Source organism: Vombatus ursinus, unplaced genomic scaffold, assembly GCF_900497805.2.
Source record: "Vombatus ursinus unplaced genomic scaffold, bare-nosed wombat genome assembly UNPS02014798.1, whole genome shotgun sequence".
Classification (NCBI taxonomy): domain Eukaryota; kingdom Metazoa; phylum Chordata; class Mammalia; order Diprotodontia; family Vombatidae; genus Vombatus; species Vombatus ursinus.
Genome location: NW_020954576.1, coordinates 81,965,094 through 82,109,272, shown reverse-complemented (window position 1 = coordinate 82,109,272; position 144,179 = coordinate 81,965,094). Strand labels below are relative to the sequence as shown.

Genomic DNA, 144,179 nt, shown 5'->3' with positions numbered 1-144,179 from the left:
GTAAGCATAGCCTTCTGGCAATTTGTATTGGCATTGTCCCGTGCCAGCCTCTGTATAAGGAGGCCGGCGGCTTCTCCCCTGCCCACAGATCTCTCAACAGCCGCCTGTAGGCGGGCCACAAAATCCGGGAAGGGTTCATCAGGACCTTGTTTAATCTGGGTCATGGAGGGCCTTTGTTTCCCCTGATGCCTGAATCCTTCTAAAAGCCCATTGGGCACATTGAGAGACAGCTGCATATACTGTACTTACTGCCTCTTTTAACTCCTTAAATTTCTTCCATTCTAGAGGGGCCCAGGTCCTCCCTCCGTCGGATTCAAACACCGGGCAGGCATCTAGCCATGCCTTGGCGTCCATGTCTCCATCTGCCACTGCCTTCTGGAGCATTTGTCCTAGCCTGGTTGGGGTGTCCCCCATGGCCGCATAAGAGGGAGCCGGAGGAGTGGACGGAATGTTCTCCTCTAAGGGGAAGTCTGGGGAAGGGGGCCACCCCTCTGCGTGATAGGCGGAGCTTTCCTTGCTACGCTCTTCCTTTCTTTTCCCTTGCTTATTCTCCCATTTCCTGTTTCCGGTGTCCTCTGCCTCACTCCCTGATTCTTCCTCACCACTGATTTCCGCTTCTTTCACTATTTTATATACTTCTTTCCCTAGCACCTCCCAATCTGGGACCTTAACAAACGTCTGTCCCATCTTCCTTCCCTCACCCTGTAGGCTATGGGGTCTCGTCTCTCTTCCCGCGACCAGACTGGCTGATCAGCGGGGCCCCTGGCTTATTTCCTCGTGCCCCACGTTGGGCGCCACTTGTGCCGGTTGTGCCGTGAACTCTCCTTCTAACAGGAGCAGGCTGCCAGGGTCATACTCACCAGTCCTCGGAGCCCACCCGGATAAACACAGAGACGAGCCAATCAGGAGGTGCAAGCACTCGAACTTTATTCAGAGACCATCACAGCAAGGCCGAGCAGGAAAGCAAGAGCAGGAGCAAGAGAGTGAGCTCCGACCCCTACCGCCCCTTATATACCTTCCTAGCCCCTCCTCCTCAGCCCGCCTACTAGTGATTGGTTGTAGGATCAGATACCGAAGGGAGAGGACGTGACAAAGGAAGCTAGGCCCGGATACCGGAAGGAGACATCTGGGGTTAGAGCTGCACCTAGGGAGAGGACTAGACAAAGGGAGCTCGTTCTCTGCCGTCCTACTCCCACGTGGCACAGCCCCCTGCCTCAGGGGCACATGTTCCGGCTACTTCCTTGTATCCTGTTCCTACCCCAGTTCACCACAACTCCACATGGCACAGCCCCCTGCCTCGGGAGTGTGAGCTTCGGTTACTTCCCCGTATCCAGTTCCTATCCCAGTTCCACAACTCCACATGGCACAGCCCCCTGTCTCGGGAGCACAAGCTCCGGTTACTTCTTAATATCTTGTCCCTGCCCCATCTTGCCACAACCCCCACGTGGCACGTAGCCAACATCAGACAATCCCTCACAGATGGTATTATCATTTTTATCATATTGGCAAGATTCAGTCATCAGCATAAATATTATTCCAGCTGTTCAAGATGTTCTTTACTTCTTTAAGGAACACTTTGTAATTGAATCTGTACAAGTTGTTTGTGTGTATCTATGGATCAGTCTCCCAAAACATACATTGAAGAGGCCAAGAACTATTAACTGCATAATCATTTATGGCACATTGTGCTACCACTGTGGAAGAATAGGAGCAAGAGAGGAGGAAATTTAAGGAAGGGGCAGCTAGGTGGCGCAGTAGATAGAGCACTGGCCCTGGATTCAGGAGGACCCGAGTTCAAATGCGGCCTCAGACACATAACACTTAATAGCTGTGTGACCCTGGGTACATCACTTAACCCCATTGCCTAACCCCCCCCAAAAAAAAACAGAGAGAGAGCTTTAAGGAAGAGGAAAGTTATGCTTTTCCTATTAGCTTAAAGTTGGTGGGCATTATGGAGCTTTGTTGCTTCTTTTGATTGCCCTTTGAAGGTGACTCAGACCTAGCTAAGCCTCCAGAATTGGGAAGGGATATTATCCCCATCCTTGAGATGCTTCTCTGCCATGGGGTGAGGATAGGTGGGAGAGAGGGGAGATTGGGGATTAGGAACTTTTAGATTAGCAGTATCTGAGCATGTTCAAAAGCAAAGGAAAAGACTATAGTTAGAGAGAAATTAAAAATATTAATGAAGGAATGAGGTTCTAGCACAGAGGTGGGGTTTTTTTTTTAGGCAGTTGGGGTTAAGTGACTTGCCCAGGGTCACACAGCTAATAAGTGTCAAGTGTTTGGTCTGAAGCTGGATTTGAACTCAGGTTCATCCTAACTCCAGGGCCGGTGTTCTATCCACTGCACCACCTAGCTGCCCCCACAGAGGTTTTTAATCTGGGGTCTGTGAACTTGTTTTTTAAAAATATTTTTAGAATTGTATTTCAATATAATTGGTTTCTTTTATAATTCAACATATTTTATTATATCCTTTTAAAAGCATTCTCCTGAGAAGGGAACCATGAATTTTACCAGACTGCCAAAGGAGTTCATAAAAGGTTAAGAATTTCTGATCTAGATGTTGTAGGAAGGGATGAAAGCATAGTATGTGTATAATGCCTAACTTCAGAGAATGATGGATCCTCTAACTCAGAGGTTGGGAACCTGTAGCCTCGAGGCCATATGTGGCCCTCTGGGTCCCTCCTGCAGCTCCTTCCAGGCTCTTAAACCATGGATTTGGAAGTGACTCTGGACAAATCATGTAACCTTAGTCTCAGTTTCCTCATCTGTAAAATGAGGATAATAATAGCACCTATCTCACAAGGGATGATGTGGGGATCAAATGAAATAATATATGTAAAGCACTTTATAAACATTAAAGCCTTATAAACATAAAATGCTTAAATTTAAATCCACATCAATTTGAATTGATGCTCATGAGCCTTTGTTCCCTTTGAATATCTTTTCCACAACCAACCAACAGTTACTCAGAATCACATGATATCACATTGTAGTAGCAAAAAAGGGAGAATTTATTTAAGATAGAAATGTGGGATAAAATTAGGAAACTATGTTAACCACAAATACTCCCAACCCCCACAGTACAAAGCAAACCACATCCTCACACATTTGCCAGGGACACTGGCCTTGGCAGGACCTGCATGGTAGGGGGCGTCAGCCCTAGAACCAGGGAACATTGTAGAAAGCCTTGCTGTCTCCCTTCAGTAAAACAGCCAAGTAAATAGGATGTCAGAGCCAACCAAGGATACCTTCCCTATCACTCTCTTTTCAGTTCAAGCAGTCCTCCTTGCTGCAGCAATACCCAGGGGCTCTCTCCAGTGGCTCCTGAACTATCTGAGCACAGAAAGGGCAGTCTCACAAGGTTTGTTTGTCATTGTCCAAGGGGAGGAGAAAAGCCTCATTGTCTGCAAATTGGCAAAATGAGCCACTTGAAGTGGCCCTTTACTTCCCCCTGATTCCTCTTTTCTTTTTTTGGGAGATGGGGGGAGGCAGTGGGGTTAAGTGACTTGCCCAGGGTCACACAGTTATAAGTGTCTGAGGCCACATTTGAACTCAGGTCCTCCTGACTTCAGAGTTGGTCCTCTATCCACTGTGCCACCTAGCTGCTCCACCCTTTTTTCTCTAGTGAGACTATTTCAAACTTCTTCTCACTTGACATCTTCCAATGTATCCTCCATGTATTCTCTAAGTTGCCAAAGCTTGCCAGTTCTTCCTTCAAACATCTCTCATTTCCACCTTCACATCTGAGGACCTCATTTCATACTTTATTGAAAAAATAAGAGACTGTTTTATTATAAGTCTTCTCTTTTCCCCCTCTTTACATCTACCTTATCCAGCAGTCTTTTCTCCACTTGAGTCTCTGAAGAAGAGGTGGCCCTTCTCCACAAAGCCCACCACTCTACACATACCTGTGATTCCATCTCCAGCTTCTGTTGTTTCGTCGTTTTCAGTTGTATCTGACTCTCCATGACCCCATTTGGGGTTTTCTGGCCAGAGATGCTGGAGTGGTTTGCCATTTCCTTCTCCAGCTCATTTTACAGCTGAGGAAACTGAAGCAAACAGGACTTGCCCAGGGTCACCTAGCTAGTAAGTATCCGAAGCCAGATTTGAACTCATGAAGATGGGTCTTCTTGACTCTAGGTCTGGCGCTGTATTCACTGTGCCACCTAGCTGCTCCATCTCCAGCAGAGAGTCATGAAATAGCTACAGTCATTCCCTTTCTTATTCCAGTAATCTCTGGATTGCTAAAACTGATGGGGTTTTTTTTTACTCAATCCTAATCCTTTTTTATTTATCTACTGTATTTGACGCTGTTGACCGTACCCTTACTCCGAGACACTCTTTCTTCTCTAGGTTTTCACGATACTCCTCTCTTCTGGGTCACCTCCTACCTGTCTGACCATTTGTTCTCAGTCTCCTTTGCTGGCTCATCATTTCTATTATGCTCCCTAACTGTATGTGATCCCCAAGGTTCTGTCCTGGGCCCCTGTATGTGATCCCCAAGGTTCTGTCCTGGGCCCCTTTCTCTTCTCCCTCAATACTCTCAGTAACCTCCTCAGCTCCCATGAGTTTAGCTATGATCTCTAGGCACATACTCTCATATTTACATGTCGTGCTCTGATCTCTCCCCTGAGTTTCAGTCCTGTATTTACCTATTGGATATTTCAAACCAAATGTCCCAGAAGCAGACCTTAAATTCAAAATGTCCAAAAGTAAACTTGTTATTGTTTTTCCTAAACCCCTCTCTCCTTCCAACTTTCCTGTGCAACTCCGCCTCACTTAACTCCAATTCACATACAAGTCAAGACATCATCCTGTGATGTCATCGGTCCTCTTCAAAAATGAAGGACAAACAAACAACAACAATCATTTCTTTCAAAGGCACCACCATCCTTCCAGTGTCTCAGGTTTGTAATCTCAGAATTAAACTTTACACTCTGCTTTGCCCCATATATCTGATCATGTGCTGAATCTTGCCAATTCTTCCTTCAAACAACTCTCATACTAATATGGAAATAGGTTTGACATGATTGTACATGTATAACCTATATCAGATTGCTTACTGTCTCAGGGAGGAATGAGGAGAAGGAGGAAAAAATAGAATTTGGAGCTCAAAACTTGAGAAAAAAACCAAATGTTAAAAATTGGTTTTACATGTAATTGGAGAAAAAAATTATTTAAAAAAAAACCCTTGTATATGACCCTTATCTTTACTCACACAGCCCCACCTTAGTCTAGGCCATCATCACCTCTCACCTAAATTATTGCAGCAGCTTCCTAATTGATTTCCCTGTCTTAAGTCTCTCAATAGTTCAGTCCTTTCTATAGACTTCACCAAAGTAAGTTTCCTTAAGTACAGGTCTGACTATTTGACTTCCCTTCTCAGCCAACTCTCACAGTTTCCTCTTGCCTCTAAAATAAAATATAATTCCTATGTTTATCTTTTAAAGCTCTGTACAACATGGCCCCAATTTACCTTACCAATCTCATCACCCATTATTCTCTTTCCCACATTCTTGGATCCATCCAAATTAGCTTTGTTTCTATTCCTAATTCCTGACACTCCATTTCCTTACCTCCACAACTTTGCACTGGCCATTCCCCATTCTTGGATTGCACTCCTTCCTTGCCTCCACCTCAAAGACTGTCTCTCTCTTCCTTTAAGATGCAACTCAGATACCATCTGCTGCATAAAGCCTTTCCTGATTCCCCTCTTCCCAACAACTAATATCCTCTGTTCCATAGTACCTTTTATTTAACTACTGTATGTATTAGCTTTATATTTTTGTTGTATACATTTTAAGATGTACCTGTTGTCTCCCCATTGAAACAAGCTCATTGTGAATGGAATTTATTTCATTTTTTATACTTGTATCCCCAGTGCCTAGCACAATGTCTGGCACAAAGTTGGCACCTAATGAATAGTTATTCTTATTGTTGTACAAAGACAGTAAGTGAAACCATAGGTACCATGGTTATGACTCAACTTTATTGGGTGGAAATTAAAAGACATAAAACTTTCAGGGACAAACCAAATCTGCTAATCTTATACCAGGGACTACAGACTATGTTGTAACTTCTTTTGTTAGCAGATTTTAAAAAGAAAATATGAAGGAGAGGCAGAAATACAGAGAGATTATCACTTACCATCTCCATGTCCCTTTAAATCTGCATGGCAACTAATTTGTGAAATTACACAGAGAAAGAGAAGCTAAGCCACTGCTGTTCCCTTCAAGTCAATAACACTTAACCTCTTACCTTGACCTAGTTCTCACACGGTGTTCTCAAGATTTTGTTTTTTGTGACAGACTTATCCAAATGTTTGCCTGAGTCATTGTAAATCAATAAAAATAACAATTCTCAAAATGAATGTCCACAGTTTGACAGAGTATGCCCTCTTTTCACCTGTGCATTAAGTATCTCTAAATGACTCATTCTATCTAGATCCAGTACCCTGCACTCAACATGCTGCCTGCCTTAAAAGCCTGTATGCCCAACCACTCCACAATCAATTTACTTCCTCAGAAAGAATCAATTAAAAGGCCATTTGTTTCATTAACTTGTGCTTTCATCTCTGTCATTCTCTCTAGATTCACTTGATATGCTAGATTTGCAGTAGTTTCCAAAATGGACTCTATGTCTACAACAATCTGTCAGAAAACCTGCTTGGGACAAAAATAAGCTTACAAAAGGTACACAACATGGTGGGGATAAGGCTCCAAGAGTTCTGAGCTATTATCACCCTCTGATCAGGGGCTCCTGAAGAATGCCAAATCAGATGAAGTTAAGATGTCATAATGGAGTCCACAACCAAAAGAAATGCCTTGCTATTGGCCATCTCTGTGTTCCTTCAACGGATGGACATGTCAGGATAAAGCAAGGGTTCTTAGCCTGGAGTCTGTGAACTTGTGTTGTTTTTTTTAAAGAATTAGGACTATCTCAATGTAAATCATTTCCTTTGTTGTCATACTGTATTTTATTTCGTTTTTGAGATAGAATCTCCCTAAGTTTAGCATCCACTATGGGCTTGATCCCAGCACTGATCAGCTGAAAGCTTTAACTAGATCTCTTTTTTTTCAACCTGCATCAGTTCTCTTCTCCTTAGGCAGCTGGTGGCCTGCTACAGTGAGATCATCGTAATGATGCCAAACTTAGTACAAACACCTGATTAACTCAGAAATCCCAACCCAACAGTCTCCCTAGCAGCAGGCACTGTAACCAGGTGTGCACCAACATGACTGACCAATCTGTTTCATTTTATGCATTTATAGGGGCATCTGGAGGTACTGCATTTTGACCATGTTGGTTATATGTGTCCACATGAGTTGAGATGTGGCTTGTAGGGAGCTAAGAATCAATATCTCAATACCCTAACCCCACCCTTCTCCAAGGAAGAATTATTCCTTCTAGGAGGGGAAGCAGGAGGTTGGGGCCAGGGGTTGGCCACTCTATTCACATTAGAGAGAGGAGGTAGTGGGATAGAATTATATCTGTCTGACTCCTTAAATCTTGTTAGTCTAGGGGAAATATTTTTTAAATTCAAGCTATGCTCCTGATTACTATCCCTTAACAGGAAAAGAGTACCCCAAGCTATATATTCAAGACTTGACTCTCATCCCAACAGATGCCAGTTCCAAAATGAACACGTATAGCAAGTAACAAATAAATCAATTTATCCAAACAGATAGCATGCAGTCATCAAGAAAGTAATACATAAAGAATATATACCAGGCAAGATACAAAGTAAATAAGGTGTCTCTTTAGCAGTGAAATAGCTCAACTCAATCAAGACAGAGATTCTGATCTTACTGAAAGGGAAATTTCCAAAGTCTCTAGTGTAAACTGGGAATAGGGACATGATTAAAGCTTCTGGCTCCTCTACAAGACTCTCACAGTCTTTTTCTCCCTTCAAAGACCTGCAGAAAGTTTGGGACCAGGTGTCTTCTCTCTCAAAACTGGAAACCAGAAGACCAGGATCTTTCTTTTTTCAAACTTTCACCAGCATAGTCCTTCACACAGATACGGAGCATTGAGCAATGGAGCTGTACCAATCAGGAGAGTCTTATGCAAATGTCTTTGACCCAATGGCTACACATTTAAAAGATATTATTCTGAAAAGAGGAGTTAGAAGACTTCAACAGACTGTGAAACAGGGCCAAAATGTAACAAATTGTTATAGGCAACAGGGCCAAGGTTGTACAGTGGGCATGTTTTCATAACAACAGCCTGATTCCATGTTTTCATCCTACATTCCTCATTGGTGTAGTCAGGAGGACCTGAATTCTCAGTCGGTCACTTACTAGCTGTGTGAGCTGGTCGCTTTCCTCAGTTTCTTCAACTATAAAATGGGATAGTAATAGCACCTGATTCACAGGGTGGTTGTGAGAATCAAATGAGGTAATGTTTGTAAAGTGCTTAGCACAATATCTGGCATACAGTAGGTGCTTAATAAAACCTTTATTCCCCCTTGTTCCCTTCAATGCAACTTCAGAGAAGCAGTCAGTGTTGTAAAAACTATTAAGTCCCTAGTATGTATAAACAGTCTAGTGAACTTAGAAATTTTTCAGTGAAGCTGAAACTCTCCTCATATTTCTCAACAAATTCCTAAAGCTACTAGCATGCTTTTTTTAAAAAGTATGTTAAAAATAGGGCTGTGTATGTTACAGGTCGTACATGGAAAAACTTCCAGTTGTCCATGGGCTCTCTATCCCTTTCCACCTCTATCTTAGAGTTGTTTTTGTATATGCCAACACATAGATACACAAACATATTCACACACACACACACACTCCCTCCTTCCCTCTCCCTATTACGATTCTCCAGTGAACTTTTCAGGAATGACTTAATAGTGAATAGCAAAGTAGAGATCAGCTTAGTCTCACAGAATCTCAGTTAGAAGGGACCAAAGGGGCCATCTAGTCCAGCCCATCTCTTCTTACTCCAAGGGGTCCCAGTGTCTGCTGGGAATCTTTAATCCCTATTAGAATGTAATTTCTTTGAAGGCAAGGACGGTTTCACTTCTGTATTTGTATGCCCAGTACCTGGCATGCAGGAAGCACTTGTTAAATACTGTTTTATTCATGCATGAGGGCTACATAAGGTGGAGTAAGATGGTGTTAGCAGCGCATCATAATCCCAATGCCTAGCACAGCATCTGTTATAATAAGTACTTAATAAATGTTTATTGAAGTAAATTAAATGGAATCCCCTGGATTTCAGAACAGAAAGGAGGGCCTCTACTTTCTCCAGTAAACTTCAAGCAATTTTATACAATCAATTCATAGGTCATCTAGGTCTAATTTTAAAATCAGCAAAAGGTAAAATTATTCTATAAAGTGAGAAAAATGTGACAATAATAAGACATCATGGTTTAATATATCCTGATTGCTCTTTTACCTCTGACTTTGTTGTGTGCCCTAAGCCAGTACTTCTGTCTGTGTCTGTGAAACAGCGAATCCTCACCTTCTTCAGAAGGTTACTGAGTTTATGAAGTACTTTGCAAATTCAGAGTTAAGGGCAATTCTTATATTCAAAATGATCCTTTCCACAACAATGGCTATGTGTAGGGTTATTCTTTTGGGGCAGTGAAATGGAAAAGCAAATTCAGTAAAGGAAACCATAGAAAGAATTTTTCCACTGGTTAGAAAAAAACACAAACTCTAGCTCATTCATCTGCAAACATTATAATATGGCAACTAGGACCAGTTGGATGTAATAATGGGTCAGTATTTAGAAGGGGGCAGGCAGGTGAAGGGCAGGGTGCAGGGAGGTAAAAAGATGGCAGAATGCTTGCTGTAAATTAGAATTACAAGACCCACACCTGTGTAGTTAATTTCTGTGGAGTTAAAGGCCATCTTGTGGCCAGTAAAGATACAGACCACTGCTCCTGTGAATGAGGTTGGATGGACCAGACGATCATAAATTTAGAGCTGGAAGGAAACTTAAAGACTATCCAGCCAAGCCACCTTATTTTACAGCTGAGAAAACTGAGGCACAGAAAGATTACGTGACTTACCTATGGTTGCATTGTTATTAAGTGTTTAGGACAGTATTCAAACTCAGGTCTTCATAACCAATCCCAGCACTCTATCCACTGTCCCCTAGCCTACTTTAATGGCACCAAAAAGAAGCAAATAAAGAAAGCCCTAAATAGGATTTAATTTTACCACACTCTGGACCCACTTTGTTCCTGAATCATAATAAAATAAAACAAAACCCACCTTATTAATAGACTTGTTTTCCCCTACAACATCTCTAATTTAACATGTCTCAATCTGAGGCAATTTTTTTCCCTTTAAAACTACTCTTCTTTCTGATTTCACTATTTCTGTCAGTGTTACTTCCATTTGCCAAGTCTCTCCTGTTTAAAAACTGGGTATTATTTTGGGTAGCTACATGGTGCAGGACAGAGCGCCATTCAAATCTGGCCTCAGACACTTACTAGTAGTGTGACCCTGGGCAAGTCACGGAATGCTGTTTGCCTCAGTTTCCTCATCTGTAAAATGAACTGAAGAAGGAAATGGAAAACCACTCTAGTATATTTGCCATGAAAACCCCAAATGGGGTCAACAAAGAGTCAGAAACAACTGAACAACAAATTATTTTTTACTTTCTTCTCCCTAAACTCATATCCAACCAATTACCAAGTGTCAATTTTATTGTTAACAATATCTCACCTATCTGTCCTCTCTATTACCATCATCCTGCTATCACCCCAGTAGAGGCCCTTGTTACTACCCACCTGAGCTATTGCAATAGAAAGAATGAATGAAAGCTTTGGAGTCAGAGAATTCAGATTTAAAGCCTACCTCTGCCCTGCCACTTTTCCCTGTGTGGCTTTGGGCAAGTCACTTTCCCTCTCTGGGTCCTAAGATGACCACAAAAGGCCCCTCCAGACCAAATCTATAATCTGATGGTCTATGATCCTTCTTCCAGATCTTCTTGCCTCCATCTTCTCAGTACCCCAACACATCCTTCTCACCGCTACCAGATTTACTTTCCTTCTGTATGTAAATCACTCTATTTTCTGCCCCAAACTACTCAACAACCCTCCATTGTCTATCAAATAAAATTCAAATATCTTAGCATATTCTTTAAGATTCCTCACTATCCAGCACCACATTAACTCTCCAACCTTATCTCATTCTACTCCTCTCAACCTACTCTATAATGTAGCCAAACGGACCTGTTCTCTGACTGCACCACTGTCCCCTCCACACAAGTTATCCATTTTCCTATCAATGTGCTTTTTCTTTTTTGTTTGAATTCAATTTTACTTTATTTTCATTTTTGAATTCTTTCTCCCTCCTTCCCCTCCCCCAACCCTTGCTTGACAAAGTAACTAAAACAAAATGCATTATAAATATGTATAATCATGCAAATCAAAATTCCCATATTAGCTATGTTAAAAAAAGAAAGGAAAGAACTTTTAATAATAATTATTAATCATGCAAAACAAAATCCTGCATTAGCCATGTCAAAAAAAAAGAGAAAGGAAAGACCTTTTAATAATACTAATAATTTATTAATCATGTAAAACAAATTCCCACATTAGCCATGTCAAAAAGAAAGAGAGAAAAAGAAAGAGCAAGGAAATTATGCATCAATCTCTACTCTTGAGTCAATAATCTATCTATCAGGAGGTAGATAGCATGTTTTGCATCCCATCAGTTTCCAATTCTTTGCTATTGCTATTTGCTATGTATTTTTTTTGCACACATGGGTCCTCTTCCTCTTTCACTCATCCCTTTGGGGGTATTGACCTAGCAGTGGGATTGCTGGGTCAAAGGGTAAAAACAATTTAATAGCTTTTTGGACATAGTTTCAAATTGCTTTCTAGTATGGCTAGACAAGTGCACAGTTCCACCAACAGTGAAATAATAAGGTCTTTTTTTCCATGCCCTTCTAGCATTTGTCATTTTCCATTCTTGTCATTTTAGCCAATCTGATAGGTATGAGGTGATACCTCATATCAGCATGTTTTTCCCACACTATTCTCTAGGCCTAGAATACTTTGTCACCTCCTTTTATTCATTGAATTCCTACCCTAAAGCCCAACTCAAAAGCCAACTTCTCCAATGAACCTTTCTTAATTACCCTAGTCAGCCATGACCTTAGCACAATCCTTGGCATGAGGTATGTCTTAAGGAGATGGGAGATTTGAGTTCCAATAATAGAGTAGTCTAATTAACCAGTATATGAAGACAAATAGTATGAAATGTATGGGAAACCAGCTGGGAGGTAGGTACTTTATTATTATTATTATCCCCATTTTACATATGAAGAAATTGAGGCAAACAGGTTAAGTGACTTGCCCAGGGTCTCACAGCTAATAAATGTCTGAGGCCAGATTTGAACTCAAATCTTCCTGATTCCAAGCCTGGCACTTGATCCACTATGCCACCTAGATACTTCGTATGCCAAAAAGTCAGTTCACTGAGTCTAAGGTTATGAACCATTTAGTGATTTTTCTCACATAATTCCAAATTGTTTTCCAGGATAACTATATAAATTCACAGTCCCACCACCAGTGTGCCTGTCTTCCCACAGCCCCTCCAACATTGACTCTCCATTTTTTTCATCATCTTTACTAATTTGATAGGTGTGAGGTGAAACCTCAGAGTTTTAATTTTACATTTCTCTTATTAGTGAGCTTGCCTAGATTTTACCTAAGCAATTGAAAAGGTCTCTCGTGTTATTTTTGTGGAAAAGATGGACAGAAGTGAGAAACAATAGTTATGTGGCTTCAAAACTGGTTGAATGGCTATATCCAAAGCATAGTCATCAAGGGTTTAAGGGCAACTTAGAAGGAGGTCTTTAATGGAATTCATCAGGAATTTGTTCAGGGCCCTGTGAAATTTAACATTTTCATCAGTGATCTGGATGAAGACATACTGATATGCTTATCAAATTTGCAGATGACATAAAACTATTAAGACGAGCCACCACAGGGAATGACAGAATGAAGAATAAAAAAAAAAATCTGGACAGAATAGATTGCTGGGCTGAATCTAATAAGATACAGTTTAATAGGGGTGAATAAGGTAAAATTCAATAGACATAAAGTAGACTGGACAATTCCAGGTAAGTGTAAGTTCATTTGTAAAGTTTTATGGAGGACGGTGGAAGAGTATGAGCAGTATCACCTCATAAAACAAAATGTAGCAGTACCAGAGAAAATGAGCTTAAAGAAAACTTGGGAAGAGATCCAACTAAGCAAAGTCATCCAAAGGGCATTTAAAAATAAAACTGGAAGGAGAACAATAAACAGCAAAAATGGAAAAGTTCTGGTTGATTTCTGTCATCTTTTTCTCCTTCAATGACAGTGTTACTCATATTTAGATGCTAACAGTACCCCAAGGTGCTGTATGAGGAAGTAGAAATAACTCTAAAAAAACAAAGATGGGGAAAAGCATCTGGGAGCAACACAATTTTGAAGAAGTTAAGATCAGTTCTCAAGGTATTGAGAACCCATATTCCTAATTTCCAAACCCCACAAAAATTTTTATAATTATTATCTACTTATACATCATGGGCATCCTTGCCGAAGGTACAAAGAGGGAACGGATAGGTTTTCACAAATAATCTCTACAGCAGGTTACAACCATCACACAATTGACCGAAAGTTACAGGGAACTCAAGATACTACTGTGCCATTTGCTTGTTGCATATAAAAAAAGGCATTTGATTCTATAGGTCAAAATTCTCTCCTCCAACAAAGTGTCTCCTATGCATATTTTCAAAATTATAAAGAATACTTTGACAGATAGGATAAAGGTAATTTGCTACAATGGCCCTCTAACTGTTGTTATCAAGTGAGTCGTAAAAACAGGGAGAGATAAGCTCATCAAACAGGCTTGCCTCATTATGGAGGACACCAAGTGAAGTGTTCAAAGGTAAGAGGGATTCCCTGGAAATGGTCGCATCCTCCATGTATTCCTGTTTATAGATGGCATTGTGCTTAATGCAGCAAACCTCAGAACTACAGAACCTAAATGAGATCCACAATCACTTGAAAGAGTTTAGCCTTACAAAACTGTGAATACCATTTAACCCAGCAATACCACTACTAGGTTTGTATTCCAAAGAGATCAAAGGAAAAGAACCTATATATGCAAAGATATTTATAGCAGCCCTTTTTGTGGTGGCAAAAAATTGGAAATCTAGGGGATGCCCATCAATTGGGAAATGGCTGAACAAGCTGTGGTATATGATTGTGACAGAATATTGTGCTATGAGAAATGACGAGTAGGATGGTTCCAGAAAAACCTAGGAAGGAAGTCTTATATGAACTGATACAAAGTGAAGTGAGCAGAACCAAGAGAACATTATACACAATGACAACAATATTGCGACAACAATCAATTGTGAATGTCTTAGCTGTTCTGATTAATACCATGATTCAAGACAATTCTGAAGGACTCATGATGAAAAATGCTATCCATCTCCAGAGAGAACTGATGGAGTCTGAGTACGAATTGAGGTACAATTTTTTACCTTATTTTTATTCCCTTCTTTTGCAACATGGTTAATATGGAAACATGTTTTGCATAATTTCACATGTATAATTGACATCATATTGCATATAGGTAATGCGACGAATAGAGTGATAGACTTGGAGTCGGAAAAACCCGACTTCAAATCTGGCCTCAGACACTTATTACTGTGTGACCCAGGGCAAGTCACTTACCTATTCTGTGCCTCAGTTTTTTCATCTGCATAATGGGGATAATAATAGCACCTATATCACAGGGTTGTTGTGAATTAAAAAAAAAAAAGTAATAAAGGTATAAAAGAACTGCAGTGGTTCCCGTAAGGCTCAAATGAGATAATATTTACAAAATGCTTAGAAAACTTTGAAGTGCTATGTAAATGCTAGCTATTATTACTTTTATTATTATCATTATTAACATGGACAATGATGGGAAGGAAAATGGGCTGGATTGCCTTTGGGATATTGTGCAGCACTCATTAGTACTCCAAATTCTCCCTGAAACAAAAGGCCCTTTTAAACAACAATATTCTTCCAGTGATGCTAGATGCCTGAGTCATGGAATATCATAGTCTCCAAAGAATTAAAATTGTGGGTCGCCCAAAGGGCATGTATAGGACATGAGTAGGCTGTAACATATTATCAACCAAGAATTATGCAAGAGAAGTGACCTAAAGGATGTCATCAGAGTACTGTATGTCTTGAAAAGAAAATGGGTTGGTCATGTGTTAAGAACAAGGGATAATTGATGGGTAGCTGTGTCCTCCACAGGTAACCACAGAATATCAAGGAGAAAAGCCCCCAGCACACTAATTAGAGTATGCTGTGGAGGCTTTAAGGGAGGATGAAGGCGAGAGGTGCCCTGGATGACAGGTTGTGCATGGGTGTGACCTGTAGCCATGAAGACAGCAGCCACATCAATTGGGTCATAGATCAGTTGAAATAGTAAAAATAAACGTAAAGTTTTATCCTTAGCTTAAAAAAAAAAAGTCAACTGCACATGTACAAGATGTGGGAGGTTTGAGTGGGCAACAGTTGGTCTGGAAAAGAGGTGAGACTTTTAAAGGACTGTGTGCTTAATACAAAGTCAACAGTCACCATGATATGAAAGCCAAAAAATCTGTGATTTTAGCTGCATTAGAGGAATAGTATCCAGGACTAGAAAGGCAACAGTCTAGATATGATCTTCCCTGACCAGATCATATCTGGAGCTCAGCTCTGAGACTTACATTTTATAAACAAAACAAAACAAAATATTGATAAGGTAGAAAGTGTCCAGAGAATGGTAGCCAAGATAGCAAAGGGCAGCATGGCACACAGACCTGTGTTTAAATCATGGGTCTGATATTTACTATCTATGTGACCTTAGTTGAGTAAACAACCTCTTTAGGGTTCAGTTTTCTCATCTGTAAGATAAACGGCCAGACTAGATGACTTCTAAGGTTCCTTTCAATTCCAAACCTGTGTTCCTATAGGGGTTAATGGCCTTTGGATTATGCTACAATATAATCAGTAGAAGCAGTATTCAGCTTGGCAAAGTAAAGAATTGGAGAGTGAGTAGGGTGTGGTATGATGGCCATGTTAAAGTATTTGAAAGGCTGTCATATGGAAGAGGGATTAGACTTGTTCTTCTTGGTCCTTAAGGGCAGATTTAAGAGGGTAGACATTACAGAGGCAAAATAAGGTTTAATAGAAAGAAACTTTTCCTAGCAATTAAAACTTTTCAGAAGTTCAGTTGCCTCAAGATGTAGTAGACTCCCACTAAATGGAAGTCTTCAAGCAAAGGCTGGATGATTGCTTGTTGGGTGTGTTATAGAAGGTATTCTTGTTCAGGTATAGGTCAGACTTGGTGATCTTTGAGAACTCCTTCCAACTCTGAGATTCTGAAAAGGAAGGAAAGAAACAAGCATTTGTTAAGTACCTACTATGTGCCAGACACTATGTTAAGTGCTTTATAAATATTATCCTATTTAATCCTTACAACGTTACAACATGATGTATTTGCATTATGTATTTGTATCCCCAGTGCTTAGCACAATGCCTGGCACATAATTGGCACTTAATAATGTTTATTGACTGACTGACTGTTAGTGAACAAGTCACCTCTCTCCCTCAGACCTAAATACAGCCCAAAGTCATGGCTGGTACTAACTTATGTCCTTTGAAGATGCTGTCAGTTCTGACTATATGGCCAATGATAAAAGGCTCCTCCAAATATGGTAGGCCAATGCATATGCTAGTCCTCCAGTTTCCCAGAATCTGTTTCACAGCATCTTCCATGAGTATGATGACATGTTAAGGCATGTGGGAATGTGCAAGACCTCCATTACACAAGGAAGAGCTGAACCAATGAAGAAACCTCCTAATTGTGGTTGGGTGAAGTAACTATAGTGTAAGGGGCACGTCTGAATAGCTAGTAATCCTGAACTATGTTTTTCAGCGGCTGCCATTAGTGGATTCTTTTGGCATAGTTTCAGTGCCTATATGTTACAGGACTGGTCAACTTGTGATTGAATGGTGGTATAGGCTGGTGCAAACTTGTGTGATAAGATACAAGTATGGGAAGCTCCAAGGTAAGACAGAGAGTAGGAAGAAGAATGCAGAAATGGGAAGAAAGAAACATAACTGCTATTGTGCAGAAAGAAGCCCTGGGAGATGAATGCTATCCTTTTGGGGTACAATAGTTATTAATATTATTCCATTCCTGCCAATGATGGCCTTGAGGGCTGGTGAGGCAGAATGATGGCAAACCAGCGAGGCTTCTCTTGATCCTGTTGATATTAGAACTGACCACTTGATGCAGCCATGCAGCCCTTAAGAGCTTACTTTTCATGTGGGCTATTGTTGTTGTTTGTCCTTTATACTCAAAGAGGACCGATGACATCACAATGTTGGGGTCAAGGTCCTGTGTATTCGACTGTGGCTGATCAGTCCAGTACAAGCTCGGAAGGCTCTATCTTCATGTGGGACATTATGACAGAAGGACTGTAGGAGAGCTCACTTATCTAGTGGCAAGAGACAACGCCGGCCAAGGAATCACCATGTAGGACCTTGCTAATCATATGTTCAAAGTCTGACCTCATCTCCCCTACCTGAGAGATTGAGGGTAGCTGTAGTTTAGCTATTTGACTTAGAGACCCAGACTCAGAGAACAAGTCTGAGGGCTAGGAGTCAGAGGCACGGGAGAAAGTTGTTTGGGGCAATGAAATTAGATTTGTTTATTTCATTCCATTTGCCATTTGATGCTTTATATCACAATGCTTTCTACACTAAGTAAATTGTTCCTGTCAGAATATGAATCATGTGATAAATTGTGACAGGATCAAACAGGGAAGATTCAGTGGGTATGGGGGCCAGAGCATTATTGTGAGTAATATTGAACTTCAAACAAACAGTAATAGTTTGGAACCTGTTTAATAGCAAAAATGCCAATACTTCCTAAACTAATTTATAGATTTAGTAAAATACAATGAAATAAAATAGAATACTCTTCTATATAATCACATATTCACAACAAAATTCATATATGAAAGTAGACAAATAGTAATATAAAATAACTGTAAAAAAGAAAACAAGTGAAGGGAGATGAGTGCTACCAGATTTCAAAAAATACAATGAAGAAGTAATTTTTTAAAAAAACCACAACTGTCTGTTACTGGGATGAAAAAGAAATAACTCAATGGAACAGAACAGAAAACCCAGAAATTGTTAAAGGGGACCTTGGTGATCATCTTTTCCCTCTCTTTCACTTACCCTCAATCTCACCCTGTCTATTGGCTAATTCTCTATTGCCTACAAATATTGTCCATGTCGCTCCAATCCTCAAAAAACCCTCAGTCCATCCATCTGGCCCCACTAGCTATCCTCCCATATCTTTCCTTCCTTCTGTAACTAAACTTGAGAAGATCATTTCATCTGTGATAGGTGCTTCTACTTCCTTTCCTCTCATTCTCTTCTTAACGCTCTATAGTCTGGCTTCTGACCTCATCCTTCAACTCCTCTCTCCATTTAATCATGCAACAGTAAGATCAGATTTTACAAAATAATATTTACTTCAAGAGCACAGCAAGAACAAGCATATAAACATCCCCCTCCAGCATCTGAGGACATAATCCTCCATACACCCCGTCGGTCTCTGGAGAGGGGAAGAGGATTAGGTTCATAGTTTCAGTTCCTATATGGCACAGTCCCACCCAGTTCCAAGTCCAAAGTCCACCCTGGGCCTATGTTCTGATACTCTGGCTTCTCAGGGCATCCCTGCTGGGTTGGCAGCAACATCTGGCCTAAAATGCTAGCTCCAAGGTTACCATGGCTCACACGCCCAGATCTTGGATGCCACTGCCTGTGTCTAGAACCAAAAAGGACAAACAAAATAGATAAAAAAAATCCCAAGCCCATCTTGTGGGGCCACAGAATTTAAAGGGAGAGCACGGTGTCCATGCTGTAGGTGAACAACAGACCTTCACATCATGTGTGCTGCTATCAAGAGGGACCAGGACTGATCCAATCCTGTAATTTTAAAGATACAGTTATCCCTTCCATATCACAACTTTCCCCATCGTGGTTTTGATATATTATGGGTTGGCATAAGAAATTAAATGGGAATTTTGGGGGAATTTTGTGGAAGCTGCAGACGACATGCGAAGGCCAGCAGATGATACAGAAAAAGTTTAGAAACTCAGAAATGTATAAAAGATATGTATAGTACTGTATAATGTCAATATATTTTATCTCTTAATACCATAAATATACACAGTTTCTTTTTTAAAGTTAAAATAAGTAAAAAGTTAAAGTTTGCCAAAAGAACACAAAAGCCAGAAGTCAATATACAAAAGCTGGAAAATGTCTTTTGTAATAAATGCAGTATGTTCAATATTATTCTCCTCAAATTTGTTTCATTTTTAAAAATTTCTTTTTCATGCGGTATTTTTACTTAATATTGCTGAACATACAGCCTGTGACCAAATACTTTACCCAAATTTTACAATAAGGTACTGTAAACACTCCATGAAAGAAAAAGAAAAAAATCAGACTTCTTCTCTGGTACAAAGGGAAGGCCAAAAAATTTTACACAGATTTTCTAGATCAAGCTGGGGCACCGTGCTCCTAACTCCGACAATGTAGAAGGGATAACTAAATAACTTACAACAGCTATGTAACCAATGGAAAGCAGTTGTATCCATCCACATAGTAGAAGAACACAGAATGTCCTCTACTAGAAGTAGATCTCTCCCATCTCCCACTATGAGTGCCTCCATCTTAGGTGATCTGGGAATGCACAAAGCCCTATGGCGTTTCAAATACTACTGACAAGTGGCTCAGCAATGATATCTGCCAATCCGTTTAGTACCCAAGAATACAGTTCATCTGGGTCAGGGGGTTTGAATTCATCAAGGGCCTCTCTTACTATTTCTTTTCTCATCTTAGGCATCAACTCCATTAGCCATTTTTGTTGTCATTTCTTTTGCACATTCACGTTGGCAGAGAAAACTAGCAGAATTTTAAAAAATAAGGGTCACACAAAAGCAAGCCTATACCTGCCTCTGGTACTGTGTAACAAGTATAAGGTATTCTCTTTAGATACTATTTTTCCCATGAAGCTCCAGGCCCAAACCTGGGCCAGATGACAGATCAGCTAAGATTTCAAATTCCTGTGAGCCTTAGTGTAAGGGACTTTGGACTGTCATGATGGAGAAGAGACAAGGCAGACGTAGCAGCTGGGCCATGAAGGTCCCAAGTTATGAGGTCTACCAGTATTGGAACCAATGATACTGCTCAGATTTCTGGCTGATACATAAGAAGAATGTGAGCCAACAGATCAAACTGCCAGGGTCAGCCTGTGCTTTATGGAGGCTGAGTAGAAATGCATCTGGGGGTAAGGAAACAACTGAGAGATGTGAACTGTGGGTGGCTGAGAGCATGTAAGAGCAGAGAATTGTCTAGGTCCTGACTTTTGAGGTATGCAGCTGGGTCCTACGTGGGAATGCCCTAGGCTGCAGAGACTTTGCACTGTTCCTAGGTAGGAACCTAGAAGAAGGAAGCTTCCTGCCAAGATTATGCTAAGGAAAAGCGGAACAGAAGGGTCCTTATTTCAGAAATGGGTGCTAAGAATTGTTACATTGTTTACATTTCCATTTCTGTTCCAATTAAATGCTTTTATAGATTTTATGCTCATTTTCCTGGGTGTTTGTTAGCGGGGTAATAACCAAATATGTGCCCAAGTTGACTTTAAAAATCCTTAGTCCCTATTTTGTGGGGAAATAGCCAAGACAAGTAATTTACCAGACAAATCCTCCCTCAAATACAAACCATATCTGAGAAGCTATGTTGATTGGGCACATAGGTGGCATAGAAATGAACTAAACATACCTTCTTACCCCTACAGGTAATTTCTGTCTCTCTCACAAGACAGAGTCCTCCATGTTCAACATTATCATCATCAAATGGCATTTATCAAATATGTAATTGACTGGATATTATGCAATGTTGTAAAGCATTATCTTAACTGAACAGCAGATTTCATTACTATAATTATCAGTCATTTTATTAAATAATTTTCATTTGCTGATACTTTACAAGATACATCACTCACCATATAAAAGATGAAAAATCATTATCAATCTGATGCTTTTATTATGTTTGTTATGGTAGTGGGGGCTTTGGAATGTTGCTAATGGTCATGAAGGTGAATGAAGTAGGCAATATGGCGTGTTGAGATCTTGATCAGACATTAAAGATGCCATTGCCAGTCATCTTGACTTTTGCCTTGCATTGGAACTTCAGTGACTCTGGAAGAGAGAGTGAGACTGAGAACTTTGTGCAATTTTGTCTCACTTAAATCAAATTCACTCAATAGTCAAGACATCACCCTGTGATGTCACTGGTCCTCTTTGAAAACTAAGGATGCACAACAACAACATTGGCTGTTGTAGTCATTGTGCTTACCTATCTTACTTCATGTTACTCCCTTTAATATATTCCATGTTCCAGCCAAATTGTATCTCCCACAGAATGTAAACTCCTTGGGGGCAGGGACTCTTTCATATTTTTCTTTGTATCTATTATACGACAGGCACACAATGCCTGTCATGTAATAGGTCCTTAATGGATATGTTCATTTAATGATTGCCATATGCATTTGCACAAGTTGCCCCCTGTGCTAGGAATTCTCTCCTGGCTAATCATGATCTTTTGGAATCCTTTCACTTTAAGACTCAGTTCAGGGTCCACTTCTACCAGGAAACCTTTCCTGATCCTTCCAGTTATTAGTATCCTCATTCCCCAATATGCTTAGACTTTTTTTCTAATTTCTCCTTTACCCACTCCATTTTTAACACTGTATTATACTTTTACATATTCTTCTTGTATCCCCTTGTATTGTATCCTTGTATTGCCCCTTGAAGGCAAGGACTGTTTTTTTTTTAAATTTATATTTCCTTGGGAGTAGGAACGATATTGTATTTGTCTTTGTGTCCCCAGCACCTAGCACAGTGCTGATATTTGTAAAGCACTTAGCACAGTACCTGGTACATAGCAGATGCTTAATAAATGCTTATTCCCCTCTTTTCCCTTCATAATGGATGCCTGTTTATCGATTGTAGGATTGGGTCTTTTTCCAAAGCTTGCTGCAGTTTAGTTTTTCCCTACCTATTGGTTCCTTTCCTGCTTAGCACAAACACCCTGTATCTCCCTTATCTTTAAAAACCTTTGTTTTATCTTGTCATCCCCATTCTCTCTTCAAAGTTACCAGGGACTTTTCTCCAGATTACCCAGGTCCTAATAGGTCAAAGAACAAATTATAGAAACAATAGAAAATTTCATCAAAGAAAATGACAGTAATGATACTATATATTAAAACTGATGGGATTCAGCAAAAGCAGTTCTTAGGGGGAAATTAATATTTCTAAATGCTTTCATCAACAATAGAGAAAGAATAAATTGGTGAATTGAACATGCAACTAAGAAAAAAACTTGAATAACAAATTTAAAAACTCCAACTAAGCAACAAAGTAGAAACCTGAAAATGAAAAAATAGATTAATGGAACTGAAAGCAAAAAAATTATAAATAAAACTAGGAACTAGGGCTTTTTTTTAAAGCTAATAAACTAGATAAAGAATTGCCAAGTCTGATTTTTCTAAAAGAGAGAGAAGATAAACAAATTATATCAATATATAAAAAAGAATTCACAATTGAAAAGTAAATAAAGAAAATTAGCAGAAATAATCTTGCCTAATATGCTAACAAGACTGATAGCTTAGACAAAATGGATATTTAAGGGGCAGCTAGGTGGCATAGTGGATAGAGTTCCAGCCTTGGAATCAGGAGAACCTGAGTTCAAATCTGGCCTGACACATGACATTTACTAGCTGTGTGACCCTGGGCAAGTCACTTGACCCCGATTGCCTCAACAAAAAAAGAAAAAAAAATACATGGTGTTTCAAAATGGATATTTACAAATATATAAAATATGCCCTCCCCCCCAAAAATAGTCCCTTTTCTTAAGGAACTCACAGTCTAATGGGGGAGAATTTAAAGCTTTTCAGCACCTGGCTCTTTTCCTACTTTTTCAATTGTCTTACCCCTTATCCCTTCCATGTTATGATCTAATTATATACTGCACCAGGGCAGCTAGGTGGCATCAGGCCTGGGGATCAGGAAGACCTATGTTCCAACACTTACTAACTGTGTGACCCTGGGTAAGTCACTTAACCTCTGGGGATAGTAACAGTACCTATCTCCCAGGATTGTTGTGAGGATCCAATGAGAAAGCAATGTTAAAGTGCTCAGCACAGTGCCTGGCACATAGTAAGCTTTATGTAAATGTTAGCTATTATTATATACTGTCCTGTTTACATTTCTGCACACAGTACTGCAACTTCTGACTCAGTGTCTTAATTTCCTTATCTGTAAAATGAAGATAAAAATAGCTCTACCTCGCAGTGTTATTGTAAAGATCAAATAAGTTACCATATGTGAAGTGGATTGTAAACTTAAAGCACTACATAAATGTTAGTTGTCATCTGTTTACTACTTGTGTGACCTTGGGCAAGTCATCTAACTTCTCTAGGTCTCAGTTTCCTCATCTGTAAAATGAGGGAACTGGGCCAGATGGCCTCTAAGGTTCCTTCTCACTCAAAATCTATGATCCTATGTGGTTAGACATAGGGGAAGAATTCAGAAGGGAAAGGACAGAAACCATGATCCAAAAGTATTAATTGAGGGCTCAAGGCATTGTCCCAGGCTATGAACCCAGAGAAAAAAGTTGAGCCTTTAATCCTGTTATTTGGTGAAATATGATAGGTGGGTCTTTGAACAATGTGCAGAGAGACTGTGAAGTGTTATTATCACTATCATGAACAATAATCATCATCATTTCATGAACTATGGTGATGTACTATGCAAACTACAGAATTAGACACAAAGAAGAGGGGGAGCTTGCTGTATGCACCTCTTTTTTGAGTCTGCTAATGCTCAGAGAACAAATCAGGACTGAGCAAAGCAACAGCACCTTCACTCAAGGTTTGAAAAAATAATGTGAGGCAATTGCTGTTATAGTTTCTGCAGAAATCAAGCACAAAAGGCAATGACTCATCTTTTGTGCAGAGAAAATTGTTGAAGCCTAAACAATAGAGAAGCCAGAGAAATCTCAAAATGTCATCTTCCTGATGTGATATTTAAGGGAAGTAGAAGGTAAAAGAATGAAAAAGTGCTTATAAATGTTTAACCTAATCAAACCATATACCTGTTGCAAAACTAGCTGCAGTCTAACCAGAAAGCTATTATTGAAGCTTAGTTGTTCTCAAGGACAGCTTTCTTCTACTTCGTTTTTTCTCTCCCCCATGCCAACCTTATTTTTTTTCTTTTGGGTGAAGCAATTGGGATTAAGTGACTTGCCCAGGGTCACACAGCTAGCAAGTGTTAAGTATGTGAGGCCAGATTTGAACTCAGGTCCTCTTAACTCCAAGGTCGGAGCTTTATTCACTGCACCACCTAGCTGCCCCTCAACCTTATTTTTTAAAAACAAGAATTACTAACCTTACAAGTAAGGCCGACGAAAACAAGCAATTTTGTTCTAAGTGATGCATTATGTCAAACCAGGACAGGAAAGTCACAGCTAATGTTTTTTAAAAGTATGTGTAGATGGAAAGATAGACAGACAGACAGGCAGATAGATATTTGTATATTTTTAATATTTTCATTGGTAGTGAGAACACCCATTAGGAAATTCCCTTAACCAATGAAGATTGCCCCTTCTTTGCAACTCATGGTCTTAGTTTCCTAGGGCACTAAGGTTTAGTGACTTGCCCACAGTCACATGATCAATATACATCAGAGACTTGAAACCAAATCCTCCTGATTACAAAGCCAGTTTTCTATATTGCCTCTTTGCTGCCAAGTGTTTATCTCAGAATTGAACTATAGTGAATAGAAGAATGTAACCTGTACTCACTGAGGACAGCACAATCATCCACCTCTCTCACTGAACAGTTTTCCTTCTGTCTGCAAATATATGTCTGTCCCCAAGGAGGTCATTGATAAGAAAAAAAAAAAAAGAATGGTCTGATATACACTAAAATATTTATAGCAGTATTTTTTCTAGTAGCAAAGATCTGGAAATACATTAGATGCCCATCAATTAGAGAATGGCTAAGCCAGGGGTGGGGTAATCGGCAAATGATGGTATATAAGAAACAACAAATAAGATGAATAGAGAGAAGCATAGAAATACGCATATGAACTGATGAAAAGTGAAGTAAGCAGAGCAAAGAAAACAACATATACAGATGACAACAACAGAAATGGAAAGAGCAACTACTCCAAACTGCCAAAAATCACTGTCACAAAATTACAAAGAACAAGTGTGGTCCCAAAGAAGGTATATGACATGATACTCCTTTGCCTTGCTTTGCAGGTCCACAGGCATAGAGAATTGCATATATCATCAGATTTTTTAAAATGTACTGATAGTTTTCACCAAATTTTTGCTTAATTTTCTCCTTTTCTTTTTTCTTCTAAAAATTACTTGTTACATGGAATGTCTCTGTGGGAGAGGGAAAGGATACAGGGGAAAATTAAGACAATGTTAAAACAAAAGATATAAAAAATTTTTTAAAGAATATGTCTTAATGAATGTTCATGAAAAGTACATGAAAAGATATATTATATATAATGTTATATATTTATTATATGTATTTACATAATATAAACACACATATATATATGTGTGTGTACATACATATATATATGTGTGTGTACATACATATACATATATATATAAAAATATCTTTTTTTTAAAGCTAGTTGATGTTAGGAACTGGGGTGCTACTCACTGGCACTTCGGGTGTGTGTGGGGAGTATAGCCAGTGTGAGATCAACCTGATGGCATTAGAGAACGAATACCCACCAACCCCTCAGGATACTGCTAAAACTGAGGGGAAGATTCTGAGAGAGAGAGCCAGAGCACACTTACTGCATATGGGAGAGCAAATGGTGGCACAGAAGATTATGACAGGTGATAGGACTGGGATTGAAGCTGGATTGAAGCCAATAGTTATTGGTGGCTAAATGGTACAGTGGATAGAGTGCCAGGCCTGGAGTCAGGAAGACCCAAATTCAAATCTGACCTCAGACGCTTACTAGCCGTGTGACTCTGGGCAAGTCTCTTAACCCTTTTTGCCTCAGTTCCTCATCTTAAAATGAACTGGAGAAGGAAATAGCAAACGACTCCAGTATCTTTGCCAAGAAAACCCCAAAATGGGGTCATGAAGAATCAGATATAACTGAAATGACTAAGCAATAACAACAAACGTGCCAGGCACTTGGCTAAACACTAAGGATAGTTAGCTAGCTAGCTGCATGGATGGATGGATGGATGGACAATTAAATGAATGAATGAAAGCAAAAATAGTCCCTACCATGTAAAAACTCATAAAAAGCATCAAAGAAAATGGGGGAGGTATCAACTTATAAATAATTAGGTACATATTAGATATATACAGACTTGATGGAAGGTAATCTCAAAGAGGAAGGCACTAGTAGCTAGGGATTGGGAAAGGTCACCCCACGAAGGTTATGTGAGCTGAGTCTCGAATGAAGCAGGGGAAACTAAGAGGTGGAGATAAGGGGCAAAGTATTCCAGGCCCAGGGAGCAGTGAGTACAAAAGCACAGTCTGGAGTTGAAGCATCATGTGCAAGAAGCAGCACCTAAGAGGTGAAACTGGATTGTAAAGTACCTGCAGGAGTAAAGCGTAAGGATACTGAAAACATAAGGAAAGAGCCGAGTTCTAGAAGGCTTCAAATAGCAAACAGGGGACTTTACATTTGATCCTTGAAGCAACAGAGAGCAAGTGGAGTTTATTGAGCAGCAGACGGATATTGTAGAAAAATCATTTTGGCAAGAGTCCAGGCTAGAGGTACTGAGGACCTGAACTAGGGTGGTGGTTGTGTGAGTGCGAAGAAGGTCATGTAACAAGAGGCATTGCAAAAGTAGAAATGAAAACATTTGGTAACAGATTGTACATGTGGAGTAAGGGCAAATGTGGTGTTGAGGATGGCACTGAGGTTTTGGTCATGGGTGACTGAGAAAATAATGGTGCCCTAAATAGTATTAAGGAAATTTGGGGAAAGGGAGAGTTTGGGGAGTAAAGATAATGATTTTTGTTTTGGATATGTTGAGTTTGAGATGTTTATAGAACATCCAGTAACATGTTTATTATTTAGACATCAAGATATCTAAAAAGCAGGGCAGCTAGGTGGCACAGTGGATAAAAGCTCTGGCCTTGGAGTCAGGAGGACCTGAGTTCAAATCCAGACTCAGACACTTGACACTTACTAGCTGTGTGACTGTGAGCAAGTCACTTAACCCTGATTACCTCCCCCCCCCCCAAAAAAAAGATATCTAAAAAGCGATTGGTGGTATACAACTGGAGGAAAGGAGAGAGAATACAGCTGGATTGTATAGATCTGGGAATCATCTGTATAGAGATGATATTGAACCTATGAGAACTGATGAGATTACCAAGTGATATAGTATAGAAGGGAAGAGAGTGCAAGGACAGATCTTTGGGGGGATACTCATAGTTGGTGGATGTGACTTGAAAATCCAGCAAAGCAGTCTTGAGGAGCGGTCAGACAGTGAAGAGAAAAACCACTAGAGAACAGATTCACAAGAATCTAGAAAGATGCAATATCCAGGAGGAGGGAGAGTAGGTGTCAAAGCCTCAAGTGTCAAAGGCTATAGAAGGGTCAAAATACAGCAGGACTGAGAAAAGACCATTAGATTTAGCAATAGAAGTCATTGGTAAAGCTTAGTGAATCAGAGGGCCACAGGGCAGAGAGAAAGAATGAATTAATTAAAATCTTGTTTGATTCCATTTTGAACGAGTGACCAAAGGTTGTTATGAAATAATTTCCTCTGGCAGTGATTCTCACATGTTTTAGTTTCAGAATTACACTTTTAAAAATTATTGAGAACTCCCCTAAAGAGCCTTTGTTTATGAAAGTCCTATCTGTTGATATTCACCATATTAGAAATGAAAACATTTTAGTATTTTTTAAAAATAGTTCTAACCTCTCTTGAAAAGGTCTTGGGAACCCCCAGAGGTCCCCAGGCCACATTTGAGGACTTCTATGTGATGGACACCTTTAAGGATATGAAGGTACCTGAAACTTAGGACTTTAGGTGGAAAAGGGAATAAACTACATAGCCTCTGAAAACTACCTAGCCCTTCTGTACCTATGTTTTCTTGATTCTATTTTTTTCTCCAGAGTTTCTATAATAATCAGGAAGGATACTAGGAGGAAATAGTGATATTCAAGTTTTGCCAAAACTCTCATTTGCCAAGATCAAGAGGAAAAATTATACTTTCTAAAAATAAGATGAGCCTAAAGAGAGAAAATGAAAAGGTTCATAAAGAAGAAGGTTCATACTCCTTTATTCAATCTCCTTTCATCACCGTCTGATTTACTCTAATAATAATCTGGCTGTTGATGGGATGACTCAGGGAATTGGTCATGGGTTATAGAGCATTTTGCCTCTTGGCCACTAATCCTGTCTATGAAGAAATAGGTATTAAGTCACTGGAAAGACAGTACTCAATGAATCATATCCTCTTCCTTCCACTCCTGCTCTCTCCAAATGGTCGATAATCTTCGGCTCTCACCTCTACAGGAAAAGCAAGGAGAAAAAAATACTGGGTATATTAGAGGCATTGAGGATTTTTTTCTGATGTTCAGACAAGTTGTTTCATTTTTTTCTGCTTGTTTCTGAACTTATAAAATAGGTGTAATTATTTTTGACCTTGACCTATATCCCAAAAAGATTGAAAGTGCAAACTAAAAAAAGAATTCTACATGTGAAAATGAATTAGGGGATATTTCAGCAAGAACAATGTATAACTTAATAGAATAGATGTAAAGTATTAGATTATAATACCCAGGGCATCCCTCACATATGCGTCCTCTGGAGACTACCTGAAGTTCAAGGTACATTGTGACTTAGCATCCCCATAAACCCATAGCTTATGAGCCCCTACTGATGTGTTTCTTTTTACCAACTAACTAAAGAACTTGCTGGTTCAAAGCAAAAGACATTTAATTAAACAGCATAGCAAAAGAAGTGACAAAAAAGATTCCTATGCTCATAGAGGTACACTTACCTAAAGGTTACTACTGTGCCACCAGTAGAAGATACATAGAGAGAATGCATATTCTAGAAATCATGCATGGAAGGGGAATAGGGAACACACACAGCTAGGAAACACAGCCAACACAAGACATGCTCATGATCACAGAACTTGAGAGTTAAAAGGGACCTCATTGTTCATCTAGACCAACCCATACACCAAAAGATTACACCCCATAACATACCTGAAAAGTGGTCATCCAGTCTCTCCTTGAAAATCTCCAAGAAGGGGTGACTTGCTACCTCTCAAGGCAACCCATTCCACTTTTAGAGAACATTATTAGGAAATTTTTCCTAAAATCAAGCCTAAATTGGACTCTTTACAATTTCCATCCTTTTTCTCCTGATTCTGTCTTTTGGGGAAAAACAAGTCCAATCCCTCTTCTACATGACAGCTCTTAAAATACTTGAAGAGAGCTAGCCTATCTCTCATAAATCTTCTTTTTCCAGATTAAACATGCCCAGTTTCCTAAACCAATCCTCATATGTCATGAACCAGTTGTCCTTTGGACACTGCCCTATGACAGTTTAAGAACCATGGCACCCAGAACTGAACTCAGTAATCCAGATGAGGTCTGACATGAACAAAATATGCAGGAATATCATCTCTTTATTCCTGGAAGCTCTGCCCCCCTACCCCTATGCAGCTCAAGACCACATTAGCCTTTTAGTTGCTATATCACACTGCTGACATATGATAAGTTTTTAGTCCACTAAAACCCCAGAACTTTTCCAGAACTGCTGGCTATTCAAGCCTCCCATATCTTTTACTTGTGAATTTGATTTTTTGTTCCTAAGTAAAAGAATTTATATTTATCCTTATTGGATTTGACCAAAAGCTCTAGTCTGTTTTCTTTTATTTGTTCTCTTTTTTCATTATTTTTAAAATAATCTTGGCTGTCAACTTTTTCATATTGTTTGCTATTTTTTAATCTAATTCCATGAAGTAGTCTATTGATATTTGGGGGAGGTATTTTATTAAATCTGTAAGTTAAATTGAAAAATATTGACATTTTTTATTATTGTAGCGGGGTCCCAGACTGCTATCCCAGATATGTACCTTTATCCATTGAATCTACCCTTCCCCCAGTCACAATTTATCATATGGCTTCATCTTGTGTCAAAACAAAAGCAATTTATTTAAAATAGAATGCACTGTGATAGAGAAATGCAACTGTGTGACCCTGGATGAGTCATTTAAACTTTGTCTGCATCGGTTGCCTCAACTGTAAAATGAGGGTATTAGCACTTCCTATCTCCCAGGGTTATTGTGAGGATCAAATGAGATAATATTTGTAAAGTACTTACCACAGTGCCTGGCACATAGTAGATGCTCTATAAATGCGCATTGTCTCCTCCTCTCTTTGTTGTTTACCTACCTAAATCCCTAAGTGCGGCCCACTTAACCCTCATTTGGACTGCCTTAAGCCTTAACCTTCTTCCTATTATCAAGTATGTAACCTGGAGGACTCTCCTGGAGCCTGGTCTGGCTCCACCTGGGGCTCCCTGTTCCCCACAACCAGGACAGCACAGATAAGAAAAACTTTAGATCAAAGAAATCACAAAGAGAAGTTCATCCTTTTTTATGTGGGCCAGCATCAAAACCTTTAACACTCATCAAAAGCATATGTCCCTGTCTATTTCAAATGTTAGACCTAAATCTATGGAAAAATAGCCTCCCAATGTTAATGAGAAACTGTTACCAAAATCAGAGAGGCAAATCAGTTGATCTGTCAGGGAAGAAGGCAGTAACTGCTGCCTTCCTAACAAGGCTACCAGTTTTCTCCCTGCTTCAGGGCTGCCTATAGTCAGAAGATAAAAGTAGATACAGAACATCTGGGCTGGTATTTGTTTTTACCATAGTTGCCATGATGAAAGTAATGCTGGTGGAGTGTGAGCTCTGGTAGGTCTTGACAGACCACAAAAGCTTCAAGCACAAGCCCAGTGACAAACAATTGCAAATCAGACATGATGAAGAGTATAGAACCTGATGCTTAACAAGCCTGGTGTAGTCAGAAAAATGTTGCATTTGCAGTCAGGAAGACATAAGTTCAAATCACCTCTCTCTTACTTACTCTTCCTACCTAGGAAATTTAGCCTCACTGGGGCTCTGTTTCTTTATCTGAAAAAAGAGATAGTTGGACCCAGTGACTTCTGGGATTCATAGGTTCATAGACCAGAACTGGAAGAGACCTGAGTGGTCATCAAGTACAGTGTGACCCCATTTTGCAGATGAGAAAACCAAAACCTAAAGAGGGTAGGTGACTTGTCCAAGTCACCCTACTGGTAAGTGCCTAAGGTGAAATTTGAATTCAAACCCTCCTGACTTCAAGTCCAGTGCCCTTCCAATTCTAAATCTATTTATCCCAAGATTTCAAAAGAACCAATTTCAGGAGGTCAAAGTCAAGTCAGCATTAGACAAGGTCTTGTTTAGGCTTCAGGGAACATTAAAAATAATTCCCAGCTTTCTTGGAGAATACATAAAATAAGAGCAGAAGATGAGCAATTGATAGATATTAGAAGGATTAAAAAATTTTGTAACTAAGCCTGGAACAAAAGCTCACCCTGGGGGGCAGCTAGGTGGCACAGTGGATAGAGCACCAGCCCTGGATTCAGGAGGACCTGAGTTCAAATCCAGCTTCAGACACATAACACTTAACTAGCTGTGTGACCCTGGGCAAGTCACTTAACTCCACTGCCTAACCAAAAAAGAAAAAAAAGTTCATCCTGACTTAGATCATTAGTGTAGGTGTGTTTTCTTAAATGTCCAGAATGGTGGTGCTCCTTGTGAACTCACTGAGCTAAGAATAAAAAGTGGTCCATCATAGTGTGGTAGTTAAAAAGAAGAAATTATCTTCTGCAAGATCTTTCAGTTTTGCCTTAAATCTTTTCTCCTCCTCAGACATTCTGATGACTAGAGCCAAGGAGTGATAGAAGTAGTCTGGTATGCTGAAATAAACATTGAGAAAGCCTTTCTGTGTCATAGCAATGGCATTCAAAGAATGGGTCCTGAAACAAATATTTTGCAGGCAAGAATAAGTATGATGGGCTATGTAAGTGCCTACAGGCGTTTGGACTATTTTTTTCTTCTGTAGCTACAGAGATGAAGGTGATATCTCCAGGCATACCATTACACTATGAGAATGTCAGTTTTTATGACAAAACCCATTTATTGCCAGAGTTTAAAGTTTAGTCTTAAAACAACCCATGAATGGTTGGAAGCTTGACAAGCAACTGAGATTATATAATACTAAGAACAAATGACTATTTCACAAGGTTGGGTGGGGGTTTTTTTTAGTTCTTTTTTTTCCTAGATCATTAACTTGTATTAATCCTCAACAAAATTATATTTTTGTAAAAATATACTTGGGCCTTATGTGATCCCTTTCACTTGAAATTTATGTCTACTTCCATTCATCCTCAGCACAATTTTGGGAGGTAATTAAGTGAGAAGGATTCTTGGCCTCTTTTTATAGAATAGAAAACTAAAGCTCAGAATCATGAACCAAATTTCCAAAGGTCACTATTTGGGGGAATAGTTGGCAAAGTCCAGCAATGTCAGCAACTCTCACTTATGATCTCAGAGACTAGAAATGGAAGAGCAAATAAAAGTGCCTGAAATATTAACATTCCCAAGATTACTTCAGATCCTTTTGCACCTTTCAACATCAATACTGGACATTATCTTCTATGTTCAAAGATAAAGTTGCTGGTATTATTTCTAACTATATACGAGTCACTGAAAATACAATGAGTGATAATAATTCACATTTATATAACACTTTACAGTTTACAAAGCACTTTCCTAACAATTCTCTATTATTATTATTATTGCTATTTTACATTTTATAGATGAGGAAACTGAGATTCAGAAATTAAACAATTTCCTCAAGGCAAATCACACAGCTAGTAAATGGCAGAGTATTGTTCCTGGGATGACTTTTGGGAACCAGACTGGTAAGCAATGGTACGATCGAAATTAAGAGTAATTTTCTGACCATAACTTAAATCTAGGCACTGGGCTAGTGTTAGAATGATAAAAGTGAAACAATCCCAGCTCTCAAGGTGTTCACTTTAAATTTTTATTTTTATTCTAAACTTCCTAAACACATAATGGGCAATTCTATATACGCAGTAGAACAGAAAAAGAGGATTGTACATGAAACTGCAGGTCTTTATTATGTACAGATTGCTTTTCTTTTTAATTATATGTTATAGTGACTACCCTGCCCCCAACTGCCTGAAGATCAGGTATGTTACATTTCACCCCTCTCCCAGGGTTCTCTGGTACCAGTAAGGATGTTTGGGGGAGAGTGTCTGGTTTCTGTCATTGGTTCAATCCCTCACTGATTGAGTAACCTCAGTTTTAGGATTGCCCTCTACCTTAGTTCCATTTAACCACTTAATGGTCAGATTAGCTTTTACAAAGGAACACTTACTTTAAAGGTATAGCAAGAAAAAATATACAAAGGGGGGTGGTGGCACATAGTCCTCCCATGTATCACCTCAGCCTCTGGAGAGAGGAGGGGGATCAGGTCCATGGCTTAACGCAGTCTCACAGAGTATGGTCCTACAAAGCTTCAAGCCCAAACTCTCCTTGGGCTTGAGTCCTGGAACCATGGCTTCTCAGGACTTCGCTACTGGGCTAGCAACAACATCTGGACTGGAACTCTGGTGCCAAGGTCAACACAATGCAAGCTCCTAGGTCCAGGGACTCCAGTACCTTTGCCTTGAATTCAAAAGGACAAATAAAACAGAACAAAATTCAAGCTTATTCCTCAGCAGAACCTTCATCCCCTTAGATGTTGCCAGAAAGACTGTCCCTGACCGTAGTGTTTTTTTAAAATTTTTTAATTTTTTAAAAAAAATTTATTTTCTTTTTGCTTGGCAATCGGGGTTAAATGACTTGCCCAGGGTCACACAGCTAGTAAATGTCATGTATTGTGTGTTTGAGACCACATTTGAACTCAGGTCTTCCTGATTCCAAGGCTGCCCCCTGTCCAGTAGTGTTAAAGATGGAAATCTGTTCCAACTATGCAGTTACTGGGAAAAGGCTACATGCACCCACATGGTAGAGGAGTGCCAGCTCACTTCTCCCTGAAGCTGGCACCTGCCATCTCCCACATGGGTGCTTCCATTTTAGGTAATTTGGGTAAGCTCAGCAAATACAGCCCAAATACACTCTGAGGATTCTTATCCCAACTCTTCATGCTCACAGGATTGAGTCCCTCAGCAAAGCTGTATCTCTCCCTTCAGGGATGGGCATAAATGTAGCCTTGAAGGGTTGGGGTGATTCTTCTCTAATGCTCTCAATTCCTGTGTGTTTCCCCAGTGTTAAGTCCCTAGTGATTAATGTCCCAGTTTCACTTAACAAATTAAAATCAATTAGCTTTTACAAAGAAACATTGATTGTAAAGATATAGCAAGAACAGAAATTATAAAACATTTCCCTCCCAATACCTGGGGACAATTCTTCTTGCTAAGACCTCAAACCCTGGGAAGAGAGACCTCAAATTTAATGTAGTTTTTAAAAAGCATTTGCGCCAAAGGCCTCATGATGGAAAATACTATCCACATCCAAAGAAAGATCTATGGAGTTTGAATGCAGATCGAAGCATACTATTTGCTATTTTTTTTCTTCTTGTTGAGTTTTGTTTCTTCTTTCTGGTGGTTCCTCCTATTGGTTCTAATTCTTACTTACAACCTCACTAATGTGAAAATATGTTTAGCAGGAATGTATATGTATAGCCTATATCAGATTGTGTGCCGTCTTGGGGAGAGAGGGGAACAAAAATTTTAAACTCAAAAGCATATGGAAGTGATTGTTGATAAATCAAAATAAATTAATAAAATAAAAATAAATAAAAAGCATTTGCCCCTATCGAGTTCACTTTTAAATGTGTCATAGTCAACAAATTAATCTCTGTCACTCCTTCTTGTCTGTCTTCGATATATGTGAAGTCAAACAGGTTGCTCAACATTTCTTTCCCTGTGACTGGCTGCAAAATCTTTCATGAGCTCAGGCTCCCAGACTTCTTGGAGATCATCATTCCAACCCCTTCAAATCTCACAATGTAGCTGTCTCCAATAATCTACCTCAATAAAGGAAGAATACATACGACAGAGACAGAAACAGCAGCACAGCCACGTGTTCATAAGTCACATAGTAGCAGCCGTAGTGGAGAGATAAAGGCATAAGACTTTTACAAGGCCTTAGAGCAGGTCCTTGCCTCATCACTTGAACAGAGCTAATGCTGTTTTGAACGCATTCCAGTTCCAGCTTAGTGGTCAACCATCAGCCTATCTCTTCCCCTGGAACCAGTTATAGAAATAGGTAAAATTCCAAATTGGAGAGCAAGGCCCTTCCATCATACTTCATCATGCATTTCTGGAAGGAGGATCACCAGCTGGCAGCAGGCTGAGCATGCTGAGCACTGGAGATGGAGCTTCATTACCAGACCCCTATTACATATATAATTCAATCTATAGCTTTCAAAGCTGTCCTACTTGAGTGTGATTCTTTGTTCTCTTCTGTACACACAAAAAACATGCTCCACTTACTTTATTTTTGCTATCCTGTCCCAATGTCCCCTGTTCTTTTTGTTTCTTTGTTTGTTTCTATCTCATCTCTTCCTCCAATCACTCATCATTGGGAGAAAGAAAAAAACAAATATACATAGTCAAGCAAATCAAATTCCTAAATTGGCCATGCTGAAAAAAATGTAAATTATTATCATGCGCCTTGAGTCCAGCACCTCTTTGTCAAGAGGTGAATGGCATGCTTCCTTAGTCTTCTGGAATTGTATTGATCAGAGTTCTCAAGTTTTTCAAAGTTGTTTTTCATTATAATGTATTAAGTATTCACCTGTCCGCCCATTTCACTGCATCAGTTCATATAAGTCTTCCCAGGTTTCTCTGAAACTATCTCTTTCATCATTTCTTATGGAACAATATGATTCCATTACAGTCATATTACCATGATTTGTTTAGCCATTCTCCAATTGATGGGCAGTGCCTTAGTTTCCAGTTCTTTGCCACCTCACACATATACAAAAGCCACTATATACATTGTACATATGTTCCTTTTCATCTTTCTTTGATCTCCTTGGGATATGTCTAGTAGTGGTACCTGTTGGTCAAAGGGTATATATAGTTTAGTGATTTGGGGAGGCAACAGTTTGAATTGTTTTCCAGAATGGCTGAATCACTTGACAAGGAGCCTCGATTTTAATGAGGGGAAACACACACACATATATAGTTATATAAAACACATACAAGGTAACTTTGGATAGCAAAGCACTCATAGCTGGGAATGGGGTGTAGGAAATCCTTCCAGCTGTAGAAGGTTGCCCTTGAACTGAGTCTTAAAGGAAACAAGGGATTCCAAGAGAGGAGACAAGGAGGAAGGGCTTTTTAGTCATGGGTAACAGCCAGCACAAAAGCATGAGAGAGGAAATGGACTGCCATTTGTGAGGAATAGCAAGAAGGCAATTGTGCCTTGATCACAAAGTACATGAAAGGGAATAAAGTATGAGAAAACTAGAAAGATAGAAAGGAGCCAAGTTGTAAAGAACTTTACATACCAAACAGAAGAGTTTATATTTGATTTTAGATGTAGCAGGGAGCCTCTAGGTTTTATCAATTGGAGTAGGGTAGTAGAGGATAGCTACAATCTTGCAAGATTTTAAAGGTCGGAGTGATGACATCTGGGAGCCTGAGCTCACGGAAGATTTTGTAGCCAGCCACAAGGAAAGAAGAGATGGATGATATGGTCAGAATTGTACTTTAGGAAAATCATTTTGATGGCTATGCAGAGAATGGATTTGAGAAGAGAGATTAGAAGTCAGGAGACCAATTAGAAAGCTATTGAAATGGTTCAGGTGAGAGGTGATGAGGGCCTAAGCTAGTGTGACGGTCATGTGGGTGCAGAGAGAGAACTGATATAAGAGATATTGTTGAGGTAGAATTGACCAGATTTGATAGTGATTAGATATGTGGGGAGAGAGAAGAGTCAATTAAGACACCAGTCATCTACTATGTGCTAAGCCCTGTACCTAATGGTTTCTCTGGCTATCTACAACGAGGATTTGAATCACAAAGAGCTGAAATAAGCCCTTACGTTATAGACTCAAAAAAAAAAAAAAAAAGTAAATCTGACCTTCCCAGGGAAATGGCTACACAGCAACTGAACACCTGAAGACGGCAACAGAGCAACTCTGCAGACGGCAGCAGAGCTCACAACAGAGAGTAGTTCAGTGGAGAGAACAACACAAAAATATCCCCCTTCAGTGGAGAAAGTGTCTTGCATTCTAATGATACGGGCAGCTAAGAAGCACAGTGGATAGAGCACTGGGTTTACTAGTTGGATGACCATGGGCAAGTCACTTAACCTATTTGCCTCAGTTTCCTCATCTGTAAAATGAGCTGGAGAAGGAAATGGCAAACCACTCCAGTATCTTTGCCAAAAAACAACAACAACAACAACAAAAAAAAAAAAAAAACAAATGAGGTCACAGAGAGTTGGACAGGACAGAAACAACTCAACAACAACAAATGATACGGTCCCAAGGCATCAATAGCTCAGAGGCTCTACCTCACCAAGCCGCTCCCTGAGCATTGGTCAGTCCTGGGTTTATGACCAATCTACCTGCCAAGCAAGGCTGCCTTTATTTCCCTTTTGGTGGCTCAGTTCCTCCACCCGGCACAAGATTGCTGCCACTGTTGAAGCATGTGCTTTACCTCTTGGTGGCTAAAAATAAAACTAATGTAATTTCTGGAAAGAAATTTGCCCAGCATATCAGGTAAGAAGGCAAAGTGTAATAGAGAGTGATGTTAATCAACAAAAAGCCCCATCTACGTGTCTTCCTGATTGTAATTAGTCCTTTCTTTAAGTCATTCATTTGGAACAAGACCAAGGGTATAGCACCTAAATGTGGAATTAAAGGACTTGGGCAAATCTTGACTATACTTGTATAATCTTGGGCAAGTCACTTTCCCATTCTGGCCTCAGTTTCTCACTTTTTAAATGAGGGGATTGGGCTAGATCTGTGGTGTTAAATTCAAATAGAAAGGGATCCCTAACACCACATTTTGACTAAGAAAACATTATGTTTCATTGTATTTTTATTTATTTTGTTAAACATTTCTCAATTACATTTTAATCCTATCACCTGGCCTTTCATTGTGGCTACACCCAATGTCCCAATTCTGTTACCCTTAACCTAGCCTAGCCCTCCATTGTCTTACCTCCCTATAGCCCCAGGCCACTTCCCACCCTTAATCCTATCTAGGCTCCATTCTCCCTTGGCCACAGTGGTCCAGGTCCCTGGTGTACTTTTACCCCACAGAACCCCCCCCCCCCTTACTTGGCCACTCCTAGATCCCTCCCATAGTCTTTCTGTATATAAGGTTCATCTTGTCTCCATTAAAGTGCTCAGATTCTTAAAATCTAGCCAATAGCTCACTAATGTCCAGACTCCTTAAGAGTCTGCCCAATATGACAGATGTTCTAATAAACCTTGTTTTTGACTGAAAGAAGGCTTGGGTCTAATTCTTTCAGGCAGGATCCATGTGTTGTGAGTTTGGGGTCCCAGCACCCTTAAACCCCTAAACCTCAACAGGCACATGATAAATGCTTATTGCTTTGGATTGGAAATAAATTGCAGCTACTCTGGTTGCTTCTCAAAGTGCATAAACCTTTCTCTTGACCCACTGCTTAAATATTAGGATATTGGAAAGCATTAGGTTCCAGCCATTTGATCACTCTAGTGTTTTCTCATTTTGAAACAAAATGCTTTTAAGTCTGCTTTCACAATGAAACCTAAATCCTTGAACACTAAATTCAGAAACAAAGCTGGGAAAGCTGTATCATTGATGAAGAATCACTGGCCTATTTGAATGCTAATGACTTGTTAGGATTCCAATGACTTAGTAAATGAAGTCATTATATTATGATGATGGAATGATGGGGATGGGATCTGGGCCCCAGAAAAGAAAAGCCCTGGACTTTCCCACATGGCCAAATCTCTGGTGTTTGCCTGGCTATAATCCCATCAAGTGGCCTTTCATTGTGGCTATACTCAGTCTCCCCTCCATTGTCTTACCTGCCTATGCCCATCCCCCCCCCCCCATTTCCCTTCCCATCCAGATCTCCTTAGGCCCCTCCTCCTGTCACCCCAAACTACTTGGCCACTCCTAGATCCCTTCCACAGGCTTTCTGTATATAAGGTCCATCTTGTCTCCATTAAAATGCTGGGATTCTTATAATCTAGCCACTGGTCAGATACATATAATCTAGCCAATAGCTTACTAATGTTTAGACTCCTTAAGAGTCTGCCCAATATGACGGATGTTTTAATAAACCTTGTCTTTGACTGAAAGAAGGCTTGGGTTGAATTCTTTCGGGCAGGACCCACGTATTGTGATTTTGGGGTCCCAGCACCCCCAAACCTCTAAACCGCATCAGGAAGAAGTATTCAAAATAATTTTTGGAAGCCTAGAGACATGAAACAAAGGGCCTAGTAATTGCTTTGTTCTGGGATTGTTAAATGTTTGGTGTCTGTATTAGGCCAAGTACTTGAATTGTAAGAGTAAGATGAAGCAAAATGAGGGACAGCTAGGTGGCACAATGGATAAAGCACTGGCCCTGAAGTCAGGAAGACCTGAGTTCAAATCCGGCCTCAGACCAAACACCTGACACTTACTAGCTGTGTGACCCTGGGCAAGTCATTTAACCCCAATTGCCTAAAAGTAAAAAAGAAAAAAAAGATGAAGCAAAATGCTAGCCTCCTTTCTTGGAGCACCTAAAACCATATATAGGTATCATCAGTCCCTTTCCAGGGGTGGGGAACCTGTGGCCTCGAGGCCACATGTAACCCTCTAGGTCCTCAAGTGTGGCCCTTTGACTGAGTCCAAACTTCACTTTCAAAGGCCCACACTTGAGGACCTAGAGGGCCACATGTGGCCTTAAGACCCTGGGTTCCCCACACCTGGTTTAAACCATGTCACTATCCTAGTTTTCTAACTGAAGTGTTACAGAAACCATTTTGCTCTTTGATCATTTCAATTGTTTTTAAAATCTTGTTGAGATTCAAAGGTACCTCAAAATGTTGGGGTGCAAGATCGTCTTGAAAGATTTCATACAGGCTGTCTCCAAATCAAGTAAAAGAATTTATTGGGGTAACACAATACAACACAACTCAACACAACACACCAAGCAGGTTCCTTCGTGCCTGAAGGGAAACACAGCTTAAAGGGAGAGTGTGTGGCAGTGGGGGATACCCTTTAAGGGAGACCCTCGCTTAAGGGGGATGCCATCCCATTAAGGAAGATGTCCACTAGCCAGAAGAGGCTAGGGATTCTTATAGAGTAAAATCTACTGGGGGCAGGATGATAAGGTGACCAGGGAGTTTAGGGCATTATCTATTCCACTATTCACCCCAGGGCAGAGGGGTCCAGTGAGTTTCAGTATTTCATTGACCAGCCTAGTTGAATCTCATTGTCTCCTAAAGTGGCTTTAAGTGGTACTTGAGATAATGTGCTTCTCATTGACCATTCCATCGGAATCTCTTCATTGTTGTATAGCATAAACTTTTCAACATAAAGAAGAAAATATACTTTCAAACATAGGAATAAGAACTAGACCTGATATTTCATTGGTATTAGGAAACTCCTACCAGTGCAGGTCAACACCTTCTCTGCAGCTTATAGCCTTAGAGAATTGCCTAGGGCACAGAGGATAAGGGGGGGGGGGAGATAAGTGACTTGTCCAGGGTCATACAGTATATATCAGAGGTTTGCTTGTCTATCTATTCCACCATATTGCTTCTCATCATTTGAGATACATAGGGATTAAAAAGATGACTTTTAATATATTGTATATTTTTACATGAGACTAGTTTATTCAACAAGCATTTATTAAGCAACTACTACATACTGGGTACTTGACACACAAATGTAGCAAGGTACTAGAATTACATTCCTAACCCATATGTGTAAGAGGCTAGGAATCTAGAGTAAAGCTACCCTTCAGGATCCTAGGGGTACCTCAGAGGGACAGTACAATTTTAAAAATAAATTGGCTTAAGCCCACATTCTAGTGTGTTTTTCTCAATATCAACTGTCAATTATCTCTTTTGTGTCATTAATACCATTGATTGCCCTCTACTATCAATTTAACCAATTAACATCAATTTGCTTTTACACAAAGATATTCACTGAAAAGATATATCAAGAACCAAAGTATAAAAAGCTCTCTTACACCCCAAAAAGGTGGGGGCATACTCTCTACCTTCTATCATGCCTATCCCTATATTCTCAATAGTACCTTTTGTGCTAACAAGAAAGTGGATAACCATCGATTGGGGGATGGTTGAACACATTGTGGTACGTTAACATAATGGTATATTATTGTGCCATAACAAAAATGAAGATTTCAGAGAAACATGGGAAAATCTGTATAAACTGATGCAGAGTGAAGCAAGCAAAAACAGTAGAACAATACATACAATGACTATAATATTATAAATGAAAACAAAGAAGGCAGTCAAATGGATTGATGGTTATTACCAGTCTTGGTCCCAGAGGACAGAGGATGAAACATATTTTCTTCCTCTTGGTAGAGAGATGGAAGGCAGTTAACAAGCATTTATTAAGCACTTACCACCGGCCAGGCACTGTGCTAAGTGCTGGAGATACAAAGATAGGCAAAATAGTCTCTCCCTTCAAGGAGTTCACATTTTAATATTCAAGATACATACAGGATAGCTTGGAAATAATCTCATTGGGAAGTCACTATGATGAGGATGGGAGCTAAATCCCAAAAAGGAAAAACTCTGGACTTTTCCATTTGGCCAAATCTCTGGCATTTGCCTGAGGCTATAATCCCATCAACTGGCCTTTCTCTGTGGCTATACCCAATCTCTTAATTCTGTCACCCTTAACCTAGCCTAGCACTCCCCAAGGCCCCCAGCCATTTCCCACACTTAATCCTAGCTAGGCTCCATTGTCCAGGTCCCAGGAGTCCTGTTCACCCCAGTTTACTGGCCACTCCCATTCATATCTTCCTTAGACACCTCCTCCAGTCACCCCACACTACTTGGCCATTCCTAGATCCCTCCCACAGTCTTTCTGTATATGAAGTCCATCTTGTCTCCATTAAGGTGCTCAGATTCCTAAAATCTAGCCGTTGCTCAGATTCTTAGAATCTAGCCAATACCTGTGGACTCTTAGATTCCTCTAGAGGCTGGCAATACAGCGGATCTTTAATAAACCTTGTCTTTGGCTGAAAGAAGGTTTGGGTCAAATTCTTTCAGGCAGACTCATGTGTCATGATCTTGGGATTCCAGCACCCCTAACCTCTAGACCTCATCAACTAGCATTAAAGAGAAGCCAGAAAGGCTCCTTTAAGAAGGTGGGTCTTTGACTATGACTTGAAGGAAGCCAGGTGGTAGAAACTGACAATCATATACCAAAGTTTGGTCCAAAGAAACAAACAGAATCAGTTTCCCCTTTAACCAAAGACTTGCTCAAAAACCAACACAATGGGGTCCCCCCCTTAACCAAAGGTTTGTCCAAAGAACAAACAGAATGGGGTTCCCCCTTACCAAAGGTTTGTTCGAGAACAGGCAGAAGGGGGTTCACCTTACCAAAGGTTTGATCAAAAGAACAAACAGAATCAGGTTGTACGAGTGCTATAATACACTTATTTATTCTCATTAAGTCAGAGAATCATGCATGCATGGGAGGTCAGACTAATTCTGATCTCTCTGAAGGAATCATTTGTAGGAACATTTATACCCTCAAAGCAAAGTCAATAAGTTTCCCCTCCTTCCTGACTCAGGATGCCTAGGTCAGTCAAAATTACAGTTCCCATATATTTAATTATACTATGAGAAAGAAATTTCTTAATGTGATAATTTTGTAAAACAATAAGAGAGATGTCAAAGTGTCAATTGAAATTTTAGTTCCAGGATGTCTGTGTTTCTTCTATCATAAACATAACACAACACAATGTAACACAACAGTGCTCATAAACAAATGTAAAGAAAGAGGCTGCTACCCAAGATAGAGGCTAACAAAGGAGAGTTATAGAACTTAAGACAAGAAAAATGTCTGGTGGGCCAAGTTCTTGGCAGAAGAATGTTCCTAGTCAACAAAGTCCAGTGGGACAGCTTGGGTTCACTCAGAGCAAAGTAAAGCACATCTGTTATGCCAGAGCACACAAAGCATTATGATACGTTAAGCTCAGAGTGGGCCAAAAATGTCTTTCTCCTGATTTGCCAATCCAGGTTTTAGGTCTTTCTCAGGTGAGAGGGGCTTAAGCTGGTTGACAAGACAAATATTGTCTAGAACTCAGAACTGCTAAAACTGCAACTTTTGTTTTGTCAACCATTTCCAAAATAAACATTGGCTTCAATTGTTGAAAGAAAGTGTCTTTTGAAACATTCTGGTGGGGGAAAAATTAAATTCTGATCTCTTTGGGAAACAGAAAGCCCAAATCCTTTTAGCCTAGAACACAAAGACAGAACAGCTGAAGAAATTGAATTGTAGGAAGTTATTCAAATTGTTTGGGTTTTTTGAAGTTATATTACATTGTTTAGAGCAGCATAGACGCTAACTAATGGAAAATATTGCTTTCTGAAGGGCTAAGGATGAGACAGAGCACTCATTCAAGGCAATTTCCACTCCCAATTTTTAACTAACTCAATATTAGATATAAAAATCTGAATTTACTAAATAGAGAAATTAAGTTGTGATTTATTCACCCTACAAAAGTATTCTCCAAGAGACTCCACACAGAGAACTCCACTGGTTCATATAAAGCATGATTCTGTTTACAGAAATTTGATTCACCTGTTGTTATTCAGTTGTTTCAGTCACATCTGATGTGACCCCATTTGGGGTTTTCTTGGCAAAGATACTGGAGTAGTTTGTCATTTCCCTCTCCAGCTCATTTTACAGATGAGGAAACTGAGGCAAATAGGGTGAACAGTGCCTGGCCCAGGGTCACACAGCTAGTAAGTGTCTAAGGCTGTATTTGAACTCATGAAGATGTCTTCCTGATTCCCAGTGCTCTTTCCACTATGCCACTTAGCTGCTCCAATTTACCTACAACTTTTCAAATTTGCACTTACATTCAAAACTGCTCAAAAGAGTCAAACCTCATGAATCCTACTAGAAAAACAAAGTGGATGAAGAATGTACACTGTGCAGATCACAAGCATGCTGGCTGATGGGCAGCACTGAGTCAGTCTATCCACATTTATCTTACAAGATCATAGATTTAGAAGTAAAATGGACCTCAGAGGCCACATAATCCAATCCTCCCATGTTACAGATTAGGAAAATGAGGCAGACTTAGGCTCATAGATCTAGAGTTAGAAAAAACCTCAGAAACTTTTTATAGATGAAGAAACTGAAACTTGGGGAGGCTATGACTTGCCCAAGATCAAGGAGGCAGTAAGTGGCATAAGGTGGAATATGATCCCAGGACTTCTAACTCCAAAAGCAGGGATCTTTCCGCCACACTGCCTCTTAGTGCTTCCCTTGAATGGGTATTGCAGATGAACAATGAGGTGAACCCAGAAGTGACTAATAGGAAGAAAAGAGAGGGCTAGGTTATCTTTGAAAAATGATGTAGTTGGGGGCAGCTAGGTGGCGCAGTGGATAGAGCAGAAGCAGTAGATAGTCAGGAGGACCTGAGTTCAAATCTTGCCTCAGACCAAACACTTGACACTTACTAGCTGTGTGACCCTGGGCAAGTCACTTAACCCCAACTGCCTTAAAAAAAATGATGTAGTACTTTCAATAATCTCAAGTTTTACCCTGACACAAAAGCCATTTTTTAAAAATGCTGATATTCTCCTGATGGAGGGCACAAGAAGATATAGTGAAGAAAGTGCTGAATTTGCAGTCAGGAAGACCAGGATTCAAATCCTTCCTTAGACACTAGCTGTGTGTCCCTGGTAAATGGCTTTAATACTTTGAGCTTCAGTTTCCTTATGTGGAAAAAATGTGGACAATAATATCATCTACCTGACAGGATGCGGTGAGAATCAAAAGGTATGTTTGGATTCTATGTGTAAGACACTATTATAATGGATAGAGAGCTAGCCTGCAAGCCAGAAAGACCTGGGTTCCAGTTCTGCCTCTTGATCATACTATGTGACCAAGGGAAAAGGATTTCACTTCTAAGAGCTCTGAGGCAATTTTCTAAGATTATAAATTACAGAGTAGTTGAAGATCTACATTGGTAAGGTAGTTTCCATGGGGGGGGGGGTGTGGAGGAGAGGGGTCTCCTATGATGATGAAATCACATCTAAGCAAACAAAAAATTCTCCTAATGATGGTAAATAGCTATGAATTATGAAATACCATAATCTCTGAAGAATCAAAATTACAAATAACCTAAAGGGCAATGGAGAAAAGCATAGTGGGGGGTAAATAAACTTTTACCAGAATATTATTAATTAAACACATAAGAACAAATAATCAAGGTAGAAAGCTTACTATGGATTTTTGCAACAGTTCAAGTCTAAGAGAGCCTTGACTATTTGCCCAGTCAATGGAGTTGTTACTGTTTAATCGTTTCAGTTATGTCCCACTATTTGTGACCCCATTTGGGGTTTTCTTAGCAAAAATACTGTAGTGGTTTGCCATTTCCTTCCCTAGCTCACTTTACAGATGAGGAAACTGAGGCAAACAGTGACTTGCTCAGAGGCACATAGCTAATAAGTGTCTGAGGCTAGATTTGCACTCAGGTCTTCCTGAATCCAGGCCCAGTACTCTAGCCACTGCACCACCTTGCTGCCCCCCAGTCAATGGAAAAAGAATACCAAATCTCTGAACCCAATCTTAGTTAAGTCCCTTTACTTCCCAACCTTCCTTCACCTTGCCACCTCAAATTAATTTCTCTGCCCATTTTTTCACTTGCTCTTTTCTCCCATAAGTGTTTCAATGTTCTATTCCTCTTTCATTACTTTTATGGCTTTTTTGCTTACTTCTTTTGTGAGCCTTCAGACACTATGCTTTTCTGATACTATTCCAGGAATCCAAAATGAACACCTTACAAGCAAAAGCTGTATTATACTTTTCCCAGAGGAGAACACGGTTGTGTCTAATTGCATTTTGTTACTGCTTTGCAAACTTTTTTTCATAATAAGATACAAAGAAGCAAAACAGTTGAGAACATTTAGCAAAATAATTAAACCCAATACATACCTGAGGTATCATCATTATTATTTATTGAACATCTGTTGACAAGAAGCGAAGTAGGAATAAAGTTAATTAACAGGAAATTATGCCTGGCCTCAAGGAATTTTAATCTAAAAACCAAGGACTTTGCAATCTACAGCCTGCTGACCTAGAGACTACCACAAAGGGAAATAGAAGACACAATTTTTATACATATGCACAACTTTCATGACAAAAAATTCTCTGTGACACGTAGGCATTTCTTTTGTGATAAATCTAATCAAGTATTGAAATAAGGGCCAAAAGCCTTCAATGGACACATAAACAATATAATGTCTAAGTCTTGCTTAAGGTGCACAGATTCTTTGTCCCTATTCTATTCCAAGTTTAGAAAAAGTGATATATGATGATCATCAGTTTAGTTTCTTCTTCATAGGTAAGGAAGATTTAGCGATTGCCTTTCATTCATTTGCCATGGGGGCAAGGGGTGCAAAACTGTCCTTTCAAAAGTGTGCCCTCCCACCCCCACCTGCCATGGAAACTTTCTTCATTGATACAGATCAGCACCTCTTTTGCAACTTAGCCTTATGTAAGGGGACTGGCATGCAGAGGTATTAGGAAAAGTGACACAAGGCAAGAATCAAGACAATGCTGCTGAAGAACTCAAGTTCCAGTGCCCAGAAGATATCCTGCTATTGACACAATGGCAGAGGTTGGAGTTGTGTAATGGAGTACTACACTGGACCATCACTGGTGACACTCACAGCATCAGGAAGCAGTTGGTATTACCCTGAGTCTACTGCCCTGTAGCTGAAAAGGCTTTTTAAGGTGGCTCTGGATATACGGCATAAGATAAGAGAGCCTGCTAGAGCTGCTAAAGGACAGATTTTACCGGTCCAGGATTCAAATATCACTAAGAAGTGCAAGACTTGCTCTTATGTGAAAAATAAAGTGCTGCCAAATTGTACTTGGAGGATATAAGCACCAGTAAATTTTAGAAACCTGTCTATATCAACTTTCTATCTTTAGCAGGTGATAGTACATATGTACCAGTACATAGTAAAGCTGGGGAAAGCCAGGTGGTAAAGCGGACAGAATACCAGACTGGAATAGGAAGATCTAAGTTCAAATCCAGCCTCAGACACATATTAGCTGTGTGACCCTGGGCCAGTCACGTCACCCTGTTTGCCTCATTTTCCTCATCTATAAAATGAATTGGAGAAGGAAATAGTAAACCACTCCAGTATCTTTGCCAAGAAAACCTCAAATGGGGACAAAAAGAGTAGGACAAGACTGAAACGATTCAACAATAACAACATTAGTACATAGTACGTATCTTTGGTTGCTTATAGAACATACGCCACATTTTGATGGTAACAATTCAGTAAGAGTGCACAGGCATACCCAATTAGGAACCAGAAAACCTTCATGGTTGCTAAAGTATCTTGGAAGAAGGATTTCTCAGTATATGGACTTTCAGGATCCATTTTGACCGTGATTGAGACTTTAAAAACATACCATTCAGAGATATTAGTTTTGACTGGCATTGAGGAGTCTAAAACTACACTTTATCAGCCTGAAGAAGACTCACAGCCTGAGTGTTAGACAATGGACAACGAATGGACACATGACATGCCTTGTACAGTCTTTTTAAAAATTCATTTTAAACAAATACAAAAGGAAAAAAGGAAAAAAAATTCCCATGTACACAGCAGAACATAGAGGATTCAATATAAAACAATAAATTACCATTTCAAATGGTTTACTTTTTTAAAAACCTACATAATAAATATTACACATTGTTTTCAAAGCTACCCAGATTTTCTGTGCTTCCTTCTAAATTTTATTTTATTCTCTGCTGAGCATTATTTTATTTTATTTTATTTTATTCTCCTTCCTTCCCTAAAAGGGAAGGCTTGCCCTAGGGAAGGCTACAATTAAACAAGAATACACACACACACACACACATATACATTTATATCTATTTGCATACATATATACATAAACATGCATATACATATGCATAAAACCATACTATCAATCTTTCTATTTGTTAATTCCTTCTCTGAAGGTGGATAGCATCTTTCTTCATAGGTCCACATCATTCCATGTTTTTCTAAAATCCACCAGCTCATCATTTCTTATGTCACAGTAGGATTCCATCATAATCATATATCAAAATTTATTTAGCCATTCCCCAACTGAACAGCACCTACCATTTTAGCCTGATAGGTGTAAGATGATATCTCAAAGTTGTTTTCATTTGCATTTCTCTATTCAAAAAGGATTTGTAGCATTTTTTCATATGACTGTATATAATTTTCATTTCTTCATCAAAAAACTGCCTGTTCACGTCCTTTGATAAATATCAACTGGGGAATGATTTGTATTCTTACAAATTTGACAAAGTTCTTTATATATTTGAGAAATGAGATCTTTATCTGAGAGATGGTCTATGAAAGTTTTTCCCCAGTTTTCTGCTTTCTTTCTAATCTTGTCTACTACATTGGTTTTATTTGTATAAGAACATTTTAATTTAACATATTCAAAATTATCCATTTTACATAATACTATCTCTTGTTTCTTCATATATTATTCTCCTATCCATGAGTCTGATAGGTAATATGTTTCATGTTCTTCTACTTTCCTGTAATATCTCCCTTTATATATAGGTCGTGTTATCTATTTTACCTTTATCTCGGTGCGGTTTAAAATACTGGTCTATACCCAATTTCTGCTAAACTGCTTCCCAGCTGTCCCAACAATTTTTACCAAATAATGAATTCTTATCCCCAAAACTTAAATTTTTACATTTGTCAAACACAAGGTTACTATAGTCCTTTACTACTGTGTATTATATGTCTACTCAGTTCCACTGATCTACTTTTCTATTTCTTAGCCTGTACCAGATAGTTTTAATATTTACTGCCTTATAGTTTAAGGTCTGGTATTGCTGAATCTCCTTCCTTTACATTTTTTTTCATTAGTATCTTTGAAATTCTTGAACTTTTGTTCTCCCAAATGAATTTTGTTATTACTTTTTCTAACTCAGTGAAATATTTTTAAGTAATTTAATTGAGATGGCATTGAATAAATAGATTAATTAGGTAAAATCGTCATTTTTACTATATTGGCTTTGCCTACCCATGAACAATTAGTATTTCTTCAATTATTTAATCAGACTTTATTTGCATAAAGTAGTTTATAATTATGTTCATGTAGTTCCTGGAGTTTTTTTTTTTTTTTTGGCAGGTATACTCTCAGCTATTTTACACTATTTACAGTTATTTTAAATGGTCATGTCAACTGGACCAGAACCAGTCCCAAACCTATAGGTGACCAAAACCAAAACACAGCAGGCCAGAGACAGTTGTATCAGGACACACACAGAAGTTTAATTAATTTCAGAGTGAGGAAGATGACACCTGCAGGCTGAAGCCACTCCTCCTAAGAAGAAGAGCTTAACATGCTGGACCAAAGGTAGGTCTTACATATGTAAAAACCACAAGTGGGCTGGAGTATGACATAATCATTTTTAGGTCTTGAGTTACTGTTCCCATGGCTGGCATTTCTTGGGACAATACAGGTGTTCGTGGGTCCTGTGGGAATAGTCATGGTCTCAAGTCTTGGGGGTTTTGATTACTCTTGGGTTCAGAACCAGAGCTCTGTGACAGGAACAGGAGTACAGTACAAGGAATAGGGACTGTGATATATTTAATATATTATAATATATTTAATACTCCCCCTGATTTCCCAGAACCATCCATTATATGGGCACATTTTGCTTAAGTCAGGATGTTTTGATTCAAAATGGCGACGAAGATTGTATTCCTTTGGAACAACTATTACTTCTCAGCAAACAAAGCACAATATTTTGTCTCTTGTGTAAGTAAACAAGTTATCTATTTGTCCACTCCAGATTAAACACTCTATGTTCTGCTTGGATCTTCCATTTCTTTTCATCACCCATTTTACAAAGTCACCCCAAAAACTTTAATGTTAGAACCAAAATATCTCCAAGGCAACTGCTCACATACAAAGAAGTACTGAACTGAGTGTGTGACCTTGGAGAAAGTGCCAGACATTCAGGTAATGTGGAGGGCAGCCATGCAGTGAGGGAGGGGAAGAAGCCCTTGCATTGTGGCTGCTCTTTGCATCGCAAGGGTCAGCTGTGTTGGTGCCTGGCTGCATTCACTTTGTCTCTGTTCAACACCAGTAATGACGGAAAACACATCGAAAAGATAAACTCTCACTCCTCTGAGTCTAGAGACAGACTGATGATGGTTGGTTGCCTTGGGTCATGTGACAAACAGGAGCGAGGGCACACTCGCCAAGTTCCATGATGGCCACAGCAGTGACTAGTGGTAGGTGAGTTAAGTGGGGCATGGACAAAGCATTCGTTATAGCTTTACTTTCTTTTACGTCCTCTACATTTTTCGCAGGCAGCCTGAAATCCTTTGGCCCAAGGGCTACATGTGGTGCAGGCCTGTTCTGGACATTGTGCTAAGCACTGAAGATTTTTGTTGTTGTTCACTTGCTTTCGGTCACATCTGACTCTTTGTGACCCCATTTGAGGTTTTCTTGACAAAGACACTGGAGTGGTTTGCCATTTACTTCTCCAGCTCATTTTACTGATGAGGCACTGAGGCAAACAGGGTGAAGTGACTTGCCCAGGGTCACACAGCTAACAAGTGTCTGAGGCCAGATTTAAACTCAGGAAGATGAGTCTTCTGACTCCAGGCCCAGCCCTCTAGTCACTGCACCTCCTAGTTGCCCCAAAGCACTGTGGGTACAAATAGGCACAAAACAAAACAAAAACAGTGTCTGCTCTCAAGGAGCTCAGTCTAATGGGAGGCATGATATGAAAACAATTATGTACAAATAAGGTACAAGATAAATTGCAGGTAATTTCAGAGGGAGAGCACTGAGAAGAAAAGACTAAGAAAGACTTCTTGCAGCATATGGACTTTTAGCTGAGAATTGAACTAAGCCAGGAAAGTTAGGAGACAAAAATGAAGAGGAAGAGAAATCCAGCCATGAGGCATGGCTATTAAAAATTCACATAGTCAGATGATGGAGTGTCTTGTGTAAGGAATAGCAAAGAAGCCAGGTCACTGGATCACAGTGTAAGGTGTAAGAAGATTGCAAAGGTAGAAGAGGCTAGGTTATGAAGCGCTTTAAAGCCAAACAGAGGATTTTAAGATCAATTTGACAGTTGAGTGGAAGATGCGTTGGAATGAGGAGAGACTTGAAGCTGGGAGACCAACCAGCAAGCTATTGTAATAGTTTAGGCATGAAGTGATGAGGGCCTGCACTAGAATGGTTGCAGTATAAGAGGAGAGAAGAGATGTATACAAGAAATGTTACTAACGTCAAAACAACAGGATTTGACAATTGACTGGCTGGGTGAGATGAGACAGTGAGGAATAGAGGAGGATAGCAAGGTTGGGAGCCTGGGCAACTAGGAAGATGCTGGCACCCTTGACAGGAAAAGAAAAGTTGGGAAGTGGGGAGAGAGAGTGAGTGTGTGTGTGTGTGTGTGTGTGTGTGTGCGCGCGCACGCGCACAGTGTGTGCAGGTAATGAGTTCAGCTTTCCACCTGTTGAGTTTAAGACGTCTAGCGGACATTTAGGTCAGGATGTCTAGGCAGCTGAAGATATGTCTGGAAATCTGAGTCATCTGTATAGAGGTAATTGAAACCAGATGACAATACAGTGTTTAACTATGAAAGATATGTCTTGCATGTAATTGAATATGTTCATTGATGAACATGGTAATTATTGCATATTTACATACCTTAGATAATTTGCCTTTTATCCATGAATAATTTTTCTGCTTGCATATTTGATTATATGTACTATTATTTATGCATATCTCGTCATATAAAACTACTCATGTTGTTACATTGCTTTGTTTTACTGATCATATGTATTTGCTTATGGAAATAAATGTACTACTATAACATGTACATGTGAAATGTCCTGCATGTCATTTAGATCTTCAATCACTAGAGCTATCCAGGATTTAGTACTACATACAAATATATCCAAATGTATCCCAAATGATTTGCTAGGGACTAGGGAGAGTTAAAAGAGTTAATATTTAAAAGCCTAAGACCTAACAAAATAAAAAGGAGCTAATAATGAAATAGTAAACTAACTTTACGTGGCCACTTCAGGACATCTTTTTATTAGGGGATTACTTAAGTCTCTGGAGTGAATTAGAGGGTAATATCAAAGGACAAATGATGATTAGCCATGCCCCTAGGTGACCCTTAAGAGATGATCCAATTCAAGAGTCAATCAGTTCTAGTACTTTCAGGCAGAAGCAAATCTTAAGGAACCCATTTCCTGATGAGATGTATGATAGATGTATGGAGCTAGAGGAGGGAAAGCCCCAAGAAGCAAGGAAAGCAGAAACAGAGGTGAGGCAGCCTCCTCAGGAGTGGGTCCGTGGGTCCATGGCTCCGGGAGAAAGGCTGTGTAAACCAAATAGTCAAGAACAGTGTCAGACAGACAACTAACACCACCGACAGCAAAGTGGTCATTCTGATTCTTCTTTCCCTCCTTGGGCTCCCTCATGGGACCCTGAAGCTTTTTCCTCTTGTAGAAGGAGAGTCTATTTGCCTCTGTTTTAAGAATTTACTTTGTCTTTATAAACAGTTATCCACAAACATTTGCTATTCTGAGTATACTTACTGGGAGAAGGCAATGGGTGTGGGGCGAGGTATGAGGGGGATAGCATCCCCAGAGAAGAGAGACACTTTAATCAAGAGGTGTTCTGCCAGAGCATAAGTGGCATATATACTAGGAAATCCATACTTACCACCCCATCTCTCCTAGGATTAAACTCAAGAGAATCACCTGGTTAAGTGACTTGCCCATGGATATACAGCTAGGATGTATCAGCGAGGACTTGAACCAAGGTCTTCCTTACTCTAATGCCAGGCCCTCATCCACAATTCCACACACAGTCTCTCAAACATAACAGGTCACTGAATAACTTTTTGTTTCATGAATGAGTGGCCTTACAGTTTAATGTCCTCCATGCACGGAATGTTCTCCCTGATCTTCTCTGACTCCTGATCTCCCTGGCTTCAAGTCCCAAGTAACACCCTGCCTTCTCCAGGAAGTCTTCCCCAGCCCAGCTTAATTCCAGGCTTACTATTATTTCCTATTTATCCTGTATATAGTTACTTTGTACACATTTGTTTGCAGGTTGTCTTCCTCCATTGAATTGTAAGCTCCTTGAGGGCAGGTGCTGTCTTTTGCTTCTTTTTGTATCCCCAGGGCTTAGCACAGTGCCTGGCACACAGTAGGCGCTTAATAATTGTTCTGAACTGAACTGAAGCTGGAGGCAGAGGATCTAGGTTCAAATCCTGGCTCTGCCCCTTACAGTGCGGGCGAGCTAGGGCAGATGGCTCCTTTTCTCCGGGCGGGTCCTCGCCTGTCAAACGAAGGGAGTGGCTCGGACCTCGAGGGTCCCTTCCATCCCAGAAAGAGTCCCACCCACCCAAAGTAACCTCGCCTTCTGGGGGAACCCCCCTTTCTGGGCTCCTGGCTCTCACTGCAGTGCGCCCCCACCCTCGGAGGAGGCGAAGAGGGAAAAGGTGCAGGAAGTGACGTACAGGAAGTGTCCCTTTTCCCCTTGCAGCAGGGGGAAGGCATCAAGCCCTCCCCCCAAGATGGCGGCGGTGACGGAGGAGTGGATGGCGGAGGAAGGAGGCGGTGGCAGCTGCGGCGGCGGCTCTTCTCTGGCCGCTGGGGCGTCCCAGCGACTGTCGCCGCTGCCCCCGCCGCAGCCGGCGCTGCTGGGACCCCAGTCGCCGGCCTCCCCGGCCCTGGCCTTGGACCAGCTTCCTCACAACAACACGCTGGTGGCGCTGCCCATCGTGGCCATCGAGAACATCCTCAGCTTCATGTCCTACGACGAGATCAGCCAGCTCCGCCTGGTGAGGCTCTCCCCTCCCCCCCTCCGGCCCTCCTCTCTCCCAACCCCCTCCCCCAACGCCGTCCTTGCCTCCGCGGGGCAGGCAGTGGGGGAGGGACGCCAACCCCCCACACACCCCCGGCCCAGCGTCCAACCACCGAGAGCTCGGAGGGAGGGGCGTGTCCGGCTCCCCCTCCACTCTGGGCCCACCCCTACCTGGGGAGGTGGCGAACCCCTCCTGGACAGCCGCGGGGACGTCCCCTGTACCCCCCTCCTCCAGCTCCCAGGAAGGGGAGACCCAGTCGTCTGCACCCCACACTCCTGCAGTCTAGTCCCTACCACGTCAGGGGGTCCAGGCTCTAAGACCAGTGCCCCCATTTTCATCCACCCCCCCTAAGGTTGTTTGTTAAAAAAGAGATACTGTGATTGGCTGGCTTCATCTTGCTAGAATGTGAGGTATTGTTCCCCACCTCAACTCCCCATCCTAGAGTATCACAGTACTCTAGCGAGAGTGGGTTAAAGCACCTCTGTCATTTCCCAAGAACCTTGTGAAAGGGTCAAGACACGACTCTCAGCAGCTTGAGTCTGTTTTCTTACCCCAACACCCAGTGTCCTCTTGACCCATAAAAACATCCCTGGAAAACAGGCTTTGAGACATCTGCTGTCACCCTTGACACTTTCTCCTTGCCCCCAACCAACTTGCCGTTTGTCGATCTTGCTCTCCCTTGCAATATCTTCTAACTAGAGTAATTTACTTCTACCCCTCTGGCTTTGGAATCTTTTATATCCCGTAATTGTGTCTAGCTTCGTCCATGAGTTTCATAAATAGAATCTGTCATTAGAACTTGACTTCACCCAAGGGGCTTGGCTCGAGATTTGACAGTGATTCAGTTCACTCATGTTTTGCTTCTTTTCAGTGATTTTCTCTTTGAATGGAATAAGGAAAAGATTAAAGAAGGTGGGCATTTTGATGTGTGGTTTGAAAAAACCACATATGAGTAGAAGCTAAAACTGCAGTCTGTTTTCAAGAAGACAAAGACATCACACTTGAGTGTGCATAGTGCCTTTTCTTTCGAAGAGATAGAATAGATTAAGTTGTATATTTATTAGAATTTTGTCTTTATGGAAATCATACCAATTTGAGGAAGAAAGCTCATGAAGTCACAGAAAAAATACTAATTTGAAATGATAGCCAGGTTTCTAGTCAGCAAAATTATCAAGCTGTGCCAATCTCTGCATGATACAAAATTCTTCAACATTAGAATAATTTTTAAAGTAGGTTGTCCTTGTATTTCAAGTAAATGTCACTGTAAATTTATAATATTTAAATATTCCTTATTTTCCCCCCAAAATAAGAATTCTTGCCTGAGATCATGTACTTTTGTGATTTCTGAAAATGGGCATAACAGTACTTTTGTTCAGTGGCTTTGGAATTTGTGTTACTGTCAATTTTCAATGTGGGGGGAGGAATTTTTGAAGTTTAGAATGATTTTAAGATAGCTTTTCTCTAGAGGGGAAAACCAGTTTGTTTTGAGGTTAATATTAAAACATCTCATAATCACTGGAAATGAGTAGTCTTATATAAAACCTATAGATTCATACTCTCTTAATTTTTTAATTGGTAAGTTTAGTCTTTATTTCAGGCATTAATATACAGGTCTGCATATAAGGATTCTCCCCTCCCCCATCCCATAAAATTCTGCATCCATTTTCTCTCATCTTTCTGCAAAAGTGTTTTTTCCCTAGATCTTCACAGTGCACATTCTTATTCACATATATAAAATATGACATAATGCTCATGTTGTTTATCTTTTGTGAGGAAGTTGAGGTGAATCATATAAGCCTTTACTCTGAAGCCTCTAATATGGTCCATGATCCCATACCATTTTCAAAGAGGTTTTCTCCTGCCAGTAGATGTCAGCACTGCCTTGATTATTATCTCTTTCTTTTTGTGGAAATCGGCAGGAAAATACACCTAGTTGGTGGTAGGGCTTTATTTGCCTTTGAAGCTAAAGTAACAATTTATACAATAAGCTTAGTTTACAAAAGATAAAAAATTGATTATATATATTAGTACATAAGTTTCCTTGTATTGTAAACTAGGGGTTTTTGAGAAGAATTAAGTCTATTTAAAATATATAATATTTTGCCTGTTTCTGAATACATTCCTTATAATTATTGTTCTGTCGGTTTAACAGTCTTTTATGGGTTATTATGACCTCTTTCTTCTTTTGCCATTTTTTTTAGAAATTTTACTATAGCACCCTAATTAGGTGGTAATCAGATATAGGTCACAGGGGCCACATTCAAATTCTTATTCATGTCTATGTTCTTTAGATGATCTGATAGAAGAAGTTGAAATTGCTAAAATGAGGTTTTTGCATTATTTGTATAATTTAACAAGTTGACAGACTTTTCTTTGTTTCTCCATACCACGGATTATTGAGATTTGACTATTTATGCAATGAATTCCAAAAAATTGTCAAGACTCTTTAGTTATCTTGGGATTTTGTTGTATTTGTGTGCTTGTTCTCCCCTCCTCTAGAACCTTGCTTTAGTAATCATGTTTTTTCACATATGTTCAATCTCTCCCTTTCTGGTTTCTTATCTATTACATGTTTCTGATTCCCTAATCCTAAAAAAGCATTTCCTTAACTCTTCTGACCTATCAAGCTACCATCCCATCTCTTTCCCTTTGAATACCAACCTTCTTGGAAAAAGCTATTTATACTAGATACTTCATTGTTCCTCCACCACCCTCACTCTACTGAAACCATTCTCTCTAATGTCAGCAATGACCTGCGCATTGCCAGATCCAAAAGCATTTTTTCCTTCCCTTTTTATCCCTCATCCCTTTGCACTATTGGCAGATTTTGAGTCTATTGAACAACCATTTCCCCAAATATTTTCTTTTTCCCTTGGATTTTGGGACAGTATGCTCTTCCTGGTTCTTCTACTGTCTCTGTAACCATTCTGTCTCCACTATCTCTTCCCTGCTCCTTTAATCTTGGTATTTCCCAAATTTGTACTCAGTCTTCTTTATTTTCCCCATTCATTCATTGCTTTCCAGGTCTCTCTAGCTTTGACTTTTCATCTAAACTTTGTACATGTCTCAGACTCTATATGAAATCATCGTGTGGATATGCCATTAGTAACTCAAAATCCCCAGTGTCCAAAACTGAACATGTTTCTCCAAAAACTTGTTTTTCTTCTTACTTGACTCTCTGTCAGTGATACCACCATTCACCCAGTTGCATATGTTTGAAACTTTGTTATAACTGTTGATTTTACCCCTTCCCTCAGATGGACCTCCAGTCATTGTCAAGTCCTGTTGATTTTCTCTCTACATCTCTCAAGTCCTTCTCATCTGTATTCCTAGTGCCAATACCCCAGTAGTGGCCCTCATTACCTAACACTTCAACAACAATTGTACACTTCCCATTTCTGCTCTCCCCTCCAACATATCCTGCTGCCAGTTTAATTTTCCTTGTGGACATATCCTAACATATCACTCTCCTCTGCTGAAAACAATCCATAGGCTTCTTGCTACATACTAAATAAATTCCAAACTATTTAAATTGTCATTCAGAGCCTCCCGTAATGCTTTTTGAGCCTTATCTCATACTATTGCAAGTATGCCAAACTGGAGTAGCCGCTGTTTCCCATATATCACTATCCATGCTATTGTTTTGCCCGAAATTCCCTCTCCTGCCTCTTTATTTGAAATTGGAACCTTCCTTTAATTCTCAGTTGAAAAGCTATCTTCTCTCTTTTCTCTCTCCCACATTCCCATCAGTAATAATTCTTCCTTCCTTTGAACCTCAAATAGCACTTGTTTGAACCTCTCTTTTGTTTCTTGCATATATCTTTTTGTAAAGGATGGAGGAACAAGTATTTATTAAACACCTTCTATGTACCAGCCACTGTGCTACCATGTGCATCTACACTGTGCCAGGCACATAGTCTCACTTGAGATAACATTTGTATTACAATTGCTTGTGAATCTTTACTACTCTATGAAGTTATAAATACCACAGAGACTGTTACTACTTTATTTGATCTTTGTACTTTCCCTAGCTCAGTGTTCTGTACATAATAAACACTGAATAACTGTCTGTTGATGTTAAGCCATAATGGATGTTGATTCATTAACTGCACCTAGTCCTTGGAAATCTTGGCTATACAAACATTTTGTTTCTTGTCATATAGATATCCCTTGTTTTAAACATATTCAAAGTGTGCCTCATAGCATTCTTTTGAATAGTGTTTCTCTTCCCCCCACCTTCCTACTCTCAATGCATTTAATGTTATTTGTCTTACAGATTTTTTGGATGACCCATTATCCGTAGGACATGTACTTTGAATTGCTTTTCTAATAGAGCTAATAGATTTTGTGCTGCCCAGTTCTCTTGAGATGGGGGACAGAACAGGGCTATGAGGGCTACATAGAATCTCTTAGTTAAAAGTGACCATAAAATCAATGTAGTCCAACCTGGAACGTAACAGTGGTTGGTCATCCGTTTTTGAAACAATTGACTGAGGCCCATGGCCATAGAAAAGATGAAAACTACTTTGAATCTGTAATCTTGAATCAAATGTACCATGCTTTGACCCATTTAAGAGTATAGCAAATGTGGAAAGTTTATTTCATAGAAATGTCCTATAGAGAATTTCTTCTAGACCTCCATTTTTTAACGTAGTCTTTTTTGTTTTTGTATATGGAGGAACGAGCAGGCATAGCACAAAGCATTGGGAAATATAAAGATAATTTATGTTTGGCTTTGAAAAATGTAGACAGCTTGATACTTCATTCCCTTCTTGTCTTCGACTATTGGTGGCCTAAAATCCAGTTAAGACAATATATGGGAAGAGCAGATTTCAAATTGCTATAGATAATTAAATTCTACAGGTTGTGTGTGTATGGTGTGTGTCTATGTGTGTGTGCATGCGTGCATACATGTGCCTACCATATGAATGTCACTCTATTAGAAATTCACAGATATTTGAGGGTTGACTGTACTTTTCTCTCTCTTTTTTTTTTTTCTTGGCTATGCAGTGGGATTAAGTGATTTGCCCAGGGTCACACAGCTAGTAATTGTTGTGTGTCTGAGGCTAGATTTGAACTCAGATTCTTCTGACTCCAAGGCCAGTGCTCTATCCACTGCACCACCTAGCCGCCTCGGGTTGATTGTACTTTGCTATTATAAAAATTATTTTCTTTGAAGTTGAATAAGTGTAATTAGATCAGTCCCACATTTCAGTTGTGGTCTTTAAGAACTTTAATTCTGCAGTAAAGATTATTCAAGTATATTCATGTAATAGAAGAATTTAAAAATTTTTGAAGTTCAGACTTCTCGCTTCTTACTTGTGAGTTTGGGTCAGTATCTGAACATCTATAGGAAATGGTTTTGACCACATTCAGTGCAGTTCAACAAAAAGTCCATACTTGAAGCCTTTCCAGCTTGGAAAGATTTAACAGTGTTTATGCTCTTTTGAGAATCCAAGGCCACTTGCACTGCACAATAAAGTATCTGGGTAGAACTTTAGGGTCTTATTAATAGCATTATTTGTATGCTAATAATATACATATGCAACAGACATTCTTCATGTTATGCTTATTTACAGTGTTAATGGATAGTGCTTCTACATCTGTTCTTTTTTCGCATGAATTATATATCAAATACAAGCATTCATACCTTTTTTTTGGTATCCTCAGCGATTTGCATGGTGTCTGGCACATAGTAAGTTAGTAAATGCTTGTTGATTTGACTTGTTCAGGCACAGCTAGTGAGTGATAGAATCAGGACTAGAATCCAGGACTCCTACCTCATAATCCCATACTTTTTTTCTAGTATTTTCAGTGCCAGTATCAACAGGACTTAGGTCAAAGAAGTACATACTGCTCTTTTCAGTGATAAAACGATTTTCATTCTAATCTTTGAAAAATGTAAACAAAATACAGTGATCTTGACTAACTAGGTGGGAGTTAGTTGTAAATTTTCCATAGGAGTTACTGTAAATTCTTGAACAGGAGGAGAGAACATAGAAATTTGTTTTTCTACTGTTTAGAAGGGGAGATTAAGGAGAGCGAGAGTGCTATTGTAAACTAGGTATGAGATAATGTCACTACCTGGAATAAATGTAATCAAGAAATGAGATATTATCACTACCTGGACTAAAGTGGTATGATTGTAGACATATTAGAAGCAGCTCTATCTCAAATGCTTCTTGAAAGAATTGGGAAATGGTAGATTGAATGTGGGTAGCAAAGAAGAGAAATTAATTGAAGTTGGCTCCAAAGTGTTAGTCTGGGGTATCTCTACATTTATTTCTTAGGTTACAGAATCCAAATTATAAATTTTTGCTATAAAAATATTCTATTACCTTTAATCTTGATTTATGAAGAAAATTTTTGTTACAATGAAATTTCTTCATTGGTGAATTATTTATTGTTTATAGACATAGAATTTCTCTGCATCTGAGAAAATAGTGCGAGTAATGTATCATAAGTTTATATCCTATTATCCAGTGAAGTGTTCTCAATGCTGAAAGGTTTGAAGCCAGCCTTCCTGTACTCCCTAAAAAACTCGCAAACTGTGGTGTTAAAGCTAGAAAAGGTGTTAGGGATCATCTGGTCCAGCTCGTTGGTTTTACAGAGAAAAAAACAGACTCTCGAGAGGGAAAGTGACCTGCCCAAGCTCACCAATAAAAAGGAAGGCTTATTCAACACTTACTGAAAGTGGAGCTAAAGTACAAACAAGTAGGACCCAGATTCGGACTCATGAGACATTAGAACCAACTTTGTTCAACTCCTTCATTTTACAGAGGAGGAAATAGAGACCTCCAGTTAGTGTCAGAGCAGGTACTGGCATTTCTCCTGACTTCTGTGTCAATACACTTTTAAGCCAGAATGTTGAAAGGGACTTGGCCTCCCACTGTTTGGGTCACAGGCACTTCCAGAGCATCAGACCTTAGTTGTGTTACTTAGAACAAACAACTTCATCTGCAAAATAATGTCAAGGCCTAGATTAGCGAAGTGGCTCACCCCAGATAGTAGAACTGGGATTTATTTATCCTTAGATACTCTGAATTTAAATCCCGCCATTTTCCCCAGTGTCATACTGCCTCACCCATTTATCATCCCATTTCAGGCAAATTCTTTTGGAGAGAAGAGTTATGAATTGAACTGGCTATAAGTTTTTTGTTTTTGATCTTTCCTCCATTGGAATTTAGGAAGTACCTATATTGGCATTACTCCCTTATTTTGCTGAGGTATTTTTCTCCCTCATGTGAGTTTTATATTTTCAACCTGATCCTCCTGCTTAGCTGCCAAGCTCTAAGATTTCTGGGGGAGAAAAATTCAAGGGGGAAAAAAAGCTTTAGGTTGGGGGAAGCCTCTGTGACTTTTCCCTTCTGCGTGAGCTCCTTTCCTACTCCCTCTGCTTCTAGTACCCTCTTCCCAAAACTACTTTGTATTCATTTTGTAGGTAATATGCATACTTATATGTATGCACATTGTTTCTCCCTGTAGTAAGTTGCCTAATAAGTATGTGTTGAATGATCCTACAACTTCTTCCTAACCAAAAGGGATCCATCTCCCTTACTACTATGGGCCAGTTGTGGAAGTGGGAGGTGGGTTTCCTGGTCTGTGTGGCTGCTGGGCTGTGAGAAGGATTTGGAAGGGGCTCCTGAATCAACCAACCATTTTATCATGTGCTTTCTATGTGCCAGGAACTATGCTAAATCCTAAAGATACTAAGACAAAAAAGAAATAGTACCTTTTCTCGAGGAGTTTATATTCTGTTGGGCAAAATAACATATCCTCATATAAATAGTGACAATACATACAAAGTAAATGCATAGTAATTTCATAAGGAGGGCAGCTAGGTGGTTCAGTGGATAGAATGCCAGACCTGGAGTCAGAAAGACTTATCTTCCTGAGTTCAAATTCAGCCCCAAAAACTAGTTGTGAATCCCTGGGCAAGTCACTTAACCTTGTTTGCCTCAGTTTCTTTATCTGTAAAATGAGCTGGAGAAGGAAACGGTGAACCACTCCAATATCTCTGCCAAGAAAATCCCAAATGGGGTCATCAAGAGTCAGATGTGACTGAAATGACTAAACAACAACAACAAATTTCACAGGGAGCGTGGTGCAGTAAGAGCTAGAGAAATCAGTAAAGGTCTCATTAGGAGGTGGCATTTCAGCTGAGTTTTAAATAGACTTTAGATTCTAGGAGGCAGAGGTGAGAAGGGAATACATTGTAAGCATGGAAGACTTCCTGTGTGAAGGTGTAGAGACTGGAAACAGTGTACAGTGTAAAGGAACAGCTTGTTTGTTTTCTATGTTTGGGCCAGCTGGTGGCACAGTGGGTAGAGTGCTAGGACTGGAGTCAAGAAAGCCTGAATTCAAATCCAGCCTCAGGTACTTACTAGCTTTGTGACCCTGGGCAAGTCACTTAACTTCTATTTGCCTCAGTTTCCTCAAATGTAAAATGAAGATAATAATAGCACCTATTTCCCGGGGTGGTTGTGAGGATCAAATGAGATGAAAATTGTAAAGCACTTAGCATAGTGCTTTATAAATGTTTTTTATAAACTGTTGGCCAGTTTGGCTGAATCTTATAGTGCATGAGGGAGAGTAACACATAATAAGTCTGGAAAGGAAGGCTTCAAATATATTGTGAAGGGCTTTAAATGTCAAACAGAGGAGTTTATATTTAATCCAAAAGGCAAGAGGAGCCACTGGAATTTCTTGAGCAGGAAAGTGACATGATCAAACCTATGCTTTAGAAATAACCATCGAAGTGATAATTAAACCAATGGAGCTGATGAAATCACTGAGAGCATAGAGAGGGAAGTGGAGAGATCCCAGGACAGAGACGGGGTGAGACATGGACGATGATCAAGAAACAGAGACTGTAAAGGAATAGTCAGACAGGCATGGAGAGAACGAGAGAGAGTCACAAAAATCCAGGGAGACGAGAGTGTCCAGCATGATGGTCAGTATTGCCAAATGTTGCAGATAGGTTTAGAAGGTCTAGGACTGAGAAAGGCCATTGAATTGGTCATTAGGTGATCACTTGTAATTTTAGAGAGAGTAGTTTCAGTTGAGTGGTAAGGTCAGAAGCCAAATTGCAAGGATTTAAGTAGTCAGTGAGAGGAGAGGAGAGGTAGATAGCTTTTCCTAGTGGTTTGGCTGAGAAAAGAAGTAAAAGTGTAGAACAAAACAATGAGGTGGTTTGTTTTGTTTTTTTAAAGAGGAAGATCTGAATGCGTTTGTAGGCAGGATGGAAGAATCCAGTAGCTAGCAGGAGACTGAAGAAGATTATACAAAAAGAGACTCAAAAGCAATCAAACATAGTAGCAATGTTAGGTAAATCTAAGAATTACAACTACTCTGGTAAGGATTCATGATTTGACAAAAAATGTTGAGAAAACTGGAAAGCAGTCTGACAGAAATTATTTTTAGACTAACATCTGACACATTATGCCATAATAAGCTCCAAATGGATACATAACCTAGATAGAAAAAGTTATATCAAAACAAATTCCAGAAACAAGGAAAGTGATCCCTTTCACTATCATGGATAGAAGAACTCTTGACCAAACAAGGGATGGAAATGATCAGAAGAGATAAAATGGATGATTTTATTCACAAATTTTTGCACAAACACAATGCAGTTAGAAGAGAAACAGTGAACTGGGAAAATTTTCTTGCAGCAAATTTTTCTGACAAAGGTCTGTTGTGGAAAATGGAAGTAGCTTAGCTGTCTCTTATAGGTCTGATATTTAAAATACATAAGGAATTGATAAAATATATAAAAACAAGAGCTATCCCCATTAGATCAGTAGTCAAGAGCTATGAATAGGCAGTTCTAAAGAGAAGAAAAGCAAATTATCAATAATCATTTGAAAAAATTGTTCCACATCACTAATAATAGAAATGCAAATTAAAACGTCTTTGAGGTGGAAACCTCAAACTCATTAGATTGACAAAGATGACAAAAAACAGAAACTGACAATTTTGGGAGAGATTATAGGAAGATAGGCATACTAATACATTGTTAGTGAAGCTGTGAATTGCTCCAACCTTTGAAAGCAAATTGGAACCATACCCAAAAAGTTAGTGAACTATAAATACCTTTTAACCCAGTGATACCACTACTACTAGGTCAGTGCTCCAAAGAGATCAAAGAAAGAGGGAAAGGACTCCACGTTTTTGGTTTTGTTTTGTTTTGATGATGATGATGATGATGATGATGATGATGATGATGATGATGATGATGATAGTAGCTCTTTTTTTTGTGGCAAAAGAAAAAAAAAGACCCTGAAATCTAAGAGGATGTGAGGAATGTCTGAACACATTATGGTATATGAATGTAACAATGTTGTGCTATTAGAAATGATAAAAGGAACAGTTTACTAGAAATATAAGAAGACTTCATCAAGTAGTGAGGGTACAGTGATGAGAAGCAGAATTTATGCAGTGACTACATTGTAATGGAGAACAGCTGTGAAAGACTCAAGACCTGTAATCAATGCAGTCACAAGTCATGGCTGCAGAATACTGATGCTGTGTCATGCTTCCCATGGAGCATCCAAGGACTAAAGGTGCAAACTGTGACTTATATTTTCAGACACAGTCAATGTATGGATTTGGGGTTTGTTTTTTTGTTTTGTTTTGTTTTGTTTTTTTACTATACTTAACTTTCTACCAGGTAGTACTTTGGGGAGAGAGGAGTTAATAGAGAGCAATCGCAGATGGTGATAGTGAGACTAAAAAAGTGTCAGTGAAACATTTTAAAAATATACATACACAGAAGAGTAAAAGGAAGTTGAGAAGGGGACACAATCAGGACAGTGTTGTAGGAGTCAGGAGAATCTAGGAGTTAATTTAATTTATACTTTTAAAAAAACAGGATTTTTTTAAATGTGTATATTAGAGGATCACAATGTTGCATGCAGTCCTCATTTCCTGTTCTTTATGTAAGGAAATGTTCCTATTTGTTGATGTTTGACAAGTCCATAATAACAAAAAGGGAGTGTGGAGGGGGAGGAGGATTGTTTGTTGTTTTTTGTTGTTTTTTTTTTGGTTAGGCAATGGGGTTAAGTGACTTGCCCAGGATCACATAGCTAGTAAGTGTTATGTGTGTCTGAGGCTGGATTTGAACTCAGATCCTCCTGACTCCAAGGCCAGAGCTCTATCCACTATACCACCTGGCTGCCCCTGATTGTTTTATAATAGAAAGAGGGGATGATTCGGGAGGGGACAATCTGCTAGAGAAGACTGGGAGGGGATGGGTTCACGGGCACTGGTAAAGAGATTGACCTTGTTGAGAGGAAAAGCCACCTCTGCATCAGAGATTGAATTAAAAGGGGAAAGGATGGAAGATGTTGTCAAGGAGGTTGAGATGTAGAATGGGGGAAAGACAGGGAATTCTGGGGGAATGACTTCTGTTTTCTCAGTAAAGTATGTGGCTAAGTCCTTTTCCAACACTGGGGGAGGTGGGAAACTTGAGAAGACATTTGAAATTATTTCTTAGAAGAATGCAGTAGCCAGTTAGCAAAAAAGTAAAAGAATTGCCTGGCAGTGAGGATCTAGTTGAGATTGGGAAACATAAATTTATAATGATCCTTGAAATGCCTCCCTCCCTACTCCTAGGCTGGCGGAGTGTTTCCTTAGGACTTCCACAAAGTAATCAAGCTGCTTGATCTCCCTAACTTCTTCCTTAGGCATAGATGTTGACAGAAGTTCTTGAAATTACCTACCCAAATTTACCTGTCCTGGAGCAAGGCCCCAATCTCCTCTTGTTTGATATGTCACTAATGTTCATTATTATAATGTCATTTCATTTCACTTTTTTCCTTCTATCTAATGAGTTTTTTCCCTTAATTTACTCAATTACCCTAAGACTTCTGGCTAGAGGAATTGAGTTTGAATACTAGCTTTGTTACTTACTAGTCTAATTTTCAGCTATAGGCAAATAAGTTAGCCTCTCAGAATTTCAGTTTCCTTAACCACAAAAGGAGGATGATATCCCACAGGATTCTTTTGAGGAAAGAAGTTTACAAATTTTAAATGATTATGTAAATGTGAATTATTGTTTTCCAAGCAAAGGGTGAAACAAAGGACATCTCAGCTAATTTCTAAGTTAAGAAAACTGAATTAACTGGAACATACTGTTCTTCCACGTCTGATGGTTAATTAAGGCTCTGCTGTAACCTGATAGTATGTTAGGACTTGGGGTCAGAAGACCTGAGTTTAAGTCCTTTCTCTGTGACTTTGGGCTTGCCGCTTAATCTCTGAGCGTCAGTTTCCTCATATATAAATTGGCGTTAATGATAATTACACAACTTTCGTCACAGGGTTGTCATGGGGCCCCAAGGGGATGAGAAGAAAAAGCTGTTTAAAGTTCTATGTAAATATATAATTGTGTTACTCAGTAATAATATCCCTAATAATTATAATAATAGTGATTAAGAGAAGTGATAAATAAGATCTTATTTTTAATGTGAAACTGCATTTTAAAATTTTTTATTGATTTTTTTCCTTACATTGTATATATTTCCAAATATATAAAAAAGAGGGGGGAGGAAAGTTCAGCAAAACTAACCAAGACAGTTAATTCCATCATTATATATAATGTTTGACATATAATCTTCACATAGTTTCCCATCTATGCAAAGAGCGGGAGATATATTCTCATATGTCTTTCTTGGAGCTGGGCTTGGTCATTTTAATTTCTGTGTAATTTCTATGCTTATAAGACTTAGAATAGACTCAAATATAAGTTCATAGTATTTAGAGTTGGAAGAGACCAACGCAATGAGAAAAGTACTGAACTTGAAGTTAGGAGACCAGAGTTTGAATCCTGCTGTCCAGGTCCTTGGGCAAAAAATTTTTCCTCAGTTTCTTCATCTCTAAAATAAGAGACTTGGACCACGTGAGCTCTAGGGTCACTTCCAGTTCTAAACCTATGATTTCATGATCTAGTTCAATCCTATTAGAACCTGTGACTAAATTTAGGACTTTTTAATCAAAGCATTTAGCAACCACTTATTTGTATATCACCATATCTCCACATGTATAAAGGAGCTACTCCTCTTTTACAAGGATTTTATCTGTGCCACAAAATTCCATCAAAGACACATTCAGGATATTACAGTAGAAAACTGTAAATTCCCTGAGGGGCAAGGATTGTTTCATTTTTGTCTTTGTATCTCCAATATAGCACGTAGTACTTAATTATTTGGTGAATTGAACTGAGATATAAAGACTGATTTTATCTTAACCTTATTTGCAAACAAACGGAAAGTATATTTGGAGTGTTATGAGGAGAGTATATGGCAGAGGATTTGCTTAATTGGTAAAGAACCAGACTGGGAAGCTAGTGGAAGTGGTAAAGAGGAGACTGGAAAAGTGCGAGAGAACTTTTTGTCCAGTATTGTATCTGAACTAATAACATGTGGTTTTTCTTTATCCCTCCTCCATCTTGTAGGTTTGTAAGCGAATGGACTTAGTCTGCCAGAGAATGTTGAATCAGGGATTTCTGAAAGTGGAAAGATATCACAACCTGTGTCAAAAACAAGTTAAAGCACAACTTCCAAGGTATGTAGAGAGTAGAGCAAAGAATTAATGTTATTTTTTATTTTCTTTTAGCCTTGGCAAAGGTCCATTTGTTTAAGGAGTGGTGTCTAAAGGTTTTCTAACAAAGGCTATATTAGTAATTTTTGCTGTTGTTTGGCCTTCTTTTTCTCTTTTTTCTTAATTAAATTTAATCTTTTTCAATTAACAATTTTTTCTCTTTCCCAAATTAAAAAGAAAAACCCCTTGTAACAAATATGCTTAGTCGAGCAAAAATAATTCCGACATTGGGTATGTCCAAAAAAATATATCTCTGTCTGCACCCTGAATCCATCACCTACTTCTTTCATTAGGTGATGGGAAGAGTGTTTATGGGTCCTGTGGAAATGTGGTTGGTCATTGTGTTGATCAGAGTTTTTATGTGGACTTCTTTTTCAATATATTTTTAACAGTTAATCATGGTCCAACATGATTAAGGAAAAACTTTAATCATTTGACTATATTTTTTCATTTTTCTCCTAACTCAGGATATTTGATCTTTGATCATTAAGGATTTTATTAAGTAGTAAATAGGCAACCAAAAGTTGGTTTGTATATATTTTCCCATATATGTACATTATTTTAGTAGGCTAAATAGGCTAAAAAAACAAACAAACAAACGAAAAACAGACCTCTGTAGTTTTTTGTTTTAAACACCTTATAAATTATCCCACTACAGGTACCTTTTTCCTGTTTAAGAGCTGTGTATCCATTTTTGGACTGTGCTTGTCTTTTGTCTTTTTTTTCTTTATGTTGTCTGTCAGTTAACTGTTAGCAACTCTTCTAGTTAGTTAAGGGAAGAGCAAATGGATTTATTTTTCCACAATTATCAGTGGATTTTAGTCACTTTGATTCGTTATGATGGGTTGTTGTAGCTAATGAGGTAGAAAAACAAAAAAAATAGGTAGGAATATATTGGTTTCCAATAGCCTATATGAATGTTAATAACAACAGCCTGCACTGCTGTATCACCGAATCTTAGAAGAAGAGAGAAGGAACCAGTGAAAAAAATAAGAGAAAACAGCAAGGGGGAGTTTAAATGGAGACCAAAAGAACTGGCAGAAAGAAAATCATACCTTCATCTACTGCAGGAACTTCTATAATTTATTCCCTATTTCAAAGGAAAGGTTCAGGAAACTATAGACAGTGTAGTTCCTCGATGTCCCTTTCTACTACGGCAGTGACTGTTGGTTCTTAAGTCATCAGGAGCTCGGGTCTTACATTTCCCTCATTCATAACTTTTTTCATGAGTTAGAAAAGGTAGCAAGAAAGAGGATGGAATGAAAAGATAACCCTGGGAAGGACAAGAATAAAATTTATTGAGCAATGAATAAATTAAGTAAAAATGCTGGTAACATAAAGAAATTGCAAGATAAAAGGTCAAGGGATAAAATTTCTTCAGTGATGTAGACTGAAACATCAGTAGGAGCGTTGCAAGTAATATGAGTGGAAGAAACAAATCTAATAGTAGGTTTGTTGATATAATAATCCCATCCATGGTACTTAACTTACAGGATTGATACAGATAAAAGGGAGATCTTCTATGGAGAGTATTTCATAAAATTTTAAAGCCCTACACGTAGACGTAAAAAAAAAAATAGACTAAGACTAATTCAATCAAAGGCATGGGAAGAGATTATAAAAGAATGATTATAAAAATAGAAATAAGAATATGAATAGAAACAATGAAAAAGCAGAATAAATGTACTTAAGCAAAAAATCAGTAGAAAATTCAAGTAAAAGAAAAATCCCAGAATGTAACAGATTAAGAGCAATTAATGGATGAACAGTCCAAAATAAGACCTGAAAGACGAAACAAAAAGATCAAACCTGAGATCACTATGAATTCCTTTTTTCAAGAAAAAGAATTAAACATGGTATTAAAAGAACTACCGTATTTCATCGCATAATTGTCACACACTGTTTTTAGGTCCAAAAATTAGTCTATAACCTTTCATCACATAATCGTCGTATGCTATAATTCTGTTTCTCATGTCTCTTAAAAGGTAAACAGAGCAGCAATATATTCACCAGTGGCATATGGCTAGGCATTTATCTCTCAGCTTATTGCCAGCCATGAACCTAGAATTCTCAGTTCATGTGCATTGTTAGTATATTTCCAAAAGCTGACTTGCTGGTTTGTTTAGAGTTTTGCAGACTAATGGTATTGTCACTCAACCCAATGAAGAGTCATAGGCACAAGGGGAACAGGCAGGTGGGCAGGCGAAGCAGCTATGAGTAAGTCACATGATATGGTAAGACTTGCATCTTCCAGATTTTAACACATATTCACAAGTATTCTATGCATCCTAATCTTGCACCGTAGACAATTTAGTAATAAATGATTTTAAAGTAACACTTGCACAATTTTAAAAATGCTTCACATGATGGTCTCTCCCCACTTTTTTTTTTTTGCAAAAAATTGTCATAAAATCTGTAACAATTATGTTGTGACATACGGTAATTGGAGAAAGAGCAAATGAATAGAAAATATGCTACAATTAGAAATAGTTCATAAGACTACAGTGTGAAAAGATCCAAAATACAAATTTCTTGGGAATGTAATTGTTAAATTTTAGAGTTATAAGAACAAAGAAACCTTAAGCATTGAGAAAGACAAAGAAAATTACCTATTAAAACCACCAATTGAAGTGTCATCATAAATAAGTCTAAAAGGCATGATAGTTTTTAAAGTTATTTTTGATGCAAATTTGAGCGTGTCAGTTTGAAGATAAGAGTATAACATTCAAAAACTATCCTCAATAAGTTCAGTAGAAATCCAAATTGAAAAAATACTTTGATATTTAAGCATTTATTAATATTTAGTCCCTAGTACTAAATCAGTTCAGTGATGATATTAAAAATAATAGTATATGTTAATACTGTTATTACCTATAGTTAAAAATCACTAGAGATATATATATATATATATATATATAAGCCTTTGTAAATGAAATAGAAGCAAATTAGTGTCTGTGAATTAACAAAAAATAGAATTAAACACCCTTACTTGTAAATAAAAGCAATTTGTAATTGACAGGCAATAATAATAACTAACATTTATATAACACAGTAACGTTTGCAGAGCACTTTCCATGTTGTCTCATTTGATTCTCACAGTCAAGGAAACTGAGGCATAGAGAAGTTAAGTGACGTGTGCAGAGCTGGAGCTGAGTCTTCTGGGTTCTAAGTCTAGCACTCTTTTCACTGTACCACCTAGCCACTTAGAAACAACAAATAAAGAAGAATAAAATAATAAAAGAAGTATAAAAAGAAAGGTCTTGGTCATCCCCAAAACAAACTTCCTGCCATTAACTAAAAAAGAAGTAAAACATCAAAGAATTATAAAGCAGCCATAGTATTCTAAAAGACAAGAGTTTTGTTAAAGTTAATTAACTTTAATATAAAATAGTTATGATAGAAAAAAATAAGTTAAATTACATTTCCCCTTGACATTGAGGAAAAAATAGGTAAAAAGAAAAAATCAATAAGATAAAATTGATGTTAACGTTTTAGATATTATATTTGAATGACCTGAATTGCCCTTTTTTTTTTTTTTTGAGGCAATTGAGATTAGATGACTTGCCTAGGGTCACACAGCTAGTGAGTGTTATGTGTCTGAGTCCGGATTTGAACTCAGGTCCTCCTAACTCTAGGTGAATTGCCTTTTAAAAGTTGTGTCATAGGGGCAGCTAGGTGGTGCAATGGATAGAGCAACAGCCCTAGAGTCAGGAGGACCTGAGTTTAAATCCAGCCTCGCACACCTGCTAGCTGTGTGACCCTGGGCAAGTCCCTTAACCCTAGTTGCCTCCAAAAAAAAAAGTGCCATAGATTAAAATAAACCCATCAATTTACTACCTACAATAAACACTTTTAACATGAAAATATAGACAAATAGATTTAAATTAAGAGGTTGGTCTAAAGTATACTATGCAACTTCTAGTGAAGGAAGACCTACTACCTCCTGAGATAGCCCATTGCACTTTTGGATAGCTCTGATGGTTAGTAAAGTTGTCCTTTTATCAAACTTTAATATTGTTCTTTGCAGCTTCTACCCTTTACTCCTTTTTCTTCCCAGTTGGAGTCAGTACAGTGAGTCTAATATCTCTTTCACATGATAGTTTTTCATTTACTTGAGGACAACGATCATCTTCCTCATAAATCTACTCTTCTCTGGGATAAACATCTCAATCAGTTCCTTAAACTAATCCTTCTATGGCATGAACCTCAACCCTGCAGTCATCCTGATTGCCTTCCTCTGGACACCACCCAGCTTATCAGTGTTCTTCCTTTGTTGTCAAACTATGACAAATCTAATGAAAAGACTAACAAAGAAATCACCTATCTGAATTCATTAAATAAACTGATAACAGATATATATAGACATAGATATAGATATATGTGTGTGTATGTATATATGTGTGTGTTTGTGCATGTGACTAAAAAGAAAAAAAGGAAAGTAGAAAAAGTGATGATAAAGTTAAGACAGAAATAAAGTAAAAAATTGAAATGATAAATACATTTGAGCTCAATTTTAAAAAAGACTGATAATATTTATAAACCATTAACAAAAGTAATTTTTAAAAGGAGAAAGAAAACATGATCACCAACATTAGAAAAGAAACACAAAAGAGGCTAATATCACCAGGAAATATTAAGTACAGGTATATTCTCTTAAATTTCTTTAGATCTGTGATCTCATTGACTTGTACACAGTTTTCACCAGAATATCAAGACTTACTCATGGCTTCTCATCCTATGTGACTCTTGTCCATGTTTTCTTATAAATCTTCTATAAGAGTTCACAAATATGCTGCCTCTCCTCCTCCTCCTTTTAACATTTCATGAATATAAATGGAGAATTTTACTTATCCATTGGTAACTGCTTATTCTTACTACATGATCAGTCCTCTTCCTTTTTTAGTCATGTGTCTCTGATGACATCTTTTATTTTATATAATTCAACAAGCATTTATTAAGCACCTACAGTGTACAAAACTTTAGGCACTAGAGATAGTGATTAAAAACACAACATTCTCTGCCTTTAAGGAGCCGTGTTCTACCGAGGAGAAACACATGCAAATAAATAAAATGAATACAAAGTAAATTCAAGGAAACAAGGAGGAAAACAAAACAACTGAGCAGGGGGGACGATCAGAATGGCTGAGTCTAGAAAGTGACAGTTGAGCTGAGCCTTAAAGGAAGCTAAGGATTCCAAGACTCAGAAGTGAGAAGGGAGAACATGACATATGCAGGGAAAAAAAACCTCTGCAAAGGCACAGATGTGTGTACAGGGAATAGCAAATAGGCATATTTGACTGAACACAGAATATATGATGGGGAGTAATGTGAAACATGAACCAGATTGTGAAAGGCTCTATGCACCAAACTTGTATTTTATCCTAGAGAGAATAGGGAACCAGTAAAGCTTCTTGATCGGAGTAGGAAGATGGTCAGGCCTTGCTTTAAAAATACCAGCAGCTGTGTGAAGTATAGATTGAGGGTTGGGGGGTAGTTGGAGCCGGGGGCAGGGATACCACTTAAGATGCATATAGTAAAGATGGCCACTGGTTGGTTATGTGAGATTGGAGTTTGGGAGCAAGATAAGAGCTGGATATGTAGATTTGGAAGTCATCACAAAAATGATAAATTAGCTCTTGGTGATAAAATTACGAAGAGAGAATAGTTTATGGAGAAAGAAGAGAACCCTAGGACACATGTGGGATATACTTGCACATAGAGACTGGAACATAGATGATGCTGCAAATGAGGGTACTGATAAAAGAGTGGTCTGACAGGTAGAAGGAAAACCAGGAAGGGAAGAGAAAGGAATAAGCATTTGTATAGTGCTATGTGCTAGGCACTGCATTAAGTACTTTTACAAATATTATCTCATTTGACCTCCACAACAATCCTGTGAGGTAGGTACTATCATTATCCCCATTTTACATTTGAGGAAACTGAGGCAGAGGTTAAGTGACTTAGCCAAGGTCACACAGTAAATGTCTGAGGCTGGATTTGAACTTAGATTTTCCTGACTCTTGAGCCCAGTGCTCTCTCCAGTGTGCCACCTAATTGTCCCAAACATGGAAAAAGGAATTTGCTGTCAAAAATGATGGCTAAGAAAAGTCAGTCCTTATACCTTTAAGCTGCTTCTCCCTTGCAATTCTTTGTTGGTAATGAGTTGCAACTTATTTAGGCCTACCATTGTCCTTTGGGTGATTCTCAACTATAATTTCTCTGAAGTTAGCATTCCATAACTCGAAACCATAATCCTAATAAATTAGACAAATCAAATGGATGATTATTTATAAGACTATTACTTACCAAAACTAACACAAATAGATATTTATAACTTAAGTATTCCAATCTCTGAGGAAGAAATAAGACATTATCAATAAATTTTTCCTTGGCTCTGATCTCATCCATATGGTATTCCCTATGCTAGTATAGACTGCAAACTCTCTTTGCCTTCACATTGTGAGCAATTCTTGTCCATATTTTCCCATTATCTCCAAAAAAGAACCATCCATCAAGTTGAAGTACTTCTAGGCATTAAAATTTCTTGGGTATCAGAATATAAGTAAGTACCTCGGCTATCCATCAGCTATGCCACCATCTTTACCAATCACACATTTTCTTAGTGTTGGCCTTTATGCCACTTTTTGCATCAAAGTGGTTCTTGATACTATGCTGTAGCCCACTTATGTTCTCCATTGCCCTTAGGCTTGTGAGGTCATGCTATTGTGTGATTTACAACAGTAAAGAACCACTGGGAAAATATTGATGTTGTTAAAAGCTGAAAAATGTTTTCTTTACTTTTCTGTTCTTTTATTTGTTTCTGCCTTGCTAAATACTAAAAGTTTTAGTATTTAGGGGTGAGATTTTACCACTTTTCTCTTTATTTGATTATTTTCTTTGGTAGTTTATAATTTTTAAAAAATTGTTTAAATGGGCTTTTGTATCAAAGAGTACCTTGGTGTCATTGAAAGTACTGTAGTTGCCCAAATACAGTCTAGCCTGCTTTTCTCCTGCTCAATTTTTTGGGCCCTGCTCATTGTCAATTTGCTGTACCTGCAAAACATTAATGTACTGATGGATTAACTCTATAGGCTGCAAATCAGCTGCATTGCATAGTCTGGGCAATAGGCATCCCTAATTCACTTTGTTTTTATTTTGAGGATTGTTAGACCTGTCTCTTTTGAGTGGCTATGGATCTCATTGAAGTAGCTCTGTAGTATGCTTAGTGAAATTAGCACAATTTCATGAAATAGGATCAAATAGGAGTGCCTAGAGGAATTTACCATCCATAGAGAAAATGTCTTTTCAGTTTGAGTTCTGCAAAGAACATCCTCATGTTTCCTTGTTTTATACTACTTTGATATGAATAATTATATGGTCATTGAACAAAGTTATTTCTGGAATTGTACCTATCAAGGAGTCTTCAATGATCTTAACATGTCCATGGTAGATGTTTTGTTGGAGAAGACCCTTTAAGGTTGCTTTTTGCTCTGCTGAATAAAGATACTTTAAATGAACAATTAACACTCTCTATACCCTTCAGTCATTGTGCCTTTAAAGTTGTCTTCTCCTGTAGAAAGTCATCTTCAGTGGTGAGACAGTACAATGTAAATGGAAAAAACCCTGGGAACTGGGAAAAAAAACTGGGAACTGATTTCAAGTCCCAGTTCTCTACTTACTACTTGTGTGACCTTGGGTAAGTCACTTAAACTCTGTGAACCTCAGTTTCCTCATCTGTAAAATGAAGGGGTTGACCTACATGAAATCCAAGATCAATTCCAGCTTCAGATCTGTAATATTACTATCCTGTGTCCTGTCTCATATTTTCATTAAGGCTGTCCCTGATATGTGCATAGCTTATTCTCATAAAGATTTTATAGAGAGGAGAAAGTAGGCAATGTGGGTTGGTAGTTGCTGATGTTTTCTTCATCACTTTTTTTGTTCATCATAATGCCATTCATGATTGTTTTCCCATCCATTTGATATCTTCCCCTTTGAGATAGCTTGAAAATCAATCTTTTTGCTATTTTATGAGTTAGTACTGCTAATAATTTTCCATTCTCCTTCATAATGTTCTAAAAATGAACTTTAAACTAGCACTACCCTTGGCTTCAACATTTCTCTTCTTGGCAGGGAACTCAAATATTTCCCTGCCAAAGTTTTCTGTAGAATCTTTGGGCATCTTTGCTGTAGAGATTGCTTTGCATCATTCAAATTTCTATATGAAATGGTGGTAAACAGAGATTTAAACCTTATCCTTGTCTTAATTTTCAGTGTTAGCATCTTAATTAAACATATAATATTAGACTTGTTAAAATTATGTGTAGTGCCTTCTCCTCTTTGATCCTTTCTTCTGGTTTGGTATTGACTTTGACCTTTTCTCTAACTAGTCAATTATCTAACTACATACCAATGATTGACTCAGAAATAAATCCAGTATTACTAACCAGTCATTTCTTATCTGTTGAGATATATAGTTAGTTTCATTTTTTTATGATATTCTTTAATATGTTCCAGCACCTTCCATCTTTCTCTACTGAAGAAGCTATTTATGATATATGGATAGGAAGATTCTGCATAATCTGCAGCTGTTTGGCTCTTTGATTTTTGATCTAACACATTTTTCACTGACCTGTTATATGCCCACCTTTGCATTAACATAAACAAGTGTCAAGATTATCTCTTGCTTTGATTTGTAGAAGTTTTTGAAATTCTTTATAGAATTTCTCTTTTCTCTTCATTAAATGTGAGTGCACAAGCTGCAGTCGTCTTTCATGGTAGTCTTTTTGCTTATGCTCAGCATAAGCACTGCAAATCAGGATACCCATTTGTCCCATAAACTATTTATGTTCCCCTGGGCACGTGATTGTTCTAAGTGATTTATTTGCCTCTTCAAGGAGAGTCTGAGCCATCTTTCCATTTGGATATAACTTCTTTATCTCTTGGTTTCATTTATTGTGAGAGGGGTGATATTAATGTTCTTCAGTTTGTTTAGTAGTCTGTTGTTAATTGTTAGGCAAAGATCTCACATTTAGACTGCCAAGAGGTATGTGTATTCTTATAATTAGTTTACACACTATTCTGCCTTAGCATCTTCTGCCCTCCTATATTGCTGTTCTCCATTCTAAGGACTGAAGGCCATTTATTTCTCTGTTTTTTCTTTCATGGGCTGCCGTGGCCAAAGAATTCAGTACCTAGTGGTTAACATGATAGTTATGAGCCTATATGTTCTTATAGCTAGGCTGGTCTTTAAAAAGTAGGCATGGTCTGTTGCTAGAACTAAAACCAAAGCTTTTGTATATCCTATGAGAGCTTTCACCTTGATGGCATCTTTGTGAAGGTATCAGTGAATTCCCTTGCATACAAAGTACCCAATCCAAAGTACTGGAGGTATCAAACATTTAAAACTAAATAATTCCTTTAATAAGTAGATTATTCATAAACATAGAGAAGTATAGAAGGCTACTACCTAATACCCTTTACAAAGCAAATAAATCCATTGTTTTTTAAACCTGCAAAAACAATTGAAAAAGAAATTTGAGAAAATTTGTCTAGTAAATAAATAGGCACTGCTGCTATTTAAAAAAAAATCAGCTAACAGAATAATATAGTACATAAAAATTTTATGTCATGTCTAAGAGAGATTTGTATGAGGTATGTAAGGCCATTTTAATATCCAAGTCCTTAATTTTACAAATCAGAAAATTGAGGCATAAATCTTTTAAGTGACTTGGTCGAGGCCACACAGGTAGGTAATATGTGGCTGACCTGGGATTCAAACCCCGGTCTTGTGTTTCCAAACCCAGTGCTCCTTCCACTACCATAGGTTCCAACAGTAGGCCATGCCGGCCCCCAGGGGAGCACGGGAACAATGAGGGAAGAGGAAGACAGTAGTAGCTTCAGGTACAATTGGGGGGCGTTGGATAAAAATAAGGGTTAACCTAACCTAACGTCAGGGGGGCACTGGGTAATTTTTTTTCAAAGGGGGTGGTAAGCCAACTAAGTTAGGAAACCTCTGTACCCATGCTACATATTGTTCTATTATATTAAAAAGAAAACTCAGAAAAATATTATGATGTAAAAATAGTCTTTGAAAAAATCAAACATTCATTGATAATTTTAAAAGAATAGAATGACTTTCCTTCACACAATAAAAAGAATCTGCTTGAAACAGACAGCTTGGTGATTGAACTGATTAATTCCCACTAAAATCAAGCATAAAACAAGGGTGTCTTTGTTCAAATAGAAGTTACCATATTGATTTGACATAGTGTTGAAAATGCTAGTGATTATAACTTTAGGAAAAATACGGGTCCCAGATTGTACATTGGCATAATAAATTACTTAGAAAATCTACTGTTTTCAAAAAAGAAAAAGAAAAAAACAAGTTCCTCAGGGTTGTAGCTGTTTGTTTGTTTTGAAGAAACTCAGTTTGCAACCTAGAACGTTAAATATTTGGTAGTTAACTTGACCCTTATAAAGGAAACCATAAAACTTTTTGACCAAAAAAAAGGTCCAAGTAATAGAGAACTTTCATTGTTCATAGTTGAACCAGAAAAATAGAGTAAGAGTGACAATATAGTTCACATTAATAAACAAATTGAATGATACCAATAAAATTATTAGTGGACTTCTTTATAGAATTGTAAAAGTTATAAGTGTTCATAAAAAACCAAGCTGTTAATGGAATATTATTGTGCTTTACAAAATCACAATGACAAGGAATTCAGAGTAACCAAGGAAGATTTGTGTGCATGAGTACAGAGCAGAACCAAGAACACACATACACAGTGACCACCACCATGTAAATGAAAAGATCACTAAAAAGATGTTAAACTCAGAATAACAGAAAAGCCAGTGAAGATTCTAAAGAAAAGGACTTCCTTCCTCATGATAGAGATGTGGGGAACTAGTAGGACAGCATTGTGTATAAACTGACAATACAATTTCTGTATCAAGATATTTTTGCTTAACTTTTTTTTTTTTCCCAAAAAGTTTAGTCTAGAGAAGGGTAAGAAATGACTGATGTAAAGACAAAAAAGGCATCAATAAAATACTTTAAAAAAAAAAAAGAAAGAAAGAAAAGAAAAACCAAGTAGGTAAGAATATAGAGAAGGTAAAAAATAAATAAATAAATAAAGGTGGGCTCATACTTCCAAACCTGAAAAAAAAATTCCAGGACACAATCGTAATCAAAACTTGCTGTTGCTGGGGAGGGAGGGAAATGGCTAATTAGTGGGAAAAGAAATATCCCAGGGGCAGGTAGGTGGCACAGTGGATAGAGCTCCAGCTTTGGAGTCAGGGGGACCTGAGTTCAAATCCAGTCTTAGACACATGACACTTAGAGCTGTGTGACCCTGGGCAAGTCACTTAACCCTGATTGCCTCACCAAAAAAAAAAAAAGAAAAAGAAATATCCCAGAAATAAAATCAAATGGTGAGTGTTTAATAAATCTTTAGAAAATAGAAATCAGGAAAAAAAGGGATAACCTGTTAGTAAATATAGCTGTGGAAAGGGGTTGCGAATGTGGTAGAAGATAAATTTAGATACATTCCTCATCCATCAGACCATCCATTCAGTTCTTGTCATTTTCTCACCCTTAATAAATCTGGATTATGGACTTAAACATAGGAAAGATGGAAGAAAATGGAATGTGTATGGAGATATAAATATATACATACACACACATATATACATATACACATACATATACATACACACATCTATATATACATTTATACATATGCACATATATATGTCTTATAAAGGACAGATTTTTATCTATTAAAGATATAATTTTGTTTAGGACAAGTTAGATGAATTACATAAAAACAGCTTTTTAATAACAGAAAACAATAAAAAGCAGATTCAGAAAAATAATTTGTGGCAAATAAAACACATAAAAGCTTGAGTATCTAATATTTAAAAGGGAACCCATAATAATGAAGAGTACCATTCAGCCCCTAGTAAATAAGTGGTCAAAGTATATGAACAGACAATTTAAAAAGGAAAAAACACAAATTGTAAATAGTGACCTGAAAAAACATTCAAGCTCACTAATAATCAAAAGAACCAGTGTAAAAAAAGTGAGGTACCACTTCTCATCCATTACATTAGCAAAAACCACTAGAAGCAGCAAAACTTAATGCTAGCAAGATGTAGAAAAAAAGAGTACTTTAATGAATATAGCTGGTGAAATATTTTTGGAGAGCAATATGGGGGTACACTACAAGACTTAGAAAATATTGCTTTTACTTATTTGCCAAGTCTTGTTTATTGATTTTATTTCCACAACATCTCATACATCTATCTCATTTTCTTTCCTTAAACAGCCACCACTCTGGTTCAAACCATCATCTCTTGCCTGGACTACTATAACAGGCTTGCTAATTGTGAGGAAATTTTTCTTTACATCGAGCTAGAATTTACCTCTCCAGATTTCCCCAGTTGCTTTTTCTTTCCTTCCTAACCAAGCAGAAAAAGTTCGATCCTTCTTCCACATGACGAATCAAATCAACAAGCATTTATTAAGCTCTTATTATGTGCTAGGCACTGTGCTAAGCAAAAATATAGACTGTCCTTGCCATCAAGGAGCTTACCCTCTTAATGGGGGAAGACAACACATAAAAGGGACTTGATAAGTCAGGACAGGGCTACTCACATGGGAGCATGATGGTGAAATCTGGAGAGTCAGAAGCAGAACCAGGAGAGGAATGAAGGATGGCTGGCCTCAGCCCTTCTCTAAAATGGGGTTCCAAAAAGAACTCACCAGTAGGAGAAGGGGGCTGCAAGGGTAGTGATTTTCCAGGATAAGAAGGCTACAGGGGATAAGGAAACTTCTAAGATGAGAATGCAGCTGGGGCATAGTGATGAAGTCCAGGGAGTCGGAAACAGAGCTTGGAGAGGATAGTGATTCAAGTACTTGAAGACAGCTTTCACCCCTAAAAAAATTGATAAGGATACGAAGGGAGTAACTAATAAGCTGTTGTTGACAGTTGACCTCCCTGCCTCACATCTCTGCCCTCTCCTATCCACCCTTCACATAACTGCTAAAGTGATGTTCCTAAAGTGTAGGCCTAACCATATCACATCTTCCCCTCTCGCCTGTAAATTAATTCCAGTAGTTCTTTGTTACCTTTATCACAAAGCTTCTTAACTTTTTTTGTATGATAGACCTCTTTGGCAATCAGGTGAAGCCTATGGACCCCTTCTCAGAAGAATGTTTTAAAAGCATAAAAGACTAGGATTACAAAGGAAACTAATTATATTGAAATACAGTTAGCAAAATATTCAAAAACTAAGTCCACACAGGCCAAATTAAGAATCCCTGTTCCAGAATCAAATGCAAACTTGTCTTATTGGTACCTAAAATCCTTTATAACCAGGATCCAACTTTCCTTTCTAGCCATAAGATACATTATTTTCTTCCATGAAATCTATAAGATAACAAAATTGACCATGTTATAGTTCCTCATGTACATCATCTCACACAGACTGTGCCCTGTGCTTTTAATGTACTCTGTCCTTACTTCTGCCTCTTAGAATCACTAGTTGCTCTCAAAGCTCAGCTTAAGCACTACCTTCTACATAAGGCTTTTCCTGATTACCCCAGGTGCTAATGCCTTCCCCTACCAAAAGTTAACCTTCTATTTATTTTGCATTTAACTTACATACCCTTATACGTGCACATGTTACTTCTGATAAAATATAAACTCTCTGAAGTCAAGGACCTTTATTTTTATCTTTATATCTATAGGTTCTAACACAGTGCCTAGTGCTTAATAAATGCTGTTGATTGAATAATAAAATTAGCATTATTAAAAAATTAGGCACATGCCTAAAGAGAAGTTTCTAATAATTAGGGAGTATCTTTTAAAAATGGTACATCAATGTAATATAGAGTGTCACAGTGCCATTAAGATAAATAAATATGAGTGAGGATAGAAAACCATATGAAATAATGCAAAGCAAAAAAATTGGAACCAGTAGACTGTAAGACATGTGAACTCCATCTATGTAGAAGGAAAAGCATAAACACACATATAAAGATTAATAGACAGTGACCCAAAGAATCTCCGAATTGAAAAAGGCTTCAGGGGCCATCTAGTTCAACCTATACCTGACTTTGTACAATATCCCCAAAGAATTGGTATATGTTTGGAGACCTCTACTGATTGGTAATCTGTTGCTTTCTTGTACTCCAAAATTTTTCCTTAAGCAGATTCTAGAATCTGCCTCTGCAAATGTTTCCTATTGCTTCTACTTCTTTCCCTAAAGCTAAGGAGAGTAAATATGATTTTTCTTCCACATGATAGTGATTCCACATGAAATATTTGAAGACAGATATCCTGTCACATTCTAAGAACATCGATGAATATACAGAGGGAGTAACTGTTAAGTTGTTAATGGACATTTTATGTGATGAAATCCAATTTAAAGATGTAAATAGGTACAAAGTTTTAAAATAGTGGTTTCATCTATTAATTTCTAGTGATTAAAAATTATCTGTGGTTTCATTGGTGTGGGTTCTCTCTCATACCATTGTAGATCACCACCTGTCCACAAAACTTGCCATAGTCAGAAAATTCAAGACCATCATGGACTCCCTCACCTTACCATAGCCTAAAAATCAGTATGCCCAGTGCTCCCTAGGGACATCCAGGATTCTGTCCAGTGGCCATGATCTTAGAGTCAGCTGCCTTAATTTGTAGATGTCAGCCGCTACTCAGTTTGGGCATTATAGGTGCTGGATTTGGAGTCAGAGGACCTGGGTTCAGATTCTAGTTCTGCCATTTACTACTCTTTGTGACCATACACAAATCACTTAACCTCCCACATGACAAATGAAGGTGTTAGACTAGAGAGACAGTGACATAGTGGATAGAAATCTGGCCTTGAAGCCAGGAAGGCAACTGATATTCCTTTCAACGCCAAACCTATGATCTTGTTATCAATCTAGTGATGCATCTCTCTGAATTTAGAAATATTGGTTCTCGGATGAATGGGTCACATAGCCTGTATGTGTCAGAGACAGGAGGACCTGAGTACAAATCTCTTAATCTCTCAGTGTTTTAGGTAGCTCTCTAAGACTATCTGTTGCCAAGAAAGCACCAGTATGCATTGGTAGGAATTTTCTCACTTGGGAGTTCCTTATACTGGGTAAAATTACCAGTCCAGTCCCTATCTTTATCTCTAGACTAGATGACAACTAAGGTCCCTTCCAACTCCGTATCTCTGATCCCTTGATCACACTTTTGACTGACCTGGAATAAGCTTCTCTGAATTTAGCTAGATTGATGCTGAAATGATAGATATGAAGTCTGTACCAAGGCCATATTCAAAACTAGAGTTAGACTTTGAGAACTCAGGACCACCTCCATTCTAGTATAAGGCATTAAAGTCCACTAAGAGGACTTTAGTGGAATAGAGGCAATACAATTCTTTTTTTAGTTGTGGGTTTTTTTTTTAACCTCTTCCAAACATTCAGTATGCACTTATTAAGTATCTGCTTATGTGCCAGTCTTTTTAGGTGCTGAGGATACAAAGACAAAAGTGAAAATAGTTCCTTCAAGGAATTTTACAATTTAACGAGGGAAACAATATGTACATATATAAGTAAATACAAAAAAGATGCAAGATGATTGGACCTAGGGTTGTGGGGAAGTATTAGCAGCTTCGGGGATGAAGGAAGGGCCTTCTAGAGAAGATAGTGCTTAAACTGAGCCTTGGGGGAAACCAGGGATTTTGAGAGATGGGTGTGAGGTAGGTAAGGGGAATAGCCTTTTCAAAGACATGTAATTGTGACAGACTAGTTTAACTAGACCACAGTGTATGTAGAGAGGAAACAGTATACAATAAGACTGGAAGGTAGGTTGGGCACATGTTGTGAAGAGATTTAAATAACAGAGTTTATATTTGATCTTGAGGTAATAAGGAGTCACTGGAATTTATTAAGTAAGAGAGTAATGGGGTCAGATTATAGGAAAATCAGTTTGGCAGCTGTGGGAAGGATGGTTTGAGGAAACAAGAAACTTGACCCAGAGAGACCAATTGGGAAGCTACTCTAAGAGTCCAGGCCGAAGGTACTAGGGGCCTAAACTGAGCCGGTAGCTATTTGGGTGCAGGGAAGGGAACAGATGCAAGGGATAGAAACAAGATTTGGCAACTGAGTGTATGAGAGTGAGGAGTCAAGGATGATATCAGAGTAATCATTTAGCAATGAATGCTAGCACATATTAGGATATATGGATGTAGTAAAACTTTATTTATTTATTTATTTATTTATTTTAGTGAGGACCTATGATTTGACACGCGTAGGCACTCTGATAAGGAAACCCCCTCTGCTAAAGCAGATCAGCAGTTCTGTAGCTTACAGTCTTAGAAATGCTTGGGCCATTGAGATACATGGTAGTTTGTCCAATGGCACACAGTCCATATATGTCACTCAGGACTTGAATTTAGGTCTTCCTGACTCTGAGGCCATCTCTCTTAACTTCGAGGCCACTGTACCTCTCCACACTAACCATTTGTTTACAGTAACACATTAACCATTACCTAATAATAATTTAAACCATTATTCTTTAAATAACATGGCATGTAGTAGTAAGGTTGTTTCATTAAAGCACTTAGGCTGCTTGAAATTTTAGTCTGTAGTGCTATTGATGGTTGCCTTTTCTGTTATAGGAGAGAGTCAGAAAGGAGAAATCATTCATTAGCTCGTCATGCGGACATCCTTGCTGCTGTAGAAACAAGGCTCTCACTGTTGAATATGACTTTCATGAAGTATGTGGATTCCAATCTCTGTTGCTTCATTCCAGGAAAGGTAAAATAATGGCTTACCCTAGAACTGGGAGACTTAAGTCCTGCCAAATGGTGGATCCTGTTTTTGTAAAACTGTTTTGACAAAATGCAGGATTTTACCATTTTCATCAGAAATTTCCTTTGTCACTCAACGAGTTTCTGTTAATTGGTTTGTGTGTACACACACACACACACACACACATATCACTATCCAAATATATAATCTTTCAACTAACAAAACGTTTAATGATGTCCCTAAATTTATCAATGTTCCTATCAATAGAACTTGTGTTATGTTTTTCATATTGTAGTAGAAGGAAAAGTGTTTCAGAAAGACACACTATAGAGTTCCAAACCTGGAGTTGTGGAGGGAAAAATGCTTTATTGAGACACTTTCAAAACTAAGTCCAGCTAATATTTAACATAGAAATAGGCATACCATGTCCCTTTCATTAATATATTTTTAAAACGTCCCAGGAGTCAAAGTATCTTATGTATGCCTCAATTGTCCCACTTAGATCAAATAAGATAATATTTATAAACCACTTAGCATAGTGCTTCACACGTAGTAGAAGTATATAGATGTTAGCTGTTATTATTATTATTATTATTATTATCATCATTATTACTTTGTGACTTTAAGTCTACATGATCTAAAGTCAGGTAGACTTTAGAGAAAAGGAGAGGTTGTGAAGTTGAAGTTTATTTTGCCACTTATTGTAATTTTTGCAAAAAGCTTTAATAAGGAAAAAGGTTAAAACTAGTAGTTGATGAGGTTTAGGGATTATATATATGTAAATTGTCTCTGCTACCGTTTTTCTCTTATGACCCATGGATAAGTGACAATACAACTTGTTAAATTCCACTCAGACATTTACTTTCTGCATGACCCTGTGTGATTTGCCCAAAATCACACAGATGGTAAGTGTGAGGCAGCTACTTGAACCAGGACCTTTGATTTCAAATCCAGTGTTCGTACAATTTTATTATGGTGTTCAGCAGTAAAACCTATGGCCTCAGGTGCTTATATACAAATGCACAAAATATACATAACAAAGTTAACTCTAGTGACTTAAGTAAATTTGACCTTACGCATATCCATTAAAATTGGTGGAATATGGGGGCAGCTAAGTGGCCCAGTGGATAGAGCTCCAGCTTCCAAGTTAGGATTACCTAAGTTCATATCTGGCCTCAGACACTTGACACTTACTAGCTGTGTGACCCTGAGCAAGTCACTTAACCCTGATTGCCTCACCAAAAAAACAAAAAACAAAAAAATTGGTGTATGGGTTTGGATGGTAGGTGGGATGATGACTGGAATACAGCTTTAGCAGGCTATATCTTATTCAAAAGAAATAGAATAAATAAAATAGAATGGATGGGAGGGACCAAAAAGCATTGTATGGTAAAAAGATATATATATATATTTAAATGAGAAAACCTGGAGTGGGGTAGAAATGGGAAGGAGAAGCATGGTGACACACCTTTTGGTGAGCATTAATAGAGAAAGGAGAAAAAAAACACCAGGAAAAATGTGTGATTGAAGCAACAACCAAATCAGGGCGAGAAAACCGAAGAGATAAGGTCAGCTGGATAATAGACATCCACTGTCTGAAAATTAAAGAATCAGATTCATTTTTTAAAAGACCCAAGAAAAATAATTAGGAAGATATCAGTACAACCAAATGCATTTTTGTGAGGCAACATTGAAAAAATGATAAAAATGGAAAATGCCTAAAAGACGTTGAAACTTTATGGAAGGCAGCAAAGAGCAGAATAATTGTGAAAAAGAAAACTGAAGATAATGCAAGTATATTGGAAGAATGACCTCATTTCACTGTAGTACAAAAAAAATTTAGAAAAAATACATAAAGTCACAGATCAAATTTCAGTACATCAGTACATCCTTAACACAACAAAAAAGAAAATAAATCTGGCCATTGTATCTCAAGAAATTTTCAAGTAACATTTATTTCAAGCAATACATTTATTCCTTAAATAAATATATTTCAAGGAATTATTCAAGAAAACCTTCCAGAACTACCAAGAACATATGATACTCCAAAAAGAAAGAATTCACAGAAGTCTTCCAAGGAGAAATTTAAAATTGAACTCACCCAGACATGTCATTGTCAAATGTCCCATAGATAGTGTTAATTCAGCATGCCTAAAACTGAACTAATCATCTGTCCCCACCCTCACCCCATACCCTGACTTCCCTATTACTGTCTAGGGCACCACCACCGTTCTCCAGTCAACCAGGCTTACATTTGAAGTGTCATCCGCAAGTCCTTACTCTCTCTCATCATTTATATCCAAACTGTTGCCAAGTCATGTTCATTCTGCTTTCAAAGCCTCTCTTGTATATGTCACTGCCTTTGTTTGGCTCTCGAAGTCCTCATAACCTTGCCCCTTCCTACCTTTCCAGGTTCCTTACACTGTTTCCCACCGTGCACTTTACAGTCCTGTGATATGGGCCTACTTGCTGTTCCTTCCGTAAAACACTGTATCTCATAACTCTGGATTTTCACAGGCTCCCCATGCCTAGAATGTCTCCCTCCTTATCTTCACCTCCTAGCTTTCCTGGGTTCCTTCAGATTTCCACTAAAATCCAACTTCCTACAACAGTCCTTTCCTGGTCCCTCTAATGCTAATGCCTTTCCTTTGAAATTACCTCCATTTACCCTGTATATATCTTGTATGTACATAGTTCTTTGCATGTTTTCTCCTCATTAGAATATGAACTCTGTGATAGAGATCTTTTTTACTTTTTTTTTTTTTTTTTGTATTCCTAGACCTGAACACAGGACATAAGACAGAGTAAGCGCTTAATAAATATTTATTGACTTGGACAAATAAAAAGTCCTTAAAGATGCTAAGAAGAAGAATTAAATTAATTATATACCACCAACTGTTATTCATTATCACCAGATTTGTCCACTCTTTCAAAAATAGAAAAAGCTACAGAAATTGGAATGTGACATAATTTATCAAAAAAGTTTGGTTACAGACACAGTTATGAAATTAAGTTATGTTACTTCCTGCTAAATATAGCAAAAAGTAGAAGAGAAGTGAAATATAATATTTGTAATAAAGACTAAGTTTTACTGTTAATGAAAAAAAGATTGAGGTATTTCATTTGAAATGCTAGTCATGTAATAGTCAACTAAAAAATGACTATAACGATGATATTCAGTAAAGTTGAATTCAAATCAAACTGCATTGAGAAATAGGAGTATTTAATATCTTAAAAAGGAACAATTATGAATATTTTTCTATTTTTAATTTATATATAAAAGTCACATTCATAAAATACCTTACACATTTACAAGATACAAGAATAGAATATTAATCATTATTAGCAATGTCAACATGTAATGGGTTCTCCCCACACACAATGTTAGTGCCTTTCCCCTCAGATTACCTCCCATTTATATATACCTTGTATGAACATAATTGTTTGCATGTTGCTTTCCATGAGAATGTGATCTCTTTTGAGGGCAGAGGTTGTGTTTTTACCTTTCTTTAGATCCTCACAGTTTTAGCACAGCACCTGGAACATTGTAAGTGCTTAATAAATGCTTATTGAATGATGGAATTTGTTTTGCTCTACTGACTATGCATATTTGTAACAAGAGTTTTGTTTTTCTTTTTTTCATTGGAAGAGGAGAACATACATTTTTGTTCATTGAAAAAATTTTAATTTAAAAAATAAATACTTGTTTCTTATAGAACTTTATCAAAATATAATCATCAAGCAAAAGGATAAACACAGGTTACAAAGTTAAACAGATTAATGAATAAGCTGTACCATACAAATATAGTGGAGATGTAATGGAAAAATCAGGAAAAATTCCTTTTTCTTAAATAAACACTGGGGGATTATAGGAAGATATCAGTATGACAGAATTCAGAGATTCTCTGATCCCATGAAAATACTCCATCAAGGCTTAAAGATAGGCTAATCTAAGGGATGTAAAGAATCACCAGTAGACTTCCCTGTCTAACCCAAGAATCTACAGAGAAGACCACAGAGTCCTACAGAGGGATCCTGATATAGACACATTTGGGTAGATTGAGGACATAACACAGAGAGTGGAGCATAAGCAACCTCTGGAGCCTTTGAGGGAAGTCCCAGGATTCTTTGCTCACACTCTGTGGCACCAAAGCTCAGTCTAAGGCATGCCCTCTGGCTGCTGGAGAACAACTTTGAGGCATTCTATATGTGGGTCCAGCAAATCACTGCCTGCCTGAAGCAAACAGCATCAGAGCCTAACATTCCCCAAGTCAGTGGCTGGTTATCTGAGCCCAGCTCTGGAGAGAGCAGCCTCTGGGCATTCTGGACAGGTCCAAGTATAGCACTCCTGGACTGAGCCAAACAGATCCTGAGGCTGGCCCAGTTACAGTAGCACCTAAACTCAGTCCTAGCCTAGCAAAGAGAACATTCCAGTTAGGGTTTATTGGGGTTTTTTTGTTTGTTTGTTTTTGTTTTTGTTTGTTTTTGTCTGTTTTGTTTTGTTTTGGTTTTTTTGGTGGTACAATTGGGGTTAAGTGACTTGCCCAGAGTCACACAGCTAGTGAATGTTATGTGTCCAAGGCCAAATTTGAACTCAGGTCCTCCTGACTCCAGGGCCAGTACTCTATCCACTGTGCCACCTAGCTGCCCCCAGTTAGGGTTTATTGTGGCACCAGTGGCCTGAACCTAGCTGTAAGAGAAAGAAACATAGACAGCATACAGTCCTTGAAGCCTGTGACTAGGACCTAACACAACAGTACCGTTTGATCCCCTATCATCTTGGGGAAGCACCGGCTTCTAGTATTGTATATAATATGTAACATGATTCAGCAGGGAGAGTCCGAGAACCCTCAGGCAGAACTCAACACCAGAGTAGCCCTGGAGCCCCTTGAAGGAAGGATCTAATCTAGCCCATTATAATTAGCATGAGGCAGGCCCTACCCACCTCAACTCAGTTTCAGAACTTGACCCAACGTTGGCATTATGGCCACAGGAACTGTTGGAATTGCTGGAGGAAATTAAACAAGAGAGACTGAATGGGGAAACTAAGGAGTAAAGAATGGCAAGGGGGCAGCTAGGTGGCGCAGTGGATAGAGCACCGGCCCTGAAGTCAGGAGGACCTGAGTTCAAATCCGGCCTCAGACCAAACACTTGACACTTACTAGCTGTGTGACCCTGGGCAAGTCACTTAACCCCAATTGCCTAAAAAAAAAGAATGGCAAGGAAAATTGACATTTTAGAACAGATGATGGAACACCTTACTAAAGAAATGGATGTCCTGAAAAGTAGAATGGACCAGACACAAAATACTGACTCAATAAAACAACAAGAAGTATGACAAAATGAAGAAATAGAAGAAAATATGCATCAGTCTTCACTCTTGAGTCTATCATTTCTCTTTCTGGAAATGGATAGCATGTTTCATCATGAGTCTTTTAGAATTATGGTTGGTTCTTATGTTGATCAGAGTTACTAAGTCTTTCACAATTGACTATCATTTTTTTTTAATTTTTATTTTTTTTATATAGACTTTCCTTTTTCAGTTCCAAATTCTGTCCTCTTGCCTCCTTCCCTATCCAATGAAAAGGCAGAAAAACCCAAAACCTATTACAGATATGTATATTTATGCAAAACATTTCCAGATTAGCCATGCTCCCCACCCCCCTAAAAGAAAAAAAGCAGGAAAAAACATGTACTTCAATCTACACTCTGAGTTCATGAGTTCTCTAACTGGAGGTGGATGGCATGTTTCATCATGAGTTCTTTGGAATTGTGGTAAGTCATTGTGTTGATCAGTTACTAAGTCTTTCAAAGTTGATTATATTTTTACGATATTGCTGTTAAAGTATAAATGGTTCTGGTTCTGTTCACTTCATTTTGTATTAGTTCATACAGGTCTTCCTAGGTTTTTCTGAAACTATCCCTTTTATCATTTCTTATAGCATAGTACTAGTCTGTCACCCTTATATATTATAATTTGTTCAGCCATTCCCCAATTGATGGGCATCCCTTCAGTTTCCAATTATTTGTGAAGAGCTCTTGTACATAGTTTTGTACATAGAAGTCCTTTTCCTCTTTCTTTGATCTATTTGAGATAAACACCTTGTAGCAGTATCACTGGATCAAAGGGAAAGTACAACTTAATAGCTTTTAGAGCACAGTTCCAAATTGCTTTCCAGAATGTTAGACTAATCCACAATTCCACCAGTAGTGCATTAGTGCACCTATTTTCCCATATCCCCTACAGTATTTGTCTTTTTCCTTTTTTGTCATCTTATTAATGTGATGGGTATGAAGTTGTTTTAATTTGCATTTCTCTAATTATTACTGACTGAGAGTATTTTTTCATATGGCTATTAATAGCTTGGATTTCTTCCTCTGAAAATTGCTCATTCACATGCTTTGACAGTTTATCAGTTGGGAAATGGCTCTTACTGTAAATTAGATGCAGTTCTGTATATGTTGTAGAAATGAGACCTTTGTCAGAGAAACCCTATTTATGCAAAAACTTTTTAATTTTATATAATCAAAATTATCCATTTCATTTCCTGTGAACCTCTCTTTCTCCCTTTTCCTTTGTCAATTCTGTCCATAGATCTGATAGGTAATTTCTTCCATGTTATATTAAATTACATATATGTATACAAATACTCACATACACATATATATCGCCCTTTATGTCTGAATCATGCACCCATTTTGAGCTCATTTGATACGTGTTAGGAGATATTGGTCTATGCCTACTTTTTGCCAGACTGCTTTCAAGTTTTCCTAGCAGTTTTTGTCAATTAGTGAGTTCTTGCCCTACTAGCTGGAATCTTTAGGTTTATCAAACATTAGGTTATTGTGCTCATTTGCTTCTATATAGAGTATACCTAACGTGTTCTACTGATTAAACTCTGTTTCTTACCCAGTACCAAATTGTTTTGATGATTATAGATGTGAACCCTGGTTTAGTTTGAGCCCTGGTACTTCTAGTCCTTCCTTCCCTTTTTTTTCATTGATTCCCTTGATATTACTACTCCAAATGAATTTTGTTATGATTTTTTTCTAACTCTATAAAGTAATTCTTTAGTTATTTGATTGGTATGGCACTGAATAAGTAAATTAATTTAGGTAGTATTGTCATTTTTATTATATTAGCTCAGCCAATTCATGAGCAATTAATATTTGCCAATTACTTAGATGTCTTTTATTTGTATGAACAGTATTTTGTAATTCTGTTTACATATAGTTCCTCTGTTTGTCTTGCAGGAAGACTCCAAAGTATTTTATACTATCTGTAGTTATTTTAAATGGATTTTCTCTATCTCTGCTGACTTTTGTTGGAAATATACAGAAATATGGGTGGTTTGTGTGGGTTTATTTTATATCCTGTAACTTCATTGAAGTTGACTCCCTAGGACTCTCAAAATAAACCATCATATCATCTGCAAAAAGTAATAGTTTTGTTTCTTCATTGTCTATGCTTATTCCTTCAATATCTTTATCTTACTCTATTGCAATAACTACCATTTCTTGTATTATATTGAATAATAGTGATGATGGACATCCTTGCTTTACCCCCACTCTTACTGGAAAAGATTCTAGATTATCTTATTACTACTTATTATTTTAAGGAAAGTTCCATTTAGACCTATGTTTCCTAGTGTTAACAGAAATGAATGTTGTATTTTGTCAAAAGTTTTTTCTGTATCTATAGAAATAATTGTGTGATTTTTGTTATTAATATGGTCAATTATGCTTATAGTTTAACTAATACTAAATCAGCCCTACATTCTTTGCATAAATTCACCCTGGTTATAGTATGTGATTTTTGTCATCTATTGCTATAATCTTCTTGCTATTATTTTATTTAAAATTTTTCCATCAGTATTCATTAGGGAAATTGGTCTATGTTTTTTTTTGGTTTTGGTTTTTTTTTCTGTTTTGAGTCTCCCTGGTTTAGTTGTCAGGACCATATCTGTGACAAAGAAGGAATTTGGTAGGATTCCTTCTTTACCTATTTCTTCAAACAGTTTATGTAGTATTGGAATTAATTGTTCTTTAAATGTTTGGTAGAGTTTGCTTGTAAATCCATCTGGTGCTGGGTCCTTATGGAGTTTATTTATGGCATATACAATATCTTTTTCTAAGATAGGGTTATTTAAGTATTCTGTTTACTCTTCTGTTAGTCTATGGACAATTCATATTTTTGTAAATATTCATCTATTTCATTAAGATTGTCAATTGTATTGGCATATAGTTGGGCAGAATAGCTCCTAATTGCTTTTATTTCTTCTTCGTTGGTTATGAATTTACTTTTTTCATTTTTGATACTGATAATTTTTTATTTTTTAAAAAATCAAATTAGGTAATGGTTTATCTATTTTATTAGTTGTTTTTTTTCCCCCAGAAAACTAGCTCCTAGTTTAATTTTTGTTTTTACTTTCAATTTTGTTAATTTCTCCTTTGATTTTCAGGATTTCTGTTTTGGTGTTTAATTGGGAGTTTTTAATTAGTTGGTATTCTAATTTTTTTAGTTGCATGCCTGATTTTCTGATCTGTTCTTTCTCTTTTTTATTGATATAAGTGTTTGTAGAGATACAGGTTTTCCCTTAAGTTCTGCTTTGGCTTTATCCCACAAATTTTGACAAGTTGTCTCATTGTCATTATCTTTAATGAAATCATTATTTCTATGATTGTTCTTTGACCTACTCATTTTTTAAAAATTTTTAATTAGTTTATTTTGAATTATCAACAATCACTTCCATAAGCTTTTGAGTTTTAAATTTTTCTCTCTTCCCCTCCCTACCTCCCTCCCCAAGATGGTGCGCAATCTGATATAGGCTATACATATGTATATTCCTGTTAAACATATTTTCACATTAGTGATGTTGTAAGTAAGAATTAGAACCATTAGCCACTCATTCTTTAGGATTAGATTATTTAGTTTCCAATTAATCTTTAGTCTATGCTTCAAAGGCTGTTTCCTTGTTGAATAATTTTTATTGCGTTATGGGCAGAAAAAAAGGTGTTTTTAAGCTGCTGCTTTTCTAAATTTGCTTGTGAGATTTTTATGCCATAATCCATGGTCAGTTCTTGTGAAGGTGCCATGCCCAGTTGAGGTAAACTCCTTTCTGCTCCTATTCATTATTCTCCAAAGGTCTATCATACCTAACGTTTCTGAAATTCTGTTTACCTCCTTAACTTCTCTCTTATTTATTTCATGTATGTCTAAGAAGGATAAAATGAGGTCTCCCATGGTTATGTTTCTACTTTCTATTTCCTCCTATAATTCAAGTTTTCCTTTAAGAATTTAGATGCTGTGGCATTTGGTATGTATATGTTCAGTATTGATATTAATTCATTATCTGGGGCAGCAAGGTGTCACAGGGAATAGAGCTCTAGCCTTGGAGTCAGGAGGACGTGAGTTCAAACCCGGCTACAGACGATTAACACTTATTAGCTGTGTGACTCTGGGCAGGTCACTTAACCCTGATTGCCTCACCAAAAAGCAAAAAAAAAAAAAAATTCATTAGCTATGGTGCCTTTTAATAAAATGTAATTTTCCTGTTTATCTCTTAATTAGATTTGCTTTTGTTTGAGATCATGCCCACCTTTTTTTTACTTCAACAGAATCATAATAGATTCTGCTTTGGCCCCTTTTTTTAGCTCCGTGTGTATCTTTTTCTTTCAAGTGTATCTCTTGTAAACAGCATATTGCTGGATTCTGGTTTTAATCCCTTCTGATATCCTCTTCCATTGTGGGTGAGTTCATCCCATTCATGCTCATAGTTAGGATTGCTACATCCTTTTCTGTTATACATATCCTTTTCTTTTTAACCATGTACCCCTTTAAAAATCTGTTTTATTCTGACCACTGTCTCCCTTTATCTACCCATCTTTTTATCTCCACACACCTTTCTCTAAACCCCTTTCCCTCCTACTTCCCTGTTGGGTAAAATGAATTTCTGTACCCAACTGTGTGTATATGTGTATTCTCCACTCCTTGAACCAGTTTAGATGAGAATGGGCTTCATGTGTTGTCCATTCCCCTACACACACCTATGCCTTCCCCATTGTATAATCTCTTCCTTGCCTATCCCAATTATGTGAGATAATTTTCTCCATTTTTCCTCTCCTTTCCCCTTTCTCCCAGTGCATCTATCTTTCTCACCTTTCTATTCTTCTTTTGAGATCATGCAAACAGAATCATACCTAGGTTCTTTGTTTAGTTAGGGTCCCTCTACACCCCCTGGTTATGATAAAGTTTATAGAGAATACATGTATCATCTCCTCATATAATAATGAAAACAGTTTAACTTTTTTTTTGTCCCTTATGATTTCTCACTCATATTTACCTTTTTATGCTTCTCTTGAGTGCTGCCCTTGAACATCAGATTTTCTATTTGGCTCTGGTCTTTTTATCCAGAATGCTTTAGAAGTCCTCTGTTTCATTAAATGCCTATTTTTACCCCTATAGGTTTATACTCAGTTTTGCTGGGTAGTTTATTCTTGGTTGTAATCCTAGATCTGTTGCCTTCTGGAATATCATATCCTTTATAGTGGTGGCTGCTAAATATTGTGTGATTCTGATGATGGGTCCATGATTATTGGATTCTTTCTTTCTGGCTTCTTGTAATATTTCTCCTTGACTTGAGGGTTTGGGATTTTGGCTAAAATATTCCTGGGAGTTTTCATTTTGCAGTTTCTTTTAAGTGGTGACCAGTGAATTCTTTCATTTTCTGTGTTGCCCTTTGGTTAGTTCTAAGATATCTGGACAACTTTCCTTTGTAGTTTCATGAAATACGATGTCTAGACTCTTTTTTTCCCCGTAGCTTTCAGGTAGACCAGTGATTCTTAAATTTTCTTTTCTCAACCTATTTTCCAAGTCAGTTGTTTTTCCTATCAGATATTTCATATTTTCTTTTAATTTTTTTTCCAGTCTTTTGACTTTTATTATTTCCTAATGTCTCATGAATTCCTTAGCTTCCATTTGGCCGATTCTAATTTTTAAGAAATTACTTTCTTTAGTGAGGTTTTGTACATATTATTTTCAAACTGTTCATTCTCATAACTTTCTTGGATAATTCTCATTACTTTTCCCATCTTTCCTCTATCACTCTTGCATGGCTTAAATCAATTTTTTGCCTTTTTTTTTTTTTTTTAGCACTTTAACTTTTCTAAGAATTTTTGATGGGCTTGTGTCTAATCTGCATTTTTTTTTTCGGCTTTTGCTTGTACATATTTTCAAGCCTTCTGTTTGAGTCTTGAGCTCCCCTGTCACCATAGTACCTCTTTATAGTTGGGTTTTGTTTTGTTTTGGCCATTTTCTTTGCCATTCTTCCAGCTTCCTTCTTGAATTGAATTTTATATTAGTATTGGACTCTGCTCACTTCTAGGGGGATATCTGGCCTGAGTTTCTTGTGCTTTCACAACTCACTCTGAGAAGCTTCACGTTTTCAGTGCTTCCATAGCGGTGTAATCTAGGGAGAAGTCTTTTCACAGCTCCCCTGATCTGAGCTCTGTAAGTTCCTGACCTAGGTTTGAATCTATAGGTTTGTGTGTGGCTGTGTTTCAGTAAGCTGTTGCTGGACTCAGTCACGGTTAGGCTGCTGGGAGCTTTTGCAGAGCAACCAAACTGCTGGCTCCCATTGGAAAGTCTCTTGCCCTGGTTTTTCCACTGCAGGCTTACGAGCTAGGCTAAAGGTTAGAACTAAGTTATTGCTCTGCTCTCGTACTCAGAGCCACACAGCTAAGTTTCTAGAATTTATGTACAACACTCAACTAGCACTCCATGCTCAGTTATACCCACACCTCTTCACCTAAATCTGTGACCCAGAACTGAGTAATAAGTGAGTGTATTTCAGTAACCAATTTGTGTGTGTGTGTGTATGTGTGTGTGTTAGTTCAGATGAGAGTGAGGTTCACTCAGGTGTCAGCCACTCCTTCCTACCCCCTCCTTGTATAGATGTTTACCTATGGACTCTTACTATGTGATATTAGGAGATAATTATGAGATGATTTTCCTTCCTCTTCTCTAGTATATTCCTCTTCTCTTCTCTTTCCAATCTTATGGTAATCAAGACATAACAGAACTACTACCAGGCTTTGTCTAAGTGAATCTCTCTGTGACCCTTGATGATTATAGGTTTCAGAGGGGACCCATATTTCATCTCCTCACGTTAGAATGTCAGCAGTTTATCCTCATTGTTCATTCTTATTTACCTTTTTAATGTTTCCTCTTTGTCTTTTATGTTTCTCTGTGTTTGAACTTCAAAGTTTGTATGCAGCTCTGGTATCTACATCAGAAATGCTTGAAAGTCCTCTTTTCATTAAAGGTCTGTTTTTCCGCTATAGAATTATACTTAGTTTTGCTGGGTAATTTATCCTTGGCTAGAATCTATATACTTTGCCTTTTGGAATATCACATTCCAAGCTCTCTGCTTCTTTGCATTGGTGGCTGCCAAACTGTGTATAATTCTGACTATAGTTCTTCAGTACTTTAATTCTTTCCTTGTGGCTGCTTGTAACATATATATATATATATATATATTTTTTTTTTTTTTAACCTGAAAGCTCAGGATTTTGGCTATAATGTTTCTGGGAGTTTTTATTGGGGGATTTCTTTTGGAACATAACTGGTGGATTCTTCCTATTTCGCCTTTAGTCTCTGATTTTGAGAGATCTGGTCAGTTTTGTTTTTTTTAAGATTTCTTGAAAGATAATATCTAGGCTCTTTTTTTGGTCATGGTTTCAAGTAGTCCATTGATTCTTCAATTTTTTTTCCTCCATCTATTTTCTAGGTTATTTCTTTTTGCTATGAGACACCTTACATTTTCTTCTATTTTTTCAGTCTTTTTATTTTGTTTTAATATTTCTTGTTATCTCATGGAGTCCTTGACTTCTCTTTTAATCAGTCAATAAACATTTATTAAACAGGTACCAGGCACTCCAAAACTGAAACTATCCCCTTTATCATTTCTTACAGAACAATACTATCCTATCACCTTCATATACTATAATTTGTTCAGCCATTCCCTAGTTGATGGACATCCCTTCAATTTCAAATTCTTTGTGAAGAGCTGCTATAAATACTTTGTACTATGGGTCTTTTTCTTCTTTCTTTGATTTCTGGTCTGTGAAAATGACTCATTGTAATTTTTTTTTTCTCTCATATTTCCCCATCAGGATTCTGTCTGGTGCATTTTCTAGATCTGTTTGGAGGAGTTTTGTGTGGGGAACTCACTATACTGCTTCCTGCTATTCTGTCATTTTAGCTCTACCTCCAGAGCCTTACTGTGTTCACTTCTCTAATGATAATACAGATGTATGTTATAACAATTTTAAGATACCACTTCATACATATCGAAGAGGGAAAAATTTTAATTTAATTTTAAATAACTTAAAGTAATGAAACTGTGTTGGCAAAGCTGTGTGAAACTAGTATTCAGTTAGGTCTTTGGTAGGACTATAAATTAATATTTTTCAAGATCAATAAGATTATAAAACTAATTGTAGATCCATTGATCCTAAGGGTATAATTAAAAATCAGAAAAGATTTACTGTGTTCCAAAGTAGTCATAACTGCTTTATTTGTGATAGAGGAAAAATAGAAAACAATCAGCATGTCAAATGAGAAGTGGACAAATTAATTGTCATATATCAATGTAAAGGAATATTATTAGGCAATTTAAAAATGACAAATTTGGGGGGCAGCTAGTTGGCGCCGTGGATAGAGCACTAGCTCTGAAGTCAGGAGGACCTGGGTTCAAATATGGCCTCAGGCAAATAACACTCACTAGCTGTGTGACTCTGGGCAAGTCACTTAACCCTAATTGCCTCACCCCCCCCCCCAAAAAAAATGACAGATTCAAAGTACATAAAGGAATGAAAAAGCACAAAAAGAGCAGAACTGGAAATAGCAACATACTCAGTGACTACAATCATTTAAAGGGAAGAAATGTTATAGGCATACAGTTAAAAAAGGACAAACCAGAATAGGACATCAAGATGTTTTCAAAGTGCTAGATATGTTTATTACTAAATAGTTCTGATTATATTATTATAAGAGGATTTGTTTTTGTTTCATTGTTGTGCTGTGATATATTTCAAAATATTATTTAAATAGTCAGTGCTCTTAACATGTCCTCTAGGTGTTAACTGGTTTAGAAGTGTCCGTCTTTCCTTAACTAGGTGTCAACAAGGAGACATTCTAATCTTTCTCTCCCACCCCTTCAGGGTTAGCTTTTCCCTTAAGAGATATTGAAACTGGGGCAGTGAGGTGGCGCCGTGGATAGAGCACCAGCTCTGAAGTCAGGAGGACCTGGGTTCAAATATGGCCTCAGACACTTGACACTTACTAGCTGGGTGACCTTGGGCAAGTCACTTAACCCCGATTGCCCACCAAAAAGCAAAAAAAAAATAAAAGAGAGATTGAAACCATCCAATCAATACTTGATTGACTCCGGAAACTGAAGGCTTAGGTTATTTACATTACTTCCTGGTCTCCTGAGTATAAAACAGCCCCAGAGGAGCTCCTGGCACTTTAAATGATTGTAGTCACTGAATATGTTGCTATTTCCAGTTCTGCTCTTTTTGTGCTTTTTCATTTCTTTATGTACTTTGAATCTGTCATTTTGGGGGGGGGGGGGTGAGGCAATTAGGGTTAAGTGACTTGCCCAGAGTCACACAGCTAGTGAGTGTTATTTGCCTGAGGCCATATTTGAACCCAGGTCCTCCTGACTTCAGAGCTAGTGCTCTATCCACGGCGCCAACTAGCTGCCCCCCAAATTTGTCATTTTTAAATTGCCTAATAATATTCCTTTACATTGATATATGACAATTAATTTGTCCACTTCTCATTTGACATACTGATTGTTTTCTGTTTTTCCTCTATCACAAATAAAGCAGTTATGACTACTTTGGAACACAGTAAATCTTTTCTGATTTTTTAATTATACCCTTAGGATCAATAGATCTACAATTAGTTTTATAATCTTATTGATCTTGAAAAATATTAATTTATAGTCCTACCAAAGACCTAACTGAATACTAGTTTCACACTAGTTGGCTGGCCAACTGACCAGGATGGGCAGCTTGGGCAGGAGAGCTTCGTTCAGCTGAATCTCAACTCAAGGTGTCCACAATGCATAGCCTTGTGTAATACCGTTCTCCTGCTATGGCTAAGTAAATCTACTTTTGTTGACTACTGAATTTTATTCCAGTATCAAACATGAACTACCCACCCAGAGACTGTCCTGAATCAGGCCCACCCAAGAACAGCTAAATGGGATGCAAAGACACTTCTGATACAAAATGCAAGAGTGGCCAGAGCAATGACCAGGGAAAAGATAGCAGGAACTGAGGAGACAGCACCCAAGTCAGAAATTAGACTGGCATAAAAGGAAACTCACTCTAAAAAACTTTTATCTTGAGGTCTTCAGATAAAATTAGTATTTTGAAATCACAACTCCCAGAAGAATATATGGGAATCTCTTGTACTTTAAGGTTATAGTAAGCTTTCTGAGGAATTTACCATTCTCATCTTTCTATTTTTAGTTTGTTATAATTTTGTTGTTGTGAAACTGATTAGTCATGTCTGATTCTTTGTGACCCCATTTGGGGTTTTCTTGGCAAAGATACTGGAGTGGTTTGCTATTCCTTTTTCCAGTTCATTTTAAAGATGAGGAACTAAGGCAGACAAAGTTAAGTGACTTGCCCAGGGTGACACAGCTAATAAGCGTTTGAGACAGGATTCGAACTCAGGTCCTGCTGACTCCAGCACCTGCACTCTATCCAGTGCTACCTAGCTGCCCCCTTGTTGTAATACCTCTGTCTGATTTATTTTTGTCCAGCTGATTACAAGTATAGAATTGATACGAGTTTTCTAGGCTGTCCAGTATAGAATTGTGGGGTTCTGGGTGGGGCCCCTGCTCACATAGAGATAAATCTACATGAGGTGACAATAAACTGTTTGTGCCCCTGTTGCCCTGACATAACCATTAGGTGGAAAAAGAATGAGGGAGATGCAGAACTTCAGACAGTCTATACCCTATGTGGCCACCAGAGGGCTCTACCCCAAGAGATGACCTGCAGGGATAAGATTTGCGGGCTTAGTGAATTCAGGAAAGAAAGATAGGCTATGTAAGTTTTTAATGCACTAGACCAGCATTATTTACTCTCTGCCTTTAGGCTCCTCACTTCTTTGAAGATGCCAGAGACATGAATGGGGAGGAAATCTCAAAAGTTTAGGTGAAAGACAAGGTCACCCAAATCTGTTTCCTTTTCCTAAGACTAGTAGTCTTATGCTGAGAAAGGAGTGTTTTTAATTATTTTGCCCTTCCCCTACATACAAATGTTGTTTTGACTGTATTCTAACTGAAGTGGTAAAGTTGAATTTCCATTTTATTGTTTTTGCCTATTTTGCATGCTAAATTCAAACCTATGAAATTAGCTATGTTGCTATCTTACTTTGAATTATAAAATATTTCATAAAATGTTCTCCAGTAGAATGAAGGAAACTGTAAACAGGAGGAAAGCTAAAGTAAACGAATGATAACCCAGAGTAGAATAGTGTAATAAATTAAATTTCAGGTTATGTGGGATCCAGCCAGTGAACACAAATAATTATTTTTTCCCCCATACTCTACTTTTATGCGAGGTGAAAGACCATAGTCTCCCCCCACTAATGCCAAGAAAAGTCTGATTTAGAAACTTAGTATTTTTAAATTCTTAACTTAAAGTCTAAGGAACAGACTATAAGATCTTGAAATATTTTTTGAAAGAAAGATTATATTATATGTGTGGTATAGTTTGTATTTTAAGGTATCATATATGTAGTATCTTATGATATTTAGATAAAGTACTCTGGTTAACTATTTCCCCATCTTTAATTGTATGTTTAAGATACTGTTTTAAAGCCTTTGGATATACTTTAGATTTGAAGTAAAAACAGAAGTAGATGTCAATTTTCTTCCTTTGTTCTACCTTTATACTTCCTGATTCTTTGCCATATACCCCTCCTAGCAGCCATACCTTCCTTCCAAAATCTACTCTCAGTTACTGCTCTGGAAGAGTCAGTGCTTCTTTGAGTGGTAAGAACATAAAAACGTAAGAACCATCACAGTGGGTCAAGATTCAGTGGTCCCTATAGTCCAAGATTCAGTCTCAGGTGGGGAGTCTATTAAAAAAAAAGATATCTGCTCTTCTAAATCTTTAAGTCTTTTCCTTTCCCTCCACATTAAAACTGAGCATCTGCTGCTCTCCCGAAGGACAGAAACATGGAACACCTATAAATACCTGCCAATAAATTAGTAAGCTCCATATGTCTAATGATTTTGTGGGTTATGTTTAATTTTTGTTAATACTTATACACTGGCTGATACTTCTAAACCTGGCTTAGTTTCTTCTACACTCTGCTAATTTGCATAGCTTCCATAAATATAAAATGTTCATTTTGAAAATCAAAAAGTAGGAATATCATTCGATTGTAAGGTCAGGAACATTTGAATGATCTCTAATACTCCTTCCCATATGATCCCTGGATGATTGACAGTATTTATACATGAAGTATACCCATTTTTAATGTTTGTATAAAACTTGCTTTGGGCACTGAGTAAGTAGGGAAGGATAAATAGCTTATGCATCTGATAAGTTTCTTGGAACTTTATCTAAAATTTATTTTTGTTCACATTCAGTTTTTCTCACATTCATTTTAAATGCCTTTGTAAAATATTGCAAAACAGGATTCTTAATCTTTTGTGTCAGATCCTTTTGGCAATCTAGTAAAGCCTGGTGTCCCTTCTCAGAATAATAAATAATAAATGCATAACATAAAATACATATCATTACAAAAGAAGCCAATTATATTGCAATTCTCAGATTATTTTTGAAAAACCATTTCACAGAACCCCTGCTATAAAAGAATAATCTTGGCTCAGTGACTTACTATCTCTTAACCTCTCTGGTCCACATTTTCTTCATCTGTAAAATAAGGGAACTAGATTACATGAACTCTGAGGTTCCTTCCAACTTTAAATCTGTGATCCTCTGATTCTTTGATATATACTTCCTAATTTTGAATACTTATAACTGGTTTGTGCTGCCAGCACAAATTAATTTAAAAGTATAAATTTATCATAGTCTTATGATAATGTACCTGAAGGAAACTAGCAGGTGACAGTGTGATAAATGGCCAATCCATTAATCACATTAGCAGTTCTGGAGCAAATTTCTCTTTCAATTTAATTATTTTTTTTTTTAATTTAGAAAACTAATGAAAATTCATTATTTTAGGTAATTGATGAAATTTATCGTGTGCTGAGATATGTAAATTCTACCAGAGCCCCACAACGGGCTCATGAAGTCCTCCAAGAGTTAAGGGATATTTCCTCCATGGCAATGGAATACTTTGATGAGAAGATTGTCCCAATTCTAAAGAAGAAGTTACCAGGATCAGATGTGTCTGGGCGACTCATAGGCTCTCCTCCAGGTATATACTATTTATATTGTATCAAATTTTCCACTAATATTTAATTGTAAAATTTCACTTAAAAGCAGCCTTTTCAAACCAAAATGGATGCTGTGTAATTATAATGACTAAGCTTGGCCCCAGAAAAGAGAAAATGAACTTCCCTCCTTTCTTTGGAGGAGGGGGGAAGATACTATGGATGTGGAACACTACAAATACTATGAGACTTGGTTGATATGCTAATTTTGCTGAACTGCCTTTTTATATCTTTTTTTTTTTTAATTCTATGTAGGGGAGTGGGAAGGGATATTCTTGAAAATAAGTGATGTGAATCCAGCCTGGGAGGTTTCGCGCCAAATTTGAATGTATAAAAGTATTTGTACCTTAACACTCAGGGGCCCATCCCTCCTGAAGAGGGGTGGAGCCCACTTCTGGCCAGAAACGTCTAAATCCTCTGGACTTTCTCTGTAATAAACTTTCTTGATACTAAAAAAAAAAGAAAAAAAAAATAAGTGATGTGCTGTTTATGATCTCTCCTTCTCTTCATCTCAAAACCACTTGACATCATCCCTTATTTTCTCCTCCTTTCTACTGGTTTTTGATAATGAGATAACCTCTCACCTTGCCAGGGCCAACCCCAAAATGTATACCTTTGATCCTACCCCCTCCTGTCTTTTCCAGCAGATTGCCTTCTCAAACATCTCCCTTCTCTCTCTAACTTATCTCCCATTCTACTGGGTCCTTCCATGTGACCATCAAACATGCCTAAGTCTTCCCCACCTTAAAAACCTTTACTATATCCTATTATTCTTTTATGCTATCATCCTATATCTCTCCTCCATTCTCACCCACACTCCTTGAAAATCTTGTCTATGCTCATTGTTTCCACTTCCTTTTCTCTCACTTATCAGTCCTTTGTAGTCTAGCTTCTAAGCTTATCACTTAACTGAAATTGCTCTTTTCAAAATTATCATTGATTTCTCAGTTGCCAAATTTGACAATCCTTTCCCTAATCCTCATCTTTTATCTTGTTGTCATGTAACACTGGATATTCTATCCTTACTGTCATCAACTGTGGGTTTCCCCAAGGCTCGGACCTGGGCTCTCTTGTCTATTCTGATTACGCTCTCACTCTTGGTGACCAAATTTGCTCCTGTGGGGTTTAATTATCACCTTTAAGATAAAATTCAGACTTAGGTAGGCAGCCCTCATTTTTCCCTTGAGCTTTAATCTTGGGTATCATTAACTACCTGTTGGACATTGGATAGTCACATAAGTATCTCAAACTCAATTATGTCCAAAACAGAACTCATGATCTTTCCTATCAAACCTCTCCTTCTTCCAAATTTCCCTGTTCTTTTCTTAAAGATTTGTAATTTTAATGGTGTCTTTAACTCCTTGCCCTCCCCTGATATCCTGTTTCTCAATCCACTTGACAACTCTTGCCATTTTTCATCCACAACATCTCTTATTTCAGACCCTTTCCCAGCCACCACCTTAGTTCAGTCTCTTATCACCTCCTCTGTAGACTGTTGCAATGGTTTCCTAATTGAACTCCCTGCCTCAACGGATTCTCACCATTTTAGTTCATTCTCTACATAATTGTCACAATAATTTTACTTTCAGGCAGATCTGACCATATCACTCCCTACTCAGTCAACTTCAATGGTTCCCTGTTGCCTAGAGGATAAAATATCAGTTCCTCTGTTTATCTTTTAAAGCCTTTGGCTATGGTCTATCTTTCCAGCCTTACTGTATATTCTGTTTAACTACCTTGTAGATATTTGCATTTATCCTCTTTATATTTATCCCATGTATACTTATCTATGTAACTTGTCTTTTCCATTCAAATATAAACTTCTTGAGATTTGGGATTATTTATTGTATTCTTAGAGCCTACTAGCAGTGCCTGGCACATAGTAAGGACTTAATAAATACTTGTTGTTTGATTGATGTAAAAATAAAATATATCAACAAAAATTTTACTGATTCAGCAACAAAACCCTATTCTTTAATTTCAGTGTTTTCCCTAGAGACTCCCTATGAGTCAGTTCCATTCTAAAGCAAATCAACTTGGAACCTTTTGGACATTAGTTATGAATATTAGACTAGAGACTGAGTAAGGACTAGACCTATGATTTCATTGGTATAAGGAACTCCCAGGAGAGAAAACTCCCTCTACCCAGTAGAGGAGTTGCCTAGAACACTGAAAGGTTAAGTGACTTGCTGAGAGTCACACACCAATACATAATAGCCAGGATTTAAACCAGGTCTTCCAGACTCCAAGGTCAGCTCTCAGTCCACTAAGCCACACTGCCTTTGTATTAAGCATCAACAATAATAACAATATGGGTTGGTAATTGTTTTGAATAGTTTAGAATTTAATTATGATTGGGGGAGAGGCAGGGCAGAGAGCTAAATGGTATTTTAATGTAACCACTGGCCATATGGTCATAACCTAGCCTTTTTTTACCTTTCCAGTCTCCTTATACTTTATTCTCCTCCACATCGTCTACAATCTAGTGACACTGGCCTTTGTTCAAGACACTCCATCTTTCAACTCTACATTTTCATTGGATGGTATCCCATATCTGGAATGCTCTTCTTACTCATCTCTGCTCTGCCTCCTAGTTTCCTTGGCTTTCTTCAAATCCCAGCTAAAATCACACTTACTAGAAGAAGCCTTTCCTGATCCCTCTTAAAGCTAGTGCCTTCCTTATGAGATTATACCTAATTTACCCTGTATATATCTTGTACATACATAATCGTTTGCATTTTGTCTTTGCCCATTAAAATTTGAGCTCCTTGAGAGAAGGGACTGTTTTTGCCTTTCTTTGTATCCCAGTACTTAACAACAGTGCTCAAGATATACAAGCTTGATAGGTGTGTGACCCTGGGCAAGTCACTTAACCCCAATTGCCTTTAAAAAAAAAAAAAAGATATCCAAGATTGAGATATATAGTAAATGCGTAGTGATTTGTCTGATTAAAGAAAAACTATCATGGTGTTGATTTTTGGTCAATATTTGACATGACAGGTCAAAGTCCTAAAGGTATGTTGGACTGATTTTAACAGCATGAAAAATGTTTATGATTGCTATTTTTACTTCAGTGCTTTTATAAATTTGTTAAGATGAAGTTTTTGGAAGAGAAGGGAAGTAGACCATAGGCTCAGAGAAAAGACTTAAAGAAATACCATTAGGGTGCAGCTAGATGGTGCAGTGGATAGAGCACTGGCCCTGGATTCAGGAAGATCTGAGTTCAAATGTGACCTCAGACACTTGACATTTACTAGCTGTGTGACCCTGAGCAAGTCACTTCACCCCGTTGCCTCGAGCAAAAAAAAAAAAAAAAAAGATACCATTAAGGAAAAGGAAAGAAAGTTGGTGCTACCCTTAATATGCCTCACAAATGATTAATCCTGATGTGGAAAATCAAGATGATAATAATAATAGCTCTTGCTAGCAAGTGGTATTAACATACAAATGGTTTCATTCTCAAGCATCTGGCTAGAAAAGGACACCAAATTAACCTCATTCTCTTGATGATTCCTCACAGGTTCAGCTATTATGTTGATAATAGATCACCACCAAATCTCCATACAGAAGCCTTGCCTGTCTCCTAAACTCCACTCCCACAATACTGTCTGTTGGACACCCACAATTGAATTGTTCCATAAGTATCTCAAATTAACATTTCAAAAAAGAGAACTCATTCTTTTTTCCCCAAAACTCTTATTTTTTTCCTATTTTCGCCATTTGGTGGAGGGTATCTCTATTCTTCTTGCCACCCAGGTTCATAATTCTGGGGTCATCCTCAACTCTTTTCTCCCCCCCCCTTTCACATTCTGTCAGTTGCCTAGTCTCGTCCGTTCAACTTCCACATTAATATCTCATATCCACCCCTTCTGTCAGTTCACAAAGACAATGCCCTAGGTAAAGCCCTCATTCCTTTTCACCTGGAACAATCCAGTAGGCTCCTAATTATTCTCTCAGCCTTTAATCTATTCCTTTCTAGTCCATCCTCTGCATAACTATAAAAGTTAAATTCCTTTTCTTCTTAAATATTTATTTTTACAAACATTTATTACCTTTCCCTCCCACTCCTCCTAGTTGAATTTTTTTTAAAAAAGAAACCCTCATCAAAAATATTAATAGTCCAACAAAACAAAAACCTACATTGGCCATATCTAAAAATGCATTTTAAGTCAGTCATCACTTTGATAAGAAGTAGGAGGTGTGTTTCATTGCAGAGTTCTAAAGTCTTTTGAGGTTTGTTTTTTTTTTTTTAATGTTATTGTATAAATTGCTGTAGTTCTGTTCACTTCACTCTGCCTTATTTCACAGGGATCTTCCCAGATTCCTCTGAAACTATCCATTTAATCATTTTTTGTGTTACAGTAATATTCCATTATGTTCATATGCCATAATTTGTTTATTCATTCCCCATAGGTGAAATTCCCTAGTTTCCAGCTTGAGGCTTCTATGAAAAAAACCTTCTATGAGTATATAGATAGGTCCTTTTCCTCTTTATTTGATCTCTCTGTGGTATAAGCTTAGTAGTGATATAGCTGGGTCAAAGGGTATGTACAGTTTAGTAACTTTTTGGGCATAGTTCCAAATTGCTTTCTAGAATAGCTGGACCAATTTACAGGTCCACTAACAATGTACTAGTGTGCCTGTTTTCCTGTAGCCCCTCCAACATCTGTCAATTTCTTCTTTTGTCAGTTTTGTCCATCTAATAGATATTAGGTAGAACCTCAGGGTTGCATTAAGGTTCTCTGATTATTAGTGATTTGTAGCATTTTTATATGGTGGATGACAACTTTGGTTTCTACTTTTGAAAACTGCATCTTCATATCCTTTGATCTTCTATCTATTGAAAAATGTCTCTTAGTCTTACAAATTTGAATTAGTTCCTTATATATCTTGGATATGAGGCCTTTATGAAGAAACTTGCTAAAGAGATTTTTTTCCCCTTTTACCTATTTCCCATCAAATTTTAACTGTTAGATTTTTTTGTGCAAAAACTTTTAAATTTTATGTAATCAAAATTGTTGATTTCATCTTCTCTAATGTTTGTTTAATCATGAATTCTTCCCCTATCCAAAAATCCTTGCCCCTCTAATTTGATTGATGTCACCTTTTATGTCTAAGTCATGTATCCTTTTGTAATTTACCTTGTTTTACAGTGTGAGATGTTGGTCTGTACCTAATTTCTGCCCATTTTCTCAGAAATTTTTGTCAGAGTGAGCCCTTCCCCCAGTAACTGGGGTCTTTGGGTTTATGCTCCCATGTTTGTTTGCTTTAGTATGTTGTATATCTAATCTGTTTCACTTATTGATCTCTCTTTTTTAACCAGTACTAAATCACTTCAATAATTACTGCTTTGTACTATATTTTGCAATCTAGTGCTAGTGTCCTCCCCTCCCCTCTTTCCCACTATTTCTCTTGAGATTTTTTTACCTTTTTTTCCCACCAAATGAATTTCATTATTTTTCTAGTTCTACAAAATGGTAGTTTGATTGGTATAACTAAAGTGAAATTTCTGAATCACAGCTCTAACCATATTACTCTCTTGCCCAAGAAATTTCCATGGCTTCCTATTGCCATTAAGATAAAATGCAAATATCTCAGTTTGCCTTTTAAAACCCTTCCTAGTCTGCCCTCAGCCTACCTTTCCAAGTGTACTACACATCTTTCCCTTTCAGGTATTCTTAGGCTACAGCCAAGCTGGACTCCTTGCTCTTCCTACTGCTTTCCCATCTCCCCTCTATCTGTCTTGTCACAAGCTATCCCTATCTGTGGAATGTCTGCCCTCCCTCCACATCAATACCTCATTGAAAGCCTCAGCTTCCTTCCAAGCTCAGGTCAAGGGCACCTCCTAGAGGAACTCTATCATCCCTGAATTACTGGTGCCCATTCTTCCAGACTTTGTCTGTGATGTTTGTTTAATTGTTTGTATTTATGTTGTTGCACCCACTGTGCCCCCCCCCCAAAAAAGTAAAAAGCTCTTTGAAGACAGTGGCTGTTTGTATACCCAGCTCTTGGCATACAGTAGATGCTTAATAAATGCTTACTGAATTGAACATAATCTTATCCAGATCCAGAAAGGTGACATAAAGCATTCTCAGCCCTATGTGGTCTATATAAACAGCAATGTAGGAAAGCAGAAAAAGAGTACTAGGCTTAGAGAACTCCATTTTGGTCCCAGCTCCCTCACTAGCAGTGTGTCCTTAGATAAGTAACTTCACCTCTTGGGTCTCTGCTTCCATAAGAGGAATGGGTGAGGTATTTTATAAGGTCACTTCTAGCTCTAAGAGTCACTGATTCCATAAATGAAAAGTTTGTGTAAAATGTAGGCTTATAGTTTAATGGGATTTATATGTTAAATTGGATTATGTAGGATAAAAGTGGTATAATGTTTTTGTTATGGTATTCACCTATTATAACAACAATTGTAATGCTAAAATGTCTTCCCAGACCTCCCTAGACTGTTGTGGTCCAGTATGATTTGTCCATTACATATCCTTTCACTTGGCTTAGAAGTTGGCCGTAGTCTTCAGAGATAATGCTTATTGCATCCTGCAGACATCCCTAAAAGACCTGTGTGTCCATTTCAGCCAATCATTTTATTTTTTATCAAAGTTATTTCTCAGATTATTTCCCAGTTTTACTTGTATTTTTTATAATATTTAACAATTACTAAAGTAGTGAAAATGTTTACAATTTTTACTTTCACAAATATGTATCATTAAATGTTCTTCTATAATCTAAATATTGCCATGATAGTTTGGAGTTTGAGAATTAAAAATTAATTTACAAAATCAGGTTAACCAGCTTCTTTGTATTATATAGGCTAAGTACATTATAGAGTATTCAGAAAGTTTTGGTTATATCAGGTATTAGTTCTATGGAAACTAACTTTTTAAAAAATAATTAATTAGTGTCTCTTATAACTCTCTTTTGCCACAGTTCCAGGACCTTCTGCAGCCCTAACAACAATGCAGCTGTTCTCCAAACAAAACCCTTCAAGACAGGAGGTCACTAAACTTCAGCAGCAAGTGAAAACAAACGGTGCTGGTGTGACTGTACTGAGGCGTGAAATTTCTGAGCTTCGCACTAAAGTGCAAGAACAACAGAAACAGCTTCAAGATCAGGACCAGAAACTGCTAGAGCAAACCCAAATCATAGGGGAACAGAATGCTCGTTTGGCAGAGCTGGAACGAAAGCTTCGAGAAGTCATGGAAAGCGCAGTAGGAAATTCCTCAGGGTCTGGGCCAAATGAGGAGTCTCCTCGGAAACGGAGAAAGGCAGTGGATGCCATAGACTCCCTTAGAAAATCTAAACGCCTTCGAAATAGAAAATAACTTGGAATTCAGTTATAGCTCCAAAAAGGCATGTAAGCTTAGCAGCCCATGCAGTCATGCTCACACGGATACTTGGATTTAGCAGCACGGTGTCCTTTAGGCTGCTTGGTCTTCAGAACACAACATAGACTTTGACATTTACTCATTGCTGGGACATTTTCCCCCTTCCGTCTGGGTGGACTGATGCACAGGATGTTTTTAATTTGCAATAGATTTGTAATAACTAGACCCACACTCTATCATGTTTTGAGGAGTTGATCTTTTTTTCTGTGCAGATGATGTGTTAAAGTAAATTTATTTGTGTTTCTGCGTATATGCACATTAAATAAGGATCTTAAATAAACCCTATCTTGACAGACTAGAAATTAAGTTTAAGTACAGAAAATGTCCTGTTCACTTGAAAGAAAAGACCTACTTTTTAAATGGACGCTATCTTGTATAAAAAACAAGTTGACTTTTTGTTACAAGTGACCTTTGTCTGGAATGTCTGAAAAGTAGTTAATGCTTTTTGGTATTGAAGTAATGGGTGATTGAAAAGGACTTCTACAGTATTGACTATATATTTTTGTAGACTACTGGCAAGGGACTCATCCAGCTATTATATACACAATTTCAATTCCCTGTTGGAACCAGGTCCTACATTTGCATGGATAGATGCATGCACCGCCTTTTTAGCTCACTCAAGAGCACTTGCACTGGCATTGACCTTGAACCTCTAGATTTCCCATTGATAAAGAAAGAAGCTTCTATGTTCTTAGTACCCTAGTTAACATCTTTCATTACAGCAGGCAGAGGTGAGCTTGAGCCTTTAATGGGGAAATAGACTAGTTCATTTGATCTCTTTTGACATGGGGGTTGAACAGTGCTGATGCCTGTTGCATTATTCATTCCCTGGAGAGTTCAGGTACTCTGACTAAGGCAGAAATCCAACTTTCAAGGCTCTTTCTGTATATGTAGGATCTCTGGTTACTAGTACTGTCTTATCACACTACTATGTCAGCCCATAGGTCAAAATGTGATGACTGAGTAGTGGACACTGCTTATCTGTATAACTCTTTAATCAGTGAAGCAAAGTCCATTCAAGAAAATGGTTGTACGATGAAAAGACATTACATCCTTTCATTGGGGGAGGGGAGAATAGTCAGGGGAAGCTTTTTAATACTATGACTATATTCAAGCTTTCCTTATCCTAAAACTTTAAACAAAAGCTTTAATTTCTTTTGCACTCCTGTTTTAAACTTGTAACTGGAAAAGCATGTCTTGCACTGTTCAATCTTCTGATTGGTCACTTTAACAACCTCTAAGTTGTTGTGTACAGTGATTATTTTTCCCAGTTGTATATTTTTGAAACATTATACAGATATCACTGTCCTTGTTTTATTTTTTAATGTACTATATAGCTATCATTTGACCGTTAAAAATTCTTTTAAGCAACTGTTGCCTTGGGCTTCAGTGAAATTAAAGTACATTTAGGTGAAATTAAAGTACATTTAGGTGTAGCATGGAAAAATATCTATTTCCTTGTGGGAGTTTGACATCTAAGTTAAGTCTAAGGTATGAGTAAGAATCTTAGCTTAATAAAGCACAAGGTTACCACCTTTTTGCATCCGTCCAATATGATGAGGTTATACTTCTTAGTAATTAACCCAACAAAAGGAAAATTTTTCCTACCCATTCATAATTGTCCTTAAATTTATATCAGTAGTACCTAACTTGGAAAGCCCATTTACAATGTATGTTTTAAGTAAGGATCTTTAATAGCTATCCTCATAATTTGTTTTGGGGAGAGATAAACTAACAATTCCCATAAAACATATTTATCAATACAGGTAAAAGTCCCAGGTTGGAATTCATCTCAGCTATAGTTTTCTTTTTTGTTATCAAATTATCTATAATGTCATAGCTGGGGTGGAGGCCTGTTGGAATACTTTATGGCCTTTACTAAAGACTGCTTTTCTAGAATTCAGGAGACAGAATACATATTTATCTATTATGATGATTATGCATTTAACAGTCTTAGTTTATTATTAAGATGAATACTTTAACAGGTCTTAATGAATTATAAAAAGTCTGTACTCCTAGGAAAGGTTTTTTGGTACACTATCCACTTAAGGTTTCACTCTGATTTCATTTTAATTTCTTAAATCACCTCCATTCTAACCTTCCTTTCTTATGTTTCTTCATAATGTCCCTAGTATCTGGGTTGTTTGACTATTAGAGTCTCTCTCTGGTGGATATGAACAGATGGTTTTTATAATAAGCAGTCAGCATATTAGAAAATAATTGATGATCAACAACAAAAAACAATTTCTAACATTAAGCACATTAAAACCAGATCAAACCAGTTTACTATTTACAAATTACCCTTCCATAGTGTTTCCATCATATTACAGAAAAAATGTTCTTTAACTTCAGAACAAATGGGACATACTTTAATTCTAAGGAAACTAGCTCTTATATGCTGTTTATAATTTTTTTGTTGGATGCTACTTGTTTTGAGCAAAAAGTCCTTCCCTTAAAAGGAATTAAAAATTTTTTTTCTCATATATTGGGATTTTGGACATCCAAATTTAGCACTTTCTAAATTGCATTTGTTAACAGACTTTCACGTAAGGAAAAAGGAGGGGGGTAGGCACTGCAGACATCATTGCTTATTTTTTTAATTGCAAAAATTGTAGGAAACTAAAAAAAAAATAAGATGGGAGATTTTTATTTAAGTTTCTGGTAGACACTAATTACTTTGATCCACTAAAAGTTGATGATACATATACAGTAATTTCAAGAAAGCTACCATATTGTCCTGAATTGTCATTAACTTGAATGTTGATGTAAGTATATTGTACTAGGAAATCACTCAACAGAATAAGTAAGTTTGTACTGCAGTATCACAGCTGTTTTCGGAGCCTTTTCCAGGAGAGCTTGCTTCTCATTGAAATTGCTTTGTTTTTATGAACCATACTCATTAGTAAGTTTATTATGATAAAATGGATTTTAAGCTATAATATGGAAAAGGCACTCACAAGGAATTTAGGATTTTCAACCCCTAGGATCCTTTCTTTTTTTGTGTTTTCCTATGTGAACATTATTTAATTCCTTATAAAGTAGTTCACAAATTTCATGTTATGAAATCTATCTGCATTATTTTTTGGTTGGGAGAGGCTGGATTTAGAGTCAGAGCACCTGGTTTCAAATCCTAATGGCTACCTATGTTACTTTGGGCAAGTCACTTCACCTTTTAGCCTTAGTTTCCTCATATGTAAAGTGAAGGATTTTGACTAGTCTTTAAAATCCTTTCCTGCTCTGAAGCCTGAGTTCTCTGTTCCTAGATGACAGAACAGACACTTGAACATGTTATTAACCATACTTTTTAAAGGAACCTTGTAGGATTCCCTGAAACTCACTTGATAGCCACTGTTGGAAGCAACTTTTTCTATAATCATGTTATTGTTTTTATAGTATTGAACTTTTACAGAAGCTGGCCTTAAACTACTTAGTAGCTCCAAAACAGATATGCTTTTGACCTATATGTTAAAATGCTAAAAGAAATAATCTGTTTGGCTCCCAGTATGGGTAAGGCAAGGAAGGAAAGTAATGCTTAAATCCAGTAAGCTAAAAGAAATGTTACAACTTAATTATCAAGTGAAAATAGATGAATGGCACATGAAAAGACTTTGTAATGTGCATTACGTCTGGTTATGGATCATTAAGTCAATGATACTGTTTGACTGCATTATTTATGCCATTTCACAACCTGCACTTTAATCTCCAAAGAAACTAAATGCACAATATGTTGGCCAATTAAATTAGTTTTTTGGAGGTGACTTCCTTTTTTAAGTTTTTATTCAATAGTTATAGTAATTTGAGAATACTTGTATATTGCCCTATTTCAAACAGCATGTAAGTTTGTGGTGTTAGGAAAGTGAAAACAACATAAATCTTAAGACTTAGTGCACAACATAGTATCTTTATATCCAGTTCTGCCTATTCTTGCGTACCCTATTAACAGGCACCTTTAAAAATCAATGCTATAAATAACAGTTGAGGTTAGAAATAAAAAATTCCCTGAAAAACAACTTTCTGTACAGGGAGGAAGCTCAGAAGTCTGGTCGTGCTATGGAACTCCTTGGATTTGGAAACCATCTGAATTAGCTTCTAATGATAAAAGTGTAGCTTTTTCAACCCTGCCAATTGTCTTTATCATTTTGGTCCAATTTCCTCAAACAAGAAATGTTTTCTTTGAAATCAAAGGGGTAGTAATGAAAATTACCCTATTAAAGCTGCACAGCAACTGACTGTTCTTAACTGATTAATAAAGGCTTTTCATAATAATAGTGTTGATAAAAATGAGTACATTGGTGATAAAACTTCAGGCTGGAGCTAGGTTATTTTTGATTGATCAATGTTGATATTGCCTCCACCTATGCAGAAAGCAACCCCTCCATGCCTTCTCAACCTGTGCAATTCTTGTCAATGTCTTTCCAGAAGATCCATCCATACAATGCACTGGAGGCTTTCTTCTAGGTTTTTTTTTTAATATCCTGCAATGTAGCACTCAGGCTATCCATTTCTTGTCTTTCCATCTTGCTACATGACTAAGCCCACTTTGTACATGTCGTCACTGATGTTTTTTATATCATTTTTCATGGGCAAGTCATTGTTGACAATATGCTGCAACCTACTTTATACTTATTCTGTATCTTTCCACTGCCTTTTTGGTTTTCTTATAATTTTGATTCTCCCAAGTCTGTTTCATGATCTACAGCCATATAACATCAATAGAAAATAGTGATGTTAAAAATATGGATTTTGGCAGCACCAGTTTGGGATCATTGAAAGTATTGCATGATTTCCCAAATGTGATCCAGCCGTGTCTCTTCTTCCTGCTCAATTCTGGGCTGAGCTCATTGGCCTTCTACACCCCCTAAAATATTTAAAAGTTCCTATGTCCCAAAAGTTTGTACTGAGTTCCTAATGTATGGTGAATATTAAATCTAAACTTCATCAGAAAGAACATGTCAGATATTTTATAAGTATTGGTGTGTTTTTTAAGTTCTTTGACCTTAGAGAATATGTGGTCCTTATTCAAAGTCATACCAAAGGACATTACTGGTCATTAGAGTATAATATTTTCATGTGGTACCATTTCTGTTTACCTATGTTAAAATGAACTAGAGGTTTAGTTTCTGGCATTTTAAATATTTATGACCTAATGCAATCATTAGAAAAGTGAAAAACACCTCCCAGTCATACATCAGGGTACTTCAATAAATGTGTTATTACCAGTTATAGTTGTATTTTTATTTTGTACACAAAAGAAAATGGAGATAAACTGACCCTCTAGATACCTTATTGTTAAAAGTCTGTGACCTAAGACTCTACAAATGGAGGGAAGAGGGGAAGAAGGGGAGGGAAGGGAAGGGAAGAAGTGGATAATAAACATTTGAAAAATGAATAGCAATAAACTTAATGACAATACATTCGAATTCCCTAGAGTCATTCCTGGCTCAGAAAAGCTGTCAGGTTCCCTAATGCTAAAAGTAGCAAGACATATACACTTAACATAAAACCAAGAAATAACAGTTTTGTGAATTGGAGCAACCAACTCCAAATATATTTAATGGGATTTTCATCTTGATGGTGGGTTACTTGGGAATAAGGTCCATGAGAGAAAGAAAAAGCAATACTCCAGCAGCAACTATACTTCGGGATGTGCTTTTCCTAGTTGCCTAACTAGATGTTCTAAATAGAGCCCAGGAATGTCTAGCACTATTGCTTTATTTAGTTATTTGAACTTCTGAGAAAGTATGGAAATGGAGTAGCAACTGCTGTTACTTGAATTTCAGGAGGCTCAGAATGGATTCTATTTCTCCATGTATAAGGTGGATAGAGAGTGATCCAATGAATTTTTCATTGGGAAACCAAACAGCTTACCCTTTTTTACCTTTCTTTAAAAAAAAAGAATTTTGTGTTCCCAAAAAAAGTTCCTATGCTGAATTAGACTCCAACATTTTAAATTAATACATTATTGAAGATCCTGTAGAAAAAAAAACTGTACTTTTCAGCTGTTTTGTATGAATTCTTTATAATTTCAGCAAAGCATTTCCTCAAAAAAAAAAAAAAAGAAGAAATGCCAAAGGGGAAAGTGAAATAATAACTGAGGTAATAGTTGTGAAGAGTTAAAGAAGTATAAATCAAGAATGATGGGACCTAAATTCAGTAACTATTTTATCAGAAATATCTAAATGGCCAGAGATCCCAGATTTCTCAACTTTTCTGTTGTCCATTTTTTGTTTTGACATTTTAAACTTTTTATGGAGGTTCAATAGAATTTAAATCTATTTTCCCCCTTTCGACTGTGGTAAAACATCTGTTATTTCTAATGATTATGACCTAACTTGTCAACATGAAGTGTAACTGTGAAAAGAATAATAATAGCAAGTATGTTAAGAAATGAAGTCCTGAATATGCTGTATCTACACCTAAACTTACAAGCTTTCTACTTTTATCAGGGTCTACTTTGAATTTACCATTTCAAGAGCTTTCTTATATTCATAAAACTGGAAGTTACCTTAGAGATTAAAAAAGGAAACAGGTTCATTGATTTACCAAAGATTGCACAGCTATTAAGTATAAAGCTAGAATGAGAACTCGTTTCCTTACTCCCCTCATTCACAACTCTTTCTTACCTCCTGCTTCAAACTTGCTAAAAAGCACCACTTAGACACTGAACCAAGTCAGAATTTGAGGAATCAGAGAAGCTCAGTCTTGGAGTGGGAAGGGACCTCATGCCGCTTAATCCAAGCTATACCTTTACAAACATTTCCTCTATAAAAGATCCTAAGGTGGTCATCCAATCTTTGCTGAAGATCTAGTGAGTGAAAATCTACAACCTAACAAGGCAACCCCTTCCACTTGGGGATAACTTTATTGGTTAAGTAACTTCTCATTATATAAAACTTACAGCTATCTCTGGTACTTTTACACACTGCCTCCCAGTTAGGCTGCCTGGGGTAAAGCGAAAGAAGTCTAATCTCCTTTCCAAGTGAGTCCTTCAGAAACTTGGAAAACTTTCGGTAGGTCTGACCATGGCAGTCTCCTGCTCAATAAACTCCACTGGCTACTTCCCTGTTGTCTCTAAGATCAAACACAAACTCTTCCTCTTGGCACTTAAAGCCCTTGATAGCCTGGATATACTTAACCATTCCAGGCCTATGATGTAATATTTCCAAGCATTAACCCTGTGGTCCAATCAAATTGACCTTCTTGCTATTTCTCACACATAATGTTCCATCTCCATTGCCATACTTTTGTAGAGGTTGTCCTCCAAGCCTGGAATGAACTCACTCTTCATCACCACCTTTTAGTATTGCTTTCTTCTTTCAGGACTCAGGTCAAGTGCTACCTCCTTGAAGTTCTGTTGGTCTGAACCATCAGAACTTCCCAACTGGCTGACAGTGGCTGAGTCCAGCAACAGTTTACTGTTGCTCAGACCCAAACACAGGTCAAAAAGTTGCAGAGCTCACACCAGGCAAGGCATAGATAAGAAGCTGTTCTGGATCAGACCATTTTGGCAGCACTGAAAGGTTGCAAGTCCCTAGCTTGAGCTGTCCCTAAAAGCCTGAAATAACACAGCACTACCCCCTAGAACATCAACAACAGGACCAGCCTAGACCTTCCCTCTAGAACTGCACAGAGCCCGGCCCTAACCCAAAGTCCAAAGAAGTCAGACTGGAAGAATGAGAAAAAAAACAAAACCTCATCATAAAAAGCTATTACAACTATAAGGTCACTGAAGACATAAACTCAGAAGTGAATGATTCCAGAACATCTACAAGCAAAGCGTCAAAAAACATTGTAGGCAAAAATTCAACTACATTTCCTACAAAATATGAAATAAGAGTTTTTAAAAGTTTAAAAAATGTTTTTATCAATGAAATGAAAGCATTGGAGGAAAATATTGGAAAAGAAATGAGAACTATTTTAAATGAGAACTAGAGTAAGAATTGGAAAGGTTAATGAACAGCTTAGCCCAAGAAGTACAAAACATTATCTCCAAGCATTAAACTCCCTGAAAATCAGAATGGATCAGCTAGAAGTCAGTGACTCCACGACAAAATAAAAATATTAAAACAAAGTAAAAAAGACTGAAAAATAAAAGAAAATGTATGTAAGGTATCTTATAGTAAAAACAACTGATCTGGAAAATAGATGAAGGGGAAAAAATGTTAAGAATCATTGAACTATCTGAAAGCCATGACCAAAAAAAGAACCTGGATATCATCTTCAGGAAATCTTAAAATAAAACTGCCTAGATCTTTTAGAACCAGAGGGCAAAGGGGAAATAGAAGGAATCCTCTAGTTAATTCCTGAAAGAAACCCCCAAATGAAAACTCCTAAGAACATTACAGCCAAAATCCAGAGCTTCCAGGTCAAACAAAAAATACTGCAAGTACCCAGAAAGAAAGAATTCAAGTAATGAAAAATTGTAATCAGAATCACACATAATTTAGCAGCCACCTCTACAAAAGAATGGAGAGTTTGGGATATGATATTCCAGAAGACAAAGGATACATATAGGATTCTAGTCAAGAATAATTTACCCAGGGGCAGCTAGGTGGTGCAGTGGACAGAGCGCTGGCCCTGGACTTAGGGGGACCTGAGTTCAAATGCGGCCTCAGACACATGAAAGTCACTAGCTGTGTGACTCTGCAAGTCACTTAACCCCAACTGTTTCACCAAAAAAAAAAAAGGATAACTTATCCAGCAAAATTGAGTATAATCCTACAGGGGAGGAAAACTGGAACTATAATGGTAATAGAGAACTTTGAAGCATTCCTGATGAAATGACCATGGCTGTGTAGAAACTGTGAAGTTCAAACACAGGAGTTAAGAGAAACAAAAAAAAGTAAATATGAATAAACAATGATAAAGGACTAAATAAGGAAAAACTGATTACATTCTAATATGGAGAGATGATACATGTGTCCCCTCTGAGCCCTATCATCATCAGCTGCCATACAGGATGTCTAATCAGATAGAACACCTAAGAGTTTTTCTGTTATGTCTTGATCTTGAAGAATGGAAAGAAAAAGAGGAATACATTGGTCTGTGGGGAAGGAAGGAAAGAAAGATCTGAGAAAATTATCTCAAATAATTGAGGTCAAAGCCTATACAAAAAAGGAGGAAGGAGTGGGGATAGCAGCTAATACTTGAACGTCATTCTCATTTGAATTGTGGATGCAGGAGAGAAGAATATACTTAAACATACACAGAATTGGGTATAGAAATACATTTCACTCAACAGAGAAATAGGAAGGAAAGGGGAAATTAGAGGAAGAATAGATTAAAGGAGGGATTAATCTCAAAGAAACTAACCATAAGGATCTACAAAATGTATTTATAGTCCTTTTTGGCAGAGAATCAGAATCTGAGGGGTAGTCCATCAATTTGGAATAACTCAACAGTTTATGGCATGTAAATGTGAAGAAATACTATTGTGCCACAAGAAATGATGAAAGGGATAGTTTCAGAGAAAACTCAGGAGATTAGTATGAATTGATGATGAGTGAAGTGAGCAGAATCAGGAGAACAATTTATATCATGTCAATAACATTGTAAAAACAACTTTGAAAGACTTAGGAACTCTTATCAGTGTAATGACTAACCTGGATTCCACAGGACTATCATTGAAACATGCTACATACCTCCTGATAAAGATAAGATATATGTGTATACACATATATGTATGTGTGCACATGGGTACGTATTTATATATTAATATATTACACACATGATTATCCAGTACATATAACATACATAAATTGAGTGTATGTATGTACATATACATATATACATATACATACATGTGTATATACCTATGTATCTAAACTTTAGACATGGCCAACACAGACGTTTGTTTTGCTTAACTAAACATGTTTGTAAAAGGGATTTTGTTTTTTTTTTTTCATTCTCAATCGGAGTGGGACAGGGAAAGAGAAGGTGAATTTTTGTTAAATGGCTTCTTGCAAAAGGTAGGCCTTTAGTTGACAGTTGAAGAAAGCCAGAGAAACTGGGAGGGAGAGATGAGGAGGAAGAGAGTTTCAGGCATGGGAGACAGTCAGTGAAATGAAAAGTTGGGAGATGGAATGTCTTGTTTGAGGAACTGCAAGAAGGCCAGTGTCACTGGATTTTGGGGTGGAGGATGGCAAGGTGTAAGAAAATTGGAAGGTTAAGAAGTACCTAGGTGATGAAATTCTTTAAGAGCCCAATAGGTTCTATTTGATCCTGGAAGTCATAGGGAACCACTGGAATTCACTGAATAAAGGAATGACAAGGTCAGATCTGAGTTTAACAAGATCAATTTGACAGCTGAGTGGAGGATGGACTGACTTTGGGGGAGACACTTGAGACTCAGAGACCAACCAACAGGCTATTACAATAGTCCAGACATAAGGACGTGAGGAGGGCCTGCACCAGAGTGATGGCAGTGTCAGAGGACAGAAGGGGATATATAAGAAAAAGTATTGAAAAGGAAGAAATGACAGGGCTTAACAACTTACTTGATATGAAGGGTGAGAGTGAGGAATTCAGGATGACCCCCTGAGTGACTGGGAGGCTAGTAGTGCCCTGAACAGTAACAAGGAAGTTAGGAAGAGGGTTTAAGAGGAAAGATAATGAGTTCTGCTTTGGCTATGATAAGTTCAACCATCTGGTTAGAGATTTCTAGTAGGCAGTTAGAGATATGAGACTGGGGGTTAGCAGAGAGGTTAGAACTAGACAAGTAGATATGTTATCTGCATAGAGATCACTGAAACCATCGAAGCTTATGATATCACCAACAAAAATAGTAGAGATCAGAAGAGGGCCCAGGAGAGAGCCTCAGGGGACCCCAAAGGTTAGTGGGCATGACCCAGATGAAGATACCGCCAAGGAGACAGAAGAATTGGTCAGATAGGAAGGAGGAGAACCTGGAAAGAGCATTATCACTAAAACCTTAAGAGAAGAGAGTATCAAGGGGGCAGCTAGGTGGCGCAGTGGATAGAGCACCGGCTCTGGAGTCAGGAAGACCTGAGTTCAAATCTGAATTCAGACACTCCATCACTTCCTACTTACTAGCTGTGTGACTCAGGGCATATCACTTAACCCCAACTTTCGCAAAAAAAAAAAAAGAAGAAGAAGAAAGAGAAAGAAGAGAGTATCAAGGAGAAGAGTAATCCACATTTGAATGATGTTTGAAAATCTGACTCCAAAGAGTTAATAAGAGATTAAGACGACCACCCCAAGTCTTTTCTTTAAGCTGCATATCCTCCAATTCCCTCCCCCAGTCCTGGTATGACCGAAGGATGTTGGACTAGATAACTTCTGAGACTCTTCAAGGTCTAGATTGATGGTTCCATCACTTCAGGCCCTTAACCATGCTGGTCACTTTCCTGAGGATGCTGTCCAGTTTATAAATATCCTTCCAAAAACAGTGCCCAGAATTGAATACAATACTCTAGATATGTTCTGACAAAGGTGTAGGATAACAAGACCATCACTTTCCTAGTCCTAGATACAATCCAAATGTAAAATACAGCCTAAGACTAAATTAATTTGGTCTGCCATGTCACAATGTGAATTACACTGAGCTCATAAAACCCCTAAATCCTTTTCCTATGAATTGCTATCTGGTCTTACCTCCCTCATCTTATACTTGTGAAACTGATTTTTGTAATCCTCCTGTAAGACTTTGCTATTAAGTCGTTTTTTCAGTCATGTTCCACTCTCCATGACTCCATATGGGGTTTTCTTGGTTCTGGAATGGTTTGCCATTTCCTTCTCCAGCTCATTTTACAGATGAGGAAACTGAGGCAGAGTAAAGTGACTTTTGCCCAAGGTCACACAGCTAGTAAGTGTCTGAGGCCAGATTTGAACTGAGGTCTTCCTGACTCCAGGCCCAGCTCTCTATCCACTGTGCCACCTATTAAATTTCATATTATTCAACTCATCCCAGCATTATAGACTACTTTTCAGATCTTGATTCTCTCATCCAATGTGTAAGCCATACATCCTAACTTTACATCTCCTGCAAATTTGATAAACATGTCATCAATCCAAGTCATTGATAAAAAACGTTAAAACCAGCCAGAGCCAAGAACAAATTGACCCCCAAAGCAGCATACCAATAGGTAACTCTGTCAAAGTTGAAAATGAAACACTAATGACCACTCTTTGGGTCTGGGCATTTAAATGATTCTGATTCTATCTATCACTCTTGCCTAGTCCATATTTCTTTATCTTATACATAAGAATATGGGGAATTTGTCAGATGTTTTGTAAAAATCTAGGTATGCTGTTGTCTCTAGGATTCCCCTGATTACCAGTCTGGAAAACCTGTTAAAAAAAAAAGTTAAGTTAATCTGGCATGCAGCCATGCAGGCTCTTACTGTTCACCACTTCCCATTCTAGAAGTTTACTATTCCTTTCTAATATAATCTAAATTTTAATATGGACCTGGGTTCAAATTCCAACTCTGGCACTTGTTTCCTGTATAACTTCACTTCTGGGGGCCTCTTAATTTTCCTTCCAGGACTTACTAGATGTGTGACTCTGGGCAAGTCACTTAACCCCAACTGCCTAAAAAAAAAATACTTCTGATTTTTCCTTCCAGGGTTAAATCTATGATCTTATAGCTCTTTTACGAGTGAACATCAGGATTCTCTGTTTATATTGTTGGCAGCTGTGTTATTAAGGAAGAAAAATGTGGTTTGGATTCGTTCCTACAATAAGACACACTCCTAGAGAGAGAAGTGAAGGTAGCTTTAATTAAGATTATAATATAGGAACAGAAAAGCTAGATTTACAGCAACATACGATTAGCAATATGACTATAGTCAGGCTAAGAATATAAAGGATAGCAATAATATAAGACAACATCACCAATTCAGGGAAGCACCAACACCTGAAGTCCAAGCTGGGGATTCCCGGGGTACAGCTTTCAGGGTCGCAATTGGGAAAGTCCCAGGCACAGCGTGCTCTCCATGGGTGAGAATCCAAAGATGGCTTTCCCAATTAAGATTTAAATAGGACCTCTAACAAAGAATGCCCCGTGCCAGAGGCGTCCATGATTCTAGTAGATATTTTTACTTGGTCCAGCAACTGGCCAAGTTCCTGGAGCAAGCAAAACATCTTAGAATATTAATTAACTTGATATGTTCTGATGAACTGGCCAGGTTCCCAGAGCACATCTCCTGAGAACTGGCTAAATTCTCAGGTCAACATAAATAACCACACTCTGGCTTACAACCCAATGCTTAGAGTCATACAGGGGACATGGAAGATCTTTCCTTGTAAGATTTATCAATCAGCAGCTAGGTGGTGAAGTGGATAGAGTGCCTGGCACTCATCTTTGTGAGTTCAAATCTGGCCTCAGGCACTTACTAACTATGTGAGCCTAGGCAAGTCACTTAACTCTTTGCCTCAGTTTCCTCATGTGTAAATGAGCTGGAGAAGGCAATGGCAAACCACTCCAGCATCTCTGCCAAGAAAATCCCAAATGGGGTCACAAAAAGTCAGACATGACTGAAAAAAAATGACAACTATTTAGATCCTCAATATCCATAAAGCATCAGAGTTGCCACAGACATCTGCTAGGATCACAGATTCAGAGTAGGAAGAGAATTCAGTGGTTATCTAGACCAACCTTTTCATCTCAGATGAGGAAACTGAAGCCCAGAGAGATTAAATTATTTGTCCTATGTCACATAACTAGAAAATCAGAGTAAGATATCATGGTGATTGTTTTTCTCCTTATATCATTAAATGTTTTCTATATACTTGAAGCTTAGTATATATATGTATATATATATATACACACATATATAATTGAATGTGTAATATGTTAAAACACATATATACATATGTATATAAATGCATATACATATGTATATAAATGCATATACATATGTATATAAATTGAAGTGCAACTAGGCAGCTAGGTGGCTCAATGGATAGAGTATGGACTAGGCATCAGAACTCTAGTTCAAATTCTGCCTCAGATGGCACTTGGCAAATCACTTCACCTCTCAACTTCAGTTACTTTATATGTAAAATACAGATAATAACAACACCTTTACAAGGTTACTGTGAGAACTGAACGAGTTAGTATTTGTAAAGCTCTTTGCAAATCTTGAAGCACCATTTAAATGCTAGTTGTTTATTATTATATTATTATTATATCTGATAGGAATAATGTATGGGGAAAAGGAGAGAATTAACTTCACAAGAGAAAAGGAAATATTTCAAAGCAATCTGGTCTATTATCCATCATTATTTGATCATTATTGGAGGAAATGTCCTATTTAGATGCCTTTGTGAAATTTTATACAGTCTGGATGAAACAGTTTCTATCCTCAGGAGCATAAAATTTAAAAAAAAACAATACTACTAAAATGGAACTGATTCATATTTTCGTGGGAATACTCCAGGTTGTTTAATCAGCACAGAACAATGACTTTATCAGGTGAATTACAACTTTGAAATTCCTCCTCCCTGGCAGGCAGATTCCAAGTGTAAGAGTGAAATCTATAATGTAAATTCCATTTGTCCAGTGAAGAATTTCTTATGAAAAAGTAAATGAGATTAATATTCTTTACTTTCATGATTAGTGATCCTGGGCAAGTCACTTGATCCTGTTTGCCTCAGTTTCCTCATCTGTAAAATGAGCTGGAGAAGGAAATGGCAAACCACTCCAGTATCTTTGCCAAGAAAAACCCAAATGGAGTCACAAAAGAGTTGGATACAACTAATCAACTAAACAAGGTCAAAGATTTGTATTTGTGTGTAATGAAGTTCAGCTGGGGTGAAAGGACAAAAGAAAATTTAAAACTTGCAGTTAATTATCTGATAGATCCACCCACCTACTTTGAGTGACAAGGTTGTATTGCCAAAAGAGCATGGGGAAAATTTAAAAAAAAAAAAAAAAAAAGAAAGAGCATGAGACCTTGAGTCAGAGGTGACCTCAGAGAAGACATGGCTTTGAATCTAGCCTTACAAAACCACCATCAGATTCTTCATCTGTACAACGAGAACCAGCAGTAGCTAACTCACAAGGGCATATTGAGGATATAAGGAGATGACATAAATACAACACTTTTTTGTAAGCCTTTTGTTGTGCAGTCATTTCTGTCATGTCTGACTCTTTGTGATCCCATATGGGGTCATCTTGGCAAAAAAAATGAAGCAGTTTGTCATTTCCTTCTCCAGCTCATTTTACAGATGAGGAAACTGAGGCAAACAGGGTGAAGTGACTTGCCCAGGGCCACACAGTTAGGAAGTGTCTACATTTGAACTCAGGAAGATAAGTCTTCCTGACTCCAAGCCCAGCACTCTATCCTCTTCACCACCCAGCTGCACTGGGTACCTTTAAAAGCCTAAATTTAATACAATGCAGTCATCTCTCTAGCACTGTCATTAAAAGGTTTATGGACTTCTGTAACAATCCCATAACTCAAAGAATGGTAAGATTATGAAAGAAAATGTCTACTTTTAGAAGTCTGTGAGGAAGCCTTCCTTAAAAAAAAAAAAGGAAGAAAGGAGAAAATGAAAAAAAGTGAAAGAAAGAAAAAGATAAAGGAAAAGCCAATCTGTATAACTCTGGGGAAACTGCCCTGCAGATCCCATAGTTAGAAATTAACAAAAGAACACAAAATGGGCTGGTTTTCCCAGAACATTATCTGAAATGTCTGTCTCAATTGTCTACATTTTTTCCTGAGCTGATCCAGCCTGAGTCATTGCCTTTTTCGTGAGTAGAGTTTTCAGTAAACTGCCATTATGACTCAGTAAAATCTTTACAAAGAGTACACTAAGGGGAAAAAAAGGCGTGGACAGTTTAGATACAGTAGCTAGTTATCCAAATTACATTAACCATTCATTCCCTCCACACCCCACCAGCCTTGGCCCAGGTTACCTCCAACCCACGGCTTTGCTACATCAGCAACATTATCAAATTCTTGATCTTCCGTTTCCCAAAGTGCCGTATCTGGAGGGCCCAAGAATCCAAGAACTTTCCAACGTGTTCACCCTTCCTGCGTGAAGGGCCATGTGAGTGTGTACAGAAAACGAAAATGCGTTCATCTTTGAGCTTGACGCAAAGTGTGTGTGTGGAGGGGCTGGGGCTGAGGTGAAGAGGAGAGGTCTGTGTTTATTAACAAGCATTTATTAGGTGCTTCCTATGTGCCAGGCACTGTGCTAAGTCAAAAAGCATTTATTAAGCACAAGTACCCTCGGGCTTACCACTGTACTAAACGCCGAGTAAACCAAAAAAAGACAAGGGTCTCTGCCCTTAAGGAGCCAGCGTTCTAATAAACCAGAGGAAATCGAGGCAATCCTGCCGCTCCCCTGGCGAAGGGAGTCGTGCAGCTGAGTGGTGCAGTGGTAGAACTCTGCATCTGCAGTTCTGATACGACTTCGGACACCCTCCCCCACCTCCCGCCCCGCAACTCGCCTTGGCTTGCATCAGTTTCCTCATCTGTAAAATGGAGATAATAATAGCACCTACGTCCCAGGGTGGTATACTCATAAAGCGATCCCTGAAGCACTAAATACGAGGTAAGATGGGTGACTGTGGTAGAGAAAGGACGTCGTGAGAGTCCTGGGGCTGAGGCGATGGACCAGGACGCAGTCTTGGGCCCCGAACCTTCCAGTTCAGCCCGAGCCCAGACAGAGGGCTGAGGGGCGGGGCGAGGAGTGCAGAGGGGAGGGGGGAGGAGGAGGGGGGAGAGGAGGAGGAGGAGGAGGAGGGGTGGAGCGGGGAGGGGGAGAAGAGGAGGGGCGGGACGAAGAGGGACGGGGCGAGAGGGGGCGAAGAGGAGGAGTGGAGCGGGAAGCGGGGGAACCAGGAGGGGCGGGGCGAGGGGGTGCGAGGAGGAGGAGGAGGGGTGGAGCGGGGAGGGGGCACCAGGAGGGGCGTGGCGAGGGGAGGAGGGGCGGAGCGGGGAGGTGGAAGGGGATAGGGTGGGGCGGGGCCGCACGCGCTCCTCCCGGGGGCGGGCCTCAGCGCCTGCCAGTCAGCCCCGGCTGCCGGCGCTGCGTGCCCGGGCTGGGGCCCCACCTCCGCCCCCCTTTCTTCTCCAGGTCCTTATCCTCCGCCCCCTGCCCGCCATCGGAGACGAGCCCGTCGGCTCGCTGGAGGTGCCTCATCCGTCTCTGGCCCGCGGACCGCCGGGGTCCGAGGGAGTGGCGCGCAGGCGCGGGAGCAGCCCCTGCCTGGAGAGAGGCCGCGTGCCGCCGCCGCCGCTATGGGAGCCCGAGTGTCGCGGCAGGACTTCGAATGGGTCTACACGGACCAGCCGCACGCAGACCGCCGCAAAGAGATCCTGGGTGAGAAGGCCGGCCGCCCCGGCCCGTTATGTAGGAGCCTCCTTCGCGCCTCCTCTCGCCCCCGGGATCGATTCGGCTCAAACCGCGGAGCCTGGGCGGCGGCGAGCACCGAGCGCTTCCCTCCGGGGCTGGAGCCCGTTACCAGCCGCGCCCCAGGCCCTGCGCGGGGCCCTTCCCCCGCTTCCCGACCGTCCCCATCCTGCCTGCCGGGGGAGGGAAGGGGCGTCGTCCGGGGCCCGCCCACCGTCTCCCCCCGGGGCTTGGCTGGGTCCGCGGCCCTGGCGCCCGCCCAACCATCCCTTTCCCCTCCCCCTCTGGCAGAGAGCGTGGCCCCGGGAGGCCGCGGGCCCTGGCCGCAAGCTTCCTTCCCCCCATCCCACACATCCTTTTGTGCCCTGCCCGAGATTAGTGATGAGGCCTGGGGAGGAAATGAGAGGGAGCTGAACCTCCAAGCCAGCCTCCAAGGCCGATGTTCTGGCGCTGGAGTCATCCCGCTGCCCGAAACGTATTAGTCATCCCTCCCCTTCCCTGCTGCAGAGCTCCTGGGGTGGAACCTAAGGTCCAGCTGCCTCCCTCCTGTCAGTTAGCAAATCGATCTTCTGGGAGCTTCAAAATAGGTGCAGAGATGAGAGATCGGTGAATTGACAAGTTCCAACCCAGAGAGACTTAATGGTCAAAGCAAACTGGTGATGTATTTTGCTTTTATCAGCATCTCACAGGCGTGCTAGGACCTGAATTTGGGCTTGCTTTCGTGTCATTTACTGACCAGATAACATGAAGATGCCTGTCTTAGAACAGAACTTTTAGCTCAGTATCCTTTCATACATGTTAGGATTATTGGATGGCCCCATGTAGGCGAATTCCTTCATCTTACAGAGGAAAGAAACTGGAAACCCAGAGAGGAAATCAGTCACTCAATGAAGAAACATTTATTGTGTACCAGGCATTGTACTAAGCAGTAGAGATACAAAAAAAAAGGCGCAGAAGACATCTCCTGCCTTCAAGAAGCTTACAATCTAATGGGGGAGACAACATGCAAACAGTTATATACAAAGCAAACTATATACAGGATAAGTCGGAAATAACTAAGAGGGAAAGCACTGGAATTAAAAGGGGTTAGGGAAGGCTTCCTGTAAAAGGTGGCATTAAATGAAGTCATCAAGGTAACAAGCATTTATTAAGCACTATGTGCTGAGCACTGTGCTAAATTGAGAAATAAATTGGGTAAGTTTGGACCAAATCTGGCCTAGAAGCCACTTCCTCCGTTTTCAAAAGTGATCTTTTGCCCTTCACTAGCTCTTGCTTAACTTTCAAGAGTAGAATAAGGGAAGCAGTATGCCACAGTTGGGACCACAGCTATGTGGGCACTGTGCTAAATTGAGAAATAAATTGGGTTAAGTTTGGACAAAATCTGACCTAGAAGCCAGTTCCTCTGTTTTCGAAAGTGATATTTTGCCCTTCACTAGCTTTGCTTAACTTTCAAGAGTAAAATAAGAGAAGCAGCATGACACATTTGGGACCACAGCTATGTTTGGAGTCATTGGAGGACCTCTATTCAAATTCCAGCTTTGCCACTCTATTGCCACGCCACCTTAAGAAAGTAATTTCGTTTCTCTGCACCTAAGTTTCCTCTTCTGTCAAAATGGTGGGGTTGGACACAGTGGCCTTTGAGGTTCTTTCCAGCTCTAAATATTAAGTTGATCTGCGTGTGTTTGTTTGACTAGTGGTGGCCGTTAAGATGTGTATAGAGTATTTTTTGTCCAAGAGTTTTTTCTACAGTTAACCTGTATTAAAAAAATTAATGGATGAGAAATTGACATGGACAATTTCTGTCCCTGACAATAATTTAGTTTTGTTTTATTTTTTCCCCTAGACTTTCCCCTCAATGTTACCACCAAGGACGTACATATAACATATCCACCCTTAAGTGCTTCAGATCCCTAAGAATCCTACTTAGGATTATAATTATGTTTGCAGTTGGGTTTTTTCCTTTTTCCTTTTCATTAAAAACAGTTTGGAGAAGATTTTAGACCCTCATTTAGAATGTATTTTGCATGTTTTTTTAAACAAATTTTAATGATATCTTTTGTTTTTATTATCACTTTGTTCAACTAAATGAATGTATTGGGTTAAGCATCTGTCAGTTTAAAAACCATAGAGGAGGTAAATGCAACAAAGCTTCATATTTTATATATTTGGTAAGGATTTTCCAAATATTGGGAATTGGCTACCTGTTTGATAAAATACTTAGAGAACACATGTACAAGACATATGTGGGATCAAATAAAAGTGAATAAGGCATGGTTTTTACCCTCAAAGAAACTGAAATGTAGCTAGGAAGATAAGACAGATACCTAACTTTTAAAAAATTGTGTAGATTTAATATTAACAAAAGGGAACTATCACAATAAGGTATAAGATAGACAATAAACCTGAAAAATCAAAATTGTTTTTTTTCCTTGTTAAAATGTTGACTTAAAGATAGTTTCAACAAGTCTAAAACAGAACTCCTCTTCACACTCCCTTCCCTCATCACATGCCATTCTTCTTAATTTTCTCTTTTTTGGGCTATGGTTAAACCGTCATCTCTTCCCTCACCCTAACTCCACTACAACTAATTGCCAAATTCTCACCTCAGTTGAACCTCTACATAGTCTCTGGATTCTCCCACTACTCTGTATACTTCCCACCTGGGTCAGATCTTTCCACTTCTTGGCTGAGCTCTGCCAGATATTTCCTGTATAACCTTAAGCAGGTCACTTCAGCACTCCCAAGTCTCAGCTTCTTCAACTAAATTAAGGTGTTAAACTGGATGTTTTCTAAGCGTAGCCCTTCCAACTTTAAATCTATGATCCTTTTGTATTCGCCTTCTGATCTCTCAGCCTCCAGCCTCTACCTCTCCATTATACTCAAAATAGTATTTCTAATGTTCTGCTATGGTCATCTTCCATGTTCAGGGGCAAAAAAAAAGCTAGTTTTTCCACTTGGGTTGTCTGGAACACTCTGAAAGACTTGTTTTATCAGAAAGATCCAGTCTCTTGAGAAAATCCTGTTGTCATCCCAAGACAAATACAGTCACTGCTTTCAGCCTTGAAGCAATTTTCTTTTGTTCAGGTAGTGCTTTTGTGCATAGAAGAGAGTAAAGCATATCAATATCACAAATTATAGGATGATAATTTAGAGCTGTAAGACACCTTAGAGCTCATTAAGGCCATCCCTTTCACTCTAAAGTTGAAAGAACTTGCCCTGGGTAACACAGGTAGGATGCCACAGTCTTTGAACTCACTTTCTCTGACTCCATATCCAACATACAGCTAGATCCAGATTATTGTGAATAATGTTTTTCCATTAGTGGTTAAATGTATTCTCCTTTGAACATTTTGGTGACTTAGAAGAAAAGTGTGGACCATATAAGAGTAGAGTCAGAGGCAATGATAGGGATGATGGGGCCCAGGGTAGGGGGCTAGAAAGTGGAAATGGAGGAGGAGGAGTACAGAGTCTGTTCTAGTCTTTACAATTCTCATTCTTCTCATCTGCAGAAGTTGACTTTTTCTACTAGTATACCCATCTTGAAATACAGAGGGTTTTTTTGTTTTGCTTTGTTTACTTTAAACATTTTTTTCAAAATTTACTGTTTTGTATGTTGAACACCAAAGACAAGAATAAAACAGATCAAATTACAGTGTCATGCCAAAATCTTAAATAAATATGATTTTAGAATCAACATTTTAGAGCTGCAGGTATTTTTAAAAATCAAAAGTCACCTATTCCAATTCCATTCATTTTGCAGATATGGAAACTAAGGTTCAGAGAATTTGATTGATTTGCTTAAAGTTGCACAGCCATTTAGTAGAATTCCATGTAGTGAGAAGAGCATTGAGTCAGGAGAAGCCTGGGTTCAAATCTCACCTCTAACTGGCACCACCCCAGTTTCCTCTTCTGTAACTCATTACAATTTTGCTTTTAAGAGGCAGACATTTGAGACCTCTATGACCCTGGGCAAGTCACTTAATCTCTGCCTACTACAGTTTGATATCTTCTAAAATGAGGATAATAATAGTACTTAACTTTCCAGTGTTGTTGTGAGGATCAAATGAGAAAATATTCGAAGGGCTTGGCAAACCTTAAGCACTATGTAAATACTAGCTATAAGGATCAAATCAGGTAGTGTTTTAAGTACAATAAAGCACTACATAAATGTCAGGCATTGTTTTATTTATCTCGGTTATTAGTATTGTAGAACAAAGACTCTCTGACACCAGGCCAGGCTGTGTGCACTACATTGAGTCTAAAGTTTGTTCTGAAAATTCAAATGTGAGAGTTCATTTAGTTTGGAGCGCTGATCTATTTTTAGTATTTTTTCTCTTGTTCCTAACTTTTTTTTTTCCTTCTCTTCGCAGCCAAGTATCCAGAAATAAAATCTTTGATGAAACCGGATTACAACTTGATCTGGATTGTGATTTTGATGGTTCTTGCACAGTTAGTTGCATTTTACTTAGTAAAAGACTTGGACTGGAAATGGGTTATGTTCTGGGCTTACGCCTTTGGCAGCTGCATTAGTCATTCAATGACCTTAGCTATTCATGAGATCTCTCATAACCTGGCATTTGGCCACTGCAATGCTCTTTGGAACCGGTATTTTGGAATATTCGCAAATCTTCCTTTTGGCGTTCCATACTCTATTTCCTTCAAGAGGTACCACATGGATCATCATCGATACCTAGGAGGGGATGGCGTTGATGTGGATATTCCCACCAATTTCGAGGGCTGGTTTTTCTGTACTCGTTTTAGAAAATTTTTATGGGTTATTCTTCAGCCACTCATTTATGCTTTTCGACCAATGTGCATCAACCCCAAACCAATTACTTATTTAGAAGTTATCAATCTGTTGACTCAGTTGAGTTTTGACATTTTTATTTACTATTTTTTTGGAATCAAATCTCTTGTATACGTGTTTGCAGGTTCAGTACTTGGCCTAGGTTTGCACCCAATTTCTGGACATTTCATAGCTGAACATTACATGTTTTTAAAAGGACATGAAACTTTTTCTTATTATGGACCTCTTAATTTAATAACCTTCAATGTAGGTTATCATAATGAACATCATGACTTTCCCAACATTCCTGGAAAGAACCTTCCATTGGTAAGTCTTTGCTCATTTGTTAAGGCTGTTTGTTTCTATGTGTAACTAGGAGCATTTAGAATGATTACTCCTGATTTACCTAATTTGGACAGGAATAGTGTCAAATAGGTTTTTATAATCTTAGCTACTTATTTTAAGAATCCCAAATTGTGTATGAAGAAAAGAGTACTTCAATAAAGGTCAGTGAGGAATAAATTTCCATCTTTCCAGTTTGGTTTATGCAGTTGTTTTGTGTTTAGCTTTCTCTCTGACTAGTTGATGAGTAAGACAAAAAAAGCCTTTGCCACTAGCAGGAGAGTACTCAATGAGATTTAAAGAGGGACTCTGGTAAGACAAATCAGTTTTTCTGAACAATTGTCAAAAGCCAGAGTTTCCCATTCTTAAAGTACTAATAGTATACAGGCCTTTAGAGAGGCCAACATAGGCTTGTAGGATTGAGAACTGGAAGTGACTTTACTGATCATGGAGCCCAGCTCCCTCCTTTTGCTGATAAGGAAACTGAGGCTCACAAGTGAAGTGACTTGCACAAGGTCATCATTTTGTCCTTTGACTTGAAGAGGATCAGTGATATCTTGATTGTTGTGTGAATTTGATTTGAGTGAGGCAGAGTTGCACAAAGTTGACTTGCCCAAGCTCACACAACTACTAAATAGCAGGCTGCAGTTTGAACCCTTAGTTAGGCGTTTGGCTCCAAATCTAGCACTTTTGCCACTACACCACAACGCCTTTCCTCTGCTGGCATCTTGTGGTCAGAAGTGATTGAGAAATTCCTAGGCTCCACTAATCATAACCACCTCTAACTAGATAAGACAGTTTGAAGAACTTTGAGAGCTGTTATTATGGGTTTAAATATAACCATGCAAAAAGTTTTGAGTTCTGAGCCTTCCAGGCAAAAGTCCAAAAACTACCGCCTAACTGAAAGGAAATAAATACCTGTAGATTAGAAGAATTTAGAACATCTAAAGAATCTACTCCTGTATGCCAAACTTTCTTGGAGAAGACTAGACAATTCAGAAATGTAAAGTCTGGATTAGCAATCGTTACTTCACTTTACCACCTAATCAGCCTCCGTTTAAGAAGGGGGAGCTGTCCTTCATAATTGGGCTCCCTGGAAGCAACTTAAATATTTGTCTCCATTTGGTAGGATCTAGCTTGGTTTTCTCTTTTCTCTCCAGAGTGATTTATTTTCTGCCTAATAGATTCCATTGCTTTAAAGACATTAAAGGAGGTTTCTATCATTTGGATGAGTAATTAGGTCAATTTTTTTTGTTTTGTTTAGTTTGTTTTACTGCTGGTGAAATCTTAAAACAGCAAAGCAGTTGTGGTGTAATCTAAAACCATTATGCAGCTACTCTGTCATTATAGCCATGTGCAAGTCTGAATAGCAAATGTGTGAGGCCAGTCTTTCAGCTTTGTACTTTTGTTTCCTCTTCTCTAATGAGTGAAATGAATTCTTTTTTTTTTCTTTATGGTTCAACTAGAAAAGCTCAGCACATTTTGAATTGAAAATTTCTGAGAGATATCACTTTTCTCATAATCTACCGACCTTGTATACTGTGGAAACTTGGTCTAGTTTAGGTAGAATTAGCATTTTGATCAGTGTTAATTGTCACCAAATGCAGTGATACCAACAAAGATTCCTAACTTCCTACTCTGCCCTGTCTTCTCTGTCCTAATTAAAGTGGATGACTTCCTAGGAATTTTCTGATCTTCCCCACAAATAAAAGAACATAGTCTCTGGCTCTATGGATAGAATGCTGGACCTGGAGCCAGGAAGACCTGAAGTCAAATAGAACCCTGGGCAAGTAAAGTAGCTTCTGTTTGCCTTAGTTTCCTCATCTGAAAAATGAAGACATCAATAGTACCTACTTTCTAGAGTTGTTATAAGGATCAAATAAAATAATATTTGTAAAGCACTTAGCACAATGCCTGGCACATAGTAAGCATCATGTAAATGTTAGCTATTATTGTTATTAGTTCTCCTGGACTTGTTGCAGCTAGCAGTTCTCTCATTTGAATTAGAAAAGAAGAAACAAGTTTATAGAGTTAAAAGACTTGCCCAAAGTCTTGGCTCCATTAGACCTAGGATCCGGATCTTCTTAGTCTTAGCCCATATTTTAAAAAGTGTTGTGAAAAAAGCACTGAGCTTAAAGGTACAAAATGGGGTTCAATGATAATTTTAATTTAGTATTTTGGCTTATTGTCATAATTTTAAAGTTCCACAGATGTTTTGGGAGTTATTTTGTATAATATTAGGTCACTAATATTTGAAACTCAATTGAGGGGCTAAAATTAAGAATTAGATAGAGTAACATCTTGCTACCTTTTGCAGACTTTCATCACATAATCAAAATTTTGCTATTCTTGCATTCCTAGGGAATTTCAGAGTATAAATGTCATTTTATCTTTATTTTTTTGATCCTCAGTTCTTTTAATGAACGATTGGGAATCACCTAGATCAGATTTGTTTATGCTTAAAATTGCAGAATTGTGTGATTTACTGTTTGTTAAGATTTTGAATTTATTCAGGATTGATGTAGGGACTATTTTCTGACCCCAGCACTGCCTACTTAGCATGGTACCTTGCACTTAGAAGGTACGTGTTACTTTTCTAATAAGTCTTTCTTCAACAAACATTTATTGTGAGTTTACTAGGTACTGTACTAAGTTTTTGGGATACAAAGAGAGGCAGAAGCATGGTCCCTGCCCTCAAGAAGCTCACATTCTAATGAAAGAGACAACATGCTGTTAACTGTTCATACAACATATATATACATTGTAAATGGATGGTAATCTCAGTGGGAGGGCACTTTGGGGAAAGGGAACTCTACGTGTGACCTTTTGATGAGGGTAGATCACTGAATCTTAAGAGTAACTACTCTAAGACTTGTGGTTCTCAAAGTGTGGTCCAGGCCTTTCAGGAGGAGGGTCCATGAGATCAACACAATTTTCATAATAATATAAAGTTTCCAGTTATTTTTTAAAAGTTTTGTTTGTTTTTAAAATTTATTAAATTTTAATAATATGCTAAATGTTGATAGACATGAACCACATAAACAAAAGCTCTTTAAAGGTCCTCAGTTAATTTCACAAGTATAAGGGATCCTGAGACCTAAAAGTTTGAGTACCACTGCTCTAAGACACTCTAAGCTGCTTACTTCCTTCCCAAAGAGAAGGTAACTTCTGTTGCACCTTTGTAGAAAAAAAAATTTTATAGGACTTTTGGATAGTTAGGAGAATAAAACTGAAGCAGGAGCCTTCTGAAGGGTGTTGGAAGGACCTTAGTAGTGCCTGAATTTGTGCCTTGGGGGTATGTATTAATCTTCCAGCCACCTACCAGGAAGTATTGTGAATAAAAATAAACATTTACATTATGATAATCTCTCTTTTCCATGCAACTTATTGTCCCTGCCTTACTTAATTTCCTTGGTGCACCTTTTATTTGCTTTGTTGGTGTTTATTTGTGGATCCAAATCTAATTCTAGGAAATTGAAATTATATTAAATGGTCCAGCAGCCAAATCTTCTTCATCCTACTCAGTCCCATGAGTTTTCAAATTAACCACAAGAAGTATTTCTTAAGGCCTATGGTATGAAAGGCACTATGCTAGGGACACAAAAATAAAATGAAAAATAGTCCATTGTACCCCAAATGTTGACTAGGCTTGGGGCAGGGGACTGAGTTATGTCTGTCTGTGCAAAGACTGGTAGTGAAATTACTGAAAATGATTGCTCATTTTCTAAGAAGAGATATTCGAAACTTCAGAAACTCCAGACCTGACCATTGCCCAGTTTCTTTTTTCTTCTAGGTGCTTACTGGTAACTTAGTTTGAAGTCATAGTAGTAACACCAGTAACTAACTAGCTAATTTTTGGTGCCACCACTCCCCTCGACAACCTCCACATTCCTCCATTTTGCTAAAGAGGCTGTCTGAGTCTTTCTGGACAGATTTACTATTGTAATGCAAACCACTTTGAATTTAGCTTTGTGTTCTGAAGTTAACTTTAGCTTTGAGACTGTCTAGCCTGCCCTACAATGTATTTGAGCCTTTAATCCCTAAAACAAGTGAAAACATTTTAATATTTTGATCAAGACCTGTTAATCATATAAAATGTTGGTACTGTATATAATGCCTTATCTTTTAAATATATATGTTGGGGTTTTTTGTGTTTTTTTTTGTTTGTTTTTTTTTACTGCAGGTGAAAAAAATAGCAGCAGAATATTATGACAACTTGCCCCAGTACAACTCCTGGATAAGAGTGCTCTATGATTTTGTGATGGATGATTCTATCAGTCCCTATTCTAGAGTGAAGAGACATCTAAAGGGAGAGGTGAAACAGGATTAATATACCAAACAAAGGAGAACTCTTCATGGTAGCTTTAAAAATGGCTTACACATATGTATATTACTTCCCCTCATATTTATATTTTGAATTATTAAACTTAAGACTAAGGAGATTTGGAAGCTGCCCGTGTACAGTTTCCAAATAGGAGCTCTACAAGAATTTTCAAAACTCTAACTTGATTTAAACTAATTAACATGCTTCTCCTGTGTCAAATTTTCACCTGTGTGACCTAAATAAAACCATGATTCAACTTGCTTCTGTGCCGTTACATGTAGTTTTTAAAAACTGTATTTAGCAGTGTTAACATTTTTGGGGAAGCATATTGTAAAGAAAAAAAAAACTTTTAAGAAGCTCTGTTTCTATTAACTCACTGCCCATTTCATTCATCTGTTTATTGCCTTCATTGTGTGCAGGGAATGGTCATTATAAAGTTGAGCTTAAACGCACATTTAATAAACTGGATTATTAATCATACCTATTTCTTCACTTCTTGCTTTTACATTGCTCAGTAAAGGGGTGGGGGAGGGGACTAAAATCATAGCTCACTAAGTCACAAATAACAGTAATTGGAACTTTAGAAATACTAAAAGAGAGGTCCTTAGTGTAAGGAAAAAAGCAGATTGAAAATAGTTTTAATGTATGTTTTGCTGAATCAGTGCCTTTAAAAGGTTTAGGGCTGGGCTAATCATTTTTGCATTCATGTTAAGGCAACATTCATCAGTCAATAAATATTAAGTACCTACTATATGCCAGCCACTATGCTAAGCTCTTTGGATACGAAAAGAGGCAAATAACAGTCCTTGCCCTTAATGAGCTTAAAATCTAATGGGGGAGATAACATATTTGGCTGCTGAAAGGTGCATTTAATATGATAATTTCGTTTTCCTAGAATTACATTTGGATCCACAGATAAACAACAAAGCAAATAAAAAGGAATCCAATAAGGTAGTATGGAAAAGTAAAATTATCATAATGTGAATGAGTATTCTTGGGAACTGTGACAAAATACTTCCTGGTTTGTGGTGGGATATTAATCCATATCCACAGGGCACAACTTTAGGCACTACTGAGATCCTTCAAACACAGAAAGCAAGCTATGTACTGTGAACCATGAACCCCACGAATCCCAATTTGAAACATAGTCTGCTTTAAGAAAGAGACAAATGAAATTGGGGTACATGCGTCCACAGTTTAATTTCTCAAAGTGGCTTGACATACATTGGGATTTCAGTCCAAACCTGGGTCTCCCTAAGGGGACCAGTTCAGAACTGGCTCAGTTTAGGATTTTGGGGTACAGCTTTATATGCCCTTTAAAGAAGAAGTGTTCCCAAAGGATGCAAATCAACCGTGATTGGTCAACATAGTAGGAAGTAGGTCATAATGAAAATGGCGTCTTGAGTACGTGCTTTAGATCACAGTCCACAGGGAGTGTCGCTTGCCATCAAAGGGAATACCACCCCTAGTCTTGGAAGTCTGTCCACCCAAACCTGAGTAGGATAAAATCAGTTCAGGACTGGGTTGAAGTTTGACCAAAATAAGAAGATTCGATGCAATCTCATTATCAGAGATGTCCTGGAGAACTTTGATCAGAAGGCTGACAGGGAGCTCTGAGTCTCCAGTACACAGACTACCAAGAGAAATAATTTTTAACAGTACAGAATAAGTAGGATATAATTAACAGAAATAAGGCCCTAGAATTGATGAGTTGGGAAAGCTTCTTATAAAAGATGAGGTTTTAGTTGGGACTTAAAGGAAGCCCAGTAAATTAGTAGATGAAGTTGAGGAGGGAGAGCATTCCAGGCATAGGGGACCACCAGAGAAAATGCCTATCAAGAGGTGGAATGTCTTGTTCCTGGATCAGCAAAGAGGCCAGTGTCACTGGATCAAAGACTATTTGGGAGTAAGGTGTAAGAAACCCAAAAGGTAGGAAGGAGCTGGTTACGAAGAACTTTGAATTTAATCCCAAAGTTACATGGAGTTATTTGAGTTTATTGAGTAAAGAGGTGGGCAATTGACTAAATCAGACTTGTGCCACAAGAAAATAATGTGACTGGAAGATAGATTGGAGTGGGAAGAGATTAGAGGTAGGCTAATCTGCCTGAGGGCTATGTGATAATCCAGGGTGGTAACAGTATTTGAAACCAGAAGGGTGTATTTGAGAGATGGTTGCAAAACTGGATATGAGGAGGTGATAGTGAGAAGAGTTAGATAGTTCCTAGCCTCTGTTTTAGGCATAAATTGAGTTTAAGGCATCTACTGGATATCTGAAAAGCAGTTAGGATGTGAGACTGGAGGCCTGCAGAGAGTTTGGGGCAGTGTAAGTAGATTGAGAATCCTCATCATAGAGATAGTAGTTAAATCCATGGGGGCTAAGAAGGTCACCAAGTGAAGGTAGTATAGGGGTAGAAGAGAAGAGGGTCCAGGAACAAAACCTAAAGGATACCTATGGTTAGAGGATGTGATCTACATGAGGTCCCAAGTCTTGAGAAGGAGTAGACTAAAAGGAGGAGAACCAGGAGAGAGTGTTGTTCAGAAAACTTAGCGAGAAGAGAGTGCCAAAAAGGAGGGTGATCAACCATATCAAAGGCTGCAGAGTCAAGGAGAATGGGAACGGCCATTGGATTTGGCATCTAAGAGATCATTGGTGACTGGACAGAAGTCTGGGTGAAATGATAAGGTGAAAAGCCTTATTGTAAGGGGTTAAGAAGAGAATGAGAGGAGAAAAAGTGGAAGAACCTATCCGAGATAGCCTTATCAATAGTTTGGCTATAGAAGGCAGAAGAGATAGAGGACAATAGTGAGCAGACATGGGTGGAGGAGGTATGAGCATTTGGGAATGAGCCAGCTATTAGAAAGCTTCAGTGAGAATGAGAAATGTCTTTTTGACCACCAATTTGTCTTAATAGTGTGGATAGAAAACGCATATTTCATTCCTCTGTCGATGTGTATTATTGGGTAAGTGACACACATGAATAGTCCAGGCCTGAAGTGGTAAGGGGCTGACACCAGAGTGGTGACAGTGTGAAAAGAGAGAAGGGACCATTTTGGAGAACAATCTAAAATTATTCCGAATGAATTATTAAACTGCCTAAACCTAGTCATGGTGTTGCTGGCTCAAAGGATATAGGCCCTATACCCTTTGATCCAGCAACACCATGACTAGGTCTGTTTCCTAAGATGAGTAAGGAAAAAACGAAATGAGCCTCTATGTTCTAAAATATGTATAGCTTCTCTCTATGTGGTGACAAAGAACTGGAAATCACAAAGCCCATCAAGTGGGGAATGGCCAAACAAGTTGTGGTATATGATTGTGATGGAATACTACTGTGCTATAAGAAATGATGAGCTTGTTGATTTTAGAAAAATATGAATAGATTTGCATGAAATAATGAAGAGCGAAATGAGTAGAACCAAGAGAACATTGTATATGGTAACAGCAATATTGTTTTAAGAACAACTTTGAATGACTAAGTCATTTTGATATTATAAATAGCCAAATTAACTACAAAAAACATATAAAGGAAAATGCTATCTGCATCCAGAGAAAGAACTGATACATCTAAGTATGTGTAGAATGATTTAACATGTACATATATATGTACATATGTGTGTGTATATGTATGTATACATATTTGTGTCTAATGGTAGCCATGGGGGGGAGAAATAAAGAAATGTACATGATAAATTTATTATTTATTCAAAAGAAATAGCAAATTGTACATATTAGAACTGCAGTTTCATGTGCAATCATCGTTTTATTATTCTACTATGTTATGGAAATGCTTGTTTTATTTCATAAATTAAAAATAAAATTTTTAAAAAGAGAAGGGAGCATAGACAATTCAATTCATTCGATGTTTATTAAGAGACTACTGTGTGTCCTGCACTGCGCTAAACATGATGATACAAATAGTAAAAAGACAGTTCCTGGGGCAGCTAGGTGGCGCAGTGGATAGAGTACCAGCCCTGGATTCAGGAGGACCTGAGTTCAAATCCGTCCTCAGACACATAACACTAGCTGTGTGACCCCGGGCAAGTCACTTAACCCCATTGCCCAGCCAAAAAAAAAAAAAAAGACAGTTCCTGCCCTCAAGGAGCTTATGATCTAATGGGGGAAGACAATACACAAGGGGAAGCTGGAAAGGGGGCAGGACACCAAGGGATAGGGGTAGAGGGTATCTTGTTCCATGGAGTAGAAAGAGCTGCAGATGGAAAGTGAGAGAGATGTTACAAAGGTAGAAATGATGGGAGGGAATAGGGAAGGGAATAAAGCATTTATGTGGTGTCTGCTATGTTATATACCAGGTGCTGTGCTAAGCACTTTGCAAATATTATTTCATTTGATCCTTTTGATTGAATGGTTTGATAGAACTTGACAATTGATTGGATATGGTAGAGGGAAGGGGGAGAGAGGGTGAGGAGTTAGGAAATTTGGGAACAGAAGAGGATTTGGGCAAAAAGAGAATGATGCAACTGACAGGGTATGGACCCTGGGAAACTCACACACACCTCCTGAACTTTCTTTGAATTTTCCCATATGGTCAAGTCTCTGGTGTTCCTCTAAGGCATCGACCCATCCCAACTGACCTTTCATTGTGGCCTACTCCCAATCTCCCAATATTCTGTTACCTTTAACCTAGCCCAGCCCTTCATTGTCTGTTACCTACAGATTGACTCTGGCTACTTCCCACCTTTGATTCTATCTAGACCACATTGTCCCTTGGTCACATGATCCAGGTGCCTGGTATTCTCTGTTATCTCACAGTCACTCTAGTCTACTGGCTACTCCCATCCAGATCCTTTTTCTATAAAAAAGAGTCAGTGTCATCTACCCAAGGTGGATTCTTAAAATCTCACCCATCCCTGACTGGTGTTCTTATAAACCTTGTCTTTGGCTGAAAAAAGACTTGAGTCAAATTCATTCGAGGCAGGACCTGCGTCTCTTGTCCTTGAATTTCAGGGTCCTAGCACCCCTAAACCTCAACACAATGACTTTAAAAAATGTACATGACATCCATTTGAAGATGATAAGAAGATAGTTGGAGATGTAAGGTAAAGTCAGCAGAGATGTTAGGGCTGGACAAGTAGAACTGAGAGACATATGCACGGAGATGATCACTGAATCCATGGGAGCTGCTGAGTGAAATAGAATGCATGGGGAAGAGAGGAGGACCCAGGACAGAACCTTGGGGAGTGCTCAGGATTAGTGGGCATGACCTGGATGGATAGATGGAAGGTTTCCTTGGCTGGATCTTCATCTCACACCCATCAAATTGGCTAACGTGACAGATAAGGGAAATGACAAATACTGGAAGAGATGCAGAAAAATTGGGACACTAATGCACTGCTGGTAGAGTTGTGAACTAGTCTAACCGTTCTGGAGAACAATTTGGAACTATGCTCAAAGGGAGAGGGCTATAAAGGATGTTGTGATAGGACCATTGTCTACCAGGGTTTCCCTGCAACATGGTTTAGGCTTGATCCTCTTTCTTCCCTCCTGGGCTTGGGAGTAGCTTACCTGAAAAGGAGACAAAGCTGACCTTCTCACTCAATTTGAACTACTCTCTTTACAATTACCATTGATCTCTTAATTACTAAATCCAATGTTTTGGATTTTTTTTTCTTTCCCTCAGGCCTCATCCTTCTTGATTTCTCTGTAGCATTTGACACCCTCCCTCATCCTGGATAGTCTCTTGCTCCTGGGTTTTCATGCTACTCTTCTCTCTTAGTTCCCTTTTCATTGAACTGGCCACTCCCCAGTCACTTTTGCTGAGTCATTGCCCATGTCCCACTTCCTAATTTTCAGTGTACTACTGTTAGAAAAATCTGAAACAAAAATCTACTACAGTGAGTGAGTGAAGGAAAGTCTTTATTACTCTTCTCGCAAGAGAAGTGGGCACAATGCACTTTAATAGCATGGGGGCACTGGTTCAGTGGTAGAATCAAGTTTTAAACTGTTAGTAAGATCCATAGACCACCCATCAGGCTCCTATTGGTCTAGTTCATCTGAGTTACACCCTTCCTGGACAGCCCATCGCATGTTCTTTCATGTTCTGTCAACTCTGCCCCCTTCATGGGTCCCATGCTTGAAAATGGCGGGCTATCTCTGCCCTTGTGGTGTGTCATTTCATATTCAATAAGCTTATTAAGCAAGCGCAGTGGAGAAAAGCCTTCGCCAGGTCGAGGCTCAGTCCTTGAATCCGGCTGCAACAGCAACTGGTTTAGCCTCTAGGGCTCTTTCTTAAGAACTAGTTGTTTACAGAAAAGTTTGGAGTACTTTCTGATTGGTTGAGGGACTATCCACAAGATCTTGGAATTTCTTATCCTGCTGTCTGAAGCCTAACCCCCTAAAATCTTTCTTACACTACAAAGCTGTCCTTGGTGATCTTTTCTTTCTTTCTATATATCTGCTTGGTGATCTCATTAGCTCCCATAAGAGAGCTATTATCTCTCTATTGATGACTTCAAAATCTATTTGAGGCTGAACTTCAGTCCCAAGTCACCAACTATCTACTGATCATTGCCATGGAGATGTCGAATTAGCATTTCGAACTCAACGTGTCTAAAACAGAACTCAGTATCTTCATCCCCAAACCCACCTTCCCTTCAAACATCCCCTTTTCTGTCAAGGATACCACGCTCCTCCCATTCACAAGGGTTTTCAGCCACCAAGTTATTCATGACTCTTCTCCCTCCCTTTTTCCCCCATATCTAATCAGTTACTAAGTAATGTTAATTCTGCATAATAA

The 144,179-nt window shown here is 38.2% G+C and overlaps 2 protein-coding genes across 2 annotated transcripts; both read left to right on the top strand.

The window, feature by feature from the left end:
- Positions 1 to 54,056: 54,056 nt before the first annotated feature.
- On the top strand, positions 54,057 to 115,868 carry LOC114050029 (F-box only protein 28). Its single transcript, XM_027871556.1, has 5 exons — positions 54,057 to 54,323; positions 67,801 to 67,910; positions 84,630 to 84,768; positions 103,042 to 103,237; positions 110,190 to 115,868. The coding sequence occupies exons 1-5, from the start codon at positions 54,057 to 54,059 to the stop codon at positions 110,582 to 110,584; spliced, it is 1,107 nt and encodes a 368-aa protein (XP_027727357.1). The 3' UTR covers positions 110,585 to 115,868.
- Positions 115,869 to 127,806: 11,938 nt separating this feature from the next.
- LOC114049866 (sphingolipid delta(4)-desaturase DES1) lies at positions 127,807 to 137,904 on the top strand. The gene is made up of 3 exons (XM_027871310.1): positions 127,807 to 127,942; positions 132,343 to 133,085; positions 137,284 to 137,904. Exons 1-3 carry the CDS (start codon positions 127,861 to 127,863, stop codon positions 137,428 to 137,430), a joined length of 972 nt encoding a protein of 323 aa, XP_027727111.1. The 5' UTR covers positions 127,807 to 127,860; the 3' UTR covers positions 137,431 to 137,904.
- The last annotated feature ends 6,275 nt before the right edge of the window (positions 137,905 to 144,179 follow it).

Bases quoted from the DNA above. Each gene is read 5' to 3' on its own strand.
- LOC114050029 (XM_027871556.1), top strand. From the start codon at position 54,057: ATGGCGGCGGTGACGGAGGAGTGGATGGCGGAGGAAGGAGGCGGTGGC. The intron at 67,911-84,629 runs GTATGTAGAGAG...TTTCTGTTATAG, and splicing joins GTTAAAGCACAACTTCCAAG to GAGAGAGTCAGAAAGGAGAA. The intron at 103,238-110,189 runs GTATATACTATT...CTTTTGCCACAG, and splicing joins ACTCATAGGCTCTCCTCCAG to TTCCAGGACCTTCTGCAGCC.
- LOC114049866 (XM_027871310.1), top strand. From the start codon at position 127,861: ATGGGAGCCCGAGTGTCGCGGCAGGACTTCGAATGGGTCTACACGGAC. The intron at 127,943-132,342 runs GTGAGAAGGCCG...TTCTCTTCGCAG, and splicing joins CCGCCGCAAAGAGATCCTGG to CCAAGTATCCAGAAATAAAA. The intron at 133,086-137,283 runs GTAAGTCTTTGC...TTTTTACTGCAG, and splicing joins CTGGAAAGAACCTTCCATTG to GTGAAAAAAATAGCAGCAGA.